Consider the following 144,179-nt stretch of genomic DNA (forward strand, 5'->3'; position numbering starts at 1 on the left):
GAGGCTATAAACATTGCAGAGATAGCATACAACAATACACACTGCTAATACAATAAGGAGTAGGCCTATTTGCACTCTATAAACACACGTAGCAATGAAGCACACTGATAGAAAGTACCATGCTCAAGGTTATATACACACATTCCTCTCTGAACCAAACAAACAGTAGAGCTAGCGTTAGCTGAAGGCTAGCGTTAATACTAATTGAGTGTATGTAAACTTCTGACCCACTGGGAATGTGATGAAATAAAAGCTGAAATAAATCATTCTCTCTACTATTATTCTGACATTTCACATTCTTAAAATAAAGTGGTGATCCTAACTGACCTAAGACAGGGACATTTTACTAGAATTAAATGTCAGGAATTGTGAAAAACTGAGTTTAAATGTATTTGACAAAGGTGTATGTAAACTTAAACTGTAGATCTCCCTTGCAGCTGCTTGTATTGAAGATGCTTCTATTATACAATTAAATAGTCTCTGCCTTCATCTTTGGATCTAATTTTCCACAACATTGTTTACCCAATTTCGGTTTGTGCAGTTGGTGGTTTATTTTTTTGTAACTTTGTAGCAAGTAAGGTCACGTGCAACTAGTTAGCTGGACTCTGAGCTTCTGCTGTTGGGCACATGGGCTGCACAGCCAGCTTGTAACAGTACTCGTCTTCTGAAGAGGAAGAATCATCGGACCAAAACGCAGCGTGGTAAGTGTTCATGCTTTCTTTAATAAACTGAACACTCAAAACAAAAATAACAAAGAGAAGAACCGAAACAGTTCCGTAAGGTGCAAAACACTAAACAGAAATTAACTACCCACACCAACCCTGTGGGAAAAGGCTACCTAAGTATGGTTCCCAATCAGAGACAACGATAGACAGCTGTCCCTGATTGAGAACCATACCTGGCCACAAAGAAATACACAACATAGAAAAGGGCACATAGAATGCCCACCCTAGTCACACCCTGGCCTAACCAAAATAGAGAACAAAAATCCTCTCTATGGCCAGGGCGTGACACAGCTGGTTAGCTATGTTTACACCATGGGAAAAAAACAACTGGTGACTAGTTCGTTTGAATACATACTGTATGTTCAACACATAGGCAGCAGACAAGTGAGCCAACTAATCGTGAATCCATGATCAGCCCAAGAGTAGAAACACTGGATGACACAAATTGCAGCCAATTTGCCCTGCTATTGTAGCTGGCTAGCCAGGAAAGTTATGTAGCAGTCACTGTATTACTAGGCAGACAGAGTTTGCTTTCATTCCAGTCTGACATGACTCTGCTGTGGTCGCTAGCTAGTGAGCTAGCAAGTGACAAAACTTCAATAGCCAGCCTGCATAGAAGCCATAGAATCACATAAATTGCAGCTAATTTGCCCTGCTACTATTAGCTGGCTAGCCAGGTGGGTATAGCAGTCATGGCATTACTACTGAGGCTATAATATTATCTTTCAGTCATCATCAGCATAATGGAAATACTTGTTCTATGTGACATAGAAAAAAAGGGTCCCAAAAGGGTTATTCGGCTGTTCCCACAGGATAACCCTATTTGGTTCCAGGTAGAACCATTTTTGGTTCCAGGTAGAACCATTTTTGGTTCCAAGTAGAACCATTTTTGGTTCCAGGTAGAACCATTTTTGGTTCTAGGTAGAACCCTTTTGGGTTCCAGGTAGAACCCTCTGTAGAAATGGTTCTACATGAAACCCAAAATGGTTCTGCCTGCAACCAAAAAAGGGTTCTACCTGCAACCAAAAAATGGTTCTTCGAAGGGTTCAAAGCTGAAGAACCCTTTAAGGTTGAAGATAGTATTTTTTTCCTACTAGTTACCATACCTACCAAACAGTATTCTCTCAGACAATATTTGAAGAACATGCAGTTCATCTTTCTCCACCGCTGAATGCATGTGAGAAATGGATTCAGCAGTAGGAGAAGTAGTTATGGACAATATGGACCACGTGAACCTCTGAGTCAGAGTTAACTGGCAAGGTTTAGTGGTTTATCGACTGTGATGTGGTCCATTGTCCATGGCAGTAAGGGGCCACGCCACTTATGTCCAGTACAACAGGTCACACAGGTGAAGCTTCACAGACTGACCAGCATCCATTCACATGGACTGTGTCTGAAAGGGCACTCTAAGCACTACATGGTGCAATACTTTTGACAAAGGCCCAAATAACATATTACATTTTGAGTAAATGTGTGTGGGTGTTGCGATAGAAAGAATATGTGTGTAAGAGAGATGCAATGAATGGAGATCTTTAAAGCACAAGCACATACGAGCTTGGGATTTATTGTGTACTGGCAGTGGCAATGTTGATAGTGACAACCCTCTCTCACCTTCCATATACGACAACCATCCCCAACCAAAGCTAATTAAGATAGTAAAAATATGGCAACCATCCCCAACCAAAGCTAATTAAAATAGTAACCATACAACAACCATCCCCAACCAAAGCTAATTAAGATAGTAACCATACAACAACCATCCCCAACCAAAGCTAATTAAGATAGTAACCATACAACAACCATCCCCAACCAATGCTAATTAAGATAGTAACAATATGGCAATCAACCCCAACCAAAGCTAATTAAGATGGTAACCATATGGCAACCATCCCCAACCAAAGCTAATTAAGATGGTAACCATATGGCAACCATCCCCAACCAAAGCTAATTAAGATAGTAACCATACCAACCTAGGACCTCGGAAATTTGTTTGAAATATAGCTCTCCTTTTCCTTTTTCCAACAAATATAAATTGTTAATGAATACTCCCATAATTCAAACATTTACAAAGAAAATACATCCATTTTTATAGATTTTTTTACTTTCACAAATTTACCTCACCTACCAAGATTATTATTATTTATTTTTTACTTTCAGATAAACTCATAAGTTCACATCACATCAGTTATTTCAAATAATTCACACATTTGAACCTTAAAATGATTACAAGGAGTCATATAGATTGGGAGTAACTAGCACTGTGACAACTAACCCGTGAGAAAACTGACCCCATTCTCCCCTACCCTGAACCATTGTTTAGACTCTAGGATAAAAGTTTTGTTCCTGTTGAGTGAACACTGTTTGATCGATCTGAACCCTGAATGTAATAACATATATTACAGATCATTCAGTAAGGTGCATACTTCCATTGCAGACAGCCAGACCACTGTCACAGTAACGTTTCAGGCTTGATCGATACCCATCTTACAAGACAGTGTGCTGATGTCCGGCTGAATAAGGCACTAACCACATGGCTTCCATTATCTCCCTGTATGCAGTGTGTGACAAGGCCAAGCAGGCAGTGGGATGGCCACAACACACACACACACACACACACAAACCCACACACAGCGCTCGGCGCGGGATCCGAAGGCAGGTGAGTTTGAGCTTGAGCACCTTCCATTAGTTGCTGCTAGGGAGTGACTGTTCGGATTCATCACATGGGTAGACTCTTTCTGCTGTCTGCACCATAGGATGAGAAGACAGAGAATCTTTCTGCTGTCTGCACCATAGGATGAGAAGACAGAGAGGCTTTCTGCTGTCTGCACCATAGGATGAGAAGACAGAGAATCTTTCTGCTGTCTGCACCATAGGATGAGAAGACAGAGAGTCTTTCTGCACCATAGGATGAGAAGACAGAGAGGCTTTCTGCTGTCTGCACCAGAGGATGAGAAGACAGAGAATCTTTCTGCTTTCTGCACCATAGGATGAGAAGACAGAGAGTCTTTCTGCACCATAGGATGAGAAGACAGAGAATCTTTCTGCTGTCTGCACCAGAGGATGAGAAGACAGAGAATCTTTCTGCTGTCTGCACCATAGGATGAGAAGACAGAGAGTCTTTCTGCTGTCTGCACCATAGGATGAGAAGACAGAGTCTTTCTGCTGTCTGCACCATGGGATGAGAAGACAGAGAGTCTTTCTGCACCATAGGATGAGAAGACAGAGAGTCTTTCTGCTGTCTGCACCATAGGATGAGAAGACAGAGAGTCTTTCTGCTGTCTGCACCATAGGATGAGAAGACAGAGAGGCTTTCTGCTGTCTGCACCATAGGATGAGAAGACATAGTCTTTCTTCTGTCTGCACCATAGGATGAGAAGACAGAGTCTTTCTGCACCATAGGATGAGAAACCAGAGACATGCTCTTATGTAAAGTGCTTTAAGCAACTGGATGAGTGCAATTTAAATCTAAATCAATTCAAGTAATAAACATTCTGTTCCTTCAAATACAGTGTTGGTGTCTTTGCTGAAACGTATGTAAATTAGCCTATATATATTATTCTACATTTGAACAGCCTATATATATTATTCTACATTTGAACAGCCTACAGATTATTCTACATCTTAACAGCCTATAGATTATTCTACATTTTAACAGCCTATAGATTATTCTACATCTTAACAGCCTATAGATTATTCTACATTTTAACAGCCTATAGATTATTCTACATTTGAACAGCCTACAGATTATTCTACATCTTAACAGCCTATAGATTATTCTACATCTTAACAGCCTATAGATTATTCTACATTTTAACAGCCTATAGATTATTCTACATCTTAACAGCCTATAGATTATTCTACATCTTAACAGCCTACAGATTATTCTACATTTTAACAGCCTACAGATTATTCTACATTTTAACAGCCTACAGATTATTCTACATTTTAACAGCCTATATATTCTTCTTATTGTTAATGCTGTTGCTTCAAATGTATTCCTAGTCAAATCTGTCAGGAAGTATATTATAAATAATGATGTATAACCTACTTCCTGACAGACCTCTTTAGAAATTAATTTGATAGTCACTGATTGTAATCACTGCACTGAAGTCCAGCTCTAACTAAAGCTCTTCGTAATCAGACATCATTCACACCGTTGTTTTAGAGCCATTCGTGCTTTTGTTGAGTGAAGGCTGCGTTAATTTGCCTGAGTGATTACACGAGCAGTTAGACCTGCGTCTCCTTCTCTATCTCAGGTCAGATACACAGTGAGTGCTGCTTCAAAAAACTATTCAAATGCAAATCTCCAGAGTATATTCAGACCAGAGTAGCAGACATATTCAAACCAGAGTAGTAGACATATTCAGACCAGAGTAGAAGACATATTCAGACCAGAGTAGTAGACATATTCAGACGAGAGTAGCAGACATATTCAGACCAGAGTAGTAGACATATTCAGACCAGAGTAGTAGACATATTCAGACCAGAGTAGCAGACATATTCAGACCAGAGTAGTAGACTAATTCAGACCAGAGTAGCAGACATATTCAGACCAGAGTAGCAGACATATTCAGACCAGAGTAGCAGACATATTCAGACCAGAGTAGTAGACATATTCAGACCAGAGTAGTAGACATATTCAGACCAAAGTAGCAGACATATTCAGACCAGAGTAGCAGACATATTCAGACCAGAGTAGCAGACATATTCAGACCAGAGTAGCAGACATATTCAGACATATATTGACACAGAACACTGAATACTTAGAGGTGTGTGTGTGTGTGTGTGTGTGTGTGTGTGTGTGTGTGTGTGTGTGTGTGTGTGTGTGTGTGTGTGTGTGTGTGTGTGTGTGTGTGTGTGTGTGTGTGTGTGTGTGTGTGTGTGTGTGTGTGTGTGTTGTTGCTCAGTAAAGATCACTTTCACACTGGCATCTATTTACCCAGACAGGAACAAAAGAGATTGATTTTCTGCTAGATGGGATTTGGGGATTAAAGTCTACTGATCTAGACAGACGCCGTTCGAAAGTCCAGCAGCAGGTGTGGGGACAGAGGAGGAGGGTCAATGAGGTGACAGTAATGAGGCATGAGAGGCATATTGTATTGGTGTGTGTAATGTATGTGTATGTACATTGCAGGCTGTGTATAACTGTGTGTGTGTGTGTGTGTGTGTACATTGCAGTGAGTGTGTGTAGTAGGTTTTCTCCTGAGGATGACAACAGCTCTTACTCCTCAGCAGTACTGTCCATGTCTCACTGGCAGTGTCCTGTCCCTGATACAAGATGTACTGTCCACACTATTTGTCACCAGTCAGCACAAAGCCCTGTGAGAAACCACAAAGCCCTGTGAGAAACCACAAAGCCCTGTGAGAAACCACAAAGCCCTGTGAAAAAACCACAAAGCCCTGTGTGAAACCACAAAGCCCTGTGAAACCACAAAGCCCTGTGTGAAACCACAAAGCCCTGTGAGAAACCACAAAGCCCTGTGAGAAACCACAAAGCCCTGTGAGAAACCCCAAAGCCCTGTGGGAAACCACAAAGCCCTGTGTAAAACCCCAAAGCCCTGTGAGAAACCACAAAGCCCTGTGAGAAACCACAAAGCCCTGTCTGGGATAACACAGAGACAGATGGTGATGGATAACACACAGACAGCTGGTGATGGATAACACAGAGACAGATGGTGATGGATAACACACAGACAGCTGGTGATGGATAACACACAGACAGTTGGTGATGGATAACACAGAGACAGATGGTGATGGATAACACAGAGACAGATGGTGATGGATAACACAGAGACAGATGGTGATGGATAACACACAGACAGTTGGTGATGGATAACACACAGACAGATGGTGAGGGATAACACAGAGACAGTTGGTGATGGATAACACACAGACAGCTGGTGATGGATAACAGACAGACAGTTGGTGATGAATAACACACAGACAGTTGGTGATGGATAACACACAGACAGCTGGTGATGGATAACAGACAGACAGTTGGTGATGGATAACACACAGACAGTTGGTGATGGATAACACACAGACAGTTGGTGATGGATAACACACAGACAGTTGGTGATGGATAACACACAGACAGTTGGTGAGGGATAACAGACAGTTGGTGATGGATAACACAGACAGTTGGTGATGGATAACACACAGACAGATGGTGATGGATAACACACAGACAGTTGGTGAGGGATAACAGACAGTTGGTGATGGATAACACACAGACAGTTGGTGATGGATAACACACAGACAGTTGGTGATGGATAACACACAGACAGTTGGTGATGGATAACACAGAGACAGTTGGTGATGGATAACACACAGACAGTTGGTGAGGGATAACAGACAGTTGGTGATGGATAACACACACAGACAGTTGGTGATGGATAACACACAGACAGTTGGTGAGGGATAACAGACAGTTGGTGATGGATAACAGACAGTTGGTGATGGATAACACACAGACTGTTGGTGAGGGATAACAGACAGTTGGTGATGGATAACACACAGACAGTTGGTGAGGGATAACACACAGATAGTTGGTGAGGGATAACAGACAGTTGGTGATGGATAACACACAGACAGTTGGTGATGGATAACACACAGACAGTTGGTGATGGATAACACACAGACAGTTGGTGATGGATAACACAGCCAGTTGGTGATGGATAACACAGAGACAGATGGTGATGGATAACGCACAGACAGCTGGTGATGGATAACACACAGACAGTTGGTGATGGATAACACAGACAGTTGGTGATGGATAACACACAGACAGTTGGTGATGGATAACACAGACAGTTGGTGATGGATAACACACAGACAGCTGGTGATGGATAACACACAGACAGTTGGTGATGGATAACACAGACAGTTGGTGATGGATAACACACAGACAGCTGGTGATGGATAACACACAGACAGTTGGTGATGGATAACACAGACAGTTGGTGATGGATAACACAGAGACAGTTTGTGAGCGATAACAAGGACATGGCTCCTTTTGTATCACATTCAGGGTGGTTCAGTGTCGGACTGGGAATGAAATTAGGCTCTGGCCACACAGGCCCAATACAGCTGTACCACACAGGCCCAATACAGCTGTACCACACAGGCCCAATACAGCTGTACCACACAGGCCCAGTGGTGCTGTACCACACAGGCCCAATTCAGCTGTACCACACAGGCCCAATACAGCTGTACCACACAGGCCCAGTCCAATACAGCTGTACCACACAGGCCCAGTGGTGCTGTACCACACAGGCCCAATACAGCTGTACCACACAGGCCCAATACAGCTGTACCACACAGGCCCAGTGGTGCTGTACCACACAGGCCCAATTCAGCTGTACCACACAGGCCCAATACAGCTGTACCACACAGGCCCAGTCCAATACAGCTGTACCACACAGGCCCAGTGGTGCTGTACCACACAGGCCCAATACAGCTGTACCACACAGGCCCAATACAGCTGTACCACACAGGCCCAATACAGCTGTACCACACAGGCCCAGTGGTGCTGTACCACACTGGCCCAATCCAATCCTAATCATACTCAATCACTCCTCTGCCCTCCCACCACCTCTTTATTTCCCTCTCTCTTTCCTCCTATCTCACTATTCTCCCTTTATTTCTTCCCTCTAATCTCTGTTTGCACATAAATGCTCTGTAACCTCTAATGTGTCAATCATCTCCACTGTCTATCAGATTCAGTGACATCTGTTGCCTAGTGATACGAGTTATTAATATTGAGGTGCTGAGGATGTAGATGACCCCTCTCGGAGCTGAACAGGCAGCAGCCTACGTGTGTTTAGCGTCTTGGGGCCGACCGCGCTCCGCTCAGTCACAAACATGTCAGGATTATTGGCCGACAGAAAGACAAGCAAGGCCTGCTTGTCTTTGCTCCATCTCTAAATCCTTCTTGCTGGTTCTGACCCTATTGATTGGATAAAGGTCCTATTCTGCTGGGCTGTCTGACGAATGGTGATGGGTAGTGGTGCTTGGCGGTGTGTGTGGTGGCCTGGTGGAGTGAAATGCAGATGTGATGACGAGTGAGGCTGGGGATGAATGTTGTCATGGGGGGAGAGAAACACACATAATCATGGTTTTGAAGAGAGCCACACTGTCTAAGAGACTCACGGGTATTGTTGGTTGCCATCCAATCAGCATGTCCCATGTCTGCTCTGTCACTAACTTGTTGCTGTAGGGGATTGGGAGAGGATGTCAATGCATGTGTTGCGATGCAGTATCATCAGATGAGGATCCTCAGAGAAGGAAAGGAAGGACGATCCTCCTCAGTGTATTTAATAACATTAAAATATTGAAACATTAAAAAAGCTATCATTTGTAGATGAAATTATACTAAATATATCCACGTCACCAAATAATAGATTAAAACACAGTGTTTAGCAACGAAGGTCTGCAGTAGCCTCAACAGCACTCTGTAGGGTAGCACCATGGTGTAGCCGGAGGACAGCTAGTTTTCTGTCCTCCTCTGGGAACATTGACTTCAATACAAAACCTAGAAGACTCATGGTTCTCACCCCCTTCCATAGACTTACACAGTAATTATGACAACTCCGGGAGGACGTCCTCCAACCTATCAGGGTTCTTGCAGCATGAACTGACCTTTTGTCCACCCAAATTAAAACCTGTTAGAGACAGATGTTCCGCTAGCGGAACGCCTCACCAATATCCAATGGTAGAGCGTGGCGCGAAATACAAATACCTCAAAAATGCTATAACTTCAATTTCTCAAACATATGACTATTTTACACCATTTTAAAGACAAGACTCTCGTTAATCTAACCACATTGTCCGATTTCAAAAAGGCTTTACAGCGAAAGCAAAACATTAGATTATGTCAGGAGAGTACCCTGCCAAAAATAATCACACAGCCATTTTCAAAGCAAGCATATATGTCACAAAACCAAAACCACAGCTAAATGCAGCACTAACCTTTGATGATCTTCATCAGATGACACTCCTAGGACATTATGTTATACAATACATGCATGTTTTGTTCAATCAAGTTCATATTTATATCAAAAACCAGCTTTTTACATTAGCATGTGATGTTCAGAACTAGCATACCCACCGCAAACTTCCGGTGAATTTACTAAATTACTCACGATAAACGTTGACAAAAAACATAACAATTATTTTAAGAATTATAGATACAGAACTCCTTTATGCAATCGCGGTGTCAGATTTAAAAATAGCTTTTCGGCGAAAGCACATTTTGCAAAATTCTGAGTACATAGCCCGGCCATCATGGCTAGCTAATTTGACACCCACCAAGTTTGGCCCTCACCAAACTCAGATTTGCTATAAGAAGAATTGGATTACCTTTGCTGTTCTTTGTCAGAATGCACTCCCAGGACTTCTACTTCAACAACAAATGTTGTTTTGGTTCCAAATAATCCATAGTTATATTCAAATACCTCCGTTTTGCTCGTGCGTTCAAGTCACTATACGAAGGGTGACGCGTGAGCGCATTTCGTGACAAAAAAATTCAAAATATTCCATTACCGTACTTCGAAGCATGTCAAACACTGTTTAAAATCAATTTTTATGCAATTTTTCTCGTAAAATAGCGATAATATTCCAACCGGGCGGCGTTGTATTCATTCAAAGGCTGAAAGAAAAAAATGGAGAATTCACATGAACGCGCATCTCCAGTGTCACTGTTCTCAGCCTGACCACTCACAAAAACTCCTGTTTTTCGCCCAGAGACTGCAGAGACGTCATTCCACTTTCTGGCGCCTTCTGAGAGCCAATGGAAGCCTTAGAAAATGTCACGTTACAGCAGAGATGCTGTATTTTTGATAGAGATGCCACAGAAGGAGAACAAATTGTCAGACAGGGCACTTCCTATATGGAATCTTCTCAGGTTTTGGCCTGCCATATGAGTTCTGTTATACTCACAGACACCATTCAAACAGTTTTAGAAACTTTAGTGTTTTCTATCCAAATCTACTAATTATATGCATATTCATATTCTTTCTGGGCAGGAGTAGTAACCAGATTAAATCGGGTACGTTTTTTATCCGGCCGTGAAAATACTGCCCCCTAGCCCCAACAGGATTTATTAAGAACAAATTCTTACTTACAATGACGGCCTAAACCGGCCAAACCCGGACAACACTGGGCCAATTGTGCGCCGCCCTATGGGACTCCCGATCACATCCAGTTGTGATACAGCCTGGAATCAAACCAGGGTCTGTATTGATGCCTCTAGCACGGAGATGCAGTGCCTTAGACCGCCTCGTCATTCGGGAGCAACCGCAGTACAGTTATGCTACAGTAAACTGTAGTTAGAAGGCAGTATAACTGAAGTATAGTGCAAATATTACATCCAAAATAACACAGTTACTGCACTTTAAAACTGCAAGTCTCATTCACTCAAATGAGAAAAATGTCTGCGGAGTTAGTGATGCCAACATGGCTTCCCCCTGTCTCTGACCCAGCAGCTGTCTCCAACATGGCTTCCCCCTGTCTCTGATCCAGCAGCTGTCTCCAACATGGCTTCCCCCTGTCTCTGATCCACCGGCTGTCTCCAACATGTCTTCCCCCTGTCTCTGATCCAGCAGCTGTCTCCAACATGTCTTCCCCCTGTCTCTGATCCAGCATCCAGCAGCTGTCCCCCCCCCTACAGCGTTTGGAGCTGAATACAAATGGACAGAAAAATAAATTATTACAAACAAATGACCTAATTTGGATGTAAAGTCAAGGGTTGAGAAAATGAGAACTGTCAACTGTGGCAGAAAATGCATGGGTTGGGTAGGTTACTTTCTAAATGGAATCCACAGGAGGTTGGTGGCACTTTAATTGGGGAGGACGGGCTCGTGGTAATGGCTGGAGTGGAATAGGTGGAATGGTATCAAATACATCAAACAAATGGTTTGATGCCATTCCATTTGCTCCGTTCCAGGCATTATTATGAGGCAGACAGACAGACAGAGCAAGAGTGAGAGGAAAACAGAGGGAAAAGTACAGCGAGGAGGTGGTGTTGCGTAGCCAGGATTGACAGCGTCTCTAATTGAACGGTGTGTTTGTGGAGGACAGGAAGGGAGAGAGGAAGACGCTGTGTTTGTGGAGGACAGGAAGGGAGAGAGGAAGACGCTGTGTTTGTGGAGGACAGGAAGGGAGAGAGGAAGACGCTGTGTGTGTGGAGGACAGGAAGGGAGAGAGGAAGACGGTGTGTTTGTGGAGGACAGGAAGGGAGAGAGGAAGGCGCTGTGTGTGTGGAGGACAGGAAGGGAGAGAGGAAGGAGCTGTGTGTGTGGAGGACAGGAAGGGAGAGAGGAAGGAGCTGTGTTTGTGGAGGACAGGAAGGGAGAGAGGAAGACGCTGTGTGTGTGGAGGACAGGAAGGGAGAGAGGAAGACGCTGTGTTTGTGGAGGACAGGAAGGGAGAGAGGAAGACGCTGTGTGTGTGGGGGACAGGAAGGGAGAGAGGAAGGAGCTGTGTGTGTGGAGGACAGGAAGGGAGAGAGGAAGACGCTGTGTGTATGGGGGACAGGAAGGGAGAGAGGAAGGAACTGTGTGTGTGGAGGACAGGAAGGGAGAGAGGAAGACGGTGTCTGCAGGCAGCCAGCTCTAATCCCAGCTATAGCCCTGCTCCCTGCTCCATGGCTGGGATAATTAGCCAGCCCCTAACTGTGGTGCCGCCCGTGATCATGGTGATGAAGGGCCTCGCTATGACACACAACATGGTTAGAGGGGTCAGTAAACAAACAACCCTGCACTTCTAACTAACTAACACATACATACACACACATACCCCTGGGGACACCTAACAAAAGGTCACGGTTATTGGTTGCTTGTTTATTTGCTTGCTTGTTTCCTAGTGGCTAAAATCCTCATTTTAGACACAGTTTCTTTTTTTGTGAAGCTGATTTTGTTTTTGTGAAGCTGATTTTGGCTCCTTCTTCTGCCTTTCCTCCTCTACCTTATCCTCTCTTTTTACCTTCTGATACGCTGAACCTGCCATAGTCTTCCTCTTCGTCCTCCTATCCCTCTTCCTCATCCTCCTACCCCTCCTCTCCCTACCCCTCGAACTCAGCCACCCACTCTACTGTAGGTGTCAGGAAGCCTGGCTATGTAAATGCATGAGTGAACGTTTCCCCAGCAATTTACTTTCCACTAAAATAAAGCTATATCAATCAGCTGACGGGAAAATAGAGGGCTATTACTCTGTAGCAAGATGCTTGATTGGAAGTATATTGATATGTATATATGGCAGGTAGCGCGGGTGGAAAAAAGGGTGTAAATGCATAGTTATTTTGTTGATTCAATGACTGAGTTACAGATCAGAGTAAAAGCCTACTGCTCTGTTAGCATAATCATATATTACATATCTTTTCCCTGGCACACGAGAGACCATGTCAGCTGTGCCTGAGCAATTTGTGGAAATGAGTGCGATGAATAGAGAATTTTGTTGTGGCATGATAGTAAAGTGGGTTCAATTTTAATGATGTGTTATAAAAAATTAAAAAACACATTAAGGGTGATGCCTTCATGTGCTAAGACAAAGCAGCTGTTCTGTTGGCATGGAGCTCTGGAGGTGGTGAAGCAGAGCACCTTCACACACACACTCATACACACACACACACTCACACAATCACACAGAACAGATGCATTCTCAGTGGAGATTAATTGGTAGTGATTAATTAACGTGACGTGGTGTTGGGTGACAGTGACGTAACGTGGTGTTGGGTGGCGTAACGTGGTGTTGGGTGACGGTGACGTAACGTGGTGTTGGGTGGCGTAACGTGGTGTTGGGTGGCAGTGACGTAACGTGGTGTTGGGTGGCGTAACATGGTGTTGGGTGACGTAACGTGGTGTTGGGTGGTGTAACGTGGTGTTGGGTGACGTAACATGGTGTTGGGTGGCAGTGACGTAACGTGGTGTTGGGTGACGTAACGTGGTGTTGGGTGACGTAACGTGGTGTTGGGTGACGTAACATGGTGCTGGGTGACGTAACGTGGTGTTGGGTGACGTAACGTGGTGTTGGGTGATGTAACGTGGTGTTGGGTGACGTAACGTGGTGTTGGGTGACGTAACATGGTGCTGGGTGACGTAACGTGGTGTTGGGTGGCGTAACGTGGTGTTGGGTGACGTAACGTGGTGTTGGGTGACGTAACATGGTGTTGGGTGACGTAACGTGGTGTTGGGTGACGTAACGTGGTGTTGGATGACGTAACGTGGTGTTGGGTGGCGTAACGTGGTGTTGGGTGACGTAACGTGGTGTTGGGTGACGTAACGTGGTGTTGGGTGACGTAACGTGGTGTTGGGTGGCAGTGACGTAACGTGGTGTTGGGTGACGTAACGTGGTGTTGGGTGACGTAACGTGGGGTTGGGTGACGTAACGTGGTGTTGGGTGGCAGTGACGTAACGTGGTGTTGGGTGACGTAACGTGGTGTTGGGTGGCAGTGACGTAACGTGGTGTTGGGTGACGTAACATGGTGTTGGGTGACGTAACGTGGTGTTGGGTGGCAGTGACGTAACGTGGTGTTGGGTGACGTAACGTGGTGTTGGGTGACGTAACGTGGTGTTGGGTGACGTAACGTGGTGTTGGGTGGCAGTGACGTAACGTGGTGTTGGGTGACGTAACGTGGTGTTGGGTGGCAGTGACGTAACGTGGTGTTGGGTGACGTAACGTGGTGTTGGGTGGCAGTGACGTAACGTGGTGTTGGGTGACGTAACATGGTGTTGGGTGACGTAACGTGGTGTTGGGTGGCGTAACGTGGTGTTGGGTGACGTAACGTGGTGTTGGGTGACGTAACGTGGTGTTGGGTGACGTAACGTGGTGTTGGGTGACGTAACGTGGTGTTGGGTGACGTAACGTGGTGTTGGGTGACGTAACGTGGTGTTGGGTGACATAACGTGGTGTTGGGTGACATAACGTGGTGTTGGGTGACGTAACGTGGTGTTGGGTGACGTAACGTGGTGTTGGGTGACGTAACATGGTGTTGGGTGACGTAACGTGGTGTTGGGTGACGTAACGTGGTGTTGGGTGACGTAACGTGGTGTTGGGTGACGTAACGTGGTGCTGGGTGACGTAACGTGGTGTTGGGTGACGTAACGTGGTGTTGGGTGACGTAACGTGGTGCTGGGTGACGTAACGTGGTGTTGGGTGACGTAACGTGGTGCTGGGTGGCGTAACGTGGTGTTGGATGACGTAACGTGGTGTTGGGTGACGTAACGTGGTGCTGGGTGACGTAACGTGGTGCTAGGTGGCAGTGACGTAACGTGGTGTTGGGTGACGTAACATGGTGCTGGGTGACGTAACGTGGTGCTGGGTGGCAGTGACGTAACGTGGTGTTGGGTGACGTAACGTGGTGTTGGGTGACGTAACGTGGTGTTGGGGGACGTAACGTGGTGTTGGGTGGCAGTGACGTAACGTGGTGTTGGGTGACGTAACATGGTGCTGGGTGACGTAACGTGGTGTTGGGTGACGTAACATGGTGTTGGGTGACGTAACATGGTGCTGGGTGACGTAACGTGGTGTTGGGTGACGTAACGTGGTGTTGGGTGACGTAACGTGGCGTTGGGTGACGTAACGTGGTGTTGGGTGATGTAACGTGGTGTTGGGTGACGTAACGTGGTGTTGGGTGACGTAACGTGGTGTTGGGTGATGTAACGTGGTGTTGGGTGACGTAACGTGGTGTTGGGTGACGTAACGTGGTGTTGGGTGACGTAACGTGGTGTTGGGTGGCATAACGTGGTGTTGGGTGACAGCGACGTGACAGGGTTTTGTATCCAGTGAGTGTAACGTTGGTAGGAACCAGAAGCCCCTCTCTAAGCCTCTTGTCCTGTTTGATTGTAATTGAGCCCACTGCATATGTTACCGTAGTCTCGGGAGTGTGCTTCCCTTCCCATGCTGTCACAGCACACGATTGAAATGGAGAATTGCTTTTCGTTTGAACAATGAAAAGCCCTCTTCAATTTACTCAGAAAGGTAAGGGGATAAGCAAGAGGAAGAAAAAGAAAGAAAGAAAGAAAGATAGAAAGAGGGAGCAGAGAGATTGAGTGAATGTGAGAGAGACAAAGGAAGATAGGCAGACGGACAGACAAGCGGACAGGCAGGCAGGCAGGCAGGCAGGCAGGCAGGCAGGCAGGCAGGCAGGCAGGCAGGCAGGCAGGCAGGCAGGCAGGCAGGCAGGCAGGCAGGGTACTCTAATCTCTCTACTCGTGTTAACTTATCTGTGAACTCTAGCCAACAGCATGACGTAGAGTGGATGCCAGAGAAAAAGTACAAAATGGAAGAAGAAAACATTTATTTCACACTGGTGAGTTTGGACTCATGGAGAATTACGACCTCGATTCAGGGGTAGACGTAACATAGTAAATGTAAATCTGGGACATTGCAATTAGTATGATATGTTACGTTTTGTGTGGTATCTATTAATTTGTGTATGTCCATCACCCATTTCGTATGATATGTTACGTTTTGTATATGTCCACCACCCATTTCGTATGATATGTTACGAATTACAATTCTTATGATATGTTACAAATTTGCAAAACAGATGATATGTTATAAATTCCAATTTGTTATGGCTAACGTTTGCTAGGTGGTTAGGTGGCTATTGTTAACGCTACCTAGGAGGCTAACATTAGCTAGGCTAGGGGTTAAGGTTAGCTAACATGCTAAGTAGTTGCAAAGTATCTAAAAAGTAGTAAGTAGTTCAAATGTTGTTAATTAGCTAAAATGCTAAAGCTGTCCGAGATGTGATTCGAACATACAACCTTTGGGTTGTTAGACGTTTGCGATTCTTTTGTTTTTGCCTTCAAAGCTGCAGCTAGTAGCGTGTAAAAATTGTCTGTCCTCGATTGCAACACTCACTACCAAGTTCCTACCTACCTCTGGAAGCAACGTCAGCACAATAACTGTTTGTTGGGAGCTTCATGAAATGGGTTTCCATGGCTGAGCAGCAGCACACAAGCATAAGATCACCATCTGGAGTGGTGTAAAGCTTGCCGCCATTAGACTCTGGAGCAGTGGAAACGTGTTCTCTGGAGTGATGAATCACACTTCATCATCTGGTAGTCCGACTGATAAATCTGGGTTTGGCGTATGCCAGGAGAACGCTACCTGCCCGAATGCATAGTTTGTTGGCGGTGGAATAATGGTCTGGGGCTGTTTTCATGGTTCGGGCTAAGCCCCTTAGTTCCAGTGAAGGGAAATCTCAACGCTAAAGCATACAATGACATTCTAGATGATTCTGTGCTTCCAACTTTGTGGCAACAGTTTGGGGAAGGCCCTTACCTGTTTCAGCATGACAATGCCTCCATGCACAAAGCGAGGTACATACAGAAATAGTTTGTAGAGATCAGCGTGGAAGAACTTGACTGGCCTGCATAGAGCCCTGACCTCAAACCCATCGAACACCTTTGGGATGAATTGGAATGCCGACCATTTATTCCATCCTTGTCTGGAAAACACTCCGTTACTAAAAATCTGTTTTTGTGTTGGTAGCAATGATGATCGTGTATTTATTGTCTATGGTTGGTTAGTTGGTTCTCAGCTGGCTAGCAATCTTGCTGGCAATTTAATGACACTAGCTAACAGTAAGCTGACAATAATTAAATGTCCATGTTAGGTATGCTAAGATAGCCAGTCTAATAGAGATCAATACAATTAGTGGGGTAGTTCAATTGTGTATTGTTGGGTGTTGATTCCATCAGCATGTGCTTCCATCCCTTAACTCTGCACAAGGTGAAGGTAAGTTGGCAAAAATATTTACCAGCTGACAGCTAAAAAGCTACATTTACAGTAAGCATTGCATAAACATGAATGTGGTAGTGTTTGTATGGGTTTGTGTTTGTGTTATTGGATTACATGTAGCCTGAGTACCACAGAGTATCTTGCTGACCATGTGATCAATTTAGCCTACCCCTATTAAATGTTTACCTTTTCTCTTTGTAAAACTCAGGGTATCTGGAGTCCTTCCACAGTGCCCTGCTGAAAAATACCCCAAGGCGGCTGAATTTTGGGTACACAAGCGTGAGGGAGGGGACACGTCTTGCAGTTATGGAGCACAGCAAGATTGCGGGACAAAAACCATCAAGGGACACTGAAAAGTATAAAATCAATACTACAACAGTAATGACATAACCATCTCATTATTTTCTCTGCAGATTCTCAAAACACAATACAAAGACACGTCTACAAAAAGCCCCTGCCAAGGGCTACTATTGACACAAACGATTTGTCAAAGTCAATGGGCTGAGGGAGGTTTACAGACAGGTCTTTGAGATTAGAAAGTGGATTTTGGTTGTGCTTAGAGACAGTAAATGCACTGTTGTGAATGAGAACGATTGAGGAGAAATGGCACCTTTCAATCTCCAATACACAACAATACCTACTGTTTAAGAACTGCCCTCCTACGACATTCACACCTTCTGCAGCCCCCCAGCCCATTCACTTTGTTGACTGATCTTCCCTCTCAAAAGCAACTCCCAATGTCCTTCATTGTTCCTAAACAAGTCCCAATCGATTGACACCTTTACCAACACAGGCGTGTTGCCCTACGTCCCTTCCACAAAAAAGTGTAAAATGGTAACACCACAACCACGTCTTTCCAGGAGATGTGCAGTACCAGCAAATCTTCTGCAAGAGGTCGGAAAAGTTGGTGGTAAAGGTCTACAAGCCTTACACTACTTCCGGCAGAGTCTTATCCAGCTGGCCGTACACCGAAGACAGGTCAATACCATTCACCACAAGCACAAAGAGTATCAGCTTCCACAACCCAGCATGCCAAACACCATTGCCAGTGGTGTTTGACCAAACAGATCAATTCTGAAAAAGATCTGATGTGATTGGTCAAAAGACCAATTAGTGGAAAAAATATCAGAATTGGGTTGTCTGTGTAAACGCAGCCAATGTGGCTCGGCGTAAGACCACGTAGAACCACCATAAAATACTGTAAATATGGGTATTTTCTATCAATCTTCGAAAGTTGTCTGCCTTTATGGATTCACATATAATATTTATAGAAGCTGTACAGTGCTCTGAAGCATCAAACGTAGCATCAAACTGAACGTCAAAAACGTATGTGACATTCATATATATCCAAAGAATGTTATTTCTCAAAATGTAAAATACAGGGGAGTGTACACTACTTAACTAACTCAAAAAGAGAACTGGGTATTCAGCAAGAATGTTAAATGGTAAACGTAACAACAAAAAAAAAATACAGTATGAACAGTGTTGTACAGTTCAGTGTGTCTCAGGTGCAGTAAAGTGCAGAGAACTGTAGCTAGATTGTTACACCAGATAATGTGATTTAACCAAAGTTTTTGGGGTAAAATAATTACTGGGAGTTACAGGATAGGTACTGTTTGGTCTGGCACTGAGAATTTTTGACCAACCTTTTAATGCCGATATTGTCTTCATCCTCGATTTGTGGAAACAGGAGTTTCATAAAATGTCTGAGTCCAGTAGCAGGGGGTCCGTTTGAATTTAGAAAATGCTCCGTTGTTAAAATAAAATTGCTCCATGAAGTAATCCAACAACGGGTACACCGCCATCTTGTTTATTTCAAGTCTTCTCTCATTGATCAAGACTGGTAGGTGGGTGAAATTCTGCCACTTGCGAATTGAAGAGAAATTATGAAAACACAGAGAGACGAAAGATATACAGTGGCAAGAAAAAGTATGTGAACCCTTTGGAATTACCTGGATTTCTGCATAAATTGGTCATGAAATTTGATCTGATCTTCATCTAAGTCATAACAATAGACAAACATAGTGTGCTTAAACGAATAACACACAAATTATTGTATTTTTCTTGTCTATATTGAATACATATTTAAACATTCACAGTGTAGGTTGGAAAAAAGTAAGTGAAACCCCTAGGCTAATGACTTCTCCAAAAGCTCATTGGATTCAGGAGTCAGCTAACCTGGAGTCCAATCAATGAGACGAGATTTGAGATGTTGGTTAGAGCTGCATTGCCCTATAAAAAAAACACTCATAAAATTTGAGTTTGCTATTCATAAGAAGCATTGCCTGATGTGAACCATGCCTCAAGCAAAAGAGATCTCAGAAGACCTAAGATTAAGAATTTTTGACTTGCATAAAGCTGGAAAGGGTTACAAAAGTATCTCTAAAAGCATTGATGTTCAACAGTCCACGATAAGACAAATTGTCTATAAATGGAGATAGTTCAGCACTGTTGCTACTCTCCCTAGGAGTGGCCGTCCTGCAACGATGACTGCAAGAGCACAGAGCAGAATGCTCAATGAGGTTAAGAAGAATCCTAGAGTGTCAGCAAAAGACTTACAGAAATCTCTGGAACATGCTACCATCTCTGTTGACGAGTCTGCAATACGTAAAACACTAAACAACAATGGTGCTCATGGGAGGACACCACGGAAGAAGCCGCTGCTGTCCAAAAAAACATTGCTGCACATCTGAAGTTTGCAAAAGTGCACCTGGATGTTCCACAGCGCTACTGGCAAAATATTCTGTGGACAGATGAAACTACATTTGAGTTGTTTGGAAGGAACACACAACACTATGTGTGGAGAAAAAAAGGCACAGCACACCAACATCAAAACCTCATCCTAGCTGGAAAGTATGGTGGAGGGAGCATCATGGTTTGGGGCTGCTTTGCTGCCTCAGGGCCTGGACGGCTTGCTATCATCGACAGAAAAATGAATTCCCAAGTTTATCAAGACATTTTGCAGGAGAATGTTAGGCTGTATGTCCGCCAATTGAAGCTCAACAGAAGTTGAGTGATGCAACAAGATAATGACCCAAAACACAGCAGTAAATCAACAACAGAATGGCTTCAACAGAAGAAAATACGCCTTCTGGATATATATATATACTTATTATTATTATTGGTCAAATATTTGGAGAAGCTTGGCTTCCATTGTCATCAATGAATACCCACCTCTGCAAATGTAACATATCATACTGATTTGAGTGACTCGGATATACATTTACTATGTTTATATCTAGTCTATGAGACCAGGCTTTAGAATCCAGGATGCACTTATCTTAACCCCTGCAATCTGTAAGCTCCAGTATTGTGTGCCGCGTCCAGCCCATTTCTCATAGTGCTGTGAGTTCAGCTTGAAATAAGAAATATATACAGAATGATTTTTTTAGCAGGTGAAGTTGTTTCCACTGAAGGAGTGGGTGATTAAAAGATGAGAAACCAACAATAATGAGCCTTACATTGTGTTGTTGCTTGCTGAGCTAACTGGTTTAGTTGTGTGTTGTGTCAGCCCAAACACCAAACTGGATTAGTTCTGTCTGACCTGTGTAGGGGATGGGACACAAACATGCAAATACCTGTTCGGATTTGTGTTTCTATCTAGTAAAACATGACACTGTTTGGGATTTATTTAGCTGACATCACCAGTGAGTGACAATTACATTTCACACATAATCTCAATGAGTGCTGTGAGTTTTGGCTGGTGATCGAAGTATGTTCTTTAAAAGGTCACATATTCTCGTAGGGCAGCCTTTGGGGTAGCATGTTGAGCTCACACCAGGTATCTCTCTCTTTCTCTCTCTCTCTTACTGTTTGAGTCTCTGGCAACTTTCCATGACTCACAGAACTGCACTGATTACCAGCTGACAAAGAGACAAGGAAAGAGTGAGTGAGATCAAGAGCAACAGATAAACAAAGATAAACAAAAACAGAGAGAGAGAATGAGAGCGAGAGAAATAGGAGAATATAAATAAACAACCATGTCACTAGTGTCTGACTGGACATGTTGTGATGAACACGGTGACTTCAGCAGCTGAAGTACAGGGCTCATTCTAAATCCACAAACTCCATTAAAAAATGTGCCCATCCTAATCATGGTGGATGTCGACGAAAATGAAGCCTTCTGACAGAAAAATCTATTACACCTCTCCATTCACATTACCATAGGTGTTCAGATTACCGTAGGTGTTCAGGGTTTTAGGCATAGCCACTACAGCACCACATAAAAAAAAAGAGTGGTCCGATATAAATCAAATCAAATTTGATTTGTCGCATGTGCCAAATACAACAGGTGTAGACCTTACAGTGAACTGCTTACTTACAAGCCCTTAACCAACAATGCTTTAAGAAGTTTTAAGAAAAATAAGTGTTAAGTAAAAAAATGAAAATAAAAGTAACAAATAATTCAACAGCAGCAGTAAAATCACAATAGCGAGACTATATACAGGGGGTACCGGTACAGAGTCAATGTGTGGGGGCACCGGTTAGTCGAGGTAATTGAGGTAATATGTACATGTACAGTAGGTAGAGTTAAAGTGACTATGCATTGATATAGCCATCTGCAGTGTGGGCAAAAAAGTTTTTCCATTCTCCTCCCATGTAAGAAAGACATCGCAGTAACCCCCACCCCCAAACTACTTCCCACGGCAATGGTTTTAGGGTTTCAATTGCAGGATGATGGGAACTGGGTGCTGCAGAAGGCTGGGGTTGTCATGGAAACCTGTTGCCACCTAGTGGTTAAAACAGTCAGAAACATGTGAGGTCATAAAAAAACGGCAATTTTCCACTGAATTATCAGATGAAAAGTAGTACACTCAATCGCATGTACTTTTACAAATGTTATTTGTTTATAAACAGCTCCATTCAAATTCTGCCATTAAAAAATATTTGCAGCCTTATAGCAAGATTGCATTGCTAAGCCATGTCTTCACAATGTGCTTGTTGTCCCCATTCAGAACCCCTATCAGGAGACCAAGGCAAGGTCCTTATGACAACAGATTGACATACACAGAAAATCATCCACAACACCAACTATTAGAAGAAAACAGAATACCCCACAGGAACGGGGTACATTTGACAGTCTCAGATCCTATTAAAACGTAGAGTTTGTATGAAGGAGTTGTGTGCCCTGTATGTTTGTGTGGCTGAGAAATGGAGTTACTCTGACCTTGCTAGTGGTAAACAGGGGGGGCTGGGGTCAAATCCATTTCAATTCCAGTCATATAAGGAAGTGCACTGAAATTCCAATTATCTTCAATGTTTTTCAATGAGGACCACTTGGAATTGGAATTTGGTTTACTTTCTGAATTGACTGGAAATTATATGGAATTGACCTCCATCCTGGTAATCGGGGGGGCTATTAATCACACAGTAGACACATCATTCAGTGGTGTTGGTAAACTAGAGGGCTAACAGCATGCCCTTATAATGGAGGGTGCAATAGGGAAGGGTCAATGCATACTGTCCGTACTGGGGAAGGGTCAATGCATACTGCCTGTACTGGGGAAGGGTCAATGCATACTGCCTGTACTGGGGAAGGGTCAATGAATACTGTCAGTACTGGGGAAGGGTCAATGAATACTGCCTGTAGTGGGGTAGGGTCAATGAATACTGTCAGTACTGGGGAAGGGTCAATGAATACTGCCTGTAGTGGGGTAGGGTCAATGAATACTGTCAGTACTGGGGAAGGGTAGATAAATAGTGTCTGTATTGCGGAAGGGTAGATTACTACTGTCTATAAAGGGGAAGGGAACATGACTACTGTCTATAAAGGGGAATGGTAGATTACTACTGTCTATAAAGGGGAAGGGTAGATTACTACTGTCTATAAAGGGAAGGGTAGATTACTACTGTCTATAAAGGGGAAGGGTAGATTACTACTGTCTATAAAGGGGAAGGGTAGATGACTACTGTCTATAAAGGGGAAGGGTAGATGACTACTGTCTATAAAGGGGAAGGGTAGATTACTACTGTCTATAAAGGGGAAGGGAACATGACTACTGTCTATAAAGGGGAAGGGTAGATTACTACTGTCTATAAAGGGGAAGGGTAGATTACTACTGTCTATAAAGGGGAAGGGAACATGACTACTGTCTATAAAGGGGAAGGGTAGATTACTACTGTCTATAAAGGGGAAGGGTAGATTACTACTGTCTATAAAGGGGAAGGGAACATGACTACTGTCTATAAAGGGGAAGGGTAGATTACTACTGTCTATAAAGGGGAAGGGTAGATTACTACTGTCTATAAAGGGGAAGGGTAGATTACTACTGTCTATAAAGGGGAAGGGTAGATTACTACTGTCTATAAAGGGGAAGGGTAGATTACTACTGTCTATAAAGGGGAAGGGTAGATTACTACTGTCTATAAAGGGGAAGGGTAGATGACTACTGTCTATAAAGGGGAAGGGAACATGACTACTGTCTATAAAGGGGAAGGGAACATGACTACTGTCTATAAAGGGGAAGGGTAGATGACTACTGTCTATAAAGGGGAAGGGTAGATTACTACTGTCTATAAAGGGGAAGGGTAGATTACTACTGTCTATAAAGGGGAAGGGTAGATTACTACTGTCTATAAAGGGGAAGGGTAGATTACTACTGTCTGTAAAGGGGAAGGGTAGATTACTACTGTCTATAAAGGGGAAGGGTAGATTACTACTGTCTATAAAGGGGAAGGGTAGATGACTACTGTCTATAAAGGGGAAGGGTAGATGACTACTGTCTATAAAGGGGAAGGGTAGATTACTACTGTCTATAAAGGGGAAGGGTAGATGACTACTGTCTATAAAGGGGAAGGGTAGATGTCTACTGTCTATAAAGGGAAGGGTAGATGTCTACTGTCTATAAAGGGGAAGGGTAGATGACTACTGTCTATAAAGGGAAGGGTAGATTACTACTGTCTATAAAGGGGAAGGGTAGATGTCTACTGTCTATAAAGGGAAGGGTAGATTACTACTGTCTATAAAGGGGAAGGGTAGATGTCTACTGTCTATAAAAGGGAAGGGAACATGACTACTGTCTATAAAGGGGAAGGGAACATGACTACTGTCTATAAAGGGGAAGGGTAGATTACTACTGTCTATAAAGGGGAATGGAACATGACTACTGTCTATAAAGGGGAAGGGTAGATTACTACTGTCTATAAAGGGGAAGGGTAGATTACTACTGTCTATAAAGGGGAAGGGAACATGACTACTGTCTATAAAGGGGAAGGGAACATGACTACTGTCTGTAAAGGGGAAGGGTAGATGTATGTTTTTCTTTGGAAACCCTTTAAACCCTTTAATACTCCTGTTTCTATTCCAGATTCTGGTCTCTATCAGTGTCTGGTCTCACAATAGTGCCCCAATTATCTATCATTTGGGAAGTTGTTGCCTTTGCTTTGGGGTCAACTGTTGACCTAATGAATATTTTGTTATACAGCACATCTGTGTGTCTGGCTACTGTCAGTAAGTACAGCTGAATGAAGATTACAATACATTCCCACTCAGCACTTCAAGGAAAATTACACCCAAAACTTTTTTGGGGGAAATACAGCCGTTGTGATGCATTTTGAGTTATATGATGCAGCGTTTTGCAATATATAATTCAAATTGCATCATACCGGCTGTATTTCTGTATTTTGAAAGTTATATATCTTTTAAAACTTGATTGCTGACATGCAAAACATTTTGGGATTATATCAACAAACGGACTAATGAAATAAATATCAAAATAGGTTTTTTGTGTGGAGTTTTACTTTAATGTCACTATGGGAAACAACTCACAACCATTGAGCCTGAGTTTGAATAGTTTTCTTTCACATTGTCACAGGGTCTGCAAAATAATACTTACAGTATTTCCCAATTGTTAACACACTAAAACTGGCCCATGAGGCACAATGACCCAAATCTGTAACCCATTTAACAGAACCAGACACCAAATCTGCAATACTACTGGCACAGATTAAAATTCTATAACAAACATTTGGCAAAACATAACACACAATTCTCTATCTTTGGCACAACTTTCTCAACTAAAATCTCTTGTGTTCAAATGAAAAGCAACACTGTTCAACAAGCTAAGATCAATTACCAATTGATCACTTTCACTCTTCACATGTTCAAACACTAATTGCATAAATGTTCAACTTTGCAATCAAACCTTTGGTATGGATAAAAAGACCACAGGTGAGGACTCCTGTGTTTGGAGAACAATGGAAGCAAAGTTAGCAGGGAGAGGTGGAGATAGAGGTGAAGATAGAGGTGGATATGGAGGTGGAGATAGAGGTGGAGAATAAGGAAGACCAAGAACAAGGAGAGGAGTCTCGGTGACTGTGGTGGACCTTGTGGTCAACCATGGTTTGACCTTGAGAGAGGCTGGGCAGACCATGTGGTCCACCATGGTTTGACCTTGAGAGAGGCTGGGCAGACCATGTGGTCCACCATGGTTTGACCTTGAGAGAGGCTGGGCAGACCATGTGATCAACCATGGTTTGACCTTGAGAGAGGCTGGGCAGAGAGTGCAGCCCAATCTGAGCCGCTTCACTGTAACATCCATCATCCGGACGTTCCAAAATGAGAAGAGGTTTGTACTGCAGACATTGGACCTCTCTAGTACTTTTACTACTTGACAGTAGTACAACATAAAGCACAGTAAAAACTGTAGATTCCAATACATACTGGAAGGGGAAACAAAGTCAATGGTTCATGTATTACTGTATGGAGGAAACTGGGAGCTATTCTACTCTGTAACATGTTTATCTTGTATACTGTATTACTGTAGTGTTTACTGTACTGTATGGAGGAAACTGGGAGCTATACTACTCTGTAACATGTTTATCTTGTATACTGTATTACTGTAGTGTTTACTGTACTGTATGGAGGAAACTGGGAGCTATACTACTCTGTAACATGTTTATCTTGTATACTGTATTACTGTAGTGTTTACTGTACTGTATGGAGGAAACTGGGAGCTATACTACTCTGTAACATGTTTATCTTGTATACTGTATTACTGTAGTGTTTACTGTACTGTACGGAGGAAACTGGGAGCTATACTACTCTGTAACATGTTTATCTTGTATACTGTATTACTGTAGTGTTTACTGTACTGTACGGAGGAAACTGGGAGCTATACTACTCTGTAACATGTTTATCTTGTATACTGTATTACTGTAGTGTTTACTGTACTGTACGGAGGAAACTGGGAGCTATACTACTCTGTAACATGTTTATCTTGTATACTGTATTACTGTAGTGTTTACTGTACTGTATGTTATTTAGTTGTTATAGAACTGAAAGATGACCACGACGTACATGGTGGTAGAACACGTGTATTTACAGACAAACAGGAGGCTGTAATCCTGCCATCTTCCATAACATCAGAGTGAGCTTATCAACCATAGCCTCCATCCTTCAGAAACACCATCTCTGGATGATGCAAATCTAGTCATATTTGAAAGGAATTCCCAAAGACTGAAGGATAAACAGTAGGAATATGTGCAAGTAAGTAATGTACTAGTATTACACTCTTAAAACATTAGACTTATTGATGTTGTCAGTGAACTTTACTATACAGCAATTATAGTATTTACTGTCATTTCAGAGAATCATGGAGTTGGATGCAAGTCCTGTCCCCCAGGAACTCATTCATAGATGAGGCTGGATTCCATTTAGCGAAGACGAGGAGGAAAGGAAGGAACATCATTGGTCAACGCGCCATCATTGAGGTACCTGGCCAGCGCGGGGGAAATGTCACCACATGCCCAGCTATGAGCCACAATGGGGTCCTCCACCGCCATGCCACCCTTGGACCATACAGCACTGCCCATCTCCTTCATTTCCTGAACACCATACATGACAATCTTTTTCAGCCAGAGCAGAGAGGGCCAGGTGATCCTGAGCAGCAAATGTATGTTCTAATTTGTGACAACGTGATTTTCCATCTGGCTGCTCAGGTCCGCAACAGCTTCCATGACCATTCCAGGTTTACAATTCTCTATCTCCTACCATATTCCCCATTTCTCAACCCCATTGATGAGTTGCTTTCAGCACGGCGGTGGAAGGTGTATGTTCACAAACCCCATGAATGTATGGCCCTTCTCCCGACAATGGAGGTCTGTGGTGCCATTCCAGCAGAGTCCTGACAGGGGTGGATGAGTCATGCCAGAAGATATTTCCCTGCTGTCTGGCCAAGGAGAATATCACCTGTGATGTTGATGAAAAACTGTTGCTGGACCAAAACAACAGACATGATTTTGTTTTCGCAATGGAGTATTTCTTTCTTGACTTATGATTTTGATTTTACTGTATTTCTACAGTTTATCTATTCCGTACAGTTGATCTAATATATATATATATATATGATCTAATTATTTTTCTTCCTTTGCATATGCAAAGTATATTTACTCTATTTTTGCATTTTTACTGTGTGCTTACAGTATAATGTTTGACATGTACTGAGTCACACACAAACAATATACAATATAACAACAAAATCTTAGTCTTTAAACTGAAATAGGTTCTGATAATGTCACCCCCCCTGATCTGTTTCACCTGTCTTTGTGCTTGTCTCCACCCCCCCTCTAGGTGTCGCCCATTTTCCCCATTATCCCCTGTGTACTTATAACTGTGTTTTCTGTTTCTGTTACCAGTTCGTCTTGTTTGTCAAGCTTACTGTCCTGACCCTGAACCCGCCTGATCACCCTGCCTGCCCCTGACCCTGCCTGATCACCCTGCCTGATCACCCTGCCTGCCCCTGGCCCTGCCTGATCACTCTGCCTGGCCCTGCCTGATCACCCTGCCTGCCCCTGACCCTGCCTGATCACCCTGCCTGCCCCTGGCCCTGCCTGATCACCCTGCTTGATCACCCTGCTTGATCACCCTGCTTGATCACCCTGCCTGATCACCCTGCCTGATCACCCTGCTTGATCACCCTGCCTGATCACCCTGCTTGATCACCCTGCCTGAACACCCTGCCTGATCACCCTGCTTGATCACCCTGCCTGATCACCCTGCTTGATCACCCTGCTTGATCACCCTGCTTGATCACCCTGCTTGATCACCCTGCCTGATCACCCTGCCTGATCACACTGCTTGATCACCCTGCCTGCCTGTACCTTTGCTTCTTGTTACTTCGACACGGTCTGCGTCTGGATCTTACCTTATCCTGATAGATAGTAGTGTACTGAATATGTCACATTAGTGTGAGCTCAGTTGTCACTAACTTAGATTCATTTGATGTGTGTGTGTGTCTCATTTGTATGTAGAGTTTAATGTTGAGCAGTGAGTACATGATCTTGATTGCTGTGTTTCATTTTGCAAGATGGCTGTGGGGTTTGGGGGAAATAGGCTGTTTTGTGTTTATAATTTTGAGTACCTGAGATGTAGTTTCAGAGAACTTGTCTTAACAATTGGGAAAAACTGTAATACAACGTGAAAGTAATTCATAACACATATCACAGTACACGAGGACACATAGAGTAAGCATGAAGCTGATTGAAATTAACGTCCAACAACATTGGATAAGGTAAAATGCATTGGTAAATCACAAAGAACGAAGGTGATGGTACATAATACATATTTACAGAAATGAACACGGTAATCTTGCAGTGAAAACTCAATCCATTGTCAATGCAACACAGCACCACTCTGCTGTTTAGCTTATATTTTTCTTCTTCATTCAACAGCAACAGTAGAGCATAATAGAAGGGAGGCATGTTAAAACACAGTCACATACTGTACCTAGCCTCCTCATGCATTCATTTAATCTAAACACATCCACACTTACAATACACACACACACACACAGTAAACCTATCGGTCTTGACTCCCCCTCAGCTCTTGAAGGCACTGTGTTGTGGTCCGTCTCCATGGCAGCAGAGCAGCATATAGTCCACGGTGTTCAGATCAAAGTCTCCTGACTGAGGGGGGGGGGGGGGGGGGGGGGGGGGGGGGGGGGGGGGGGGGGGGGGGGTGGCATAGCTGAAACCAATGAGAGGCATTGGCCAATGGCTCTCACTGGCGTTGCAGCACACTTCGGCCCAGCGACCTTCCTTCGTCATTAGGAGACCGCTCCACGGCAATAATATTGTCAGACTGACGTTGGACAGTGGGCCTCACAGGCTGCAGGAGAAGAGGGCTACGGTTTGAACCCTCCTTCCACCTCCTAGACTTGGGACTATTTAAAAAAAAATGTATCATTCTAACCGACCAGCAGACTCTGTGTGACAACTTAGATGACAAGTTGTTCATTCCTGAGTCCAAGAAAGAGAGGGATGAAGAGAGGAAAAAAGAGAGAGGAATACAAGTATCAAATGTATAGTTTGAATGTGCGGATAAAGTGATTTTCTTAATGTATCATTATGGGTCACACCAGCCACTGTTGTTTCTGTCTGTTCAATGATATTTATGAATGCAATCTCAACTCTGTCTATATATATGAATGTGTGTATTTCATTTGCAAGGTCCTTGCCTCTGCTGTCTGTACAGTATGATGGGTTTCCATACAGTACGTGTAAAATATATATTGTTCCAATAAGTATGGTCATGTTTGAAATACTGCGTTTGATTCTCAGAACGTGTGTGTATTTGATCATCTAGGTGTATTTAATGTTCATTAATGTGTCCCTGAGTGTATTTAATATTCATTAATGTGTCCCTGTGTGTATTTGATCATCTAGGTGTATTTAATGTTCATTAATGTGTCCCTGTGTGTATTTGATCATCTAGGTGTATTTAATGTTCATTAATGTATCCCTGAGTGTATTTAATGTTCATTAATGTCTCCCTGTGTGTATTTAATGTTCATTAATGTGTCCTTGTGTTTATTTTTGATCATCTAGGTGTATATAATGTTCATTAATGTGTCCCTGAGTGTATTTACTGTTAATTAATGTGTCCCTGTGTGTATTTGATCATTTAGGTGTATTTAATGTTCATTAATGTGTCCCTGAGTGTATTTAATATTCATTAATGTGTCCCTATGTGTATTTGATCATCTAGGTGTATTTAATATTCATTAATGTGTCCCTGTGTGTATTTGATCATCTAGGTGTATTTAATGTTCATTAATGTGTCCCTATGTGTATTTGATCATCTAGGTGTATTTAATATTCATTAATGTGTCCCTGTGTGTATTTGATCATCTAGGTGTATTTAATGTTCATTAATGTGTCCCTGAGTGTATTTGATCATCTAGGTGTATTTAATGTTCATTAATGTGTCCCTGAGCGTATTTAATGTTCATTAATGTGTCCCTGTGTGTATTTGATCATCTAGGTGTATTTAATGCTCATTAATGTGTCCCTGTGTGTATTTGATCATCTAGGTGTATTTAATGCTCATTAATGTGTCCCTGTGTGTATTTGCCAAGAGTCATAAATGTAATGTCTGCAAACAGACCCGACAAGAGTCATGACTCAACAGTATCCATGGAAACTGATCCTTTGTCCCACAATCCTATCTCCCACATAGTTTGTCTTTTACTTCCGTCTCTTCTTGAGTGACCTTGCTTAGTTCTTTAGTACCGCTTCATGAAGAACCCGGTGGCTATTAAATGCATCAATGTGTTTGGTCCAATGGTCGCTGTGTCAGTGTTTCTGTGATTTGAGTGAGGGAAAAATCCTTGTTTTAGTCACATGAATTCAATCCCCTGGAATTGAAAAAGCTTCATTTGAGCTTTATTTGAGACTCTGAGTGTCTTTGACGTGTCAGAAGGTAAAGGAGATAGTTATAGTATAGCTGTTGTTTCTGCTGGGAGAGTAAGAGGATGAGTGTGTCTGTGTGTTTGAGGAAGAGAGAGATACAGGGAGTGAGAGAAGACATATGTCATTTGCTTGGTTATGTGTGTACATGTGGTACATGCAAGTGATTTTGAATTGAGCAGTCATGCAATGATTTGAAATGCTAATAATTTTTTTCAAACAAAACAAATGATAGTGTTGTTCACCTGTTGTTTTAAAAAAACATCTTAAGAAACATTTCAATAAAAGTCATATACGTTTCCATTTCCTTTACAAAAGTACCAAAACAAAACCCATAAGACTAGATTTACAGAAGTGCTAGTGAGTGAAGAGACACAATAGTAAGACTAGGAAGGTTTAAGGTTACACACACTATCATGTGGCGGTAAAGTCCATGGTGGGATCAGGTGGAAGAACGAAGGAGAGAAGATTTGGAGGCATATGGGTCCATCAAAAATGAATACATTAAAAACATGAGAAATGTAAATGGCCAACACAAGTTCTAAAGTGTCATGTCACCGTAATGTAAACAATAAAGACAAAAACTATATTGTAAAGTGTTCAAGAACAGGGTAATTTGAGGGTGATTGTTTGGTCAGGGAAAACTCATTCTGAATCATCAGCTACATCCTCTACTTCAGGGCTGCCCAACCCTCTTCCTGGAGATCTACTGTTCAGTAGGTTCAGTCCAACCCTCTTCCTGGAGATCTACTGTTCAGTAGGTTCAGCCCAGCCCTCTTCCTGGAGATCTACTGTTCAGTAGGTTCAGCCCAGCCCTCTTCCTGGAGATCTACTGTTCAGTAGGTTCAGCCCAACCCTCTTCCTGGAGATCTACTGTTCAGTAGGTTCAGCCCAACCCTCTTCCTGGAGATCTACTGTTCAGTAGGTTCAGTCCAACCCTAATTTAGCATATCTGATGTAGCTAGTTAAGGTCTTGTTGAGCAGCAACCCACAGGACGGTAGATCTCCAGGAAGAGGGTTGGACTGAAAACCCACAGGACGGTAGATCTCCAGGAAGAGGGTTGGACTGAAAACCCACAGGACGGTAGATCCCCAGTAAGACGGTTGGACTGAAAACCCACAGGACGGTAGATCCCCAGTAAGACGGTTGGACTGAAAACCCACAGGACGGTAGATCTCCAGTAAGACGGTTGGACTGAAAACCCACAGGACGGTAGATCTCCAGGAAGAGGGTTGGACTGAAAACCCACAGGACGGTAGATCGCCAGTAAGACGGTTGGAATGAAAACCCACAGGACGGTAGATCTTCAGTAAGACGGATGGACTGAAAACCCACAGGACGGTAGATCTCCAGTAAGACGGTTGGACTGAAAGCCCACAGGACGGTAGATCTCCAGGAAGAGGGTTGGATTGAAAACCCACAGGACGGTAGATCTCCAGTAAGACGGTTGGATTGAAAACCCACAGGACGGTAGATCTCCAGGAAGAGGGTTGGATTGAAAACCCACAGGACGGTAGATCTCCAGTAAGACGGTTGGACTGAAAACCCACAGGACGGTAGATCTCCAGGAAGACGGTTGGACTGAAAACCCACAGGACGGTAGATCTCCAGTAAGACGGTTGGACTGAAAGCCCACAGGACGGTAGATCTCCAGTAAGACGGTTGGACTGAAAACCCACAGGACGGTAGATCTCCAGGAAGAGGGTTGGACTGAAAACCCACAGGACAGTAGATCTCCAGGAAGAGGGTTGGACTGAAAACCCACAGGACGGTAGATCTCCAGGAAGAGGGTTGGACTGAAAACCCACAGGACAGTAGATCTCCAGGAAGAGGGTTGGACTGAAAACCCACAGGACAGTAGATCTCCAGGAAGAGGGTTGGACTGAAAACCCACAGGACGGTAGATCTCCAGGAAGAGGGTTGGGCAGCCCTGCTCTACTGCATATACAAAGATGTCTGGGACAATACCAAATCATGTGAAAACAATCAAATGAAATGAATACATAAACAAACAGTGCTGTTAATTTCTATCATAAATTACCTGGAAAAATAAGATCCCAAAACAGAAAACAGATTGGGGCAATGGTACTTGGCACACTTGGAGGTTTGGAGAAGAGGCCTGTTGTCTTTTCTTTATACTGCAACTCATTTATTTTGTGCATTGTCCCTAGCTGTTAATTACAACTAGCATACACTACCAGAATAACTCTTGTATAATACCATTGTCTAAGTTCATCAGTGCTGATTAGGTCTTAAAGTGCATTTATGTGTCTTGATATCGCCCCATGGATCTGTCTAGTTGAAGGACATGTAGACAGGATGATATCACACCATGGATCTGTCTAGTTGAAGGACACAGACAGGATGATATCACACCATGGATCTGTCTAGTTGAAGGACATGTAGACAGGATGATATCACACCATGGATCTGTCTAGTTGAAGGACATGTAGACAGGATGATATCACACCATGGATCTGTCTAGTTGAAGGACACAGACAGGATGATATCACACCATGGATCTGTCTAGTTGAAGGACATGTAGACAGGATGATATCACACCATGGATCTGTCTAGTTGAAGGACATGTAGACAGGATGATGTCACACCATGGATCTGTCTAGTTGAAGGACACAGACAGGATGATATCACACCATGGATCTGACTAGTTGAAGGACATGTAGACAGGATGATATCACACCATGGATCTGTCTAGTGGAAGGACATGTAGACAGGATGATATCACACCATGGATCTGTCTAGTTGAAGGACATGTAGACAGGATGATATCACACCATGGATCTGTCTAGTTGAAGGACACAGACAGGATGATATCACACCATGGATCTGTCTAGTTGAAGGACATGTAGACAGGATGATATCACACCATGGATCTGACTAGTTGAAGGACACAGACAGGATGATATCACACCATGGATCTGACTAGTTGAAGGACATGTAGACAGGATGATATCACAACCTCTCTCGAGCTCAGTGTTCTGTTAAATGGCATCCTGCTACAGGCCTTTCACTGTCGCGTTACAGCAGCTGTCATTAACAGCTGTGTGCTCTTCCATTTCCCATTCTATAAATACTGTCCCATGTCCCATAGTATATATACTGTCCCATACTATAGATACTGTCCCATAGTATATATACTGTCCCATACTATAGATACTGTCCCATAGTATATATACTGTACCATACTATAGATATTGTCCCATAGTATATATACTGTACCATACTATAGATACTGTCCCATGTCTCATAGTATATATACTGTACCATACTATAGATACTGTCCCATATTATAAATACTGTACCATACTATAGATACTGTCCCATGTCCCATAGTATATATACTGTACCATACTATAGATACTGTCCCATAGTATATATACTGTACCATACTACAGATACTGTACCATACTATAAATACTGTCCCATGTCCCATAGTATATATACTGTACCATACTATAGATACTGTCCCATAGTATATATACTGTACCATACTATAGATACTGTCCCATAGTATATATACTGTACCATACTACAGATACTGTACCATACTATAAATACTGTCCCATGTCCCATAGTATATATACTGTCCCATACTATAGATACTGTCCCATACTATATATACTGTCCCATACTATAGATACTGTCCCATAGTATATATACTGTACCATACTATAGATACTGTCCCATATTATATATACTGTACCATACTATAGATACTGTCCCATAGTATATATACTGTCCCATACTATAGATACTGTCCCATAGTATATATACTGTCCCATACTATAGATACTGTCCCATAGTATATATACTGTACCATACTATAGATACTGTCCCATAGTATATATACTGTACCATACTACAGATACTGTACCATACTATAAATACTGTCCCATGTCCCATAGTATATATACTGTCCCATACTATAGATACTGTCCCATAGTATATATACTGTACCATACTATAGATACTGTCCCATAGTATATATACTGTACCATACTACAGATACTGTACTATACTATAAATACTGTCCCATGTCCCATAGTATATATACTGTCCCATACTATAGATACTGTCCCATAGTATATATACTGTACCATACTATAGATACTGTCCCATAGTATATATACTGTACCATACTACAGATACTGTACCATACTATAAATACTGTCCCATGTCCCATAGTATATATACTGTCCCATACTATAGATACTGTCCCATAGTATATATACTGTACCATACTATAGATACTGTCCCATAGTATATATACTGTACCATACTACAGATACTGTACCATACTATAAATACTGTCCCATGTCCCATAGTATATATACTGTACCATACTATAGATACTGTCCCATAGTATATATACTGTACCATACTACAGATACTGTACCATACTATAAATACTGTCCCATGTCCCATACTATAGATACTGTCCCATACTATAGACACTGTCCCATATTATAAATACTGTCCCATATTATAAATACTGTCCCATGTCCCATAGTATATATACTGTACCATACTACAGATACTGTACCATACTATAGATACTGTCCCATGTCCCATACTATAGATACTGTCTCATGTCCCATTCTATAAATACTGTCCCATACTATAGATACTGTCCCATATTATAAATACTGTCCCATACTATAGATACTGTCTCATGTCCCATTCTATAAATACTGTCCCATACTATAGATACTGTCTCATGTCCCATTCTATAAATACTGTCCCATGTCCCATACTATAGATACTGTCCCATATTATAAATACTGTCCCATTCTATAAATACTGTCCCATAGTATAGATACTGTCCCATAGTATATATACTGTACCATAGTATAGATACTGTCCCATAGTATATATACTGTCCCATACTATAGATACTGTCCCATAGTATATATACTGTACCATACTATAGATACTGTCCCATAGTATATATACTGTCCCATACTATAGATACTGTCCCATGTCCCATACCATACTCATTTAAGTCTTCTTTTCAATCTGTATCATAGAAGTTTATTGTTACAGCGTGATTGAAATTTAAAGGCAATGTTCCCGTGTTAGCGGGGACTGCATTCACGGTAAACTCTGCAATATGTCGTCTCAATCAGAAATGACCTTTTCATTTCTATCGTGCAATCTGTAACGTTTTCGTGATCCAGATTTACTAGATCCCTTAAAGTGTGTCTTTTCAGTGGTTTAAATCCCAAAAGCCATCAGACTTTCTTACTTCTCAGAATAACCTTTGACCCTATCTGTGACCCTGGTCTAAGTCTCATCACATCACACAAACCCCAAGTTCAGTGGGCTGGCAGGGAGGCGATGGAGGGCAAGCCCATGGGGTGAAGTTGGGCTCAGTAGGTAGATCAGACATGCCTTGCCCTGGGGTGATGTGTCTGTGTGATGGGAGTGGCCATGAGACGGGCACGGGTTGGCAGTGATTGAGGATGCAGTGACACGACACACACCAACACACACACGCGCGGTGAGATGCGGGTGGGGTCTGAAGTCATCATAACCTGGCGTGTACATTGGTGATGATTTTTGGTGGAAGGTCCTTGATGGAGTGGTCCCCGGTCTCTCCCCCGCTGTCCCCAGCCCCGTGGTCGGTGCTCTCACAGCTGCTCTGGGGCGACTCTGGAGGGGGCTTGTACAGAACACTGGCCAGCAGGAAGAACAGCGTGCCGAGAACCTGACGGAGGGAGGGACGGATGAAGAGAGAAAGAGAACAGAGAATAAGACATGCACTATGGTTAGAGGAGGGAGAATAGAATTCTCTCTCAGTTAAACAAATATTTGATATGGTCACGAGTATAAAGAAAGTCCTTGAACACAATCCTATAACAGAATGAAATAACAGACATGTGGGCCTTGAGTTACCTTGTAGATGATGCCAGCGATAAGGGTGTAGCGGCTCATGGCAGAGTTCTGGTAGAGGTAGCAGGAGCCCTGCTCTCCACACTGGTCCTGCCACAGCAGGCATGAGATGTCGATCACAGAGCCAAACGCTATTGGGCCTGGGATCCCACCTTCAGGAACAACATATCACATCATTTACTGTTTTTTAATTTCAACTTTATTTAACAAGGTAAGTCAGTTAAGAACAAATTTGTATTTATAATGACAGCCTACACCGGCCAAACCCGGACAACGCTGGGCCAATTGTTCGCCGTCCTACGGGACACCCAATCACAGCCGGCTGTGATACAGCCTGGATTCAAACCAGGGTCTGTAGTGACGCCTCTAACACTGAGATGCAGTGTATTAGACCCATTGCGCCACTGGGGATCTTGTTGTCGGGACTCTCAGGCCACAAGGACACATTTATCAAATCAAAGCAAATTCAACAAAAGAAATGAAATACCTAGACTTCTCACCACGATCCACTGGATACCCAGTCCAAAGGACCTCTGGCTGTCTGGGACACACCTGTAGGGGTCGACAGAGAGCACTTCAGATTCACAGTTCACACACTGAGGTTACACTCAGACATGGTTATAACAGAAATATACCACAGTTCACACACTCTCTTTTGTCTGTGTGCTCCGTACCCACCTGAGGGTAGCAGTGAGGGTTAGGGTCTGTACCCACCTGAGGGTAGCAGTGAGGGTTAGAGTTAGGGTCTGTACCCACCTGAGGGTAGCAGTGAGGGTTAGGGTCTGTACCCACCTGAGGGTAGCAGTGAGAGTTAGGGTCTGTACCCACCTGAGGGTGGCAGTGAGGGCGGGGATACTACACAGGAAGGTGAAGAAGATGACGATGAAGAGGAAGGTGAGGAAGGCTGGCATGTGACTACAGGAGCTGGTGCACTTCCCATCCAGAGCCAGACCCTCCTGCCCCGACGTGACGTTCCCCCCCACCACACAGCTGCAGCCCGAGTACACCTGACCAGGGGCACAAGACAGAAGAGACAGTCAGACAGAAGGGACAGTCAGACAGAAGGGACAGTAGGGGAGAGAGAAGGGACAGTCAGACAGAAGAGACAGTAGGGGAGAGAGAAGGGACAGTCAGACAGAAGAGACAGTAGGGGAGAGAGAAGGGACAGTCAGACAGAAGAGACAGTAGGGGAGAGAGAAGGGACAGTCAGACAGAAGAGACAGTAGGGGAGAGAGAAGGGACAGTCAGACAGAAGAGACAGTAGGGGAGAGAGAAGGGACAGTCAGACAGAAGAGACAGTAGGGGAGAGAGAAGGGACAGTCAGACAGAAGAGACAGTAGGGGAGAGAGAAGCGACAGTCAGACAGAAGGGACAGTCAGACAGAAGGGACAGTCAGGCAGAAGGGACAGTAGGGGAGAGAGAAGGGACAGTCAGACAGAAGGGACAGTAGGGGAGAGAGAAGCGACAGTCAGACAGAAGAGACAGTAGGGGAGAGAGAAGGGACAGTCAGACAGAAGAGACAGTCAGACAGAAGGGACAGTCAGGCAGAAGGGACAGTAGGGGAGAGAGAAGGGACAGTCAGACAGAAGAGACAGTAGGGGAGAGAGAAGCGACAGTCAGACAGAAGAGACAGTAGGGGAGAGAGAAGGGACAGTCAGACAGAAGAGACAGTCAGACAGAAGGGACAGTCAGACAGAAGGGACAGTAGGGGAGAGAGAAGGGACAGTCAGACAGAAGAGACAGTAGGGGAGAGAGAAGGGACAGTCAGACAGAAGGGACAGTCAGACAGAAGAGACAGTCAGAAAGGACAAAATGGTGCAGACAGAGAGGGCTGCCTCGCATCTAGTCCTTAGGAAACTTTGCAATATTTCGTTTTTTGGGGATTAGGGCCGAATACAAACAGTGTAGTTATTCCCTCCGCAAGGCAATCAAACAAGTGACATGTCAGTATAGAGACAAAGTTGAGTCGCAATTCAACGGCTCAGACACAAGATGTGGCAGGGTCTACAGACAATCACGGATTACAAAAAGAAAACCAGCCACTTCACGGACACCGACGTCTTGCTTCCAGGAAAACTAAACACCTTCTTTGTCCGCTTTGAGGATAATACAGTGCCACCGACACGGCCTGCTACCAAGGAATGTGGGCTCTCCTTCTCCGTTGGCGGCGTGAGTAAGACGTTTAAGCATGTTAACCCTCGCAAGGATGCCGGCCCAGACGGCATCCCTAGGCGCGTCCTCAGAGCAGGCGCAGACCAGCTGGCTGGTGTGTTTATGGACATATTCAATCTCTCCCTATCCCAGTCTGCTGTCCCCACATGCTTCAAGATGGCCACCATTGTTTCTGTACCCAAGAAGGCAAAGGTAACTGAACTAAATAACTATTGCCCTGTAGAACCCACTTATGTCATCATGAATTGCTTTGAGAGACTAGTCAAGGATCATATCACCTCTATTTGCTTACCAATAGATCCACAGACGATGCAATCACCATCACACTGCACACTGCCCTATCCCATCTGGACAAGAGGAATACCTACAGTTGTAGGTATGTCGGTAGTTTACATAGACCTTAGCCAAATACATTTAAACTCAGTTTTTCACCATTTCTGACATTTAATCCTGTTTTCCTGTTTTAGGTCAGTTAGGATCACCACTTTATTTTAAGAATGTGAAATGTCAGAATAATAGTAGAGAGAATGATTTATTTCAGCTTTTATTTCTTTCATCACATTCCCAGTGGGTGAGAAGTTTACATACTGTTACGTCCTGACCAGTATAAGGGGTTATTTGTTATTGTAGTTTGGTCAGGACGTGGCAGGGGTGTGTTTGTTTTGTGTTATCGGGGTTTTGGGTATGGTTCTATGTTTTTGTATTTCTATGTTTTTCTATGTTGTGTATTTCTTTGTGTTAGCCTGGTATGGCTCCCAATCAGGAACAGCTGTACATCGTTGTTGCTGATTGGGAGTCATACTTAGGTAGCCCTTTTTCACCTGTCTTTTGTGGGAAGTTGTTTTTGCATAGCTGTGTTTAGCCTGCAATACTATGCGTTCGTTCGTTTTCTTGTTTTGTTGTTAAGCGTTCAATAAAAGTAAAAATGAGCACTCAACCCGCTGCGCCTTGGTCCACTACGCCCGTTACACATTCACTCATAGTATTTGGTAGCATTGCCTTTAAATTGTTTAACTTGGGTCAAACGTTTCGGGTAGCCTTCCACAAGCTTCCCACAATAAGTTGGGTGAATTTTGGCCCATTTCTCCTGACAGAGCTGGTATAACTGAGTCAGGATTGTAGGCCTCCTTGCTCGCACACACTTTGTCAGTTCTGCCCACAGATTTTCTATGGGATTGAGGTCAGGGCTTTGTGATGGCCACTCCAATAGCCTGACTTTGTTGCCCTTAAGCCATTTTGCTACAACTTTGGAAGTATGCTTGGGGTCATTGTCCATTTGGCAGACGCATTTGTGACCAAGATTTTACTTCCTGACTGATGTCTTGAGATGTTGCTTCAATATATCCACATAATTTTCTTTCCTCATGATGCCATCTATTTTGTGAAGTGTACCAGTCCCTCCTGCAGCAAAGCACCCCCACAACATGATGCTGCCACCCCCGTGCTTCATGGTTGGGATGATGTTCTTCGGCTTGCAAGCCTCCCCCTTTTTCCTCCAAACATAACGATGGTCATTATGACCAAACAATTCTATTTTTGTTTCATCAGATCAGAGGACATTTCTCCAAAAAGTACGATCTTTGTCCCCATGTGCAGTTGCAAACCGTAGTCTGGCTTTTTTATGGCGGTTTTGGAGTAGTTGCTTCTTCCTTGCTGAGCGGCCTTTCAGGTTATGTTGATATAGGACTTGTTTTACTGTGGATATAGAAACTTTTGTACCCGTTTCCACCAGCATCTTCACAAGGTCCTTTGCTGATGTTCTGAGATTGATTTGCACTTTTCGCACCAAAGTACTTCATCTCTAGGAAACAGAATGCGTCTCCTTCCTGAGCGGTATGACGGCTGCGTGGTCCCATGGTGTTTATACTTATCGTAAGAGTAGGGGTGTTAACCCCGGTGTCCTGGCTAAATTCCCAATCTGGCACTCATACCATCACGGCTGTCTAATCATCCCCAGCTTACAATTGGCTCATTCATCCCCGTCCTCTCCCCTGAAACTATTCCCCAGGTCGTTGCTGTAAATGAGAATGTGTTCTCAGTCAACTTACCTGGTAAAATAACAGTAAAATAAAAATAAATAAATAAATACTTGAGTACTGTTGTTTGTACAGTTGAACGTGGTACCTTCAGGCGTTTGGAAATTGCTCCCACGGATGAGCCAAATTTGTGGAGGTCTACAATTTTTTTCTGAGGTCTTAGCTGATTTCTTTTGATTTTCCCATGATGTCAAGCAAAGAGGCACCGAGTTTGAAGGTAGGTCTTGAAATACATCCACAGGTACACCTCCAATTGACTCAAATTATGTCAATTATCCTGTCAGAAGCTTCTAAAGCAATGACTTCATTTTCTGGAATTTTCCAAGCTGCTTAAAGGCACAGTCAACTTAGTGTATGTAAACTTCTGACCCACTGGATGATACACTGGTGATACAGTGAATTATAAGTGAAATAATCTGTCTGTAAACAATTGTTGGAAAAATTACTTGTGTCATGCACAATTAGATGTTCTAAACGACTTGCCAAAACTATAGTTTGTTAACAAAACATTTGTGGAGTGGTTGAAAAACGAGTTTTAATGACTCCAACCTAAGTTTATGTAAACTTCCGACTTCAACTGTATGTAAGAATGCTGTTCATTGACTACAGCTCAGCATTCAACACCATAGTACCCTCCAAGCTCATCATCAAGCTAGAAGCCCTGGGTCTCAACCCCGCCATGTGCAATTGAGTCCTGGGCTTCCTGACGGGCCACCCCAGGTGGTGAAGGTAGGAAACAACATCTCAACTTCGCTGACCCTCAACACTGTGGCCCCACAAGGGTGCATGCTCAGCCCCCTCCTGTACTCCCTGTTCACCCATGACTGCGTGGTCACTCACGCCTCCAACTCAATCATCAAGTTTGCAGACGACACTAGTAGGCTTGATTACCACCAACGATGAGACAGGGAGGAGGTGAGGGCACTCGGAGTATGGTGTCAGCAAAACAACCTCTCACTCAGCATCAGCAAAACAAAGGAGATGATTGTGGACTACAGGAAACAGCAGAGGAAGCACCCCCCTATCCACATCGAAGGTACAGCAGTGGAGAAGGTGGAAAGTTTTAAGTTCCTCGGCGTACACATCACGGATAAACTGAAATGGTCCACCCACACAGACAGCGTGTTGAAGAAGGCGCCACAGCGCATCAAAGCTGGGACCGAGAGACTGAAAAACAGCTTCTATCTCAAGGCCATCAGACTGTTAAACAGCCGTCACTAACACAGAGAGGCTGCTGCCAACATACTGACTTGATATTGGCCACTTAAATAAATGGATCACTAGTCACTTTAATAATGTCACTTTAATGATGTTTACATATCTCACATTACTCATCTCATATGTATAGACTGTATTTTATACCATCTACTGCACATTGCCTATGCCGCTTGGCCATTGCTCATCCATATATCTATATGTACATATTCTTATTCCAATCCTTTACTTAGATTTATGTGTATTAGGTAGTTGTTGGGGAATTGTTAGACTACTTGTTAGATATTACTGCACTGTCAGAACTAGAAGCACAAGCATTTCACAATACATTTTTCTTCATTAACACACTGCTAACCATGTGTATGTGACCAATACAATTTCATTTGACAGAAGGAACAGTCACACAGAAGGGACAGTCACACAGAATGGACAGTCACACAGAGTGAACATGTATACTGACAGACTACCGTTCATCTTCATTAACTAATTTAAGTAATTTAAGTGAGATCTTTGCTGAACAGTTGGTTGGTTACCTGTCTACCTGTGGAGACCTCTGTGTGGTTGATTGTGCTGCAGCCTGCATGGCAAGGGGAGTAATACATCACACCGTCGGCTCCACAGACTGGGTTATAGAGCTCTCGTAAACAGTGACAGTCTGCATTACAGCTCACCATCAAGTTGTCCCCCAACCAAGAGCTGAGAGAGAGAGAGAGAGAGAGAGAGAGAGAGAGAGAGAGAGAGAGAGGTACAGCGAGAGAGAGAGAGGAGACAGAGAGAGAGGAGAGAGAGAGAGAGGTACAGCGAGAGAGAGAGAGAGAGAGAGAGGAGACAGAGAGAGAGAGGTACAGCGAGAGAGAGAGAGAGAGAGAGGAGGAGGAGAGAGAGAGAGAGAGAGAGAGAGAGAGAGAGAGGTACAGCGAGAGAGAGAGAGAGAGAGAAAGAGAGAGAGAGAGAGAGAGAGAGAGAAGACAGAGAGAGGAGAGAGAGAGAGAGAGAGAGAAGACAGAGAGAGGAGAGAGAGAGAGAGAGAGAGAGAGAGGAGACCGAGAGCGAGAGACAGAGAGAGCAAGAGAGAGAGTGAGGGACGAGACAGAGAGAACAAGAGAGAGAGTGAGGGAGGAGACAGAGAGAGCGAGAGAGAAAGTGAAAAATAAACACAATCACAGTGAATTTCATTTAACTACTCAGTGAACACATAACTGCTTTACTGTCATTTTATTCATTTAGACGTTTAAAAATTATTTACAGCCACTTTATTCGTGGATTTCTCAACTGCTGATAATGTTTTCACTGCTAAATCTGTAGAATCCAGCAACAGTGCTGGATTCCCATGAATGTGTTAATTTTCGAACAGCATGGAATTATTATGTTGTCTTAACCTTCCTATCTTCAACTTCGCTTTTACGTCTAGCTTTGCTCCTATTGGTTCACACAGGGAGAGACTATACAGACTATACAGACTGTACAGACACGCCTGTTGCCCAAATTGAGATTCTGACTACAGGGAGTACAGGTATGACCGGAAGTTTCTTTTACGTAACAGGTTAAGAGAATTTACGCAGCTGTGAGGCTCGACGCTTGTAGACGAGAAGCATGTAGAACATTTAATGAGCAACGAACATGGAACAGGACAGGACAAGCGTCTGGACAGGGGAAAAATAACATCAATGCTGACACAGGGAACAAACTGGGGAGCAGACAGTTATAGACGAAGGGAAGGAGTCCAGGTGAGTCCAATGAGCGCAGCTGCGCGTAATGATCGTAACAGGTGTGTGTAATGAAGGGCAGCCTGGCGCCCTCGAGCGCCAGAGAGGGAGAGCGGGAGCAGGCGTGACAGCAGCAGGTTAGGATAATTAACATGGCAGGTGAGAAGACTTAGGTTAAGGTTAGGAAAAGGGTTAGGGTTAGCTAAAATGCTGTCCTAAACTGCTACGAAAAGTCACAGTTGTACACCCTCTTGCCACATCATTGACTTGAATGGGGACGCCTGATCTATTCATTATATTTATATGGCAGCACATGTAGTCAGGAACAGAGGAAATTAGAAAATGTGCGTACAAAAATAACTATATCTACAGTAGCGGTCAAAAGTTAGAACACACCTACTCATTCAAGGGTTTTTCTTTATTTTTACTATTTTCTACATTGTAGAATAATAGTGAAGACATCAAAACTATGAAATAACACATATGGATTAATTTAGTAACCAAAAAGTGTTAAACAAATCAAAATATACTTTATATTTGAGACTCTTCAATAGCCACCCTTGATGATAGCTTTGCACACTCTTGGCATTCTCTCAACCAGCTTCATGAGGTAGTCACCTGGAATGCATTTAAATTAACTGGTGTGCCTTGTTAAAAGTACATTTGTGAAATTTCTTTCCTTCTTAATGTGTTTGAGCCAGTTGTGTTGTGACAAGGTAGGGTGGTATACAGAAGATATCCCTATTTGGTAAAAGACCAAGTCCATATTATGGAAATAACAGCTCAAATAAGCAAAGAGAAACAACAGTCCATCATTACTTTAAGACATGATGTCACGCCCTTGGTTCTCTATGGTGTTGTAGGTCAGAGCGTGACTAGGGGGTGTTCTAGTCTTTTAATTTCTATGTTGGTGCTCTTGGTATGGTTCCCAATTAGAGGCAGCTGATGTTCATTGTCTCTAATTGGGGATCATACTTAAGGGTTCCCTGTTCCCACCTGCTTTATGGGATATTGTTTTGTGTTAGTGTGTTGAGCACTACAACTTCACGTTCATTGTATGTTTGTTGTTTTCTTAGTTTCACTTTAAATAAATATGTGGAACTCAAATCACGCTGCGCCTTGGTCCGACCTTTTCTATGAGCGTGACAGGATATCCCACCACAAAGGGACCAAGCAGTGTGCAACGGAGGGAAAAGTGAGTTGGACCTGGGAAGAGATCATAGGAGGATGCGAGACCCTTCCTTGGCGGGAGTCGCCAGGAAATCAGGAAGGAGAGTGACGACGCCGTGGACCGCGGCCACAGAAACCAAGATTTTTTTTTGGGGGGGGGGGGGGGGGGGGGGGGGGGCACGAGAGATGGTCGGCTGAGCAGCGGAGAGTGCCAGAGCCCGAATGGGAGTCGATGGAGGAGTGCAATGAGGGATACCGGAGAGAAGAGTTAGCAAGGAGTAGGCTACAGAGCAAGCGTGTCTTCAGTCCACTGCCACAGAAACCCCAAGATAAACATTTTTTTGGGGGGGGGGCACATGGAGCTGGCTGTTGAGCAGAGGGAAGAGCCAGAGACCGTCAGGGAGGCGATGGAGAAGTTGGGGGAGAGAGATATTGGTCAAGTGTGTTCTACTCATCTGGCCTCCAGTGCGCCTCCCCAGTCCGGTACGTCCTGTGCCAACTCTCCGCACCCTCCCTGAAGAGCGTGTCACCAGTCCGGTGCCACCTGTGCCGGCTCCACGCACCAGGCCTCCAGCACGCCTCCCCAGTCCGGTACGTCCTGTGCCAGCTCCCTGCACTCGCCCTGAAGTGTGTGTCACCAGTCCGGTGCCACCTGTGCCGGCTCCACACACTAGGCCTCTAGTGCGCCTCTCCAGCCCGGCTCCAGGCACTCGACCTGAGGAGCGTGTCATCAGTCTGGTGCAACCTGCACCGATGCCCAGTCCAGGCACGGCGTCCAGTCCCGCTCCATGGCAGGAGCCTTCCTCTGCGCCGGTGCCCAGTCCAGGCACGGCGTCCAGTCCCGCTCCAAGGCAGGAGCCTTCCTCTGCGCCGGTGCCCATTCCAGGCACGGTATCCAGTACCGCTCCAAGGCCGGAGCCTTCCTCTGCGCCGATGCCCAGTCCAGGCACGGCGTTCAGCCCGGTGCCATGGCCGGATCCGGGGTCTGGGCGGGGGCGGCGACCCACACCGGAGCCACCACCGAGACCAGTCACCCCCCTACCCTCCCCATTTGGTTCCAGGTTTTTGCGGTCGGAGTCCGCACCTTTGGGGGGGGGGTACTGTCATACCCTGACCATAGAGAGCCCTTGGTTCTCAGATTGCTGCCCAAATAAATACTTCAGAGTTCAAGTAAGAGACATCTCAACATCAATTGTTCAGAGGAGACTGCGTGAATTTTTTTATTTTTTATTTCACCTTTATTTAACCAGGTAGGCTAGTTGAGAACAAGTTCTCATTTACAACTGCGACCTGGCCACGATAAAGAATAGCAATTCGACACATACAACAGAGTTACACATGGAATAAACAAAGCATAGTCAATAATACAGTAGAAAAAAGAAAACAAAAAAGCATATATACAGTGAGTGCAAATGAGGTAAGATAAGGGAGTTAAGGCAATAAATAGGCCATGGTGGCAAAGTAATTACAATATAGCAATTAAACACGGGAATGGTAGATGTGCAGAAGATGAATGTGCAAGTAGAGATACCGGGGTGCAAAGGAGCAAGATAAATAAATAAATACAGTATGGGGATGAGGTAGATAGATGGGCTGTTTATAGATGGGCTATGTACAGGTGCAGTGATCTGTGAGCTGCTCTGACAGCTGGTGCTTAAAGCTAGTGAGGGAGATATGAGTCTCCAGCTTCAGTGATTTTTGCAATTCGTTCCAGTCATTGGCAGCAGAAAACTGGAAGGAAAGGCAACCAAAGGAGGAATTGGCTTTGGGGGTGACCAGTGAGATATACCTGCTGGAGCATGTGCTACGAGTGGGTGCTGCTATGGTGACCAGTGAGCTGAGATAAGGGGGGATTTTACCTAGCAGAGACTTGTAGATAACCTGTAGCCAGTGGGTTTGGCGACGAGTATGAAGCGAGGGCCAACCAACGAGAGCGTACAGGTCGCAGTGGTGGGTAGTGTATGGGGCTTTAGAGTAGAGTGTTGGAGGCTATTTTATAGATGACATCGCCAAAGTCGAGGATCGGTAGGATGGTCAGTTTTACGAGGGTATGTTTGGCAGCATGAGTGAAGGATGCTTTGTTGCGATATAGGAAGCCAATTCTAGATTTCATTTTGGATTGGAGATGCTTAATGTGAGTCTGGAAGGAGAGTCAGAATCAAGCCTTCATGGTTGAATTACTGCATAGAAACCACTACTAAAGGACACCAATAAGAAGAAGAGACTTGCTTGGGCCAAGAAACACGAGCAATGGACATTAGACCGGTGGAAATCTGTCCTTTGGTCTGATGAGTCCGATTTTTGGTTCTAACCGCAACATCTTTGTGAGACGCAGAGTAGGTTAACGGATGATCTCCGCATGTGTGGTTCCCACCGTGAAGCATGGAGGAGGAGGTGTGATGGTGCTTTGTTGGTCACACTGTCTGTGATTTATTTAGAATTCAAGGCCCACTTAACCAGCATGGCTACCACAGCATTCTGGCTTGCGCTTAGTGGGACTATCATTTGTTTTTCAACAGGACAATGACCCAACACACCTCCAGGCTGTGTAAGGGCTATTTTACCAAGGAGAGTGATGGAGTGCTGCATCAGATGACCTGGCCTCCACAATCACCAGCCCTCAACTTAATTGAGATGGTTTGGGATGAGTTGGACCGCAAAGTCCAAGGAAAAGCAGCCAGCAAGTGCTCAGCATGTGGACACTCCTTCAAGACTGTTGGAAAATAATTCCAGGTGAAGCTGGTTGAGAGCATTCCAAGAGTGTGCAAAGCTGTCATCAAGGCAAAGGGTGGCTACTTTGAAGAATCTCAAACATAAAATATATTTTGATTTGCACTTTTTTGGTTACTACATGATTCCATATGTGTTATTTCATAGTTTTGATGTCTTCACTGTTATTCTACAATGTATAAAATAGTCAAAATAAAGAAAACCCCTTGAATGAATAGGTGTGTCCAAACTTTTGACTGGTACTGTATATGTGTAATTAGAAATGTCTTTGTGCAATTTTTTTTTACATGTAACCATTACTTAACTAGACAAGTCAGTTAAGAAGTAATTTCTATTTACAATGAGGGAACAGTGGGTTAACTGCCTTCTTCAGGGGTAGAAAGACACATTTTCACCTTGTCAGCTCAGGGATTCGATCCGGCAATCTTTTGGTTACTAGTCCAACGGTCTAACCACTAGGCCATCTGCCGTCCCAAAGGTTATTACGGAGACCTTGGCCATTTGGATTGCCAATTACCCCTCATGCACAACTCCATGACTGTCTCAACCCCACCAGTCTGTTTAGCTAACCTTCCACTTCTTTGTACTCAAACTAATGATTATACTGTATAATGGGTAAGACAAAATAATGTCAAATATTCCACCGGGCCTGGTCTGGGCTTACCTGTTGCGGAGGTTGTGGGCTGGCTCATAGTACTGTTCATTGTACTGATGACCCGGTGGCAGGTTGGCGCGGTAGGGGGAAGTCACCCCGGCCATGGGGACGTTGGGACAGTGGATGAGGAAGATGAAGATAGCAAGAAGACTGATGACGGCACACACCATGCAGAACCTAACGATGCCACGGCAACGGAGGTTCAGCTTCTTCACAATGTAGCCGCCCAGGAAAGTGCCCCCTCCACCCGCGGGTACCACCATGTAGCCTGGTGGGAGGAGAGGGAAGGTTAGTACCATGTAGCCTGGTGGGAGGAGAGGGAAGGTTAGTACCATGTAGCCTGGTGGGAGGAGAGGGAAGGTTAGTACCATGTAGCCTGGTGGGAGGAGAGGGAAGGTTAATACCACGTAGCCTGGTGGGAGGAGAGGGAAGGTTAATACCACGTAGCCTGGTGGGAGGAGAGGGAAGGTTAGTACCATGTAGCCTGGTGGGAGGAGAGGGAAGGTTAGTACCATGTAGCCTGGTGGGAGGAGAGGGAAGGTTAGTACCATGTAGCCTGGTGGGAGGAGAGGGAAGGTTAGTACCATGTAGCCTGGTGGGAGGAGAGGGAAGGTTAATACCACGTAGCCTGGTGGGAGGAGAGGGAATCTTAGTACAATGTGTATGTGAGGGATGAGGAGGGATAAGGATGGAGGTATAACTAGCTAAATGGTAACTCTGTGACTAAGGGATGAGGATGGAGGTATAACTAGCTAAATGGTAGGACTGTGACTAAGGGATGAGGATGGAGGTATAACTAGCTAAATGGTAGGACTGTGACTAAGGGATGAGGATGGAGGTATAACTAGCTAAATGGTAACTCTGTGACTAAGGGATGAGGATGGAGGTATAACTAGCTAAATGGTAGGACTGTGACTAAGGGATGAGGATGGAGGTATAACTAGCTAAATGGTAACTCTGTGACTAAGGGATGAGGATGGAGGTATAACTAGCTAAATGGTAGGACTGTTACTAAGGGATGAGGATGGAGGTATAACTAGCTAAATGGTAACTCTGTGACTAAGGGATGAGGATGGAGGTATAACTAGCTAAATGGTAGGACTGTTACTAAGGGATGAGGATGGAGGTATAACTAGCTAAATGGTAACTCTGTGACTAAGGGATGAGGATGGAGGTATAACTAGCTAAATGGTAGGACTGTGACTAAGGGATGAGGATGGAGGTATAACTAGCTAAATGGTAACTCTGTGACTAAGGGATGAGGATGGAGGTATAACTAGCTAAATGGTAGGACTGTGACTAAGGGATGAGGATGGAGGTATAACTAGCTAAATGGTAACTCTGTGACTAAGGGATGAGGATGGAGGTATAACTAGCTAAATGGTAACTCTGTGACTAAGGGATGAGGATGGAGGTATAACTAGCTAAATGGTAGGACTGTGACTAAGGGATGAGGATGGAGGTATAACTAGCTAAATGGTAACTCTGTGACTAAGGGATGAGGATGGAGGTATAACTAGCTAAATGGTAACTCTGTGACTAAGGGATGAGGATGGAGGTATAACTAGCTAAATGGTAACTCTGTGACTAAGGGATGAGGATGGAGGTATAACTAGCTAAATGGTAACTCTGTGACTAAGGGATAAGGATGGAGGTATAACTAGCTAAATGGTAACTCTGTGACTAAGGGATGAGGATGGAGGTATAACTAGCTAAATGGTAACTCTGTGACTAAGGGATGAGGATGGAGGTATAACTAGCTAAATGGTAGGACTGTGATCCAGAGCACCACGTATCGTGACGTGGCTGAGCACCACGTATCGTGATGTGGCTGAGCACCACGTATCGTGACGTGGCTGAGCACCACGTATCGTGATGTGGCTGAGCACCACGTATCGTGAGGTGGCGGAGCACCACGTATCGTGACGTGGCGGAGCACCACGTATCGTGACGTGGCGGAGCACCACGTATTGTGACTGAGCACCACGTATCGTGACGTAGCGGAGCACCACGTATCGTGAGGTGGCAGAGCACCACGTATTGTGACTGAGCACCACGTATCGTGACGTAGCGGAGCACCACGTATCGTGACGTAGCGGAGCACCACGTATCGTGACGTGGCTGAGCACCACGTATCGTGATGTGGCTGAGCACCACGTATCGTGATGTGGCGGAGCACCACGTATCGTGACGTGGCGGAGCACCACGTATCGTGACGTGGCGGAGCACCACGTATTGTGACTGAGCACCACGTATCGTGACGTGGCGGAGCACCACGTATCGTGACGTGGCGGAGCACCACGTATTGTGACTGAGCACCACGTATCGTGACGTAGCGGAGCACCACGTATCGTGACGTGGCAGAGCACCACGTATCGTGACGTGGCAGAGCACCACGTATCGTGACGTGGCGGAGCACCACGTATCGTGAGGTGGCAGAGCACCACGTATCGTGACGTGGCGGAGCACCACGTATCGTGACGTGGCAGAGCACCACGTATCGTGACGTGGCAGAGCACCACGTATCGTGACGTGGCGGAGCACCACGTATCGTGACGTCCCATTGTAAACAAGCTTGCTAACGTCATGTAGAATGACATCACATCCTGAAGTGGTTATTTCCAGGTCTTTCGAAAGCAAAAATGATTCAGTAGAATTCTGACAAACGCTCCAGGAAAGCGAATAGGAGAAGTCATACGTGAAAACACCTCATAAGAGGTAGGGTTTCACATATGTCACATGCACTCAGGGGGGAAAGTAGGTTTCATTTCTTCCTGGTAGGTGACCAATAGTTATTTATTCATGGATAGAATTACAAATAGAATCCCTGTTAATTCAATATGATCTCTGTGGGACTAACAGTAAAGATCTGTTATTTAACTTTTAAAATATATGACCTTTTAATATGTCATAAACACAACCAGTCATGATGTTTTCATCTTATTGTCAAAAAGACTGACTAGCCACGCATGGACATGGACTCTGGAGTCCTTCCTGCACCCGCCATGTGATGAGTCATCTGTAACAAAACACCAACAAGGCTAATGAAAAGGCCTACACTTGTAACCTGTATTGATGCATCCACAGCTGTTGGTGCACCTCTGCCTTCACAAAATGTCACTTTTATCATTGAATCACACCACAGTTTTCAAGTCAATAAGACAAAAACAAAAAGATAATCGACAGACATGCGCTGATGATAAATACTAGTGTAATAGCCTGCCGTTTCCTTGGCATCTTTGTATGAATTATTGTGATAGGCTCATGTCAACAGGTACGGCATACAGCAACTATTTGTTTTGCCGGTGCATGCAGCGGTGAAAGTAAGTCGGTAAGGTCCGGTAAGGAGTACGAGCAGTAAGGAGTTAAACATATACCCATGACAATAATGAATAAAAAGATGCCCAGGAAACGGCAGGCGATTACAGCCTGTAAGTGCATGTTTGTGTGGGGTGGAGTTAGTGCTCTGACTCTCTCTCACCAAACCAGGTAGCTGCCTCAGACGCACTCAGGCTAAACTGAGACTCCAGGAACTTGGGGCCGAAGGTGGACATGCCAGCGATGAGGGTGGCCTCTGTGGCCCCCGCCAGACACAGGAAGAGGAAGGGAGGGTTCTTCAGCAGGAGCAACACTGACCTAGAGAGAGAGAGAGAGAGAGAGAGAGAGAGAGAGAGAGAGAGAGAGAGAGAGAGAGAGAGAGAGAGAGAGAGAGAGAGAGAGAGAGAGAGAGAGAGAGAGAGAAAGAGAGTGAAGGGAGGGTGAAAGAGAGAGAGAGAGAGAGAGAGAGAGAGAGAGAGAGAGAGAAGGGAGAGAGAGAGAGAGAGAGAGAGAGAAGGGAGAGTGAAAGAGAGAGATAGAGAGAAGGGAGAGTGAAAGAGAGAGAGATAGAGAGAAGGGAGAGTGAAAGAGAGAGAGATAGAGAGAAGGGAGAGTGAAAGAGAGAGAGACAGAGAAGGGAGAGTGAAAGAGAGAGAGATAGAGAAGGGAGAGTGAAAGAGAGAGAGAGAGAGAAGGGAGAGTGAAAGAGAGAGATAGAGAGAAGGGAGAGTGAAAGAGAGAGAGAGTGAGTGGGGTTATTTCCTTAGTAAGATCTTCAGTTGTTAATTAAAGTAAAGCTTATCCATAAGCTCTAACACAGAGACCTGGGCCCGTATCCACAACATCTCAGAGTGCTGATCCACGATCACTTTTCCCTTTTAAATATACTGTATATGAATACACTCTTAGAAAAAAAGGTGCCATCTACAACCAAAAAGGGTTATTCAGCTGTCCCCAAAGGAGAACCCTTTGAAGAAACCCTTTTGGTTCCAGGTAGAACCCTTTTGGGTTCCATGTAGAACCCTCTCCACATGGACCCCAACAGAGTTATACCTGGAAACAAAAAGGGTTTTACCTGGAACTAAAAAGGGTTCTCCTATGGGGACAGCCACAGAACCCTTTCGGAACCCTATTTTTCTACTAGTGTAAACTGATTCAGACAGATCCTAGATCAGCCCTCCTACTCCGAGATACTTTACTACCATGTTATATAACACAATGTAGTCTTTGTCCTGTTTCCTCTCAGTAATCCCCTGTTGCCATGGAGAATCTGCTTTCTGAGCCCAAGTGCGGCTAAATGGACCCATAGTAAACCCAGTGGCTACGCAAGGAGGGGTAACAACACTATGCTTATATAAGACCTAGATTCAATCTGGCTCCGCAGAAGAGCCGTGCTATAGCGCAATTGACATTGAGCCGACATATGCCTCATTTACTGTGAAGGCAGAAACATTGCCTTTAAAAGGTGAATAACGGTGACTAACCCCATTCCGAACAAATTTGCGCAACAGCGACATTCAAATGAGGCTGCAATGAAAACTAATGGGACTGTAGCGACTGTGTTGACATCAGAATCTGGGGTGTGAAATACGTTTCTGTTCAAGCGTTGATTGACATGGTAATGGACCAATAGTATTGGAGAAAAGTTGAAAAAAACGGACCCCTCCGACGCTGTACGTTAAATTGTGACGTGTGATGACGTAACAGACAGGACCCATAATGCAACTCATTCTGTGTCTTACAGCCTCTCTCTACCAGGCGATTCTCTCACCATTTAAAAACAGGACAGGGACAGGGGTAAGGGGACAGGGACAGAGGACAGGGTAAGGGTAAAGGGACAGGGTAAGGGGACAGGGTAAGGGGACAGGGTAAGGGGACAGGGACAGAGGACAGGGGCAGGGTAAGGGGACAGGGTAAGGGGACAGGGTAAGGGGACAGGGTAAGGGGACAGGGTAAGGGGACAGGGTAAAGGGACAGAGGACAGGGTAAGGACAGGGACAGGGTAAGGGGACAGGGTAAGGGGACAGGGTAAGGGGACACGGTAAAGGGACAGGGTAAGAGGACAGGGTAAGGGGACAGGGTAAGGGGACAGGGTAAGGACAGGGACAGGGTAAGGGGACAGGGACAGGGTAAGGGGACAGGGACAGGGTAAGGGGACAGGGTAAGGGGACAGGGTAAGGGGACAGGGTAACGGGACAGGGTAACGGGACAAGGTAAGGGGACAGGGACAGGGTAAGGGGACAGGGTAAGGGGACAGGGCCAGGGTAAGGGGACAGGGTAAGGGGACAGGGTAAGGGGACAGGGTAAGGGGACAGGGCCAGGGTAAGGGGACAGGGTAAGGGGACAGGGCCAGGGTAAGGGGACAGGGTAAGGGGACAGGGTAAGGGGACAGGGTAAGGGGACAGGGTAAGGGGACAGGGTAAGGGGACAGGGTAACGGGACAGGGTAAGGGGACAGGGCCAGGGTAAGGGGACAGGGTAAGGGGACAGGGTAAGGGGACAGGGTAAGGGGACAGGGTAAGGGGACAGGGTAAGGGGACAGGGTAAAGGGACAGAGGACAGGGTAAGGACAGGGACAGGGTAAGGGGTAAGGGGACAGGGTAAGGGGTAAGGGGACAGGGTAAGGGGTAAGGGGACAGGGTAAGGGGACAGGGTAAGGGGTAAGGGGACAGGGTAAGGGGTAAGGGGACAGGGTAAGGGGACAGGGTAAGGGGACAGGGTAAGGGGACAGGGTAAGGGGACAGGGACAGGGTAAGGGGACAGGGTAAGGGGACAGGGTAAGGGGACAGGGTAAGGGGACAGGGTAAGGGGACAGGGTAAGGGGGATACCTAGTCATTTTTTGCGTCATCACTGCAGGCCATTATAACTCTCAAAAGCCGCTGTTACCTTCTGAAGATCACTTTAGCGCCGCCCTAAAAATCCGATTCAAATTCGACACAAACCTTCAAATAGGTATGTAATGACACGTTATATAAACTCTTTATAGTGTTTATTTATATTTTAGAGGCGATAAGTTGGACAGATTGGGTGAAGAAAGCAGTTTCCCAACATTACATATCTCTCCTTTTCACTACCATGCAATAGGTTTCACTTCCCCACCCGCCATTTTAATAACCCAGACGGAGCTCATTGTCTTCTTCAGCCATGCAGAGACCAGCAGCATGAAGGTCTCGTCATTGATTTTGTTGGAAAGGGGAGAACTTGTGATTTACAACGGTATTGATATTACAGTTGGTCTGGAAGTATTACATTTTTTGGGGGCTAAAATAAGGTCAGTTGTACGAATCCAGCGTGACGTACAGAAGTGAGTTAGCTGATCAGATTGAATCCATCTGTCAGTCTTATGGTGTGAGTTCATAAATAGACAAGGAGAGTGGAAGGCCTGGTTCCTTCTGTATCGTAGAGGGTAGGGTCACCTACCTCGGCATGTCTTTCACTGACTTCCCAAACTGAGGGTCTGATGCACTGGCCTGACTGCCATCTTTCAGCTGGTGGGCCTCAGATACACGCATGGCCACATACTTCTGAGAGCCTGGACAGACAAAGGGGGGAAAAAATACAGATAAATATGTTGATGTCAAAGACTGATCTGATTGGGATATGTTGGGTTCTGTGGTGTTGGTGAAGTGACATTAAGTTGGTCAGTAACCTGGTAGTTGGCGTGGGTAACCCAGGATGGGCAGGGCGACGACCAGCGCTGCTGCGCCTCCTGCCAGGAAGCCAATCCACCAGGCCCCCACCCACAGAGGGTTCTCTGGAGTCAGCTCCGTCCTACACACAGGGAAGGGGCACAGAAGAAGATATGACGAAGAGGACAAAAAGATGCGAGATGGACAATAATGAAGTCGAGAGCATTGGATTATTTATTGAGAATTATGAGTAAATGTTACACTGCAAAGGACCACTAGAGGGAAGTATTGTATCTGTAGAATGGCCACTAGAGGGTAGTACTGTAAATCTGTAGAATGGCCACTAGAGGGTAGAATTGTATATCTGTAGAATGGCCACTAGAGGGTAGTACTGTATATCTGTAGAATGACCACTAGAGGGTAGTATTGTGTATCTGTAGAATGGGCAGTAGAGGGTAGTATTGTATATCTGTAGAATGGCCACTAGAGGGTAGTATTGTATATCTGTAGAATGGCCACTAGAGGGTAGTATTGTGTATCTGTAGAATGGGCAGTAGAGGGTAGTATTGTATATCTGTAGAATGGCCACTAGAGGGTAGTATTGTATATCTGTAGAATGGCCACTAGAGGGTAGTATTGTATATCTGTAGAATGGCCACTAGAGGGTAGTATTGTAAATCTGTAGAATGGCCACTAGAGGGTAGTATTGTATATCTGTAGAATGGCCACTAGAGGGTAGTATTGTATATCTGTAGAATGGCCACTAGAGGGTAGTATTGTATATCTGTAGAATGGCCACTAGAGGGTAGTATTGTATTTGTAGAATGGCCACTAGAGGGTAGTATTGTATATCTGTAGAATTGCCACTCAAATCAAATGTTATTTGTCACATGCGCCGAATACAAGTCTATGCCTAGGATGGCTGGAGTCTATTGTATATCTGTATATCACTAGAGGGTACTATTGTATATCTGTAGGAAGGCATTTCCCCTTTTAAGGTGAAATCATTTTTATACAGTCTATGGGTCCAGCTGAATCAGATACGGTAAATACAGACGGATTAAGAAGCCGTTCCTCTGAGCTGAGTCAAGAGGTATGATAGGTGGAGGCAGCCAGACCGAGGTACTCACATCATGTGGATCTCTGTGTAGATGTTGAGGAAGTATCCTCCTAGAAGGTACCCTGCTGCGGGACCCACGATGGCTGCTGTATAGAAGATCCCTGAGAAGCCAGACAGACAGACCAGAAAAGAGCATCAGTTAGGGACTTCCTACTTCCCCTCATTGTTATTAAAAGCATTGTATTTGGGACAAATCATTCACTAAACCCTAAACCTCAACTAAATATTGTAATAAATAATGTGGTGACTAAACTGCTTGGAGTAACCCTGTATTGTAAACTGTCATGGTCAAAACCTATTGATACACCAGTAGCTAAGATGGGGAGAATACACGAATATATGGAAATCTATTCCACATTAAGTAACTCATGCAAGCAGTAGAATCAGATAAAAAAAACAGCTAATATCTACAAAACAAAATCCATGTGTACGTGTGTGTAGAGAAGTGGTCTAAGGGAACACACTTAATGTGTTGTGAAAAGTGTTATGAAACATTTTAAACTGTCTATAACTGCCTGAATGTTGCTGGACCCCAGGAAGAGTAGCTGCTGCCTTGGCAACAGGTAATGGAGATCCTTAATACATACAATACAACTGTTCCTGCCTCAACCAGGTTAAAAGACCTCATTATTCCTGCCTCAACCAGGTTAAAAGACCTCATTGTTCCTGCCTCAACCAGGTTAAAAGACCTCATTGTTCCTGTCTCAACCAGGTTAAAAGACCTCATTGTTCCTGCCTCAACCAGGTTAAAAGATCTCATTGTTCCTGCCTCAACCAGGTTAAAAGACCTCATTGTTCCTGCCTCAACCAGGTTATAAGACCTCATTGTTCCTGCCTCAACCAGGTTATAAGACCTCATTGTTCCTGCCTCAACCAGGTTAAAAGACCTCATTGTTCCTGCCTCAACCAGGTTATAAGACCTCATTGTTCCTGACTCAACCGGGTTAAAAGACCTCATTGTTCCTGCCTCAACCAGGTTAAAAGACCTCATTGTTCCTGTCTCAACCAGGTTAAAAGACCTCATTGTTCCTGCCTCAACCGGGTTAAAAGAACTCATTGTTCCTGCCTCAACCGGGTTAAAAGACCTCATTGTTCCTGCCTCAACTGGGTTAAAAGACCTCATTGTTCCTGTCTCAACCAGGTTAAAAGACCTCATTGTTCCTGCCTCAACCAGGTTAAAAGATCTCATTGTTCCTGCCTCAACCAGGTTAAAAGACCTCATTGTTCCTGCCTCAACCAGGTTATAAGACCTCATTGTTCCTGCCTCAACCAGGTTATAAGACCTCATTGTTCCTGCCTCAACCAGGTTAAAAGACCTCATTGTTCCTGCCTCAACCAGGTTATAAGACCTCATTGTTCCTGACTCAACCAGGTTAAAAGACCTCATTGTTCCTGCCTCAACCAGGTTATAAGACCTCATTGTTCCTGACTCAACCAGGTTAAAAGACCTCATTGTTCCTGCCTCAACCAGGTTAAAAGACCTCATTGTTCCTGCCTCAACCAGGTTATAAGACCTCATTGTTCCTGACTCAACCAGGTTAAAAGACCTCATTGTTCCTACTTTGATAGTTTGGTTTTCATACATGTTGTTTATTTTGATCAATAAGCTCACAGAGACAGACAGTCCATTCACTGAGTTCTCACTGAGGTCATTGAAATGGTGATTGTCTTCTATTGCCTCAAAGGAAAACAGCGGGGGAGAGGCACAATTCAAAGGCATATTATTGATGTCTGTGGGGAAAGGTGCTGAATGGAAAGATGGGAGGGATAAAGGATGGTCAGAATTGCAGGCCTGATTCTGGACGTGACATTGATCCTGTTTGATGTCAGGTCAATAGAGAACAGATGGAAGCAGGGGTTTCTGGGACTGTTGGAGTTCAGTTGGAGACATAATGACATAACGTTACCCACATCCAATTTCAACATCTGTATTCAACAACCAATCAACAGGGGTGTAAACAGTCTGTCACCCTTATGGAGTTAAAAATTGCCATTCCGATCCACTAGATACAATCCTCTCTACACGCATGATTTCACATCTAACGCGTGTCGTTAGTGAGTCATTCTCGGCTATATCTCATGAGTCAGCCAAATATTCCCTCACGCCAATGAATCAGACTCTGCTCTCATCTGCACATCCTGTTTCCTGTCATTCCACCCTTGTCTGACAAGTCTCACAGTATTCTGGTGGCTGCTGTGTTATTAGTCTGTGCTCTCTGACCACCCACACACACACACCTAATGCAGAAGAGACCACATGGATATAATTCACACAGGGTATCAGTCAGCCACCACAAACACATCCAGGACACGGTATCAGTCAGCCACCACAAACACATCCAGGACACGGTATCAGTCAGCCACCACAAACACATCCAGGACACGGTATCAGTCAGCCACCACAAACACATCCAGGACACGGTATCAGTCAGCCACCACAAACACATCCAGGACACGGTATCAGTCAGCCACCACAAACACATCCAGGACACGGTATCAGTCAGCCACCACAAACACCGCCAGGACACGGTAACAGTCAGCCACACCACAAACACCGCCAGGACACGGTATCAGTCAGCCACCACAAACACATCCAGGACACGGTATCAGTCAGCCACCACAAACACATCCAGGACACGGTATCAGTCAGCCACCACAAACACATCCAGGACAGGGTAACAGTCAGCCACCACAAACACATCCAGGACACGGTATCAGTCAGCCACCACAAACACATCCAGGACACGGTATCAGTCAGCCACCACAAACACATCCAGGACACGGTAACAGTCAGCCACCACAAACACATCCAGGACACGGTATCAGTAAGCCACCACAAACACATCCAGGACACGGTATCAGTCAGCCACCACAAACACATCCAGGACACGGTATCAGTCAGCCACCACAAACACATCCAGGAGACGGTAACAGTCAGCCACCACAAACACATCCAGGACACGGTATCAGTAAGCCACCACAAACACATCCAGGACACGGTATCAGTCAGCCACCACAAACACATCCAGGACACGGTATCAGTCAGCCACCACAAACACATCCAGGACACGGTATCAGTCAGCCACCACAAACACATCCAGGACACGGTATCAGTCAGCCACCACAAACACATCCAGGACACGGTATCAGTCAGCCACCACAAACACATCCAGGACACGGTATCAGTCAGCCACCACAAACACATCCAGGACACGGTATCAGTCAGCCACCACAAACACATCCAGGACACGGTAACAGTCAGCCACCACAAACACATCCAGGACACGGTATCAGTAAGCCACCAGAAACACATCCAGGACACGGTATCAGTCAGCCACCACAAACACATCCAGGACACGGTATCAGTCAGCCACCACAAACACATCCAGGACACGGTAACAGTCAGCCACCACAAACACATCCAGGACACAGTATCAGTCAGCCACCACAAACACATCCAGGACACGGTATCAGTCAGCCACCACAAACACATCCAGGACACGGTATCAGTCAGCCACCACAAACACATCCAGGACACGGTATCAGTCAGCCACCACAAACACATCCAGGACACGGTATCAGTCAGCCACCACAAACACATCCAGGACACGGTATCAGTCAGCCACCACAAACACATCCAGGACACGGTAACAGTCAGCCACCACAAACACATCCAGGACACGGTATCAGTAAGCCACCAGAAACACATCCAGGACACGGTATCAGTCAGCCACCACAAACACATCCAGGACACGGTAGTCAGCCAGCCACCACAGACACATCCAGGACAGAGAGAAGAACAGTAGTAAGACGATAGTCTACACCATAAAAAAATCAAGTAAGCTGTGATCTGCAGCTTACAGGTCCTTGTATTTTTGTTTTACGTTTAAATGAAACATTGTACCGTTATTAAAAACAATGGAAACTTTTCTCTAGAGGATGACAAAGACATGCACCACATGAATTAACATGAACAGCGTAGGAAATACATCTCATAAGGAGATCAGAACGATGGTCAGAGTGTTGTGCGTAGTGACTCACCGATGTACACCGGAGCGTAACTGGACTTGACGTTCTCGTCCAGGTAGGTGACGCCCAGAGTGTAGAGGGGCGTGGCTCCCACCCCATGCAAGAACTGGCCCAGCATGAAGACAAAGCGGTAGCTGGACAGGCCCCCGCCCTCCCTCTCATGGCACGGGCTGGTACGGTTCCCCGTGCACACCCCTGTCCGCTCGGGCATGCTTACCTGGTACGGGGGAGTGGTGAAGTGAGGCAGGGCGAACACAAGAGATCCTAGCGCCATGACCAGCACCCCACTGCCCAGCCAGCGAGGCTTGTGCCCCGTCCCACCAAAGTAACTGACGAAGGCCAGGCACACACAGGCAGCGATGTCGTAAGAGCTGGCGATGAGCCCGGTCTGGTAGCTGCGCAGGTCAAAGCGCCTCTCTATTGAGGTCACCACGGTGTTGATGAAGCCGTTGATGATCATGCCCTGGAGGAAGGAGGCCACGCACAGGAAGAACAGTACCCAGCGAGGGGTGTTGAAGGTCTGGATGACTCGGGGTGTCAGAGCCCCCCAGCCACACATCCCTGCTGAGTCTGTGGGGATGAATGTGAGGCTCAGTGGGGTCTCCGCGGGCGCTTCGCCCATGTAAAGCTGTCCAGGCAGTGGGGTAGCAGCCCTGGTGAGGATGATGTGGCTGCCGGGGCCTGAACCCACTGGGCTGTCCTTCTGAGAGTCCACAGGGCTGGGTGTCTCTAGGGAGGGGCCCATGGGGCTGTCCTTCTGAGAGTCCACAGGGCTGGGTGTCTCTAGGGAGGGGCCCATGGGGCTGTCCTGGAGGTCCAGCAGCTCCTGCTTGGAGCTGAAGGAGGCGTCGGCATTGAGTAGGATAGGCATGACCCCCAGGGAGGGGCTCTCTGAGAGGGATAAAAGGCCTGGGAGACAGGGGAGGATTTTGGGGGAGAGGGAGTGTGCTGTAAGAAAGGGATGATTTTCTCCTGTGGGCTAGTGTCTGTACTCTATCTCACCCAGTGTTTGGTTATGCCATTGAGCAGTGAAAGTGTCTGCAAGTCGAAAGCAATCCTCTGCCAGAGGGGACCACTACACAGGGAAATGGACAGGATATGTTTTATCGGGGCCTCTGGGAAACGTCCTCCTAAAAAAAGGAGAGAGGAGGACTGTCAGACATTATCACAAGGTGTTCTTTTGAAAATATGAAAATGTAGAGATTTAAAAAAATGGATTCTAATAAAACACGTGAACTTTAATCTGAGCCAATTCCTTTCCGTCTAGTGCCTGCTGAAAGACAGAGAGCACGTGTCTCTGGTCTGGTCCGGTTTAGCCCGGTCTCGTGGTACTGTACTACCCATTACCCTCCTGTGATGGTGCCGGGGCGATGGAGCGGTCCAGAGGACCAGAATAAACACTAAAGGGATTAGCTCTGCATGGGGGGGAGCTGGTCCAAGGACAGGCCAAAACACAACTACATTGTCCAGACCCCCACCCTAGACAAACACAGCAGTCATCTCACCATTTCACATGAAGACATACTGTATCTATTCAGTGAATGTTCCCTATATACTTTACTGGCTCTCAAGAACATTGTCCTCCATGAATGACAGTTGAAATACTTTGAATAATATCTCTGATAAATGCAAATGAACCCGGTGAGCGTACATGGTGCTGTGGAACAGAAGGTAGAGAACGCAGGATAACAGGTGAACCAAAGGTCAGATCTCTCACCCCACCCCTCCTCACCTCACCCCCTTCACCCCTCACCACCTCACCCCTCTTCACCCCACACCAGCTCACCCCACACCATCTCACCCCTCTTCACCCCACCCCCTTCACCCCACACCACCTCACAGCCCCGCACCCCTCTTCACTCCTCACCACCTCACCCCTCTTCACCCCACACCAGCTCACCCCACACCATCTCACCCCTCTTCACCCCACCCCCTTCACCCCACCTCACAGCCCCGCACCCCTCTTCACCCCTCACCACCTCACCCCTCTTCACCCCACACCAGCTCACCCCACACCATCTCACCCCTCTTCACCCCACCCCTCTTCACCCCACACCATCTCACCCCTCTTCACCCCACCCCCTTCACCCCACACCACCTCACAGCCCCGCACCCCTCTTCACCCCACACCACCTCACCCCCTTCACCCCTCACCACCTCACCCCCTTCACCCCTCACCACCTCACCCCTGTTCACCCCACCTCAACTCACCCCACCTCACCCTGCTTCACCTCACACCACCCCACCCCTCTTCACCCCACGCCACCTCACCCCTCTTCACCTCACCCCTCTTCACCCCACACCACCTCACCCCACCTCACTTCACCCCACCCCTCACCACCTCACCCCTCTTCACCCTTCTTCACCCCACCCCTCACCACCTCACCCCACCTCACCTCACCCCTCACCACCTCACCCCTCTTCACCCCTCTTCACCCCACCCCACCTCACCCCTCTTCACCCCACCCCTCACCACCTCACCCCACCCCTCACCACCTCACCCCTCTTCACAAATACTTGCTTTCAGACTTTGTGTCACAGGGGTCGTTGAATGGAGACCAAGACGCAGCGTGGATAATGCTCATTCTTTTGTATTTAATGAAATCACTTTAACAACAAAACGACCAACAACAGTCCCGTCAGGTACACTAGACTAAACGGAAAACAACCACCCACAAAACCCCATGAAAAACAGGCTGCCTAAGTATGGCTTCCAATCAGAGACAACGATAGACAGCTGCCTCTGATTGAAAACCATACCTGGCCACAACATAGAAAATGACAACATAGAATGAAACTCTAGACAACCCACATAGAAAACAGAAAACCCAAAACACATAGACGAAACACCCCCCTCACGCCCTGACCAATCTACTAGGGAAAAATGACCTCATACCAGGGTCAGGACGTGACATTATGTCAATCCCTGGTAAAGTATAGCTACACAGTAGCCAACATTGCCTTTGCTTCATTCTCCCTTGAAGAGTTCACCAGCTAATCACATTCTACAGTCCATCTCATCAAACCCATCCCAACACGAAAACAGCAAATCAAAAACAACTGAAAGCATTTAGTCAGATAACACTTGGATATTTCTATGAAGTACCCCATTCTTACCTTATCAAACATACTCCTTGTTGCTTGGTTTGTAGAGAGCATTTTCTGATTCTTGAAACCATTCTATTGAATATAATGTAAGTGCTTTAGAACTCCCAGGACACCTGCAGAAACAGTTTGGTCTGCCAACATTCTTCAGAACAATAAACATGTGACGTCTTGTTCAATGGTCGCTAAACCCATATCGTTTTCTCGGTTCCTTTTCTTAATGTTTGGTTGAGCAAGTATTACCAAAGAAAAGCTAACAACCACTTTAAACATATAATTAAAGTGAGCACAGTGCTGTTCTCTTTGATTCTGAGGGACTCGTTTTAAGAAACTCCTCTTTTCTTGCTTTGGGAGCTAAGCAGAATTGTTTTCTCCCTTTTCTTTCACATAACCTACAAGCCTAATACTCCTCTCCTCGGCACAACATCATTTACTAACAATATAATCAGATCGAGGAAAAAAATTACTTAGATTCACTATAGTGGTTTTTTTTTCTCAATGTTTTCTCAATTACTCTTCAATACAAATCATGAAGCATGACAGCAAACACTAAGATAATATTAACTATGATTAGCATCCTACCTCCACTCCTCCTCATGGTAATCACAAATATATCCCAGAGAGAGAGAGAGAGAGAGAGAGAGAGAGAGAGAGAGAGAGAGAGAGAGAGAGAGAGAGAGACTGAGGTATCCCAGGTTCTAAGAGAGAGAGCCAGAGGCAGGCTGATGATAGAAACAGAGTCAGAGAGAGAGATAAAGACTGAGGTATCCCAGGTTCTAAGCCTGTCTCTCCAAGCCTCTTAAAGGCACACGCTGAGACGGCACAATGCCCAACCCTGACAGCTGGAACGGCCCACCACTACAGTCGCTAATCCACCTGGGTAACTAGCTAGAGCTTACCACCACCTCCCATTGGCCACCTTACCAGACCCAGACCCCCCCCACCCCCCCGCTGTATTATACAGTATAATATAACATCATACCCGCTGTATAATATAACATAATATCATATAATAACCACTGTATTATACAGTATAATATAATATAACATAATATCATTTAATAACCACTGTATTATACAGTATAATATAATATAACATAATATCATATAATAACCACTGTATTATACAGTATAATATAATAACATAATATCATATAATAACCACTGTATTATACAGTATAATATAACATATCATATAATAACCACTATTATACAGTATAATATAACATCATATCATATAATAACCACTGTATTATACAGTAATATACTATTTTCGGCTCACACATCTCAGGGATCAGAGGTTAAAAGGTCAATTGCAAACAATGGTAACTAGTGTAAATACAACCTCATTAATTGAACAGATATTCACTAGAGCAGAACAGTTATGTTGTAATGTGAATAGAGAACTGAATAGCACTACAGCTCTTCTGGAGTGATTTATCACATTCACACCGTTGAAACCTGCTTAGTGTGTGTGTGTGTGTCTTCAGACATGACCTTTGACCTCTGTTAACCATGAGGCCCTGTGGATAATCCTCCTAATGTGGCTGCCCTACACAATGTGTTAACATCCTCCACTTTCCTGCATGACGGTGTGTCACTCTCTCTGGTAGTGAAACCACAGAGTCAATCGAGATAAGGACCGAAGTAAAGCAAGGCTGCGTCCTATCAACAACCCTCTTCTCCGTCTTCCTGGCTGGAATGGGTCACCTGACAGATAGCAGATTGTCCAGAGACATAAACATCACCTACAGGACAGATGGGAACATATTCAATATCATCCGTTTTAGAGCCAAGTCAAGAACCACAACCACTTCTGTGAGAACCTGCTCATAAGCTGACCTCCAGACCATCATTAACATATTTAAAGAAGCATACATCAGGATGGGTCCAACACTCAACACCAGCAAAACAAATATCCTCAACCAGCAAGCTCCAGGAGCACACCTGCCACCCACCAAGATCACTGCCAACAATGCAATAGTTAAAAAACAATCCCAGTTTCCCACACCTACAGTAGGTACAGTAGCCACCTTTGCTGCAATATGCTACACTAGCTAGTGCTGCCTTTGGTAAACTCAGAAACAGGGTCGTCCAGGATCACGACATTACCACCAGGACCAACGTAGATGTGTATACCTCCATGATCATCCCTACCCTGCTATACGGTGTGGAAACCTGGACCGCATATCGAAAACACATTAAACCCCTTGAAAGGGTCCACCAACGCTGCCTCAGGAAAATACTTAACAACTACTGGGAAGACAGAGAAACCAACATCAGTGTCCTGCAGAGATCCAACTCCTCCGGTATAGAAGCCATCGTAATGAGACATCAACTCCTCCGGTATAGAAGCCATCGTAATGAGACATCAACTCCTCCGGTATAGAAGCCATCGTAATGAGATCCAACTCCTCCGGTATAGAAGCCATCGTAATGAGACATCAACTCCTCCGGTATAGAAGCCATCGTAATGAGACATCAACTCCTCCGGTATAGAAGCCATCGTAATGAGACATCAACTCCTCCGGTATAGAAGCCATCGTAATGAGATCCAACTCCTCCGGTATAGAAGCCATCATAATGAGACATCAACTCCTCCGGTATAGAAGCCATCGTAATGAGATCCAACTCCTCCGGTATAGAAGCCATCGTAATGAGACATCAACTCCTCCGGTATAGAAGCCATCATAATGAGACATCAACTCCTCCGGTATAGAAGCCATCGTAATGAGACATCAACTCCTCCGGTATAGAAGCCATCATAATGAGACATCAAGTCCTCCTGTATAGAAGCCATCATAATGAGACATCAAGTCCTCCGGTATAGAAGCCATCGTAATGAGGCATCAAGTCCTCCGGTACAGAAGCCATCGTAATGAGACATCAACTCCTCCGGCATAGAAGCCATCGTAATGAGACATCAACTCAGATGGGCAGGTCACCTCGTGAGGAAAACAAATCTTCTACTCACAGCTCAGGGATGGATACCGTGCCCCAGGAAGACAGAAAAAGCATTTCCGTAACAACCTCAAAGCACACCTCAAGTAAGGCCATGTGAATCCACATAATCTGACAATCCCCGACCCCACTGAGACAAGATCTGACCGTCCCTGACCCCACTGAGACAAGATCTGACCATCCCGACCCCACTGAGACAAGATCTGACCATCCCCGACCCCACTGAGACAAGATCTGACCATCCCCGACCCCACTGAGACAAGATCTGACCATCCCTGACCCCACTGAGACAAGATCTGACCATCCCCGACCCCCCTGAGACAAGATCTGACCATCCCCGACCCCCCTGAGACAAGATCTGACCATCCCCGACCCCACTGAGACAAGATCTGACCATCCCCGACCCCACTGAGACAAGATCTGACCATCCCCGACCCCACTGAGACAAGATCTGACCATCCCCGACCCCACTGACAAGATCTGACCATCCCCGACCCCACTAAGACAAGATCTGACCATCCCCGACCCCGCTGAGACAAGATCTGACCATCCCCGACCCCACTGAGACAAGATCTGACCATCCCCGACCCCACTGAGACAAGATCTGACCATCCCCGACCCCACTGAGACAAGATCTGACCATCCCCGACCCCACTGAGACAAGATCTGACCATCCCCGACCCCACTGAGACAAGATCTGACCATCCCCGACCCCACTGAGATAAGATCTGACCATCCCCGACCCCACTGAGATAAGATCTGCAAGTCACGGATCGGCCTGTTTAGCCATCTCCAGAACCATGTCCAGCCAGACCCAAACAACAACCCTGAACCGTGATAACTGGAGGGAAACGACACTGGACTACGAGGGATCCCAAAGGATGGTCTCTCTCCATCTCTAAAACACACACTGACCAGAGGTTATGTAAAATAAACCAGTCTAATATGTGCCTCGACTTCCTCTCCCTAACCAGCTGAAACAGACAGGTGTTCCCTGAGTGTCACTTTACAGGTTAAATCAAAGCTGCTGCTTTCAGGATCCTCAAAACAAATCATTATACTGGAGCCTCTGCCCAGAGTCCACATAGGTAATACCACAAAGCTGATATCCACAGCCGTGATGACATCACAGTTTTTGTCTACATACACTACAGGTCAAAAGTTTTAGAACACCTACTCCTTCAAGGGTTTTTCTTTATTTTTACTATTTTCTACATTGTAGAATAATAGTGAAGACATCAAAACTATGAAATACCACATATGGAATCATGTAGTAACCAAAACATTGATAAACAAATCAAAATATATTTTATATTTGAGATTCTTCAAAATAGCCACCATTTGCCTTGATGACAGCTTTGCACACTCTTGGCATTCTCTCAACCAGCTTATCCTGGAATGCTTTTTCACCAGTCTTGAAGGTGTTTCCACATATGCTGAGTACTTGTTGGCTGCTTTTTCTTCACTCTGCAGTCCGACTCATCCCAAACCATCTCAATTTGGTTGAGGTCGGGGGATTGTGGAGGCCAGGTCATCTGATGCAGCACTCCATCACTCTCCTTCTTGGTAAAATAGCCCTTCACAGCCTGGAGGTGTGTTGGGTCATTTTCCTGTTGATTTTCCTGATAGTCCCACTAAGCCCAAACCAGATGGGATGGCGTATCGCTGCAGAATGCTGTGGTAGCCATTCTGATTAAGTGTGTCTTGAATTCTAAATAAATCAGACAGTGTCACCAGCAAAGCACCCCCACACCATCACACCTCCTCCTCCATGCTTTACAGTGGTAAATACACATGCGGAGATCATCCATTCACCCAAACCGCGTCTCACAAAGACACGGCGGTTAGAACCAAAAATTTCAGATTTGGACTCCAGACCAAAGGACAGATTTCCACCGGTCTAATGTCCATTGCTCGTGTTTCTTGACCCAAGCAAGTCTCTTCTTATTGCTGTCATTTAGTAGTGGTTTCTATGCAGCAATTTGACCATGAAGGCCTGATTCACAGTCTCCTCTGAACAGTTGTTGAAATGTGCCTGTTGAACTCTGAAGCATTTATTTGGGCTGCAATTTCTAAGGCTGGTAACTCTAATGAACTTGTCCTCTGCAGCAGAGGTAACTCTAATGAACTTGTCCTCTGCAGCAGAGGTAACTCTAATGAACTTGTCCTCTGCAGCAGAGGTAACTCTAATGAACTTGTCCTCTGCAGCAGAGGTAACGCTAATGAACTTGTAAGTTTCTCTTTGCTTATTTGAGCTGTTCTTGCCATAATGTGGACTTGGTCTTTTACCAAATAGGGCTATCTTCTGTATACCACCCCTACCTTGTCACAACACAACTGATTGGCTCAAACGCATTAAGAAGGAAAGAAATTCCACAAATTAACTTTTAAGATGGCACACCTGTTAATTAAAATGCATTCCAGGTGACTATCTCATGAAGCTGGTTGAGAGAATGCCAAGAGTGTGAAAAGCTATCATCAAGGCAAAGAGTGGCTACTTTGAAGAATCTCAAATATAAAATATATTTTCATTTGTTAATACTTTGTTTGGTTACTACATGATTCCTTATGTGTTATATCATAGTTTTGATGTCTTCACTATTATTCTCCAACGTAGAAAATAGTAAAAATATGAGTAGGTGTTCTAAAACGTTTTGACCGGTAGTGTACATACCTAACCACACCTAATGTCCTAACAATACTGTATGAAGTAATGGCACTGTTGAGGTGTGGTACTGTTCAAATCAAATCCAACTTTATTTACCACATGCACCGAATACAACAAGTGTAGACTTTACCGTGAAATGCTTACTTACAAGCCCTTAATTAACCAACCAAGTGCAGTTCAAGAAGAAGAAAATATTTACCAAGTAGGCTAAAATTAAAAGTAATAATAAAAAGTAACACAATAAGAACAACAATAAGGAGGTTATATACAGGGGGGTACAGGTACCAAGTCAGTGTGCAGGGGTACAGGCTAGTTGTACATGTAGGTGGGGGTGAAGTGACTATGCATAAGTAACACGGGGGGGGGGGGGGGAAATGGGGGGGAAAAAAAAGTATGAAATGTATGCATTCACTACTGTAAGTCGCTCTGGATAAGAGTGTCTGCTAAATGACTAAAATGTAAAATGTAACAAACAAACAGCGAGTAGCAGCAATGTACAAGAGGGGGGGTGTCAATGTAAATTGTCCGATGGTGATTTTTATGAAGTGTTCAGCAGTCTAATGGCTTGGGGGTAGAAGCTGTTAAGGAGCCTTTTGGTCCTAGACTTGGCGCTCCGGTACCGCTTGCCGTGAAGTAGCAGAGAAAACAGTCTATAACTTGGGTGACTGGAGTCTCTGACAATTTTATAGGCTTTTCCTAGGTCCTGGATGGCAGGAAGCTTGGCCGCGGTGATGTACTGGGCCGTTCGCATTACCCTCTGTAGCGCCTTACGGTCAGATGGCGAGCAGTTGCCACACCAGGCGGTGATGCAACCAGTCAGGATGCTCTCGATGGTGCAGCTGTAGAACCATTTGAGGATCTGGGGACCCATGCCAAATCTTTTCAGACTCCTGAGGGGGGAAAGGTGTTGTCGTGCCCTCTTCACGACTGTCTTAGTGTGTTTGGACCATGATAGTTCGTTGGTGATGTGGACACCAAGGAACATGAAACTCTCGACCCGCTCCACTACAGCCCCGTCGATGTTAATGGGGGCCCGCTTTTTCCTGTAGTCCACGATCAGCTCCTTTGTCTTGATAAGAAAACAGAAAAAGATGACAACCTTCAGCAACTTGCTATGATGATTGCAGATATAAGGGCATACGGAGGGGAGCCAGACCAGAACAATCCTATTAAATCCTAATGAAATCTTATTGAGCGGTTGATTGATGGCCAAGTGGAGATATCCTCATTTCCCTCAGACCATTGCTATTCTCACTGGTCTGGAGAGAGATAGTTAGATGAGGATCCTGGAAGTGAGTTCTGGTGTGAATGGATGGGGGCGAGCAGGGAATGTTTTTCTGGGGTGTTGAGGTATGCTTGTGTATGTTTGTTTAGGATGAAAAGGTTAGACCGTTAAGGATGTGGTTAGAGGGGTGGATAAGTAGGTCTGTAGAAAGTCCAGGGAGCAAACTGCCCCCTGCTACTTCTCCCAGGTCAAAATGTATGTCTGAAGAGAAACATACAGTACTTACAAGGTGTTTCCTGACTGTGAGAGAGAAAGAGAGAGAGTGAGACAACTTGCCTAGATTAGTCTATGATTAGAATTCTGGGGCTGGGAGGAAAACACTTGAGCCAACGTTCACATTGAGCCATGGCCTGATATCCATTATTGTTGGTTTGTGTCCCAGTGCTTCAGATATAAGAAAAACAAGGGCCAAACTTGAGATTTGGCCAACCTAGTGTTTTACAGACCTGTGATATCTATTGGGCTCCCCGAGTCATTTCATTTTCTACATCAAAGTGAGTTCACTCTGGTACCGCAGGGCAAGCAGTACCGGAGCGCCAAGTCTAGGTCCAAAAAGCTTCTTAACAGCTTCTACCCCCAAGCCATAAAACTCCTGAACATCCAATCAAATTTCTACCCAGACTATTTGCATTGCCCCCCGTCCCCTATTTTACGCTGCTGCTACTCTCTGTTGTTATCTATGCATAGTCACTTTAATAACTCTACCTACATGTACATATTACCTCGACTAACCGGTGCCCCCACACATTGACTCTGTACCGGTACCCCCTGTATATAGCCTCACTATTGTTATTTTACTGCTGCTGTTGAATTATTTGTTACTTTTATTTTCTATTTTTACATAACACTTATTTTTCTTAAAACGGTGTTGTTGGTTAAGGGCTTGTAAGTAAGCATTTCACTTGTAAGGTCTACCTGTTGTATTTGGCGCATGTGACAAATACAATACAATTTGATTTGATTTGAAATGAGGACCTCAAAAACAAATCATATCTCAGATAAATAAGCAACAGGACTAGCGGTCCTCATTCTCAAGAGGTAGAGTCACTCTCTCACAGAGAACAGGTACCTGTTTTTAGAAGAGAAGCACTTTCACTAACAATAGTACACACAACCTCCGTTCCTCAGATAAAACAGAGTAGTAGGTATCCATGTCCAATGTTGGGGAAGTTACTCTGCACATACAATCTAACTACCAATTACTTCACATCGCAAGACGTTGAGCTACAGTAAACCAATCATTACGAGATTAAGGGGTATCATTTGTTTAACTTAAGTTACTTAGAAAAAGCAGTTCACTATATCAAAACTACCTGGTAAAAAAAAAGAATGATATCTAAATCCAAATGTCATATAATACAAAGCAGCAGATAAAAGAAATGACAGAGAGCACTTTCTTTCTTTCTGGTGCTGATGAGAAGAAAAAATAGGAAGTTCTCTTCTGCACTGTTCAACTAATCCAGTAAATGTGTAGGAAGAGTTAAGATTAACGTGCGAATGAGGAAGACAGCATCAAAGGCTCTATTTTCATTTACCCTGAAAACCAGATGCATCTGGTTTCTACCGACCCGGTGAGGGTGACAGGGTAGTGACATCTGTGTGACAGCAAGAGAGTAATTACTTCGCACAATGGTCAGATAGAGAACAACAAATAAGGGTTATGTTATGTTTTCTTGTGAAAGATGTAGTGGGCAGTTCCATTAGTTAGACTACACCAGTAGTTAGCTACACCAGTAATTAGCTACACCAGTAGTTACCTACACCAGCAGTTACCTACAATAGCAGTTACCTGCACCAGCAGTTACCTGCATCAGCAGTTAGCTACACCAGCAGTTAGCTACACCAGTAGTTAGCTACACCAGCAGTTAGCTACACCAGCAGTTAGCTACACCAGCAGTTAGCTACACCAGTAGTTAGCAACACCAGTAGTTAGCTACATCAGTAGTTAGCTACACCAGTAGTAAAATACACCAGCAGTTAGCTACACCAGCAGTTAGCTACACCAGTAGTTAGCTACACCAGCAGTTAGCTACACCAGCAGTTAGCTACACCAGCAGTTAGCAGCACCAGTAGTTAGCAACACCAGTAGTTAGCTACATCAGTAGTTAGCTACATCAGTAGTTAGCTACACCAGCAGTTAGCTACACCAGCAGTTAGCTACACCAGTAGTTACCTACACCAGTAGTTACCTACACCAGTAGTTACCTACACCAGTAGTTACCTACACCAGTAGATAGCTGCACCAGTAGATAGCTGCACCAGTAGTTACCTACACCAGTAGTTACCTACACCAGTAGTTACCTACACCAGTAGTTACCTACACCAGTAGTTACCTACACCAGTAGTTAGCTATACCAGTAGTTAATTATACCAGTAGTTAACTGCACCAGTAGTTAACTGCACCAGTAGTTAGCTACACCAGCAGTTACCTCCACCAGTAGTTAGCTACACCAGTAGTTACCTCCACCAGTAGTTAGCTATTGCAGCAGTTACCTACACCAGTAGTAAAATACACCAGCAGTTACCTACATCTGTAGATACCTACACCAGCAGTTAGCTACACCAGCTGTTAGCTACACCAGTAGTAAAATACACCAGCAGTTACCTACATCTGTAGATACCTATACCAGCAGTTAGCTACACCAGCAGTTAGCTACACCAGCAGTTAGGTACACCAGTAGTTAGCTACACCAGCAGTTAGCTACACCAGCAGTTAGCTACACCGCTACATGGCTAAAAACTACTTTCCTGCACTGTCGGTGACATAGTCATTTTTAGGTTGTAGTTTGGTAATATGGTACAGGAACTTGACGCTGACCCTGGACAGACTGAGGGGAAAATATCAAACTAAACATATTTGAAAAACAATAATTTGTGAAAGTACTGTATGATAACCAACCAAGGTACAGCACACTAAGACTGTTGTCTTTCACCCCCAGTTAACTCAATGCTTCCTGGGAGGTTAAGGCAGCAAACAGCAAACCTACTATTTCCATGAGATCAAGCCTTGATAATGATCCCCCCATTGTGTTTAGTCTACAAGGAACACTATTAAAACCCCAGGATTCCTTCATCTCTGTGTGGCCACAGAGGTAGTATTGTTCTTCATACTGTTTATCTATATACAGTTACATCCTTACTGTACGCCCAAGAAAAATGTGTACAAGGATGGTTTACGAGGATGACATCCATTGTGTATACTGCCACCCAGATTGAGCACTTAGAGCCAATTCTGACTAACCTCAGCACAAACAGTAAGTTCTGACTAACAATCCTCACTGTGTTTACATACAGTTGAAGTCGGAAGTTTACATACACCTTAGCTAAATACATTTAAACTCAGATTTTCACAATTCCTGACATATAATCCTAGTAAGAAATCCTTGTTTTAGGTCAGTTAGGATCACCACTTTATTTTAATAATGTGAAATGTTAGAATAATAGTAGAGAGAATTATTTCTTTCAGCTTTTATTTCTTTCATCACATGTTTACATTCACTCATAGTATTTGGTAGCATTGCCTTTAAATTGTTTAACATGGGTCAAACGTGTCGGGTAGCCTTCCACAAGCTTCCCACAATAAGTTGGGTGAATTTTGGCCCATTCCCCCTGAAAGAGCTGGTGTAACTGAGTCAGGTTTGTAGGATCCTTGCTCGCACACACTTTGTCAGTTCTGCCCACAGATTTTCTATGGGATTGAGGTCAGGGCTTTGTGATGGCCAATGCAATACCTTGACTTTGTTGTCCTTAAGCCATTTTGCCACAACTTTGGAAGTATGCTTGGGGTCATTGTCCATTTGGAAGACCCATTTGCGACCAAGCTTTAACTTCCTGACTGATGTCTTGAGATGTTGCTTCAGTATATCCACATAATTTTCCTTCCTCATGATGCCATTTATTTTGTGAACCAGGTCTTGGCTGATTTCCTTTGGTAATTCCATGATGTCAAGCAAAGAGGCACTGAGTTTAAAGGTAGGCCTTGAAATACATCCAGAGGTACACCTCCAATTGACTCAAATGATGTCAATTAGCCTATCAGAACCTTCTAAAGCCATGACCTCATTTTCTGGAATTGTCCAAGCTACTTAAAGGCACAGTCAACTTAGTGTATGTAAACTTCTGACCCACTGGAATTGTGATACAGTGAATTATAAGTGAAATAATCTGTCTGTAAACAATAGTTGGAAAAATTACTTCTGTCATGCACAAAGTAGATGTCCTAACCGACTTGCCAAAACTATAGTTTGTTAACAAGAAATGTGTGGAGTGGATGAAAAATGAGTTCTAATGACTCCAACCTAAGTGTATGTAAACTTCTGACTTCAACTGTACGTAGGTGTACCAGTATGTAACTCATAGAGGAGCAGCACCAGTATGTATCTCATAGAGGAGCAGCACCAGTATGTAACTCATAGAGGAGCAGTACCAGTATGTATCTCATAGAGGAGCAGCACCAGTATGTATCTCATAGAGGAGCAGCACCAGTATGTATCTCATAGAGGAGCAGCACCAGTGTGTATCTCATAGAGGAGCAGTACCAGTATGTATCTCATAGAGGAGCAGTACCAGTATGTAACTCATAGAGGAGCAGTACCAGTATGTATCTCATAGAGGAGCAGCACCAGTATGTATCTCATAGAGGAGCAGCACCAATATGTAACTCATAGAGGAGCAGTACCAGTATGTATCTCATAGAGGAGCAGCACCAGTATGTATCTCATAGAGGAGCAGTACCAGTATGTAACTCATAGAGGAGCAGTACCAGTATGTAACTCATAGAGGAGCAGTACCAGTATGTAACTCATAGAGGAGCAGTACCAGTATGTAACTCATAGAGGAGCAGTACCAGTATGTAACTCATAGAGGAGCAGTACCAGTACATGAGCTCATAGAGGAGCAGCACCAGTATGTAACTCATAGAGGAGCAGTACCAGTATGTATCTCATTGAGGAGCAGCACCAGTATGTAACTCATAGAGGAGCAGCACCAGTATGTAACTCATAGAGGAGCAGCACCAGTATGTAGCTCAGAGGAGCAGTACCAGTATGTAGCTCATAGAGAAACAGCACCAGTATGTAACTCATAGAGGAGCAGTACCAGTATGTATCTCATTGAGGAGCAGCACCAGTATGTAACTCATAGAGGAGCAGCACCAGTATGTAACTCATAGAGGAGCAGCACCAGTATGTAGCTCAGAGGAGCAGTACCAGTATGTAGCTCATAGAGAAACAGCACCAGTATGTAACTCATAGAGGAGCAGTACCAGTATGTAACTCATAGAGGAGCAGTACCAGTATGTAACTCATAGAGGAGCAGTACCAGTATGTAACTCATAGAGGAGCAGCACCAGTATGTAACTCATAGAGGAGCAGTACCAGTATGTATCTCATAGAGTAGCAGTACCCGTATGTATCTCAGAGGAGCAGCACCAGTATGTAACTCATAGAGGAGCAGTATCAGTATGTATCTCATAGAGGAGCAGTACCCGTATGCATCTCATAGAGGAGCAGTACCAGTATGTATCTCATAGAGTAGCAGTACCCGTATGTATCTCATAGAGGAGCAGCACCAGTATGTAACTCATAGAAGAGCAGTATCAGTATGTATCTCATAGAGGAGCAGTACCCGTATGCATCTCATAGAGGAGCAGTACCCGTATGTATCTCATAGAGGAGCAGCATCCTGACTAGAGCATGATAGCGAATCAGAAGTTGACCAGTACACATCAGAGTAATCTGACGCACACACACACCACACAGTCACACACCACACAGTCACACACACCGCACAGTCACACACACACACACCGCACAGTCACACACACACACCGCACAGTCACACACACACACACCGCACAGTCACACAGTCACACCCCACATAGTCACACAATCACACACCACACAGTCACACACACTGGAGGGACAAATGGATAAACACTTCAAAATAAGTTAGGTACAGTAGAGTAGACAAACTGACAGACAGATAGACAGACATGGCACAGCAGGTATACAACTACCAGAAAGACAGTTGGACATATGAACAGCAGGCTGTCAGAGATGTTGGCTGAGGCTGAGGCAGAACCCCAGGCCCTGGAGACACAGTGGCAGAACCCCAGGCCCTGGAGACACAGTGGCAGAACCCCAGGCCCTGGAGACACAGTGGCAGGACCCAAGGCCCTGGAGACACAGTGGCAGAACCCAAGGCCCTGGAGACACAGTGGCAGAACCCAAGGCCCTGGAGACACAGTGGCAGAACCCAAGGCCCTGGAGAAACAGTGGCAGAACCCCAGGCCCTGGAGACACAGTGGCAGAACCCCAGGCCTTGGAGACACAGTGGCAGAACCCCAGGCCCTGGAGACACAGTGGCAGAACCCCAGGCCCTGGAGACACAGTGGCAGAACCCAAGGCCCTGGAGACACAGTGGCAGAACCCAAGGCCCTGGAGACACAGTGGCAGAACCCCAGGCCCTGGAGACACAGTGGCAGAACCCCAGGCCCTGGAGAAACAGTGGCAGAACCCAAGGCCCTGGAGACACAGTGGCAGAACCCAAGGCCCTGGATACACAGTGGCAGAACCCCAGGCCTTGGAGACACAGTGGCAGAACCCAAGGCCCTGGAGACACAGTGGCAGAACCCAAGGCCCTGGAGACACAGTGGCAGAACCCAAGGCCCTGGAGAAACAGTGGCAGAACCCCAGGCCCTGGAGACACAGTGGCAGAACCCCAGGCCCTGGAGACACAGTGGCAGAACCCCAGGCCCTGGAGACACAGTGGCAGAACCCAAGGCCCTGGAGACACAGTGGCAGAACCCCAGGCCCTGGAGACACAGTGGCAGAACCCCAGGCCCTGGAGAAACAGTGGCAGAACCCAAGGCCCTGGATACACAGTGGCAGAACCCCAGGCCTTGGAGACACAGTGGCAGAACCCCAGGCCTTGGAGACACAGTGGCAGAACCCCAGGCCCTGGAGACACAGTGGCAGAACCCAAGGCCCTGGAGACACAGTGGCAGAACCCAAGGCCCTGGAGACACAGTGGCAGAACCCAAGGCCCTGGAGACACAGTGGCTGTCTGTCTGTCCCTCTCCAACACCCGGGCTGTGACACATCTCATACAGCTACACTCTCTCTGTCTAAACAATACGTCACACTGTATGTCTCAGTACCCCATTTTTAACCGACTCTCCCTCTCACACCCACTGTGCTGTACCTGTGTCTGTCTATTCATCAGTCCTCTGTGTGTCTTAGAGCGTCTGGGTGCCTGGGGTATAAGGCAGGGCCAATCTAAAACACATGGGGCATACAGGACTCATTCCTTTATTATGCTGGATAGGGCAGCAGTTTTCTGTTATCACTAGCCAGATACCTATATCAGTTCAACAGACATCTACAGTACTCTGCTACATAATGTTTCTGCAGGCTATGCATGATTTAACAGCCTGGTCTCATAGACCGGACGTAACATAGTAAACGGAAATCCGGACCACCCAAATGAGTATGATATGTTACATTTGGTATAGTTACATAAGACAGAAGGTTACTTAAGACAACATCTAAAGTAGAGTGGTTGGGTCGGGATGGATGGGTGAAGACGTAACGGGAACATCTAGCAACCCAAAGATTGCATGTTCGAATCTCTTCACGGACAACTTTAGCATTTTAGCTCAACCTCCCCTTAACCCCAACCTTAACCCTAACCTAGCTAATGTTACCGTTAGCAACCTAGCAAACGTTAGCCACAACAAATTGTAAATCATAACATATCAACATGAAATGCATGATGGACATCCACAGATTAATACATACCATACAAAACGTAACATCTGATACTAATTGGAGTGTCCCGGATTTAGGATTACTATGTTACGTCTACCCTGATTACAGGTTGGATTTAATGAAATATCAACATGGCCAGAAAAAGAATTTGAAAAATGAAGATTGAGTTTTTGTCACGAGGTAGGAAATAGTCCCCAGCCCCACATTTCCAATGTTGTAGTGCATCTCCTTAGCTACAATTTACACAAATGTCCTCTTGTTATGCACGTTACATTGTAAACACGTGAAACACTGACAGTGTTAACACTGACAGTAGCAGTAGTGACACGGTGTCCAGGGAGCCCTTTGGAATCTTACATCCAGTAAGTTGATGTTATAACAATTTACTGCTTCATTATGAAATATACATGCAATACAACTGTCTGCCATTAAACTGACCTACATATTTGTACTCGGGTAAATCTACCAGTTGATTCAGTCAAGTGACACTGTATTCAGAGATTTTGCATGTGAGTAAGAGCTATTAAAAAACACACACACCAAGTCAGAGTAAGTGATCTTCAGTTGTACTTTCCTTCTCCTCTAGATTATTTTCCTCCAATAGATGTTGTCTTTCCTTTCCTCTTGTGTTTCTATGTTCTCCACACAGCAGACGAGATCAGGTTTCAGGTGAGTCGTTGGGTACATCCACATTCACAGAGATAAAATACATTCCCTTAGCGGGGAAATCCTCAAAGTATCGCTACCCAAATGCTCCCCAAACAGCAGCAGCAGTAGTTTCAGAAGCATTAGAGTTGAAACGTTCAGTATTTTTCAATGACACCTTTCTATCCTTTAAAAATAAAAAAAAGTTGACCTTTGAACTTCCTGGTACTTGCTCAGGAGTGCAGATGAGTCAGACAGGTGTGGCTGGGCTGTGTCAGGAGGCTCCAGGTACATATAGTCCCAGTGTGGTTAAAGTTATTCATACTATCCTTAATAGACGGATTTCATTGACACCCAGATATAGCAGCCAGTGTAGGATGTCGTCCTGTACAGACAGGTGTCAGTGGGATACGCCCTGTCCCAGCATCCCAGCCTTGCAGCCTTGCAGCTCAGCGCAGTAACAGTACACCCCACAGGGGTCATCTCACTCTATGGGAGCTAATAGAACTCGGCAAGGCAGGAACTGACCCAATACTGGCTTTCTGCTTCACTGCTGCTCACAGGGCAAACATCACCCTGCAGGCACGCTCTTTTAACTCTCACCTCCCCTGTCTGCACCCCTGTGCTATTTGTTTTTGGGGGCTGAGAGTCAGAAAGGGGGACACACCAATTAATCCTTCCTCAGATATAGAGACTGTTATAGAGTTCATCATGTACACGTGCGACTCCTCTACTGTGTGTGTGTGTGTGTGTGTGTTAGTTGGTTCTTCTATCATTGTAGGGACCAGAAATCCCAAAAAGTCCCCACAAGGACAGTAAAACAAGGACACGTATTTTTCTTTTCCTATGTCCCCATGAAGACAAAGGCTATTTTAAGTGTAGGGGTTAGATTTAGGGTTAGAGTTACAATTAGGGTTAGGGTAAGGAGTTAGTGGTTAGGAGTTAGTGATTAGGGTTAGGAGTTAGTAATTAGTGTTAGGAGTTAGTGTTAGTGATTAGTAGTTAGTGGTTATATGATGCATGCACACACACACACACACACACACACACAAATTAAACTCTCCTGCCCTACTTCTCCAGACAGACAGGCTTGCCAGAGCTCGCTGCCTCCTGTTGGTCTGTCAGATCGCAGGTGAAACCGACTGGAAGAAGACCTAGAGAGTCAGCCTATCAGACGTCTCCAAGCCAGACTTGCCCTTATATGAGCTTCGTGAGGAGGTAGGAGAGGTCACCATGACGATGATGCTAATTAAGAGCCCTTGCCTGCTGACCTTGACGAGCGTGCCTCAACCACAGACAGCATGAAAAGAAAGTAAGAGAAAACGAACAAGACCCCTCAGTGAAGTACCGTCAGAGACAGCAGGATGTAGGTCAACCATCTGAACGATCATGGAGGGCGGCGGAGACAATGAACCTGTCACTCGAGGGCCTTTCCAAGAACTACGTATCAGAAGTAGACATTTGTTCCATTATCTGAAACGGCACTTCACTTTTTCTAAACGGTTCTGTGAATTAGTCATCTCTCGGATAACACTTCTGGGAAAATCTGCAAATGTAAGAACAGGAAGCATGTGACCACATCTGAACTATTACCTTTATGTCATTCATCTTGTTGTTATATGTCCTAATGTGTTCATCTTGTTGTTATATGTCCTAATGTGTTCATCGTGTTGTTATATGTCCTAATGTGTTCATCTTGTTGTTATATGTCCTAATGTGTTCATCGTGTTGTTATATGTCCTAATGTGTTCATCGTGTTGTTATATGTCCTAATGTGTTCATCGTGTTGTTATATGTCCTAATGTGTTCATCTTGTTGTTATATGTCCTAATGTGTTCATCTTGTTGTTATATGTCCTAATGTGTTCATCTTGTTGTTATATGTCCTAATGTGTTCATCTTGTTGTTCCTATCAAACAAATACACATCTTAAAGTGCTAACAAGTCTCACCTCAGCTAAGTACTGTAAAATGAATCTAACATAATGAAAAAATGTTTTAGTTGCGCTTGTATGGGGCCACTTGTATGGGGCCACTTGTATGGGGCCACTCAACAACCAGACTTTGATTTGCCTGTTGTAGTTATGTGAAAGGACAGGAATGGTCCAGTGAAAATGGCTTTGAACAAAGTCAAGTAGCAGCCAGCGGGACATTGTGAGTTCTCAAACGAAGGCCATTGCCAAGTTATTCCACCTGGCCTGACATACACCCACTTGGTCAAGTTATGTGGGACAGGCCCCTCTTCAGAAAACTCTTCTGAATGAATTGTGCAGTGTAGAGGTTGACCGATTAATCGGAATGGCCGATTAATCGGGCCGATTTCAAGTTTTCATAACAATCGGTAAATCTGCATTTTTTTTTACACCGATCATGGCCGATTACATTGCACTCCACGAGGAGACTGCATGGCAGGCTGACTACTTGTTATGCGAGTGCAGCAAGAAGCCAAAGTAAGGTGCTAGCTAGCATTAAACGTATCTTATAAAAAAACAATCAATCTTAACATAATCACTAGTTGCCTTCCCTGTGGCTCAGTTAGTAGAGCATGGTGTTTGCAACGCCAGCATGGTGTGTGCAACGCCAGGGTTGTTGGTTCGATTCCCACGGGGGGCCAGTACAATAAAAAAAATAAAAAATGCATGAAATGAAATGTATGCATTCACTACTGTAAGTCGCTCTGGATAAGAGCGTCTGCTAAATGACTAAAATGTAAATGTTAAACTAGTAATATCAACCATGTGAAGTTATCTAGCTTGTCCTGCGTTGCATATAATCGATGCGGTGCCTGTTAATTTATCATTGAATACCAGCCTACTTTGCCAAACGGGTAATTTAACAAGCGCATTCGCGAAAAAAGCACTGTCGTTGAACCAATGTGTACCTAAACATCAACGCCTTAATTAAAATCAACACACAAGTATATATTTTTAAACCTGCATATTTAGTTAATATTGCCTCCTAACATGAATTTCTTTTAACTAGGGAAATTGTGTCACTTCTCTTGCGTTCTGTGCAACAGGCTCAGGGTATATGCAGCAGTTTGGGCCGCCTGGCTCGTTGCGAACTGTGTGAAGACTATTTCTTCCTAACAAAGACAGCCGACTTCGCCAAACGGGGGATGATTTAACAAAAGCGCATTTGCGAAAAAAGCACAATCGTTGCACGAATGTACCTAACCATAAACATCAATGCCTTTCTTAAAATCAATACACAGAAGTATATATTTTTAAACCTGCATATTTAGTTAAAAGAAATTCATGTTAGCAGGCAATATTAAACTGGGGAAATTGTGTCACTTCTATTGCGTTCAGTGGAAGCCGAGTCAGGGTATATGCAACAGTTTGGGCCGCCTGGCTCGTTGCGAACTAATTTGCCAGAATTTTACATAATTATGGCATAACATTGAAGGTTGGGCAATGTAACAGCAATATTTAGACTTATGGATGCCACCCGTTAGATAAAATACGTAACGGTTCCGTATTTCACTGAAAGAATAAACGTTTTGTTTTCTAAATGATAGTTTCCGGATTTTACCATATTAATGACCTAAGGCTCGTATTTCTGTGTGTTATTATGTTATAATTAAGTGTATGATTTGATAGAGCAGCCTGACTGAGCGGTGGTAGGCAGCAGCAGGCTCATAAGCATTCATTCAAACAGCACTTTACTGTGTTGGCCAGCAGCTCTTCACAATGCTTCAAGCATTGCGCTAAGACTTCAAGCCTATCAACTCCCGAGATTAGGCTGGCAATACTAAAGTACCTATTAGAACATCCCATAGTCAAAGGTATATGAAATACAAATGGTATAGAGAGAAATAGTCCTGTAATAACTACAACGTAAAACTTCTTACCTGGGAATATTGAAGTTAAAAAGAACCACCAGCTTTCATATGTTCCCATGTTCTGAGCAAGGAACTTTAAACCAAATTGAACATGTTTCATTATTTATTTGAAACTAAATTGATTTTATTGATGTATTATATTAAGTTAAAATAAAAGTGTTCATTGTTCATTAAGTATTGTTGTAATTGTCATTATTACAAATATATATATATATATATATATATAAAAAAAATCGACCGATTAATCGGTATCGGCTTTCTTGGCCCTCCAATAATCGGTATCGGTGTTGAAAAATCATAACCGGTCGACCTCTAGTGCAGTGTACTTTAGACAACAACATGAAAATAGGCCTCAGTGAATACCACGGTACTATTGCAGATGTCATTAAAATAGCTACAGTAGCCTACATGAGGAAATGAACGAGGACGACAGGAAGATGATTTGAAATAAAGGTTCTTAATGTCAATGATTAAAAATAGACAGAAGAGATGCTGGGTCACTACAGCACACTCCCACACACTCACACACAGACACACAAAGTCGCCATTACCAGCAGCTTACCATACATCACACAGTGAGAGAGGTTGTATGGTACGACCTTCAAGGAAATAAACACAGACAAAACAAGTGAACATGCAAACACATGCAAACTTGTACAGTATCTAACATACCACACGTCACCTACTTGTTGTGTGCATCTACTGACATGTACGTGTTACTGATACAGACACACACACTACATGTTAATGTTTTTAAATGTATCTAAGTATTTTGCCTGTAATGTGTTTTTCGTTATGCGTCGGACCCCAGTAAGACTAGCTGTCACCATTGGCGACAGGTAATATTGATCCTGATCTGTATGCACACTGACAGCTGCCTTATTTGTCAAGCTATTTAAAGTCAGTTATTTCCATTTTATTTCATGCCGATGAAGATATGGAACTAGGGTGGCGTCGACAGTAGAGTGTTTGACAAAGCGTTGCAGATACCAGTAAAGCTATAAAAGGTGTCATGTTAATAAAGAATGTATACACAACTTCTTGTCTGATAACCAAACTAGACACTATATCAATTCTTCTAAGTTCACCCAGTCATGTAGAGTTCACCCAGTCAGGTAGAGTTCACCCAGTCAGGTAGAGTTCACCCAGTCAGGTAGAGTTCACCCAGTCATAAAGTTCACCCAGTCATAAAGTTCACCCAGTCATAAAGTTCACCCAGTCATATAATTCACCCAGTCATGAAGTTCACCCAGTCATAAAGTTCACCCAGTCATAAAGTTCACCCAGTCATGAAGTTCACCCAGTCATGAAGTTCACCCAGTCATATAGTTCACCCAGTCATAAAGTTCACCCAGTCATAAAGTTCACCCAGTCATAAAGTTCACCCAGTCATAAAGTTCACCCAGTCATGAAGTTCACCCAGTCATAAAGTTCCCCCAGTCATATAATTCACCCAGTCATAAAGTTCCCCCAGTCATATAATTCACCCAGTCATAAAGTTCACCCAGTCATATAGTTCACCCAGTCATATAATTCACCCAGTCATGAAGTTCACCCAGTCATAAAGTTCACCCAGTCATGTACATATATTTTAGTTTAGATTTTATGTACATATTACACACATAACTCTCTCTTTCTCTCTCGCACACACACACATTTATGATATCCGGGTTGACTCATAACTACAGTCCTCGTGGTTATATCCGCTGGGCTGGCGGGTTTAGGCTAATTAAATATTGTGTGGATGAAGGGCGGGTGCTTGGCGGGTGGATTGAATAAATAATGTTGTAATGTATCTTTCTTGTGCAATTTCTATCTATGAGCTACATTGAGGTTTTCTTTCATTATTTGAGGCTCTCTGGTATTAGTCAGTAAGCTTAAGCTTCAGGGCCTAACTGTACGCACGCCAAATAGCATACACACCAATCGCCAAATGCTTTTGGGAACGGGCAGAGAAAGTTGAGGTTGAACCACGCAGGCAAAAAAGGAGTTTAATTCAACAAGAGGTAAGCTGCTGAAGGAGAGTTTAAAATAAGAGAATGGAGGGCCAGAAAGGTCATGTTTGGGAAAGATCAGCTGAAGTGGTTAAAGAGGATGATAGCAGTGGTATGTTGTTATGTTAGACACTGTACAAATTAGACAGTCACAAGATGGGACTTCAAATAGGCCTATTGCACGTCAAGGGAACTGTAGCCTTCTGTTTAAATGGAACTGGACATCTGGACACTGACTGTAGCTCCATAACCTCTCACATAGCCTTAATATTAAAATGGGACTGACAGCATTTTAGCAACATGAAATCACATTAAAATGTGTTCATATACAACCAACAAGGTACAAATCTGTCGTTCTGCTCCTGAGCAAGGCAGTTAACCCCACTGTTCCCCTGAGCAAGGCAGTTAACCCCACTGTTCCCCTGAGCAAGGCAGTTAACCCACTGTTCCCCTGAGCAAGGCAGTTAACCCACTGTTCCCCTGAGCAAGGCAGTTAACCCACTGTTCCCCTGAGCAAGGCAGTTAAACCACTGTTCCCCTGAGCAAGGCAGTTAACCCACTGTTCCCCTGAGCAAGGCAGTTAACCCACTGTTCCCCTGAACGAGGCAGTTAACCCACTGTTCCCCTGAGCAAGGCAGTTAACCCCACTGTTCCCCTGAGCAAGGCAGTTAACCCACTGTTCCCCTGAGCAAGGCAGTTAACCCACTGTTCCCCTGAACAAGGCAGTTAACCCACTGTTCCCCTGAGCAAGGCAGTTAACCCACTGTTCCCCTGAGCAAGGCAGTTAACCCACTGTTCCCCTGAGCAAGGCAGTTAACCCCACTGTTCCCCTGAGCAAGGCAGTTAACCCACTGTTCCCCTGAGCAAGGCAGTTAACCCCACTGTTCCCCTGAGCAAGGCAGTTAACCCCACTGTTCCCCTGAGCAAGGCAGTTAACCCCACTGTTCCCCTGAGCAAGGCAGTTAACCCACTGTTCCCCTGAACAAGGCAGTTAACCCACTGTTCCCCTGAGCAAGGCAGTTAACCCCACTGTTCCCCTGAACAAGGCAGTTAACCCACTGTTCCCCTGAACAAGGCAGTTAACCCACTGTTCCCCTGAGCAAGGCAGTTAACCCCACTGTTCCCCTGAGCAAGGCAGTTAACCCACTGTTCCCCTGAGCAAGGCAGTTAACCCCACTGTTCCCCTGAGCAAGGCAGTTAACCCCACTGTTCCCCTGAGCAAGGCAGTTAACCCACTGTTCCCCTGAGCAAGGCAGTTAACCCACTGTTCCCCTGAGCAAGGCAGTTAACCCACTGTTCCCCTGAGCAAGGCAGTTAACCCACTGTTCCCCTGAGCAAGGCAGTTAACCCACTGTTCCCCTGAGCAAGGCAGTTAACCCACTGTTCCCCTGAACAAGGCAGTTAACCCACTGTTCCCCTGAGCAAGGCAGTTAACCCACTGTTCCCCTGAACAAGGCAGTTAACCCACTGTTCCCCTGAGCAAGGCAGTTAACCCACTGTTCCCCTGAGCAAGGCAGTTAACCCACTGTTCCCCTGAGCAAGGCAGTTAACCCACTGTTCCCCTGAGCAAGGCAGTTAACCCCACTGTTCCCCTGAGCAAGGCAGTTAACCCACTGTTCCCCTGAACAAGGCAGTTAACACACTGTTCCCCTGAGCAAGGCAGTTAACCCACTGTTCCCCTGAGCAAGGCAGTTAACACACTGTTCCCCTGAGCAAGGCAGTTAACCCACTGTTCCCCTGAGCAAGGCAGTTAACCCACTGTTCCCCTGAACAAGGCAGTTAACCCACTGTTCCCCTGAGCAAGGCAGTTAACCCACTGTTCCCCTGAGCAAGGCAGTTAACCCACTGTTCCCCTGAGCAAGGCAGTTAACCCACTGTTCCCCTGAGCAAGGCAGTTAACCCACTGTTCCCCTGAGCAAGGCAGTTAACCCCACTGTTCCCCTGAGCAAGGCAGTTAACCCACTGTTCCCCTGAACAAGGCAGTTAACCCACTGTTCCCCTGAGCAAGGCAGTTAACCCACTGTTCCCCTGAGCAAGGCAGTTAACACACTGTTCCCCTGAGCAAGGCAGTTAACCCACTGTTCCCCTGAGCAAGGCAGTTAACCCACTGTTCCCCTGAACAAGGCAGTTAACCCACTGTTCCCCTGAGCAAGGCAGTTAACCCACTGTTCCCCTGAACAAGGCAGTTAACCCACTGTTCCCCTGAGCAAGGCAGTTAACCCACTGTTCCCCTGAACAAGGCAGTTAACCCACTGTTCCCCTGAGCAAGGCAGTTAACCCACTGTTCCCCTGAGCAAGGCAGTTAACCCACTGTTCCCCTGAGCAAGGCAGTTAACCCACTGTTCCCCTGAGCAAGGCAGTTAACCCCACTGTTCCCCTGAGCAAGGCAGTTAACCCACTGTTCCCCTGAACAAGGCAGTTAACACACTGTTCCCCTGAGCAAGGCAGTTAACCCACTGTTCCCCTGAGCAAGGCAGTTAACACACTGTTCCCCTGAGCAAGGCAGTTAACCCACTGTTCCCCTGAGCAAGGCAGTTAACCCACTGTTCCCCTGAACAAGGCAGTTAACCCACTGTTCCCCTGAGCAAGGCAGTTAACCCACTGTTCCCCTGAACAAGGCAGTTAACCCACTGTTCCCCTGAGCAAGGCAGTTAACCCACTGTTCCCCGGGCGCCAAAGACGTGGATGTCGATTATGGCAACCCCCCGCACATCTCTGATTCAGAGGGTTGTGGGTTAAATGCGGAAGACACATTTCAGTTGAATGCATTGTTCTACAACTGACTAGGTATCCCCCTTTCCCTTTGTAATTTTTTTTTTTACTTAGATATTTTAACGTTTTCATAAATTCATAGCATATTTGAGAATGACATATAGTAAGGCATTTGTGAAAATTATATTGCAATATAGAGTGGGACAATTAATAGACACTGCAGTAAGTAAAACGGAATAAAAACCTCGGTCCTGTCCAGTCTACACAAAAAGGTGTGCCATAGCCAATCAGAGTTACAGCAGGCCTATATGTAAATAAGACATTTGCCACACGGGCCTGTTATCAATCACTTTGAACTGGACTGTGTGTTTACAGGCAGTAGCAACAGCGTAACTTCAGATCATTTGAACACATTCACCAAAAGCCACTAAAACAAAAAACGATATGAGGGGAAAAAGTCGATCACTCACCTACTCCTCCAATGACATGATATTCTCCCAGCAGCTAGCTAGCTAACGTTAGGCTCCATGTTTTTAGCTTGCTAAATAATTAGCTCGCTACGTAAATAGATACGCTAGCCCAGGGTTGTCAAACTCAATCAGCGCACGAACCATATCGAAAAGAAAAAAAACACAATGAATTTGCGTTTTAACATATTAAAACAAAAGAGATAAATAATATTTGTCCTTTGCTGCTATGCTCGCAGATGTACATAATATGCTGCGACCCCCTAATCAAAAAGTATTTAATAACTACGAATAACCAAAAAACGGAGCTATAGGTTGTTGTAACGTTTAAACTTTTTGGTTTGTCTTGGCGGGTTTTACTCACCAGCCAAGCTTCTGGGAGAGCGCGATGGTTCCCTGTTCATTAGCATGTCAACTTAAACCACGTTTTCACGGTTGAATGGTACATTGTGGTATGGTGCATTGTGGTATGGTGCATTGTGGTATGGTAGCCGTTGTAGTTGAGTCGCCAACCTAGGATACAGCTCAAATGGTGCTATAATAGGCCAACATGTTTCTATTTTATTGTAGGTTTTGTTTTTTGGTTATTAATTGTCAAGCTTTAAAAAATGAAGCCAGACTGCAACATTTTAGTAGCTTAACTAGGACCTTTGGCACCTGTGTCTGTACACGTTCTATCTGCTGCACGCCGTTAACGGGACACACGGAAGCAGCACAACTGAAGTTTTCACTTTATGACATGTAGTCAGGCAGTTGTTGATGTGTTATTAATGGGTGTGGCTGAACAAACAGCTGACCTGCGCTCCACTCACACACAGCATATGACTAATAAGTGGTCTGTTTCAGTGGCTACATCTCCTCATTGTGAAAAATATTCTGCTCACTCAGGCAATATCCGCTTGCCAGGCCCAAATAGGGAGCAGGTGGCAGGGAGAGGGAAGAGGCTGAACATCCCTAACCAGAACCAGAGTGTAGATAAATGGCTGCCGTTTCTATTGCATGGGCTTATGGCAGGGACTGGACCTGCAGACCGTAGGCATTATCCTTTCCTGTGAATTCCTCAACCAGACCTTCTGGAGACCTTGCGCAGAAGGGATAAAGCACACACACACACACACACACACACACACACACACACACACACACACACACACACACACACACACACACACACACACACACACACACACACACACACTCGCAGCATATGCGCACACACAAAAAACACACACATATTAAATCAAACGTTACGCTGTATGACTGTTGATACCCACACTTTCTCTAAAATAGATTATCTTTGGATCATATCTAATTTACTGCAACCACACCCTGACACAACACCCTGACACCCCACCCTGATACACAGAGGATACCTTCTCCATTACACCCTGACACACAGAGGATACCCTCTCCATTACACCCTGATACACAGAGGATACCCTCTCCATTACACCCTGACAGACAGAGGATACCCTCTCCATTACACCCTGACACACAGAGGATACCCTCTCCATTACACCCTGATACACAGAGGATACCCTCTCCATTACACCCTGATACACAGAGGATACCCTCTCCATTACACCCAGACACACAGAGGATACCCTCTCCATTACACCCTGACACACAGAGGATACCCTCTCCATTACACCCTGACACACAGAGGATACCTTCTCCATTACACCCTGACACACAGAGGATACCCTCTCCATTACGCCCTGACACACAGAGGATACCCTCTCCATTACACCCTGACACACAGAGGATACCCTCTCCATTACACCCTGACACACAGAGGATACCCTCTCCATTACACACTGACACACAGAGGATACCCTCTCCATTACACCCTGACAGACATGTGATTGGTTTGACTGCTTCAACACACTACCCTTACAACCCATGCAGTCATTCGGTCAACAGGATTAATGATTCATGTGGTTTTTACAGAGAGTAGTGGTCTCCTGTGGGATGTGGAGGGTTTAAACCACGGTCAATGGGAACTTAACAGTGGACAAGCTCACATGGGAGACCCCTGTCAATTAGGCCTCTGTATACAGGACAAGGGATGAAGTGTTACTGGGAATCACTCTTAAAACAGCTGTGTGTCAAACCAGGTCTGGCAGTTATAGTGTAATATGTGATAATATATCCCCAGGTATACTTTCAAGGTATAGGGACATTTTAGTTTATTTCAGTATGCTATATAGGCTATTATACACTGGGTGGTTCGAGGCCTGAATGCTGATTGGCTGGCAGCCATGGTATATCAGACCGTATACCACGGCATGGCAAAACATGTATTTTTACTGCTCTAATTACATTGGTAACCAGTTTATAATAGCAATAAGGCACCTTGGGGGTTTGTGGTATATTGCCAATATACCACGGCTAAGAGCTGTGACCAGACACAGCGTTGAGTTGTGGCTAAGAACAGCCATTAGCCATGGTATATTGGCCATATACCACAAACCCCCAAGGTGCCTTATTGCTTAAATATACAAATGATGGGAACCATAGGATGCAGAGACCATAAGATGCAGAGACCATAAGATGCAGACTCTAGGATACAGACTCTAGGATACAGACTCTAGGATACAGACTCTAGGATACAGACCCTAGGCTACAGACCCTAGGCTACAGACCATAGGATACAGACTCTAGGATACAGAACCCTAGGATACAGACCATAGGATACAGACCATAGGATACAGACCATAGGATACAGACCATAGGATACAGACCCTAGGATACAGACCCTAGGATACAGACCATAGGATACAGACCCTAGGATACAGAACCTAGGATACAGAACCATAGGATACAGAACCTAGGATACAGAGCCTAGGATACAGAACCTAGGATACAGAACCTAGGATACAGAACCTAGGATACAGAACCTAGGATAGAGACCCTAGGATAGAGACCCTAGGATACAGAACCTAGGCTACAGACCGTAGGCTACAGAACCTAGGATACAGAACCTAGGATACAGAACCTAGGCTACAGAACCTAGGATACAGAACCTAGGATACAGAACCTAGGGTACAGAACCTAGGATACAGAACCTAGGGTACAGAACCTAGGGTACAGAACCTAGGGTACAACTTTGTATCACAGATATGTGTTGAGTTAGATAATGGTGCATGGTGTATGACTCACCTACCAGGAGTAAGTATGAGGTTGATATTTTAAGAGGGTTGGTATATAGGCTGTGTATTCATTGGGCCTGCCCTATAGAGCCCCACAGTGAAGACGTCATAATACCCATAAAACCTAGTGGTCAAACTGGGAAATGGTTGCAATCATTTTCCCACTATGTAAATACAGGGGGAATATATTGATAAAAGTCACCTTGTCCTAGAGAGATTTAAACGGTTATCAAAACGTCACACCTGAGGAAACCTACATGAAACACAGCCCTTATTTTAAGCGTTTCTAAAATCCCCTGCGGAAAAATGAATGGTGGAAAACCATTTCCTTGTGGTTACTTATAGGTATTATGACTCATAGTCTATTTAGGCCTATATCACGTGTTTTTTGGAATAGCTTGGAACAGGTGCACAGTGCCTTCACTTCACCCACACACAGTAGCGTTTTGCGACTGCAAGGATGTATTGTTGTAATACTTTCATGTTGATCTACATGAAATGAAGCCACACGAGAGACGCAGGTGTCAGTCACTGTTTGACCGTGTTTAAACCTGAGTTAATGCAAGAACATGCATGAAACTATGTTGCGCGCGGGAAATAGATTCTTTGCGCGAATGCGTCGACAAATGAGGCGAACGGAATCGAAAATCCAGTAGCCTATGTATCAAAAACGTCTACCCCTATATAAATATATATATAAATATATAAATAGCCTACATATTGCGCGCTCAAAGAGCAGATATGTAGGCTATTATAAACTATGACAGTGAGACCAAATAATCCCCGCCGCAGTGGCACTATTATCACGGACTAATAATAACCTACACGTCCGTTTGTAAAACGAGGTAGAGAAATTAAACCATCAGGTTGTTTAATGTCGTCCTATATATACACATTTCCGTTTCGTTTTCTTCCATTGTATTCCTCAGTGTGACGCCTCAACACACCCTGCCGATGGGCAAATCCATGCGCTAATAACCAAGACCTGAAGAGCGTGAATCCTGTCATAAACAGCAGCAGAGCTACATGTCAGTGTTCCCAGCTGGTTCATCACCCAGCTAACGCTACAACGGTCAATAATAATAATAATAATAATGATCAAAACGTTTATTTTTTACATTTTTATTAGGACTATTGACATAAAATCACCAGGAAATCAACTCAAAAGTGATTTTAATTTAGGAAATCTGTTCTCAAGTATTCCCACCCATATCGTATCTTATCCCCATGTAATGAAGGTACGAAATGATTGTGTATTTTTAACTATGTCCCAGTCCCACCCACCACCCTGCTGTATTAACTAACTATACACAGAATGCCTTTGTATTGCAGCCGATGGATTAAAGAGAGCAGGCTTGTGAGGGATTAAATAGACTACAGACAGATGTTGAACAACAACCCCGTTTTGTCTATTTATCAACCGTCACTGAGCCAAATGTGATTAACAACATGTGTTTTAGTATTCGTGATAAAGATGTAAGCTGTGTAGAGCTGAGAGGGAATATTTCATTCATGTGTAGGCGTAAAACATGTGCTCGACTGGGTGGGTTAACGCCACGGCATCCACGTTGCCATCAGGCTACGGTAGATAGACCGCGGTACATGCTGATGATGCTGGCCCATCGGTGATACAGAGCATCCCGTTAACGGAACTGTAAACACTGATGCGTCAGATACAAAATGTAAGATACTTACATGTTAATGTTCTTTTAAGTACTCAGCCGTTGTCTCTCGACTTTGATGGCTTCGGGTGGATGAAATCATGATGTTCTACATGAATACGGAACGTCCTTCTTTGTTTGTTGGTCCTCGCAGTTATTCCAGGTCTATGGCGGCAGCGTCGTGTGGCCGCTAAACGCAGCTTCATCCGTAAATTCAAAGAGGCTGATGTCGCCCAATGATATTCGGCCCCCTATGGCGCTATCGCGTCTGGACCAATTGGCGTGATGCAGGATCTCGCGAATGAGAGGTGTCGATATGAGTGAGTTGTGGCTTCACGGTGACTTTTCTTTCTACAATATTACGTCGACTTATGAGTCAAGGCTACATGGAGATGTCGTTCATTTCAACAGTGTACATGATGCAATGTTAAATGAGAGAACGTGTAGACTTAGAAGAATGAGAATGAAGCTTCTACTGTAGCCTACCAATATGTTTATGGTTTTCCATATTTTACAAGTTGACATTTTTCTTTCAGTGCTGTTGTGTTGCGGCTAAGAAGTAGGCTAGTCTGTAACCCTGTCTGGGTGTAATTAAATCCATGTCACGTTTGGGTTGTCATTTTGAGGCCATCTGAGGGTTGTAGTCTGCAGTAGCACCTTCTTCAGGAAGTGATGTTCCCCAGGATGTAAGGCTCTCCTTAGTGGCTGTATGGTGCGTGTCAGAGGCAGAGCAAGTGCATCCCAGTCTCATACCCTGACTACACCACTCACGTTGCATGCGCGAACGTTGCAAAATAAATTTAGGAATCTATGTTATTCAATTATTGCACCCACACTGCTCACGCACGTCTGCGTTGTGCTGCATGTCCTGCTTCTCCCATCTCCTCATTGGTTTATAGAAGCAGGTGCACGCATGCCATCTCCTCATTGGTTATACCCACATGGGTGATTGAAAGATGAACTGTTGACGGTTGTCTGAAAGTTTAGATGCAAATCACCATATAAGTTAAACGATGAAAAAGCCTGGAAGGAGGAGAGATGACTAGAAATGATTCGGTTGGGCGTTTTTATGTGTGGATTAATTGTCGGAGTAGAGGACCTTGTGCATTTCAGGTAAAATAACAACTCAATGTTTATATCCCAGGACAAATTAGCTAGCAACAGCAAGCTAACTAGCTACATTGTCCCCAAATGAATGTCATTGGTTCAGGGTTTGTTTTGAGATTTTAACCTGCGTGTCGTGATCGCGTTTGGTGTAGGGGGACAAAATACATTTATGCCCGATTGTGCACGCGCGCTGCCGGTTTGGTTTCCGTGTCAGAGGTTTGTCTGGTTTTGTGGTCAGATGAGAAGTCCTTTGTTTTCTGCTATAGTTGAGTTCACAAGCAATGTATTTAATGTTTCTGTTGTTGATGCAATTAAAATATGAGTGTGCAGTGAGTGTGCAGTGAGTGTGCAGAGTCTCTCTCCCTTATCACTGGCGTGTTAGTTAGGTGGGTTTACACATGAAAGGAACACACTGGTAAAAACGATATTGGGGACAAAACAACGTCTTAGCTTGTCCTCCTGTATGTTTGCTGTGTAACACAGCCTCTGTCTGAAGTCTAGACATTAAAACCAAGGTCTGAAGCCTAGTCATTAACACCAAGGTCTGAAGCCTAGTCATTAACACCAAGGTCTGAAGCCTAGACATTAAAACCAAGGTCTGAAGCCTAGACATTAAAACCAAGGTCTGAAGCCTAGTCATTAACACCAAGGTCTGAAGCCTAGACATTAAAACCAAGGTCTGAAGCCTAGACATTAAAACCCAGGTCTGAAGCTTAGACATTAACACCAAGGTCTGAAGCCTAGACATTAAAACCAAGGTCTGAAGCCTAGACATTAAAGCCAAGGTCTGAAGACTATCTCATATCTCTGCACTGATTAACCAGTAGGGTGTGATGTTGGACTTCTTTACTTCGTTGCTACTTTCAGGTACCTGGAGAATTTCTGGTTGTGCATCAAAGCTGTGATGTACCATGGGTAAATTGTGACCGACTGAATGATCAATAAATAATATTGAGTAGTTATTTATGATGCAAGGTGATTGGTAGATTAGTCACTCTCTGTGTCTGTAGAGCTGAATGTACACGTAGAGAGGGTGTGGTTAAAGTGTTTCACAACGACGATGAATAGATGTGAAACTAAAAGCTGTTTCCTCATTTTAACACAGGCTTAGGTAAGGATCTGGTGTGAGAGATGGCGTCTACTGCGTACATAGAGGAACTAACCTGTTCTGTGTGTCTCTCTCTCTTCACTGATCCAGTTAGCCTCTCCTGCGGTCACTCATTTTGTCGACAATGTTTTACACATTTTCGGAGAACACAGAACCTGTGTCCTCATTGCCGGGCTAGAATCTCAACAGCTGAGGGAAACCTCTCAACAAACCACATTCTGAAGAGCTTGGCCAACAAAGCTAAAGAGGAAGCAGTACGCGATGAGAAGAGAGGGGTGAGTTTTTTACATTTCACATTTTAGCAGATGCTTTTATCCAGAGCAATTTACAGGAGCAATTAGGGTTAAATGCCTTGCTCAAGGGCACATGGACATATTTTTCACCTAGTTGGCTTGAGGATTCGAACCAGCAACCTTTTTGGAAAATATATTACAAGTCAGCAATTTTTCACTTTTCATTCACTACCTGTGTATGCTTTATTTGGGATGTTATGGAGAAAATAATAATAATAATGCATTACGCTTATTTTTTCAAAGGGGACTGACTGGTTGTGTCCAGACCATGACGAGAAACTGAAACTATTCTGTGAGACAGACCAACAGTTGGTTTGCGTCATATGCCGGGATGGGGAGAAGCATGACGGGCATAAGTTTAAACCTATCAAAGAGGCAGCCTTAGCTAGGAGGCGGGAACTAGATGAGGCCATTCAGTTCCTCACTAGTGACAACAGCTCCGTGGAGCAACTGGCCGAACAACAGGAAGAAGAGATGACAAAAACCAAGACTAAGTCCTGTCAGCTGAGGACTCAAATCAGCAGCCAGTTTGAAGAGATGCACCAGTTTCTGAAGAAGAGGGAAGAAAAGATAAAGAATGAGTTGCAGGTGAAAGAAGAGAAGACCTTGAAGAAGATGAGAGGGAATTTAGAGAGTATGGAGTTGATACTATCAGAGAGGAAAGAGAAGGAGGTGATGATGAAATCTGCTCAGGACATCCCAGACAGTGAGGGTTTCCTGCACTGGTGGAATGACATGGGCTTATCTGAGATAAAAGCACTGAAGGACAGGGACATACCACCACCAGAACGTCATGGGGAGGCCACGACTGAGGACGCCACCAAGGAGCGTCCATACAAGTCCAGGGTACATGACCTCAAGGTGACACCGGTCTCCTTCTCTCTGGGGCCCTATGAGTCTCACCTGCAGTTCTTTGTGTGGAAGGAGATGCTGCAGGTAATCAAACCTCTTCCAGAGAGACTCACACTACAAACACTGAGTCAGAAACTGACTATCTCCAATGACAGACGCAGTGTGTTTTGTACTCCCGGAAATGCGGAATCAGCTTTTTTAACTCATTCAGCTCGACATCAATCACAACAATCAAAATTAGTGAGTAAGAGTAAGTTCAGCACTGGACAACACTGCTGGGAAATAGAAGTGGGAAGTGGGGCTTTCTGGGAACTGGGAGTTAAACAGATTTCGGCGAGGTTTTTGTTTGGACTTTTGGGTTCAAGAACAGTGTGTCTCAGGTATAGAAATCAAAAATATACTATTCACGGTACGGTTACCGAAAAACAAATCACTTTTAGTGATACACCTCGAAAGATAGCGCTATACCTAAATTGTGCAACCAAGGAACTCTCTTTCTACAATGCAGATGACATGTCGATTATCTATACTCTAGTCTGTAATTGGAAAGATGTGTCAGCCTATTTTAACATTGGTGAATGTGATGGAGTAGATTCTGACCCCCTGGCAGTCTGCTGGTATTGATCTCCTTATCATAGATCCCCCTGACAGTCTGCTGGTATTGATCTGCTTATCATAGATCCCCCTGACAGTCTGCTGGTATTGATCTCCTTATCATAGATCCCCCCTGACAGTCTGCTGGTATTGATCTGCTTATCATAGATCCAGTCACATCAAAGTAAAACAATCTACAAGTAATTTTGACACACAACGTGGCAGAACTGTGATATTGGTCATGGATGGATCAGAATCAAAGTGAGATTTGACATGTTCTGTAAACGCTTTAGTTAAACACACATCATAGTGTCTCACATTTTATTTGACATGCCACCTGTACATTTACTTTTAAACCTTTAACTTTTCACAACTGCATTAAGGGAATTACTGAATGACACTATGGTGCAGACGTTATGATTAGGAATCAGATTTTACATTGAGTTATTGAGATGTTACATAACCACAACCCTGTGATGTAAACAGTGTATGTTTTGCTTTTAACGCTTTACTATCTTGTAAATATTCATTTTGTACATATATCAAATTATATCATACTTGTTGACTTGTGTTTTTATAATGAGCAATTTCTATTTTAGATTAGGGTGAGGCTTTTCATAACGTTTATCATCTTCCTCACCTTCACATATTTATTATAGCTTGTGTGCAGAGAACTTGACAAATAAAATGGTCTATTATTTTACCCTGATTTTGCATTACTGGTGTTTGTGCCTTTAAGCCAATTGGATTTACTGTGAAATAGATCCAGTAGGCCCGGTTGGACACTGATAACACAGTCCCAAAATGTTTTGCATGTCAGCAGTCAAGATATTGGACTTTCAAGAAGCAACATGTCTCCAGCCACATCATCACTGAAAGAAATACCAACAGATTGTTCTGATGTTCCCCTTTTATAACTTATGACTGGACACATACATGAATTGTATGTTAGACACCAGCCACTATCCTAGCTAGGTGGTGTAACTCGTAATATGTAAATGTTTTGGGAATGTGGATCTCTGTTTGTGTTTTTACTTAGCTTTTTTTTTTTAAATATATATTTTTTGGACTCTTGGAAGACTAGCCTTTGGTGGGCTAAAAGCAATCCTAATCAAATTTAAACCAAATTAAATATCCTCTTACCAAGCAGACTTCTACTGCTATTATTGATACCAGCTTCTATCCTCTCACAATGCAGACTACTCAGGACAGCCCTTTGTCCTCCTTGAAGTGGCATTCTGTAGATCTATACCATCAACCGTCCCACCACCATTAGGCTTCATGCATTGGGTTAAACATTGTATCTTTTCATCATGTACATTTGTGCTTTTGATCTTGAGGTATACTGTAGTTAGATATGTGATTATGTAACCTTCGGACTCATGTAGCTTATATCCTGCTAAGATGGATAACGACCTACAGTTGTTTAGAGTCTCTGCACTCTTTATGAGAGAGACAAAGAGCACAGATCATTTTTGTGGTGAGAAATGAGACAGAGGGAGAGCACCGAGATATTGAAGATATGAGTATTAAAAGAAATTTAACAATGGGGAGAGGAAGAACAAATGTAATAATATATATATAAACGCTATATATATATATAGCGTTTTTATATATATATATATATATATATATATATATATATATATATAAACGCTTTACTATAAATGTTCTTTTTCACATTTTGCTAAACGGTAATACACTGCATAAAGCATACCCCATTTTTAAACAGCCTAATATTTATCCTTTTTTTTGCTAATTAAAAGTCGGAACAATAGTAAAGTGCGCTTGATGATGAGGTAGAATGTTCTGTATCTATGATCTACCCTAGCAGATCCTTCTGTCCACTTCTTGACCTTATCCAGGAAACAACAATGACAGCATCAGTCGTCCTCTCTCCCCTGTCTTACCTGGTGTCCTTGGCCCTGTCTTACCTGGTGTCCTTGGCCCTGTCTTACCTGGTGTCCTTGGCCCTGTCTTACCTGGTGTCCTTGGCCCTGTCTCACCTGGTGTCCTTGGCCCTGTCTCACCTGCTGTTCCTGGCCCTGTCTCACCTGCTGTTCCTGGCCCTGTCTCACCTGGTGTCCTTGGCCCTGTCTCACCTGGTGTTCCTGGCCCTGTCTTACCTGGTGTTCCTGGCCCTGTCTTACCTGGTGTCCTTGGCCCTGTCTCACCTGCTGTTCCTGGCCTTGTCTCACCTGCTGTCCCTGGCTCTGTCTTACCTGGTGACCCTGGCCCTGTCTCACCTGGTGTCCTTGGCCCTGTCTCACCTGCTGTTCCTGGCTCTGTCTCATCTGGTGTCCCTGGCTCTGTCTTACCTGGTTTATCTGGTCCTGTCTCACCTGCTGTTCCTGGCCCTGTCTCACCTGCTGTTCCTGGCCCTGTCTCACCTGCTGGTCCTGGCCCTGTCTCACCTGCTGGTCCTGGCTCTGTCTTACCTGTCGCCCAGGGACCCCAAAATAATGTAATCTTTACAAAGACAGATTTGTGCCTGGCTACGATCAGGCTGAGGAGGGCTATGATATTGTTCAATTGCAGCGCAAGGGCAACTATCCGAGACATGTCTTTCTCTCTGTATCCACTGTATGGGTCGGTTAATGACAATAAGGTCAGTGATAATCACAGACCCTCTATTTAGTCAATATGTGATAGACAGCAGGATAGAGAAAAACAAAATAGAACAGACTCTCTGTCTGGTGAGTTCACCCTACCTCTCTGCTGATTGCTGCCCCCTGCAGACAGGGAGAGGTAAACCAACAGTCGACTGTATGGGGACCATGGCTTTAGTCAATGTTAAATTAAATGACAATAACTGAACAAAAATATAAATGCAACATGCAACAGAGTTTACTGAGTTACAGATCATAGGAAATCAGTCAATTTAAGTATACATTATGCCCTAATCTATGGATTTCACATGACTGGGAATACAGATATGTATCTGTTGGTCACAGATACCTTTAAAAAAAAAAAAAGTAGGGGCATGGATCAGAAAATCAGTATTTGGTGTGACTACTGTTTGCCTCATACAGCGCGACACATCTCCCTCACATAGAGTTGATCAGGCTGTTGATTGTGGCCTGTGGAATGTTGTCTATGTCTATGGCTCTTCAATGGCTGTGCGAAGTTGCTGGATATTGTCAGGAACTGGAACATGCTGTTGTACACGTCAATCCAGAGCATCCCAGACATGCTCAATGGGTGACATGTCTGGTGAGTATGCAGGCCATGGAAGAACTGGGACATTTTCAGCTTCCAGGAATTGTGTACAGATCCGTGCAACATAGGACTGTGTATTATCATGCTGAAACATGAGGTGATGACCGTGGATGAATGGCACGACAATGGGCCTCAGGATCTCATCACGGTATCTCTGTGCATTCAAATTGCCATCGATAAAATGCAGTGTGTTAGTTGTCCGTAGCTTATGCCTGCCCATACCATAACCCCACCTCCACCATGAGGCACTCTGTTCACAACGTTGACATCAGCAATCCACTCGCACACACAATGCAATACACGCCGTCTACCATCTGCCCAGTACAGTTGAAACCGAGATTCAGCCGTGATGAGCACACTTCTCCAGCTTGGCCATCAAAGGTGAGCATTTGCCCACTGAAGTTGGTTCCGCAGTTGGTGACGACGTGGAACTGCAGTCAGGTCAACACCCTTGTGAGGACGACGAGCACGCAGATGATATTCCCTGAGACGGTTTCTGACAGTTTGTGCAGAAATTCTTTATTTGTGTAAACCCACAGTTTCATCAGCTGTCTGGGTGGCTGGTCTCAGACGATCCCGCAGGTGAAGAAGACGGATGTGGAGGTCCTGGGCTGGTGTGGTTACATATGGTCTGCAGTTATGAGGCCGGTTGGACATACTGACAAATTCTCGGCTTATGGTAGACAAATGAACATTCAATTCTCTGGAAACAGCTCTGGTGGACTTATTCCACATTTTGAAACGTTACAGCCTTATTCTAAAATGGATTAAATCGTCCCGTCCCCCCGCTCATCAATCTACACACAATACCCCATAATGCCAAAGAGAAAACATGCACCACGATATGATAAAGCCCTTCTCACTGTGGCGTTCTGTAAACACTGACACACTATGTCAAGCGTGCTTCCGCTCTTCCTTCCGCTCTTCCTCCCCCTCTCCCAGCCTGCTTGCCCAGCGCCCATGTCTCGGGCCGGCCTGCCCAGGTGGGACGCCAAGTAGCGCCCCTATGGGGGGGGGGGGGGGGGGTACTGTCACGCCTGTTCCCGCTCTTCCTGCCGCTGGCGCTCGAGGGCGCCAGGCTCTCCAGGATTACGCAATCAAGCCACCATCAGTACGCACACCTGCTTTTCCCCGTCACGCGCATCTGCGCTCATTGGACTCAGCTGACCTCTATTACTTGTGTTATTGCCTTCCCTATAACTGTCTGTTCCCTAGTTCTGTTCACTGTGACTTCGGGACTGTGTTTGTCACATGTCCTTGTTTACCCGTGTGCTGACACTGTTCCTGTCGTGTTCTATGTCTGTTCCCTATTAAATGTCTGACTCCCCGTACCTGCTTCTCCTGTCCTATTAATAATCTGAAAAGAATGAAAACAACACTATCATTCTCATCTGCACATTGTATTGCGCAGCTAAACATGGAGATAAAATTATAACTCAAACATTTGCTATCTTGAGAAGGAGGATAACACTAAGTTTAGTGTTATTGTTCCTTTCCTATAAAAAGAGGGGAGGATGACAGAGAGAACAGAGATATTCTATGGTGACTACTTTGAGGAGGGCACAGAGATCACTGTGTGTGGATAGAAGAGAGAACAGAGATATTCTATGGTGACTACTTTGAGGAGGGCACAGAGATCACTGTGTGTGGATAGAAGAGAGAACAGAGATATTCTATGGTGACTACTTTGGTAAATTATGCAATTTATTACATTGAGACATTGTCATTTCTTCATAGCAAACAATAACAACAAACACTGTCAACACCACCCACCCTCACAGTGCACTGTCAACACCACCCACTCTCACAGTACCCGTCATCACCACCCACCCTCACAGTACCCTGTCAACACCACCCACCGTCACAGTGCACTGTCAACACCACCCGCCCTCACAAAACCCTGTCAACACCACCCGCCCTCACAGTACCTTGTCATCACCACCCACCCTCACAGTACCCTGTCAACACCACCCACCCTCACAGTACCCTGTCAACACCACCCACCCTCACAGTGCACTGTCAACACCACCCACCCTCACAGTGCCCTGTCAACACCACCCACCCTCACAAAACCCTGTCAACACCACCCACCCTCACAACACCCTGTCAACACCACCCACCCTCACAGTAACCTGTCAAGACCACCCACCCTCACAGTACTCTGTCCACACCACCCACCCTCACAGTACCCTGTCAACACCACCCACCCTCACAGTACCCTGTCAACACCACCCACCCTCACAGTACCATGTCAACACCACCCACCCTCACAGTACCCTGTCAACACCACCCACCCTCACAGTACCCTGTCAACACCACCCACCTTCACAGTACCCTGCCATCACCACCCACCCTCACAGTACCCTGTCAACACCACCCACCCTCACAGTACCATGTCAACACCACCCACCCTCACAGTACCCTGTCAACACCACCCACCCTCACAGTACCCTGTCAACACCACCCACCTTCACAGTACCCTGCCATCACCACCCACCCTCACAGTACCATGTCAACACCACCCACCCTCACAGTACCCTGTCAACACCACCCACCCTCACAGTACCCTGCCAACACCACCCACCCTCACAGTACCCTGTCAACACCACCCACATTCACAGTACCATGTCAACACCACCCACCCTCACAGTACCCTGTCAACACCACCCACCCTCACAGTACCCTGTCAACACCACCCACCCTCACAGTACCATGTCAACACCACCCACCCTCACAGTACCCTGTCAACACCACCCACCCTCACAGTACCCTGTCAACACCACCCACCTTCACAGTACCCTGCCATCACCACCCACCCTCACAGTACCCTGTCAACACCACCCACCCTCACAGTACCATGTCAACACCACCCACCCTCACAGTACCCTGTCAACACCACCCACCCTCACAGTACCATGTCAACACCACCCACCCTCACAGTACCCTTGCTCTTTTCCATTTCCTAGATTCCAGTAGACACACCAGCGGGACATAGCTTCTCTCCCAAAGGAGTACACGTCCAACCGCATTGAGCCGTACCAGCAGTTCAACATAGCTTCTCTCCCGAAGGAGTACACGTCCAACCGCATTGAGCCGTACCAGCAGTTCAACATAGCTTCTCTCCCGAAGGAGTACACGTCCAACCGCATTGAGCCGTACCAGCAGTTCAACATAGCTTCTCTCCCGAAGGAGTACACGTCCAACAGCAGTGAGCCGTACCAGCAGTTCAACATAGCTTCTCTCCCGAAGGAGTACACGTCCAACCGCATTGAGCCGTACCAGCAGTTCAACATAGCTTCTCTCCCGAAGGAGTACACGTCCAACCGCATTGAGCCGTACCAGCAGTTCAACATAGCTTCTCTCCCGAAGGAGTACACGTCCAACCGCATTGACCCGTACCAGCAGTTCAACATAGCTTCTCTCCCGAAGGAGTACACGTCCAACCGCATTGAGCCGTACCAGCAGTTCAACATAGCTTCTCTCCCGAAGGAGTACACGTCCAACCGCATTGAGCCGTACCAGCAGTTCAACATAGCTTCTCTCCCGAAGGAGTACACGTCCAACCGCATTGAGCCGTACCAGCAGTTCAACATAGCTTCTCTCCCGAAGGAGTACACGTCCAACAGCATTGAGCCGTACCAGCAGTTCAACATAGCTTCTCTCCCGAAGGAGTACACGTCCAACAGCAGTGAGCCGTACCAGCAGTTCAACATAGCTTCTCTCCCAAAGGAGTACACGTCCAACAGCATTGAGCCGTACCAGCAGTTCATTGACACTTATGGAACCCATTACATTCACCTGGTGGACCTTGGGGGGAGGATGAAGAGGGTGACTAGAATCCGCACCTGCTTGGCCACCCTGAACCAGGTCTCTGTGTCCCAGGTGCAGACATGTCTTTGTATCAAATCAAATCAAAATCAAATCAAATTTATTTATATAGCCCTTCGTACATCAGCTGAAATCTCAAAGTGCTGTACAGAAACCCAGCCTAAAACCCCAAACAGCAAGCAATGCATGTGAAAGAAGCACGGTGGCTGGGAAAAACTCCCTAGGAAAAACTCCTGAGAAAGGCCAAAAACCTAGGAAGAAACCTAGAGAGGAACCAGGCTATGAGGGGTGGCCAGTCCTCTTCTGGCTGTGCCGGGTGGATATTATAACAGAACATGGTCAAGATGTTAAAATGTTCGTAAATGACCAGCATGGTCAAATAATAATAATCATAGTAATTGTCGAGGGTGCAACAAGCACGTCCGGTGAACAGGTCAGGGTTCCGTAGCCGCAGGCAGAACAGTTGAAACTGGAGCAGCAGCATGGCCAGGTGGACTGGGGACAGCAAGGAGTCATCATGCCAGGTAGTCCTGAGGCATGGTCCTAGGGCTCAGGTCCTCCGAGAGAAAGAAAGAAAGAGAGAAAGAGAGAATTAGAGAGAGCATATTTACATTCACACAGGACACCGGATAAGACAAGAGAATACTCCAGATGTAACAGACTGACCCTAGCCACCCGACACATAAACTACTGCAGCATAAATACTGGAGGCTGAGACAGGAGGGATCAGAAGACACTGTGGCCCCATCCGATGATACCCCCGGACAGGGCCAAAACAGGCAGGATATAACCCCACCCACTTTGCCAAAGCACAGCCCCCACACCACTAGAGGGATATCTACAACCACCAACTTACCGTCCGAAGACAAGGCCGAGTATAGCCCACAAAGATGTCCGCCACGGCACAACCCAAGGGGGGGGGCGCCAACCCAGACAGGAAGACCACGTCAGTGGCTCAACCTACTCAAGTGACGCACCCCTCCCATGGACGGCATGGAAGAACACCAGTAAGTCAGTGACTCAGCCCCTGTAAAAGGGTTAGAGGCAGAGAATCCCAGTGGGAAGAGGGGAACCGACAAGGCAGAGACAGCAAGGGCGGTTCGTTGCTCCAGCCTTTCCGTTCACCTTCACACTCCTGGGCCAGACTATACTTAATCATAGGACCTACTGAAGAGATAAGTCTTCAGTAAAGACTTAAAGGTTGAGACTGAGTCTGCGTCTCTCACATGGGTAGGCAGACCATTCCATAAAAATGGAGCTCTATAGGAGAAAGCCCTACCTCCAGCCGTTTGCTTAGAAATTCTAGGGACAATTAGGAGGCCTGCGTCTTGTGACCGTAGCGTACGTGTAGGTATGTACGGCAGGACCAAATCGGAAAGATAGGTAGGAGCAAGCCCATGTAATGCTTTGTAGGTTAGCAGTAAAACCTTGAAATCAGCCCTTGCCTTAACAGGAAGCCAGTGTAGGGAGGCTAGCACTGGAGTAATATGATCAAATTTTTTGGTTCTAGTCAGGATTCTAGCAGCCGTATTTAGCACTAACTGAAGTTTGTTTAGTGCTTTATCCGGGTAGCCGGAAAGTAGAGCATTGCAGTAGTCGAGCCTAGAAGTAACAAAAGCATGGATTAATTTTTCTGCGTCATTTTTGGACAGAAAGTTTCTGATTTTTGCAATGTTACGTAGATGGAAAAAAGCTGTCCTTGAAGCAGTCTTGATATGTTCTTCAAAAGAGAGATCAGGGTCCAGAGTAACGCCGAGGTCCTTCACAGTTTTATTTGAGACGACTGTACAACCATCCAGATTAATTGTCAGATTCAACAGAAGATCTCTTTGTTTCTTGGGACCTAGGACAAGCATCTCTGTTTTGTCCGAGTTTAAAAGTAGAAAATTTGCAGCCATCCACTTCCTTATGTCTGAAACACAGGCTTCTAGCGAGGGCAATTTTGGGGCTTCACCATGTTTCATTGAAATGTACAGCTGTGTGTTGTCCGCATAGCAGTGAAATTTAACATTATGTTTTCGAATGACATCCCCAAGAGGTAAAATATATAGTGAAAACAATAGTGGTCCTAGAACGGAACCTTGAGGAACACCGAAATTTACAATTGATTTGTCAGAGGACGAACCATTCACAGAGACAAACTGATATCTTTCCGACAGATAAGATCTAAACCAGGCCAGAACTTGTCCATGTAGACCAATTTGGGTTTCCAATCTCTCCAAAAGAATGTGGTGATCGATGGTATCAAAAGCGGCACTAAGATCTAGGAGCATGAGGACAGATGCAGAGCCTCGGTCTGACGTCATTAAAAGGTCATTTACCACCTTCACAAGTGCAGTCTCAGTGCTATGATGGGGTCTAAAACCAGACTGAAGCGTTTCGTATACATTGTTTGTCTTCAGGAAGGCAGTGAGTTGCTGCGCAACAACTTTTTCTAAAATTTTTTAGAGGAATGGAAGATTCGATATAGGCCGATAGTTTTTTATAATTTCTGGGTCAAGATTCGGCTTTTTCAAGAGAGGCTTTATTACTGCCACTTTTAGTGAGCTTGGTACACATCCGGTGGATAGAGAGCCGTTTATTATGTTCAACATAGGAGGGCCAAGCACAGGAAGCAGCTCTTTCAGTAGTTTAGTTGGAATAGGGTCCAGTATGCAGCTTGAGGGTTTGGAGGCCATGATTATTTTCATCATTATGTCAAGAGATATAGTACTAAAACACTTTAGTATCTCCCTTGATCCTAGGTCCTGGCAGAGTTGTGCAGACTCTGGACAATGAAGCCCTGGAGGAATACCCAGATTTAAAGAGGAGTCCGTAATTTGCTTTCTAATGATCATGATCTTTTCCTCAAAGAAGTTCATAAATTTATTACTGCTGAAGTGAAAGCCATCCTCCATTTGCGAATGCTGCTTTTTAGTTAGCTTTGCGACAGTGTCAAAAAGAAATTTCGGATTGTTCTTATTTTCCTCAATTAAGTTGGAAAAATAGGATGATCGTGCAGCAGTGAGGGCTCTTCGATACTGCGCGGTACTGTCTTTCCAAGCTAGTCGGAAGACTTCCAGTTTAGTGTGGCGCCATTTCCGTTCCAATTTTCTGGAAGCTTGCTTCAGAGCTCGTGTATTTTCTGTATACCAGGGAGCTAGTTTCTTATGACAGATGTTTTTAATTTTTAGGGGTGCAACTGCATCTAGGGTATTGCGCAAGGTTGAATTGAGTTCCTCGGTTAGGTGGTTAACTGATTCTTGTCCTCTGACGTCCTTGGGTAGGCAGAGGGAGTCTGGAAGGGCATCAAGGAATCTTTGGGTTGTCTGAGAATTTATAGCACGACTTTTAATCTTCCTTGGTTGGGGTCTGAGCAGATTATTTGTTGCAATTGTAAACGCAATAAAATGGTGGTCCGATAATCCAGGATTATGAGGAAAAACATTAAGATCCACAACATTTATTCCATGGGACAAAACTAGGTCCAGAGTATGACTGTGGCAGTGAGTAGGTCCAGAGACATGTTGGACAAAACCCACTGAGTCGATGATGGCTCCGAAAGCCTTTTGGAGTGGGTCTGTGGACTTTTCCATGTGAATGTTAAAGTCACCAAAAATTAGAATATTATCTGCTATGACTACAAGATCCGATAGGAATTCAGGGAACTCAGTAAGGAACACTGCATATGGCCCAGGAGGCCTGTAAACAGTAGCTATAAAAAGTGATTGAGTAGGCTGCATAGATTTCATGACTAGAAGCTCAAAAGACGAAAACGTCATTGTTTTTTTTTTGTAAATTGAAATTTGCTATCGTAAATGTTAGCAACACCTCCGCCTTTGCCGGATGCACGGGCGGTTTGGTCACTAGTGTAACCAGGGGGTGAGGCCTCATTTAACACAGTAAATTCATCAGGCTTAAGCCATGTTTCAGTCAGGCCAATCACATCAAGATTATGATCAGTGATTAGTTCATTGACTATAACTGCCTTGGAAGTGAGGGATCTAACATTAAGTAACCCAATTTTGAGATGTGAAGTATCACAATCTCTTTCAATAATGGCAGGAATGGAGGAGGTCTTTATACTAGTAAGATTACTGAAGCGAACACCGCCATTTTTAATTTTGCCCAACCAAGATCGAGGCACAGACACGGTCTCAATGGGGAAGGCTGAGCTGACTACGCTAACTGTGCTAGTGGCAGACTCCACTAAGCTGGCAGGCTGGCTAACAGCCTGTTGCCTGGCCTGCACCCTATTTCATTGTGGAGCTAGAGGAGTTAGAGCCCTGTCGGGGCCCTGTATGGGGTTGTCTGATGGCATGGGGTTGTTAAATGTGTTGAGTGGGCAGTGTTCAAAGGTCTTTAATAATGAAGACAGTATTACAGGTTATGACAAGAGTTTCCTGAGCCACAGCACTGAGGTGACGGGTGGGGAGGGCTGACTCACTGCAATTTGCATACTGTGCCAATAGATCCATGGATGATGCAATCAGCCATCACACTACACACTGCCCTATCCCATCTGGACAAGAGGAATACTTATGTAAGAACTCTTTTCATTGACTACCATTCAGCGTTCAACACCCTAGTACCCTCCAAGCTCTTCATTAAGCTCGGGGCCCTGGGTCTGAACCCCACCCTGGACTTCCTGACGGACTGCCCCCAGCTGGTGAAGGTAGGCAACAACACCCCCACTACAATGATACTCAACACTGGGGCCTCACAAGGGTGCATGCTCAGCCCCCTCCTGTACTCCCTGTTCACCCGTGAATGTGTGGTCACGCACGCCTCCAACTCAATCATCAAGTTAACAGTCGACACAACAGTGGTAGGCCTGATTAGCAACGATGACGAGACAGCCTACAGGGAGGAGGTGAGGGCCCTGGCGGAGTGGTGCCAGGAAAATAACCTCTCCATCAACATCAACAAGATGAAGGAGCTGATCATCGACTTCAGGAGACATCAGAGGAAGCACCCCCCTATCCACATTGGAGGTACAGCAGTGGAGAAGGTGGAAATCTTTAAGTTCCTCGGCGTATACATCCCTGACAATCTGAAATGGTCCACCCACACACAGACAGTGTGGTGAAGAAGGCACAACAGCACCTCTTTAACCACAGGAGGCGCAATAAATTCGGCTTGCCCCCTAAGACCCACACAAATTTTTACAGATGCACCACTGAGAGCATAAGGCTGTATCACCGCCTGGTACGGCAACTTCACCGTCCATAACCGCAGGGCTCTTCAGAGGGTGGTGCCCAGCGCATCACCTTGAGCACACTTTAGGACATCTACAGCCAGGGGAGTAACTTTGGTTTTAAAAGTGGGGGGGACATAAAATATACAGTTGAAGTTGGAAGTTTACATATACTTAGGTTGGAGTTATTAAAACTTGTTTTTCAACCACTCCACAAATTTCTTGTTAACAAACTATAGTTTTCCGGACTCCGACATTGCAAATCCAAATATTTATATATTTCGAAATGCTATTCTTTTACTTTTAGATTTGTGTGTATTGTTGTGTATTGTTAGATATTTATTGCACTGTTGGAGCTAGGAACAAAAAACGTTTTGCTACACCCACAATAACATCTGCTAAACATGTGTTTGATTCAATTGATTTAATTTGATTTGACCAAACCAGACTCTGAAGGCTTCAAAAAATGGCTGAATAGTCTTCAAAGGATCCCAGACATCCTATCCTTCACTGTTCTCCCTCTGCATGACTTGGTTCATGACACTAAGGTGAGAGATAATCTACAAACAGCTGTTAGTCAGAATGTGATAGATAATGGGATTGAGAAAACCGAGACAGAACAGATACCTTGTGGGGTGAGTTCTCCCAACCTGTCTCCTGATTGCTGCCCTCTGTTGGTAGGGAGAGGCAGACTGACTGTCTTTGTGGACCGTGGGTTCAGTATAAGGGGTAATGGGTGGGCCGAACCAGAGGGTTACGTCAAACTGTGGCATGGAAATCAATACAGACCCACTGGTGTACTACCTATGATCCACTTTGGCAGTTTAAATACCCATCACCATCTAATGCTCCAGGTATGGGAGAAGGATCTAAATGTCGATGACCACCTGGGTGGGTACACTATAAACATATAGCATGGAAACCATTATCATCACTGTGGACTGAACCATGGTACTTTCTCATTCTCCTACACATTAACTTGTGACAAACACCTGACTGGTCCTAAGTGTGATCACTATGTCCCCATCCCAAACTAGAGGGGAATCAATCGAGAGGCGGATAACGGTGAACTGACAATCAGTGTTATTCAATCCTTTGAGGAGGAACCTTATCTCAGTCATGAGTCATATTTTCAAATATTTCCTCCGTCATGGTTCCATTAGATTCTTTACAGCGTATAGGAGTCTGCATTCTGTTTAACATTTTTATGAATGAACTTGACACAATTGTCAATTTTAACTGCTAGTATCTAGTCCATGCCTTTTTAACTTTTTGTTTAACTTTTTCATAATCTTACATTATATATAAAATAACTAGTGATCTGTTTAGGATCTCCCTGCCTTTTTGTTAAAATCTATATATCTTTCTCCTATCCTGTAAAGTCTTTGTATCAGATCTAATATAAGATGAATATCTCATCATGTCTGTAGTTTCCACCTTGTTTGCCAAAGGCACGCACACACGTACACGCACGCATGGAACACACACACACACACACACACACACACACACACACACCAATTGCTTAATCAGCATTATTCTGAGTTGAGTGGACTTCAAAAGGACAAACACTGAGCTAATGTGTGTTTGCTCAACAAACTCTGCTCAAAGTCAGTTGAATTTCAACAAGTTTGTTCAGTAAAATATTCCTGTTTGTTCAAAACAGCATTTTAATTGTCCCGTTTACCAGCAGGTTGATTTTCAGAATTGTTTTTGCATTTACTTTGATTGGTTGATTAATCATGCTACACAATAAATAACAAACCTTTTTCAAAACAAATCTAGTCTGTTCGTAGATGGACTTATTGCACCCGTTACTGAGATGGCTGTTCCAGTCTATATCAATTAGCTAGTCTCAATAACACAGGCGGCTGGTGGCACCTTAATTGGGGAGGACGGGCTCATAGTTATGGCTGGAGCGGCATTAATGGAATGGCATCGAACACGTTTCCATGTTTTCAATACCATTCCATTCACTCCATTCCAGACATTTATTATGAGCCTTCCTCCCCTCAGTAGCCTCCTGTGGTCAGTAAACAATCTTCCCTGGCAGTCATTCTGAATACTGGCTGCAGGTGAATTAGAAGTTACAATTGTTGGTTATCCTCAGTTTTTGCCGGATTCCGATATAAATAACACATTACTTTGCAAGCCAGCATAATGTGACTTGCAGGTTTGATGTGACCTGTAAACCAGGAGTTTCAGACCACTGCGTTAGGGTGTAACTAGCCCCTCAAAGAAAGGCCTTATGATACATGTAATATATTTTCATAAAGAGTTTAATTTGAAAGATAACATGTTCACTTAAACACTCACTTGGTGAAGGCTACAGTAGTGAAAACCATTGAATACAACAACCATATCTCTGCCACTAACAAATACAGTCATGGGTGTTAACTGCAATTCACTCGAAAGGCACTCTGGGTAATATGCCAATAAGGTTGAATACATTCTCCAACTGACCTACTCAGGGTTGCTTTTGACATGGAGGTGCCTTGCAGGCCAATGCCCTCAGAGTTTGATTTGGCATGCCCATGAAAAACATGTTATCTTGGAAAAACCACATTTGCCATGCCCATGAAAAACATGTTATCTTGAAAAACAACGTTTGCCATGCCCATGAAAAACACAATGCACACGAGGATGGTCCAGAAAATGACCAGTAAAGTCTCTGTAAGTTATAACCACATCTTTGGGAATTAACGCAATATATATATTTTTTGCAAATTAGACATCAATGTAGACACCCACTTTTGTGTTTATTTATTTATTTTGAACAAACATTCCACTGTTTACAGCAGGCGTCTGGATATTTATTTTGAAGCCCCAGATGTGTATTATTCTTATTCCTCTTCCCCTACTGTATTTATTTATTTTATTTATTATTTTGCTCCTTTGCACCATATTATTTATATTTTAACTTTGAACTTTCTTCAAACTACAAATCTACCATTCCAGTGTTTTACTTGCTATACTTTATTTACTCTGCCACCATGGCATTTTTTTGCCTTTACCTCCCTTATCTCACATCATTTGCTCACATTGTATATAGTCTTATTTTTTTCTACTGTATCATTGATTGTATGTTGTTTCACTCCATGTGTAACTCTGTGTTTTTGTATGTTGTCGAACTGCTTTGCTTTATCTTGGCCAGGTCGCAATTGTAAATGAGAACTTGTTCTCAACTGGCCTACCTGGTTAAATAAAGGTGAAATAAATAAATAAATAAATGATTAACCCTAGTTAGATCACAAACAATATGAAAACAGATAATATCGTACCGTCTGTTGAATCAATAAGAAGAGATTTGATGAGATCTTACCACTGTGGGAATAATTCAAACTGGATACAAGTGGATAGAGTTTGGGCCAAGTACAGAAAGCATGCATTATCAACAGGAGATTTACACACAAAAAAAAAATGGATTCAGCTCTGTTGTCACAAGTTTCTTCATCTTCCGATGATATAGAGAAATCGTCGTCTGAGAACGTGGACCAATACGCAGTAGAGTTGGTGCTCATCATCTTAATTTATTAAATGACGTTGAACACGAGAAACCAACAAGAACGACGAATGACAGTTTTGCAGGCTATATAAAATGCAGTGCAAAATCAATCTCCCACAAAAGACAAACACAAACACACCCTCATATATGGGACTCTCAATCAAAGGCAAATAGACAACACCTGCCTTCAATTGAGAGTCCCAACCCCAATGAACCCAAACATAGAAACAGACACACTAGACTAAACATAGAATACATGAAAATCAAACAGTGCCCAAAAACCCCGGAATACCTAAATCAACTGCCCTACAACAAACACACCACCCCTAACCACATAAAACAAATACCCTCTGCCACGTCCTGACCAAACTACAATACTAATTAACCCTTATACTGGCCAGGACGTGACATCTGTATGTGACTGCTGATAGTTTTGCTGGTGAAAATGTAGCAGTTTTTTGCTTTATGATGTTGTCTATCATGCGCATCATTACTCTACACTACGGTTAATCATTATTAATTGTATTTTTCCTGCTGGTTTTCCAGATATGTACAATCATAAACCCAGTTTCCCACCATGCAGTTTCTAACACGATAAGGAACCAGTCTTTGTTTACTCTGAGAGCTGGTGGGTACAGAGATCATTTCATGTGGACATGAGAGAACAGAGAGATCTGCTGTGGATTTTGCGTTGTAAGTATTGACAGCCATAGGACAACTGGGGAAAGAAGGAACATATATCAAATCATAATAATAATAGATCTGTCATAAATCTAAACGTTTCAGCTAAATGTATTTTATAAACAATATACCGTCTAAAATGAACTACTTTTTTTTTTTAAACCGAAGTGTTTTGGTCTAAAAGACTAAAGTAATAGTAGTAGTGATTGTGTTGTGGGAAGTATAGTAGAAGACCGTGGAATCAAAATGATCACCTTCCTCAGTGGATCCTTTTTCTCACTTGTAGAATAAAAAAGAAAACAACAGGAGAGTGACAACCTTCGTTATTGAAATCCTCTCTTCTAGACGGACCAATCAGGAGTGACAACAATGACAGCGTCAGTCGTCCTCTCTCCCCTGTCTCACCTGGTGTTCCTGGGTCTCCTGGCTCTGTCTCGCTTGGATGGAGTGTTCACCTGTCGTCTAGGGACCCCAGAAGAATGCGCCAATTGTTCCTTTGTGCCTGGCTACAAACTGGCTGGGATGGGCTATGATATTGTAACACTGAGACAAAAACGGGCCTCTGTATTTGATGTCAATAGTTACTTGGCTAACTCCTGCATGGTATGTGTGAACCCACTTATGGGAGGTGAGCTTCAGAAACTCCCCTTGCATATGAAGGACTGGAGGGCCGAAAGTGACTGCAAGAGGAAGACTCTGAGTTCCTACTATTACTCCGTCAGCTCTCTTGTGGATGACATAGCCTTCTTTATAGAGAATGACTGGAAGGCCGGGCTCAAACTGGAGAATGTAGACCTGCAGTTAGCAGGCAGCAAGTCCAAGGTGCACGGCTTTGCATCCTCACACTCAAATGCAGACAAGTCTTCCTTCTCATTTCAACAGTTTACCTGCTCTGTCTACAGGTCAGGCCATGCACCATGATGTTTGTGAGGTCATGTATATTTTCTTTCTAAGAGCTTGAAGCAATTGTGCAGCACTCTCTCAGCGCTTTCAGCATACTTTAGCCATAATATGGCTTTTGAAACACTTTGTGTTTCCATCTAGTTTGCTGTTTCCTAGAGAGCAATAATGTATATATAGTTCCTCCTTGGATTAATTTATACCATCAACAAGTTCAATATACTTTTAAAAGTTATCCTTTTTTAATAGTCACTTGGCAACAAGCAGGCGTTCACAGCTCTGATCTTCGAGGGTCACAGTCATGCAGATTTTCAGCATTACCTTCTATTAAGCAGAGACTTCATTTCCAGGGAGGGACCAGATGTGCTCTCCAGCCAATCAGTAATATTAATTGATTAATTACATACCAGGGAGAAATGAAAACCAGCAGGACTGTGAAACTGTAGGGCCTGACTTGTTCCCCCTGATATATAGGAGATTTGTACATTTCTTATAGCTGCCCAGTTAACAGCCACTCTAACCCTCTTTTAGTTTCAGTGTGCCCAGTAAACCCCCACTTAGCCTGGATTTCCAGCGGCGCATAGCTTCTCTGCCATACCATTACACATCCAACAGTGAGGCGTACAAGGACATCATTGATACCTACGGAACCCACTACATCAGCGATGGAGACCTTGGAGGGATGATGAAGAGGGTGACTGCCATTCGCACCTGTCTAGCAGCCCTAAACAAGGTCTTTGTGTCCGACGTGGAAACATGTCTGAGCATGGGGTTGGACCTGGACATACCTGTAGGACTGCCCGTAGACTTAGGGCTAAATCTTTTGGGTGGACAGTGTTCAAAGGTCGCTACCAACTCTGACAGTGTAACAGGGTATAGCATGGGCTTCTTAAGCCACCACACAGAAGTGAACGGTGGGAAGACCTTAAATGGAGTTACTTCCATGAGAACAGCTAATATAGATAGTTTCTTAAAATGGATGAAAAGCCTAAATGAGCTTCCGGAAATGGTATCCTTCTCCCTGAAGCCTCTTTATCAACTGGTGGATGACAACCAGACGAGAGCTGATCTACAAACAGCTATTAGTCAGTATGTGATCGACAAAGGGATTAAGAGAAAAAAGACAGAGAATCAGGCATGCAGGGATTCACCTAACCTCTCTGCTGATTGCTGCCCTCTGTTGGCAGGGAGAGGCAAACTAACAGTCTTTGTGGACCGTGGGTTTAGTCTGAGGGGTGATGGGATGGCCGAACCGGAGGGTTACGTCAAACTGTGGTGTTCAGGTCAGCACAGGCAGACCCGCTGGATCACTTCCTATGATCCACTTTGGCATACACATTTCAACTTTGACTATGTAAACACCCAGTCCTCTCTAGAGCTCCAGGTGTGGGATAAGGAGCCAGGGGAACGTGGCGATGACCTCCAGGGTGGGTGTTCTGTAAACCTGGAGCAGGGGAGCCACGGGCATAGCTGTGAACTCAGTAATGGGAGATTCACATTCTCTTACACATTAACTTGTGACAAACACCTGACTGGTGATAAATGTGACAAATACTACCCCTCCCCAAACTAGAGGGAGAATCAGTGAAAAATGGTGGTTAATCCAGAACTATAATCTTGTGTGAATTGTTACGTACTCTGTCCACGAGTAATAGTCACAGATTACAGTGGGATAATAATATATGTAATTTGACCTTTGAACCATTTGATGTTTTTTTTCTTCTTTCGTCTTTTGGATCATCGTATTTTGTGTATCACAACAATCAGTGATGGAAAAAGTATTCAATTCTCATACTTGAGTAGTACTTTAAATGTATTTTTACTTAAAGTACTTTACAACACTGATAACAATGTACATGAAAAATGATTCATGAAAATGATTCATGAAAATGAATGAACACACTTCTGTAATGTAGCATTTTAACCATTAGAGGGAAATGTTGTCCCCAGTTATCCTTTAGCTGTATCAGATGTTGCAGTACGTATTTCTCGTGTGATGGGGAATAGGACCTACTTGCTACATAATAAATTCTTCTTCTTCTGATTGTTTTAGCTTTTGTATTTATTTCAAAGAGGGTTGTAAGTACACTGAGTGTACAAAACTTTATGAAAATCTCTTTTCATGACATAGACTGACCAGGTGAATCCAGGTGGAAGCTATGGTTCCTTAATGATATAATTAGTTAAATACACTTTAATCAGTGTAGATGAAGGGGAGGAGACAGGTTAAATAATGCTTTTTAAGCCTTGAGACAATTGAGACATGGATTGTGTATGTGTGCCATTCAGAGGGTAATTGGGCAAGACACAAGATGTAAGTGCCTTTGAACGTGGTGTGGTAGTAGGTGCCAGGTGCACTGGTTTGTGTCAAGAACTGTAACACAGCTGGGTTTTTCATGCTCAACAATTTCCCAAGTTTTTCAAGAATGGTCCACCACCCAAAGTATATCCAGCCAACTTGACACAACTTGTGGAAGCATTGGAGTCAACATGGGCCAACATCCCTGTGGAACGCTTTCAACACCTTGTAGAGTCCCTGCCCCCGACGAAATGAGGCTGTGCTGAGGGCAAAATGGGGGCAACTCAATATTAGGAAGGTGTTCTTAATGTTTTGTACACTCAGTGTAAAATTGTACAACATTTTATGATCACATTCAGTACCAGAGTGAGTTGAAAGAGGAAACATTGAAAGTGGGTAAATTAAGGCAGACAGAGAAACGTGTGTCTTTCATTTACTATATGAGACTTGCACCTTAGTTACAGAGGGTCTGCATTGGTTACACTTGACATCAGCCACCAGTGTGTGCAGAGGGAGGAGAGAGTAAGTGCCATTGTCTAGGTTGACCCAGATGCTAGGCTATTCAACCAGTCGTAGAAGCCCACAGAATCATTTCTAAACATGGACACCCTGCCAACCGTTTCCCCCTGTCACCTCGGTCATGTGATTAAGGAATCCCTAGGAGTGTCTTGACACACTGCCCTTATTACTGAGGATGGTCCTGCACCAGCTACTCAACACGGCCATCATTATAAACCGTCCTCCCCTCAGCAGTCTCCTGTGACGCACACAGTTCCTCACCTCACAGACAGACACCTTGTTGAGGGTGGCCAAGCAGGTGTGGACGGAGGTCACACTCTTCAGCCCTCCTCCCAGAGTAAATGTATGTATGTATATATATATATATATATATATATATATATATATATATATATATATATATAGTCTCTCCACAATAATACAACAGTTTACAATCCCAAAAAAATGATTTAAAAAAACACATTGTGGAAAACTCAAATTGTTTTGCGACAATAAAAGCGGTCATAGTCAAACATGGTACAGTATTTCACTTGGACCACCTGAGGGCTGTAGTGTGCGCTGTTTGTGGTGATGGAACGCTGGTACATGTGTAGAGTGGTTCTGTTGAGCCTCTGGGGAGGGACAGCGCCTCCTGGTGGAAGTCAGGGTGTAGATGGTTGCTGAAGAGAGTCACTGAATTTTTGGGGGTTGAAAAAGTGAGATCAATGTAAGAACCGACGCTGGAAATGAGAAGCAGGTACGGAGAGTGAACATTTAATTTTGCACAGACATGGAACAGGACAGGAACAGCGTCAGAACCGGGTAACAAAACGACAAACGACAATTAATGCAGAAGCGGAGAACAGAGCTGAGGAACAGACAGATATAGGGGAGGTAATAACATGGTGATTGAGTCCAGGTGAGTGCAATGAATCGCTGATGCGCGTGAGGGAAGCAGGTGTGCGTAATGATGGTGGCAGGAGTGCGTAATGCAGAGCAGCCTGGCGCCCTCGAGCGCCAGGGAGGGAGAGGGGAAGCAGGCGTGACAATCAATGACTTTAAACATGCTGTGAACACACTTTAAACATGCTTTAAACATGCTGTGAACATGCTTTATACAGGCTGTAAACATGCTGTAAACATGCTTTATACAGGCTGTAAACATGCTGTGAACATGCTTTATACAGGCTGTAATCATGCTGTAAACATGCTTTATACAGGCTGTAAACATGCTGTGAACATGCTTTATACAGGCTGTAAACATGCTGTGAACATGCTTTAAACAGGCTGTAAACATGCTGTGAACATGCTTTATACAGGCTGTAAACATGCTGTGAACATGCTTTATACAGGCTGTAAACATGCTGTGAACATGCTTTAAACAGGCTGTAAACATGCTGTAACATGCTTTATACAGGCTGTAAACATGCTGTGAACATGCTTTATACAGGCTGTAAACATGCTGTGAACATGCTTTATACATGCTGTAAACATGCTTTAAACAGGCTGTAAACATCCTTTATACATGCTGTGAACATGCTTTATACATGCTGTAAATATGCTTTAAACACGCTTAAAAACAATCCTACTGTTAAATCAACTTCTGTCACAGATTCTTATAACAAACACGTATCTCTGCTCTCACATCCAACCAGCTCTATTCTCTCATGTGACAGACTATTACACGTGATCCTACTGCAGTAGGAGCAGCTGTTACAGTGAGAAGAGGGACTTGTCCCTCTGGCTGGACACTGAAGACTTGCTTCCCTACGGCTGCAGGCTGCCAGCCCCACTGCCGTCCGTCCTCCAGTCATTCTTTATCACAGAGGAGATGCTCCCCACCAAGGAGCTGACAGAGGTATAGGCAAAGCTGGGGTGCTCCAGAGTGCAGATTCTGTTGACCAACCATTCCTACACAGAGAGGGGCATCTTCTGAAACCTGTTACAGTGGGTTCTCACACAGGGTACAGTAGTGGGATGTGGTGGTCAAGTAGCTCTGGGAGTCGATCACGTAGGCCCCTTCGACTTAGTCAAAGCCCTGGACCACTAGGTTGTGGCCAGGAACAAAGGCAGCGTTGTTGCGCCCCTGGGTGGTCCCCTGGATGGTCCCTGGGTGGTCCCCTGGATGGTCCCTGGGTGGTCCCCTGGGTGGTCCCCTGGATGGTCCCTGGGTGGTCCCCTGGGTTGTCCCTGGATGGTCCCCTGGATGGTCCCTGGGTGGTCCCCTAGATGGTCCCCTGGATGGTCCCCTGGATGGTCCCTGGGTGGTCCCCTGGATGGTCCCCTGGATGGTCCCTGGGTGGTTCCCTGGGTTGTCCCCTGGATGGTCCCTGGGTGGTCCCCTGGATGGTCCCCTGGGTGGTCCCCTGGAAGGTCCCCTGGATGGTCCCTGGGTGGTCCCTGGGTGGTCCCCTGGATGGTCCCTGGGTGGTCCCCTGGGTCCCCTGGATGGTCCCCTGGGTGGTCCCCTGGATGGTCCCCTGGATGGTCCCCTGGGTGGTCCCCTGGATGGTCCCCTGGGTCCCCTGGATGGTCCCCTGGATGGTCCGCTGGGTGGTCCCCTGGGTTGTCCCTGGGTGGTCCCCTGGGTGGTCCCTGTGTAGTCCCCTGGGTGGTCCCCTGGATGGTCCCTGGGTGGTCCCCTGGATGGTCCCTGGATGGTCCCCTGGGTGGTCCCCTGTATGGTCCCTGGGTGGTCCCCTGGATGGTCCCCTGGGTGGTCCCCTGGATGGTCCCCTGGATGGTCCCCTGGATGGTCCCTGGGGGGTCCCCTGGGTGGTCCCCTGTATGGTCCCTGGGTGGTCCCCTGGATGGTCCCCTGGGTGGTCCCCTGGATGGTCCCCTGGATGGTCCCCTGGGTCCCCTGGATGGTCCCTGGGTGGTCCCCTGGATGGTCCCTGGGTGGTCCCCTGGATGGTCCCCTGGGTGGTCCCCTGGATGGTCCCCTGGATGGTCCCTGGATGGTCCCTGGGATGGTCCCCTGGATGGTCCCCTGGATGGTCCCTGGATGGTCCCCTGGATGGTCCCCTGGATGGTCCCCTGGGTTGTCCCTGGGTGGTCCCCTGGGTGGTCCCCTGAGTTGTCCCTGTGTGGTCCCCTGGATGGTCCCCTGGATGGTCCCCTGGGTGGTCCCCTGGATGGTCCCCTGGGTTGTCCCTGGGTGGTCCCCTGGGTGGTCCCCTGAGTTGTCCCTGTGTGGTCCCCTGGATGGTACCCTGGGTGGTCCCTGTGTGGTCCCCTGGGTGGTCCCCTGGCAGCAGTTGGAGACCTTTGACAGGCCAAGGTGAGACCAGGCCAGCAGGCACAGGTGGACCAGGGCAGTGCCAGAGAGTGATGCCATCATCGTGGTATTCTCTCTTCCAGTTTACTGCAGTCTGTAAAACAGTTTAGGACCATTGGTAAGAAATACTGTGACAGATGGTAACGGAAATTTGCATGTGTATTAAAAAAAGGAGAGTGGTCGTTGATAAAGTCAATCAAGATCAATCCGGTTCATTATAAGAATTCGGGGAGGACACGTCCAGGACAGAAGCAAAGTAAAATTCCTTCTCTGAGAAGACCCTTATACACAATAATAATCACACGGCACCAAATGTTCTGGGAACAACAGCCAGCGTGGCTTATAGGAAGTCACAAGATCAGCTGCTACAGAATCCCACCGTGTCACAGATACGTTGTCAGTGTGTCCTCGGATCCAGTCTGACGTCAAACTTTAACCAGAACATTTAACACTGGCAGACATGTGAACCTGCCAGTTAGAATCAGTGGAAGGGACATTCCCTGGTTTTCAGATAACTTGGCAGGATTATATTACAAACAAGAAACGTCTCTTGGGCTCAAGCGAGACATACAAGTGTTCCTGTTGACTGGGCCTCCTTCAGAGCGCTAAGAAACAAATGCACAGGATTGATCAGGAAGTCCAAATCAGATGACTATTTAAATGCAGTCACAGAGAACCTAAACAACCCTACCAAGTTCTGGAAGATAATCAAATCAGTGGCAGGTTCTAATGTCTCCTCTGGCCTTCCTGACCATTTACTTATGGATTCTAATGAAGTGAAGGATAAAGCCGATATTGTATAGGTTTTTAGCACTTCAAATCTGCTGGTTCAGTTTTAATAATAGTGGGGCCCAGGCCTCTAATGTAAGCTCTGTTACAGTCAACTATGATATAGGCCCTCATGTGAACTATTATAACTTTGAGCCTGTTTCTTATACTGAGGTCAATAAAGCACTAAAGGCAATAGACACTAAAACGTCTGCAGGTCCAGACAACCTGGACCCCTACCTCTTAAAGATAGCAGCTGGCTCACATTTTCAACTTGAGTCTCTTGACCAATTCAATACCCAGCATTTGGAAATCAGCTTATGTCCTCCCACTGCTAAAGGGTGGAGATCCTTTAGATGCTAATAACTATCCTCCTATCTCCAAACTCCCTATCCTGGCCAAAGTCTTTGAATCTCTAATGAACTCACAGTTAAAAAACGTCTTCATTGAAAAGAACACACTGAGCGGGGTTCAGTCTGGCTTTAGAATGGGGCACAGGACCACAACTGCAGCTACGGCAGTGGCAAACGACATCATTAATGCACTTAATAAAAAGTAACATTGTGCTGCTCTGTTTGTGGATTTATCAAAGGCCTTTGATTCAGTTGACCATGAATTGTTGCTAGCTAGACTCAGTAACATTGTTCTCAGTGAAAGGACAGTAAATTGGTTTAGGAACTATCTTTCTGACAAAACACAATGTGTTTAATATGCTGCCAATCACAAGTCTAGCTTTCTTGAGATTAATAGAGGTGTGCCCCAGGGTTCCATTTTAGCTCCTGTGTTGCTCTCAATTTTTTATCACTGATTTGGGAAATGGGATGCAACCAGCAAAATTACATCTATATGCAGATGATACAGTCATATATTCATGTGCTCCTTCTCTGGTTCAGGCTGTTGAAGAGCTCCAGACTGCTTTTCAGTCGCTGCAGGCCTCCCTTTATGGTCTCAAACTGGTCTTGAATGTACAAAAAACTAAATTCATGACCTTTACCAGAGCTCGCACTCAGCCAGAGAAGGTTAGCATTGTCACATCTGGTGGCTTATCCATTGAAAAAGTGTCATCCTACAAATACCTAGGTATATGGTTGGATGACAAGTTGTCCTTTAAAGTTCATGTGGATAATCTTGTACGGAAGCTTAAATTGAAATTGGGTTTTTATTTCCGTAATAAGGCTTGCTTCCCGCTTATGGCTAGAAAGACGCTTGTTCAGGCCACTTTTCTCTCTGTAATTGATTATGGTGACTTGTTGTATATGCATGCAGCCTCCTCTGTCTTACAGAGACTGGACTCTGTTTATCATGCAAACTCCTCTGTCTTACAGAGACTGGACTCTGTTTATCATGCAGCCTCCTCTGTCTACCAGAGACTGGACTCTGTTTATCATGCAGCCTCCTCTGTCTACCAGAGACTGGACTCTGTTTATCATGCAGCCTCCTCTGTCTTACAGAGACTGGACTCTGTTTATCATGCAGCCTCCTCTGTCGACCAGAGACTGGACTCTGTTTATCATACAGCCTCCTCTGTCTACCAGAGACTGGACTCTGTTTATCATGCAGCCTCCTCTGTCTACCAGAGACTGGACTCTGTTTATCATGCAGCCTCCTCTGTCTACCAGAGACTGGACTCTGTTTATCATACAGCCTCCTCTGTCTACCAGAGACTGGACTCTGTTTATCATGCAGCCTCCTCTGTCTTACAGAGACTGGACTCTGTTTATCATGCAGCCTCCTCTCTCTTACAGAGACTGGACTCTGTTTACCATTCAGCCTCCTCTGTCTTAGAGAGCCTGGACTCTGTTTATCATGCATGCTCCTCCGTCTACCAGAGACTGGACTCTGTTTATCATGCATCCTCCTCTGTCTACCAGAGACTGGACTCTGTTTATCATGCAGCCTCCTCTGTCTTACAGAGACTGGACTTTGTTTATCATGCAGCCTCCTCTGTCTACCAGAGACTGGACTCTGTTTATCATGCAGCCTCCTCTGTCTTACAGAGACTGGACTCTGTTTATCATGCATCCTCCTCTGTCTTACAGAGACTGGACTCTGTTTATCATGCAGCCTCCTCTGTCTACCAGAGACTGGACTCTATTTATCATGCAGCCTCCTCTGTCTTACAGCGACTGGACTCTGTTTATCATGCAGCCTCCTCTGTCTTACAGCGACTGGACTCTATTTATCATACAGCCTCCTCTGTCTTATAGAGACTGGACTCTGTTTATCATGCAGCCTCCTCTGTCTTACAGAGACTGGACTCTGTTTATCATGCAGCCTCCTCTGTCTACCAGAGACTGGACTCTGTTTATCATGCAGCCTCCTCTGTCTACCAGAGACTGGACTCTGTTTATCATGCAGCCTCCTCTGTCTACCAGAGACTGGACTCTGTTTATCATGCAGCCTCCTCTGTCTACCAGAGACTGGACTCTGTTTATCATGCAGCCTCCTCTGTCTACCAGAGACTGGACTCTGTTTATCATGCAGCCTCCTCTGTCTACCAGAGACTGGACTCTGTTTATCATGCAGCCTCCTCTGTCTACCAGAGACTGGACTCTGTTTATCATGCAGCCTCCTCTGTCTACCAGAGACTGGACTCTGTTCATCATGCATCCTCCTCTGTCTTACAGAGACTGGACTCTGTTTATCATGCAGCCTCCTCTGTCTACCAGAGACTGGACTCTGTTTATCATACAGCCTCCTCTGTCTACCAGAGACTGGACTCTGTTTATCATACAGCCTCCTCTGTCTTACAGAGACTGGATTCTGTTTATCATACAGCCTCCTCTGTCTTACAGAGACTGGACTCTGTTTATCATGCAGCCTCCTCTGTCTACCAGAGACTGGACTCTGTTTATCATGCAGCCTCCTCTGTCTTACAGAGACTGGACTCTGTTTATCATGCAGCCTCCTCTGTCTTACAGAGACTGGACTCTGTTTATCATGCATCTTTGCACTTTATTACAAATGCCAAGTCACTCACCCACCATTGCACCTTGTACCAAATGGTTGGCTGGACCTCACTTTTTATGTGCAGAAAGATACATTTGTATGTGTTCATCTACAAAACCCTTTTGGGTAAACTCCCTCTTTACCTCTGTAGTCTGGTTTCCTTCACCACCAGCAGTTACCATACCTGGTCTGCTAGGTGGTTGTTATGTTACCATACCTGGTCTGCTAGGTGGTTGTTATGTTACCATACCTGGTCTGCTAGGTGGTTATGTTACCATACCTGGTCTGCTAGGTGGTTGTTATGTTACCATACCTGGTCTGCTAGGTGGTTGTTATGTTACCATACCTGGTCTGCTAGGTGGTTATGTTACCATACCTGGTCTGCTAGGTGGTTGTTATGTTACCATACCTGGTCTGCTAGGTGGTTGTTATGTTACCATACCTGGTCTGCTAGGTGGTTGTTATGTTACCATACCTGGTCTGCTAGGTGGTTGTTATGTTACCATACCTGGTCTGGTAGGTGGTTGTTATGTTACCATACCTGGTCTGCTAGGTGGTTGTTATGTTACCATACCTGGTCTGCTAGGTGGTTGTTATGTTACCATACCTGGTCTGCTAGGTGGTGGTTATGTTACCATACCTGGTCTGCTAGGTGGTTGTTATGTTACCATACCTGGTCTGATAGGTGGTTGTTATGTTACCATACCTGGTCTGCTAGGTGGTTGTTATGTTACCATACCTGGTCTGCTAGGTGGTTGCTATGTTACCATACCTGGTCTGCTAGGTGGTTGTTATGTTACCATACCTGGTCTGCTAGGTGGTGGTTATGTTACCATACCTGGTCTGCTAGGTTGTTATGTTACCATACCTGGTCTGCTAGGTGGTTATGTTACCATACCTGGTCTGCTAGGTTGTTATGTTACCATACCTGGTCTGCTAGGTGGTGGTTATGTTACCATACCTGGTCTGCTAGGTGGTTGTTATGTTACCATACCTGGTCTGCTAGGTGGTTGCTATGTTACCATACCTGGTCTGCTAGGTGGTTGTTATGTTACCATACCTGGTCTGCAAGGTGGTGGTTATGTTACCATACCTGGTCTGCTAGCTGGTTGTTATGTTACCATACCCGGTCTGCTAGGTGGTTGTTATGTTACCATACCTGGTCTGCTAGGTGGTTGCTATGTTACCATACCTGGTCTGCTAGGTGGTTGCTATGTTACCATACCTGGTCTGCTAGGTGGTTGTTATGTTACCATACCTGGTCTGCTAGGTGGTTGTTATGTTACCATACCCGGTCTGCTAGGTGGTGGTTATGTTACCATACCTGGTCTGCTAGGTGGTTGCTATGTTACCATACCCGGTCTGCTAGGTGGTTGCTATGTTACCATACCCGGTCTGCTAGGTGGTGGTTATGTTACCATACCCCGTCTGCTAGGTGGTTGTTATGTTACCATACCTGGTCTGCTAGGTGGTGGTTATGTTACCATACCTGGTCTGCTAGGTGGTTGTTATGTTACCATACCTGGTCTGCTAGGTGGTTGTTATGTTACCATACCCGGTCTGCTAGGTGGTGGTTATGTTACCATACCTGGTCTGCTAGGTGGTTGCTATGTTACCATACCCGGTCTGCTAGGTGGTTGCTATGTTACCATACCCGGTCTGCTAGGTGGTGGTTATGTTACCATACCCCGTCTGCTAGGTGGTTGTTATGTTACCATACCCGGTCTGCTAGGTGGTTGTTATGTTACCATACCCAGTCTGCTAGGTGGTGGTTATGTTACCATACCTGGTCTGCTAGGTGGTTGTTATGTTACCATACCCAGGTCTGCTAGGTGGTTGTTATGTTACCATACCCAGGTCTGCTAGGTGGTGGTTATGTTACCATACCTGGTCTGCTAGGTGGTTGTTATGTTACCATACCTGGTCTGCTAGGTGGTGGTTATGTTACCATACCTGGTCTGCTAGGTGGTTGTTATGTTACCATACCTGGTCTGCTAGGTGGTTGTTATGTTACCATACCTGGTCTACTAGGTGGTTATGTTACCATACCTGGTCTGCTAGGTGGTTGTTATGTTACCATACCTGGTCTGCTAGGTGGTTATGTTACCATACCTGGTCTGCTAGGTGGTTGTTATGTTACCATACCTGGTCTGCTAGGTTGTTATGTTACCATACCTGGTCTGCTAGGTGGTGGTTGTGTTACCATACCTGGTCTGCTAGGTGGTGGTTATGTTACCATACCCGGTTTGCTAGGTGGTGGTTATGTTACCATACCTGGTCTGCTAGGTGGTTGTTATGTTACCATACCTGGTCTGCTAGGTGGTGGTTATGTTACCATACCTGGTCTGCTAGGTGGTTGTTATGTTACCATACCTGGTCTGCTAGGTGGTGGTTATGTTACCATACCTGGTCTGCTAGGTGGTTGTTATGTTACCATACCCGGTCTGCTAGGTGGTTATGTTACCATACCCGGTCTGCTAGGTGGTTATGTTAACATACCCGGTCTGCTAGGTGGTTGTTATGTTACCATACCTGGTCTGCTAGGTGGTGGTTATGTTACCATACCTGGTCTGCTAGGTGGTTGTTATGTTACCATACCTGGTCTGCTAGGTGGTTGTTATGTTACCATACCTGGTCTGCTAGGTGGTGGTTATGTTACCATACCTGGTCTGCTAGGTGGTTGCTATGTTACCATACCTGGTCTGCTAGGTGGTTGTTATGTTACCATACCTGGTCTGCTAGGTGGTTGTTATGTTACCATACCCAGGTCTGCTAGGTGGTGGTTATGTTACCATACCTGGTCTGCTAGGTGGTTGCTATGTTACCATACCTGGTCTGCTATGTGGTTGCTATGTTACCATACCTGGTCTGCTAGGTGGTGGTTATGTTACCATACCTGGTCTGCTAGGTGGTTGCTATGTTACCATACCTGGTCTGCTATGTGGTTGTTATGTTACCATACCTGGTCTGCTAGGTGGTTGTTATGTTACCATACCTGGTCTGCTAGGTGGTTATGTTACCATACCTGGTCTGCTAGGTTGTTATGTTACCATACCTGGTCTGCTAGGTGGTGGTTATGTTACCATACCTGGTCTGCTAGGTGGTTGTTATGTTACCATACCTGGTCTGCTAGGTGGTTGCTATGTTACCATACCTGGTCTGCTAGGTGGTTGTTATGTTACCATACCTGGTCTGCTAGGTGGTGGTTATGTTACCATACCTGGTCTGCTAGGTGGTTGTTATGTTACCATACCCAGTCTGCTAGGTGGTGGTTATGTTACCATACCCGGTCTGCTAGGTGGTTATGTTACCATACCTGGTCTGCTAGGTGGTTGTTATGTTACCATACCTGGTCTGCTAGGTGGTTGTTATGTTACCATACCTGGTCTGCTAGGTGGTTGTTATGTTACCATACCTGGTCTGCTAGCTGGTTGTTATGTTACCATACCCGGTCTGCTAGGTGGTGGTTATGTTACCATACCTGGTCTGCTAGGTGGTTGTTATGTTACCATACCCGGTCTGCTAGGTGGTGGTTATGTTACCATACCTGGTCTGCTAGGTGGTTGTTATGTTACCATACCTGGTCTGCTAGGTGGTTGTTATGTTACCATACCTGGTCTACTAGGTGGTTATGTTACCATACCTGGTCTGCTAGGTGGTTGTTATGTTACCATACCTGGTCTGCTAGGTGGTTATGTTACCATACCTGGTCTGCTAGGTGGTTGTTATGTTACCATACCTGGTCTGCTAGGTTGTTATGTTACCATACCTGGTCTGCTAGGTGGTGGTTGTGTTACCATACCTGGTCTGCTAGGTGGTGGTTATGTTACCATACCCGGTTTGCTAGGTGGTGGTTATGTTACCATACCTGGTCTGCTAGGTGGTTGTTATGTTACCATACCTGGTCTGCTAGGTGGTGGTTATGTTACCATACCTGGTCTGCTAGGTGGTTGTTATGTTACCATACCCGGTCTGCTAGGTGGTTATGTTACCATACCCGGTCTGCTAGGTGGTTATGTTAACATACCCGGTCTGCTAGGTGGTTGTTATGTTACCATACCCGGTCTGCTAGGTGGTGGTGATGTTACCATACCTGGTCTGCTAGGTGGTTGTTATGTTACCATACCTGGTCTGCTAGGTGGTTGTTATGTTACCATACCTGGTCTGCTAGGTGGTTGTTATGTTACCATACCTGGTCTGCTAGGTGGTTGTTATGTTACCATACCTGGTCTGCTAGGTGGTTATGTTACCATACCCAGGTCTGCTAGGTGGTGGTTATGTTACCATACCTGGTCTGCTAGGTGGTTACTATGTTACCATACCTGGTCTGCTATGTGGTTGCTATGTTACCATACCTGGTCTGCTAGGTGGTGGTTATGTTACCATACCTGGTCTGCTAGGTGGTTGTTATGTTACCATACCTGGTCTGCTAGGTGGTGGTTATGTTACCATACCTGGTCTGCTAGGTGGTTGCTATGTAACCATACCTGGTCTGCTAGGTGGATATGTTACCATACCTGGTCTGCTAGGTGGTTATGTTACCATACCTGGTCTGCTAGGTGGTTGTTATGTTACCATACCCGGTCTGCTAGGTGGTTGTTATGTTACCATACCCGGTCTGCTAGGTGGTTATGTTACCATACCCGGTCTGCTAGGTGGTTGTTATGGTACCATACCCGGTCTGCTAGGTGGTTGTTATGTTACCATACCTGGTCTGCTAGGTGGTTATGTTACCATACCCGGTCTGCTAGGTGGTTGTTATGTTTCCATACCCGGTCTGCTAGGTGGTTATGTTACCATACCCGGTCTGCTAGGTGGTTGTTATGTTACCATACCCGGTCTGCTAGGTGGTGGTTATGTTACCATACCTGGTCTGCTAGGTGGTGGTTATATTACCATACCTGGTCTGCTAGGTGGTTGTTATATTACCATACCTGGTCTGCTAGGTGGTTGCTATGTTACCATACCTGGTCTGCTAGGTGGTGGTTATGTTACCATACCTGGTCTGCTAGGTGGTTGTTATGTTACCATACCCGGTCTGCTAGGTGGTGGTTATGTTACCATACCTGGTCTGCTAGGTGGTTATGTTACCATACCCGGTCTGCTAGGTGGTTGCTATGTTACCATACCTGGTCTGCTAGGTGGTTGCTATGTTACCATACCTGGTCTGCTAGGTGGTGGTTATGTTACCATACCCGGTCTGCTAGGTGGTTCCTATGTTACCATACCTGGTCTGCTAGGTGGTTGCTATGTTACCATACCTGGTCTGCTAGGTGGTTGTTATGTTACCATACCCGGTCTGCTAGGTGGTTGCTATGTTACCATACCTGGTCTGCTAGGTGGTTGTTATGTTACCATACCTGGTCTGCTAGGTGGTTATGTTACCATACCCGGTCTGCTAGGTGGTTGCTATGTTACCATACCTGGTCTGCTAGGTGGTTGCTATGTTACCATACCCGGTCTGCTAGGTGGTTCCTATGTTACCATACCTGGTCTGCTAGGTGGTTGCTATGTTACCATACCTGGTCTGCTAGGTGGTTGTTATGTTACCATACCTGGTCTGCTAGGTTGTTATGTTACCATACCTGGTCTGCTAGGTTGTTATGTTACCATACCTGGTCTGCTAGGTGGTTGTTATGTTACCATACCTGGTCTGCTAGGTGGTTGTTATGTTACCATACCTGGTCTGCTAGGTGGTTGTTATGTTACCATACCTGGTCTGCTAGGTGGTTGTTATGTTACCATACCTGGTCTGCTAGGTGGTTGTTATGTTACCATACCTGGTTTGCTAGGTGGTTATGTTACCATACCTGGTCTGCTACGTGGTTGTTATGTTACCATACCCGGTCTGCTAGGTGGTTGCTATGTTATCATACCCGGTCTGCTAGGTTGTTATGTTACCATACCTGGTCTGCTAGGTGGTGGTTATGTTACCATACCCGGTCTGCTAGGTGGTTGCTATGTTACCATACCCGGTCTGCTAGGTGGTTATGTTACCATACCCGGTCTGCTAGGTGGTTGTTATGTTACCATACCTGGTCTGCTAGGTGGTTATGTTACCATACCTGGTCTGCTAGGTGGTTGTTATGTTACCATACCCGGTCTGCTAGGTGGTTGTTATGTTACCATACATGGTCTGCTAGGTGGTTATGTTACCATACCCGGTCTCCTAGGTGGTTGTTATGTTACCATACCCGGTCTGCTAGGTGGTTGTTATGTTACCATACCCGGTCTGCTAGGTGGTTGCTATGTTACCATACCCGGTCTGCTAGGTGGTTTTTATGTTACCATACCCGGTCTGCTAGGTGGTTATGTTACCATACCCGGTCTGCTAGGTGGTTGCTATGTTACCATACCCGGTCTGCTAGGTGGTTGCTATGTTACCATACCCGGTCTGCTAGGTGGTTGCTATGTTACCATACCCGGTCTGCTAGGTGGTTGCTATGTTACCATACCCGGTCTGCTAGGTGGTTGCTATGTTACCATACCCGGTGTCGTGTCTTTGGCTATGCCGGATTAAGTGATATGACATGCTAACTTATAAAATTATTTCTCTGTAATTGATATTACCTGATTAAGCTAATCATGTAAATGTAATTAACTAGAAAGTCGGGGCACCACAGAAGAACGTTTATAGAGCTGTTATCCTCTGAATAAACTCTTAAAATACTTAGTAATATTTTACATCGATAGCAGTCAATCTTAACCCGTATGTTGTTTCAGTCTCATCATGAAAGTTGTAATTCTTGGTTATCTGCACGAACCCAGTCTTTACTAAAATCATCCATACATCAATTGTCTTAAAATCATTTATTTACTACACTAAGTAATTAACAGAAAACATACAAACAGCAATTATCGTCACCAAGGATTGGCATAGTAATGTGCCCTACTGGCTAACAAGCATGGCTGGTCTGTTAGACAATGGGTCATAAAACGGTAAGCTGAGAAGTTACACAGAGTTCATTAATATTAACAATTGACAATTGAAGGCTCACTCATTCGGGAACATTTGCAATCAATATATATTTACGCTCATGTGTCGTCGGGATTCTTGTTGGAGAGTTTTGTTCTGATGGAGAGTTTGTCAGCGTTCTCTCTCTCTCTCTCGGTTAGAATGGATCTGTCAGAGCGACATTCATGAATGTCGTCATAGAATGGATGTGGTTGGTCTTCGCGTTCGATGATATAATTTACTTAGCTGCAGACTAATAATTAATATCAAAGACTTGTTCTTATTCTGTCGATATCGATAGTCTAAAAGTTAACCACGTGGTATGGTTCACTTTCAGTAGAGTACTTGGCTGGTCAAACCTATGAGCCAACTCGCAATGGAGTGTAGGCCTGGTCTGTAGAAATGTAAATCAGGGGGTGTTTTATAGGGCCCAGAGAACAGGCTTGTCAAATGACGCCTGGTCCTGTATGTGTCCCTGGGGGCGTGCCTATGACTGAGCTAGACTTGGTTACAGAAATATAATTCTATCACATTAACATCAATACATAGCATCTCAATGTATTACAAATAGCTTTATCCTTAATAATACATTGTATACAACCATGTGGATTCAGTCTCATCGCTGAGGCTATCATGTAGACCGTTTTAGGGTAATATGGCTATATTGTCTCTTCTGAGTATCACAAAATTGTACCAAGCGGATCAGTTCGTAGCTGGAGTCTTCATCAATCTTCCATATCTTCTCCAGAACACACATGTTGCTAGGTTCTCCAATTCTATGAGTTGGAAGAATTTCCTTTGTCTCTCTATGAAACATGTTGTAGTAGATTCTCCTCTTGGAATTTTTACAACCCTGGGTTGGGGGGGGAAGGTAGGTTGGGTGATGGTACAAAGGGGAGGGGGTCAACTGTCCTTCCTGTACCCAAAGAGGCCAACGCCATGACACCGGCCTGCTAGGTGGTTATGTTACCATACCCGGTCTGCTAGGTGGTTGTTATGTTACCATACCTGGTCTGCTAGGTGGTGGTTATGTTACCATACCCGGTCTGCTAGGTGGTTGTTATGTTACCATACCTGGTCTGCTAGGTGGTTGTTATGTTACCATACCTGGTCTGCTAGGTGGTGGTTATGTTACCATACCCGGTCTGCTAGGTGGTTGTTATGTTACCATACCTGGTCTGCTAGGTGGTGGTTATGTTACCATACCCGGTCTGCTAGGTGGTTGTTATGTTACCATACCCAGTCTGCTAGGTGGTTGTTATGTTACCATACCCGGTCTGCTAGGTGGTTGCTATGTTACCATACCTGGTCTGCTAGGTGGTTGCTATGTTACCATACCTGGTCTGCTAGGTGGTGGTTATGTTACCATACCTGGTCTGCTAGGTGGTTGTTATGTTACCATACCTGGTCTGCTAGGTGGTTGCTATGTTACCATACCCGGTCTGCTAGGTGGTGGTTATGTTACCATACCTGGTCTGCTAGGTGGTTGTTATGTTACCATACCCGGTCTGCTAGGTGGTTGCTACTAAAGTGCACCAGGACATTTATGGTATTAGGCAAGACTGCCTTCTCTTCTTGTGTACCAGAGGCATAAAATAGTCTACATTGACACAGAAGAGTGTAAATGCTTTTTTTTTTAGGTTGGATCATGTTGTTGTATTGTATTGTGTTGTATTGTTGTATGTTTTAATGATGTAATGTATTGATTGTTGCTGCCTTCTTGGCCAGGTCTCCCTTGAAAAATGGGCTTTTCCTGGTTAAATAAAGGTTAAATACAAAAATAAAATAAAAAAACAGGTCAAAGGTAAGACACACAATTGAAGACAGTACATCATTAAAACAGATAAATACAGACTGACATGTGCAAAACTACTTAATTAAATATGGTACATAAACATACATGGTTACCTCCTGTTTCCCTTCCCGAAGGGGAAAGAAATACTCAAATCATTTCCCATTACAGAGACAAACACTTACATGATCTGTAACACAATATCCAGTCATTCCATTAATAACCACAATCATTCAAGTCACCAATCTACAAAACTTTTGAAACATTTTTAAGGTAACTCACCGGAAAAGTGTTTTACCTTTTTTAGCTACAAATCTAAAATATGAATCTTCCTTGATTTCTGTCTTAATACTCAACTATTTACAAACAGATGATTTCTTCTCCTCTCAACTTCTTTAAGGAGTGGCAATTTATAATGGTTGGACTACGTTTTACAGGCAATATTCAATCTGTCACAAACATTTTTAGTTCACAACAACAAACATTTTGCTGAAATCAACATATTACGAATTGCTTTAAATTATCATATTTCTTTAATAAACTAATACAAGTCATATAATACAAATGTGTTGTTAACGGCATAATGATACAAGTGACGCTGTCACAGGATCCAACGAAAGTGGTGCCCCTCCTCGGTCGGGCGGCGCTCGGCGGTCATCCGAGATGGAGACGAGTGGAAAACCGCATTTAGTACCACATCTGGCCATTATGAGTACCTCGTCATGCCGTATGGGTTAAAGAATGCTCCCGCCGTCTTCCAATCCTTTGTGGACGAGGTCCTTAGGGACATGCTCGGGCAGGGTGTGGTGGTGTACATCGATGACATCCTGATCTGCTCCGCCACACGCGCCGAGCATGTGTCCCTGGTGCGTAAAGTGCTTGGGCGGCTGCTGGAGCATAACCTATACGTCAAGGCTGAGAAATGTGAGTTCTTCAAAAGAGCCGTCTCATTTCTAGGATATCGCATTTCCACCTCGGGGTTGGAGGTGGAGTGTGACCGCGTGACGGCTGTGCGTAATTGGCCAACCCCAGCCACTGTGAAGGAGGTGCAGCGGTTCTTGGGGTTCGCTAATTATTATCGGAGGTTTATCCGGGGTTTTGGCCAGGTGGCAGCTCCAATTACCTCACTGATGAAGGGGGGGCCGGTGCGGCTACGATGGTCAGCAGAGGCGGACAGAGCCTTCCATCGTCTGAAGGTTCTGTTTACCAATGCACCTGTCCTGGCGCATCCGGACCCCTCTTTGCCATTCATAGTGGAGGTGGACGCGTCCGAGGCTGGGGTAGGAGCTGTGCTATCGCAGCTCTCGGGCGTTCCTCCGAAGCTCCGCCCATGCGCGTTCTTTTCTAAGAAGCTGAGCCCGGAGGAGCGCAATTATGATGTGGGGGACCGGGAGCTGTTAGCCGTGGTCAGGGCTTTGACGGTGTGGAGACATTGGCTTGAGGGGGCACGTCACCCTTTTCTCATCTGGACCGACCACCGTAACCTGGAGTATATTCGGGCAGCGAGGAGGCTTAATCCCCGTCAGGCGAGGTGGGCACTGTCGCGTCTCTACGACACCGAGGAGCGGACCATCGATCCTACTCCCATACTTCCCGCCTCCTGTCTGGTGGCACCGGTGGTATGGGAGGTGGATGCGGACATCGAGCGGGCGGGTCGGTCAGAACCTACTCCGCCGCAGTGTCCCGTGGGCCTGAAATACGTTCCGCTTGATGTTCGCGATCGCCTGATCCGATGGTCCCATACTCTACCCTCCTCGGGTCATCCTGGGGTGGAACGGACAGTGCGGGGCCTGAAGGGGAGGTACTGGTGGCCCACCTTGGCTGAGGATGTCCGGCGTTATGTCTCGTCCTGTTCAGTATGCGCTCAGTGTAAGGCTCCTAGGCACCTACCTCGAGGGAAATTACAGCCCCTCCCTGTTCCACAGCGGCCCTGGACTCACCTCTCGGTGGATTTCCTTACGGATCTCCCGCCGTCTCAGGGGAACACGGTGATCCTGGTCGTTGTGGACAGGTTCTCTAAGTCCTGCCGTCTGCTCCCTTTGCCCGGTCTTCCTACGGCCCTGCAGACCGCGGAGGCCCTGTTCACTCACGTCTCTCGGCACTATGGGGTGCCCGAGGACATCGTATCTGATCGGGGTCCCCAGTTTACGTCCAGGGTGTGGAAATCGTTTATGGAGAGGCTGGGGGTCTCGATCAGCCTGACCTCGGGGTTCCACCCCGAGAGTAATGGGCAGGTAGAGCGCATTAACCAGGATGTGGGCAGGTTCCTGCGGTCGTATTGCCAGGACCGGCCAGGGGAGTGGGCGCAGTTCGTGCCATGGGCCGAGATGGCCCAGAACTCTCAGCGCCACTCCTCCACTAATCTGTCACCCTTCCAGGTGGTGCTGGGGTATCAGCCGGTCCTGGTGCCATGGCAACAGAGCCAGACGGAGGCTCCTGCGGTGGAGGCATGGGTCAAGCGCTCTCAGGAGACCTGGAACACGGTCCAGGAATGTTTAAGGAGGGCGAGCGAACGGCACAAGGAGAGCGCTGACCGCCACCGCAGTGACGCCCCCGTATTTAACCCGGGGGATAGAGTCTGGCTCTCGACCCGGAACCTGCCTCTCCGCCTGCCCTGCTGGAAGCTGGGTCCGCGGTTTGTGGGGCCGTTTAAAGTCCTGAGGAGGATAAACGAGGTGTGTTACAGGTTACAACTTCCTTCGTATTACCGTATTAACCCCTCGTTTCATGTGTCTCTCCTCAGGCCGGTGGTAGCTGGTCCGCTGCAGGACAGTGAGGTGCTGGAGGCCCCCCCGCCCCCCCTGGACATCGGGGGGAGCCCGGCGTACACAGTCCGAGCCATCCTGGACTCCCGACGTCGGGTAGGGGGCCTGCAGTACCTCGTGGACTGGGAGGGGTACGGTCCGGAGGAGAGGTGCTGGGTTCCGGCGGCGGACGTTCTGGACCCCTCTATGCTGCTGGACTTCCACCGTCGCCGACCGGATCGGCCGGCGCCTCGCCCTCCGGGCCGTCCCCGAGGCCGGCGTCGGCGCGCGGCTGGCAGGGAGGGGTACTGTCACAGGATCCAACGAAAGTGGTGCCCCTCCTCGGTCGGGCGGCGCTCGGCGGTCGTCGTCGCCGGCCTATTAGCTGCCACCGATCGTTGTTTCTGTCGTTTAGTTTTGTCTGTCTGTTCCGCACCTGTTTTGTGTTGTCATTAGTGGGGATTTATTTAAGGTGTGTTTTCAGTTGGGATTTTGTGCGGGATTGTTGATTGTCCACTCAGGACGGTGGTCCGTGTTTTATTACGGGTTTGTTTTCTGACAGTTTAAGGAAGAGAGGATTTACCGGGTTGCGCCCCGTGCCTTTTTTGTGCCGCTAATATATATAGTTCGCAATATCGGGAATGTGTTTTTCCCAGGCAGTCTGTCTGTAGCGCCCTGTGCCTCGGGGTTTTGTTTTTTGTGTGTCAAATTATTAAAAGGACACTCAACTCCAGCACCTGTCTCCTGCATCTGATTCCGCCTTACACCAGTCCAAGTCAACTGTGACAGACGCAAAGGTTAAGGATTGTAATTATGTTTTACATAGAATATGCCTTTATTTGCAAATTACAATTAAAATGTATTTCATTTTCAATATACTTGCGAACATTTCTAAAAACATGTTTTTACTTTGTCACTTTGGGATAATGTGTGTAGATGGTAAAACATTTTTTGGTAAAACACATTTTCAATTCAGGCTGTAACACAACAAAATGTGGAATAAGTCAATGGGTACGATTAACTTAAATATATATATACAGTGCTTTCAGAAAGAATTCAGACCCCTTGACTTTTTACACATTTTGTTACGTTAAAGCCTTATTCTAAAAGGTATAAAATCGTTTTTTCCTTCATCAATCTACACACAATACCCCATAATGACATCACAATACCCCATAATGACATCACAATACCCCATAATGACATCACAATACCCCATAATGACAAAGCGAAAACAGGTTTTACATTTTTTTTGTTCAGTTATTAAAAATACAAAACAGAAATACCTTATTTACATAATTATTCAGACCCTTTGCTATGAGACTAGAAATATAGCTCAGATGCATCCTGTTTCCATTGATCATCCATGAGATATTTCTACAACTTGATTGGAGTCCTCCTGTGGTAAATTCAATTGATTGGACATGATTTGGAAAGACACACACTTCTCAGGATAGGAGCCCACAGTTGACAGTGCATGTCAGAGCAATAACCAAGCCATGAGGTCGAAGGAATTATCCATAGAGCTCTGAGACAGGATTGTGTCGAGGCACAGATCTGGGGAAGGGTAGCAAAACATTTCTGCAGCATTGAAGGTCTCCAAGAACACAGTGGCCTCCATCATTCTTAAATGGAAGAAGTTTGGAACGACCAAAACTCTTCATAGAGCTGTTCACCCGGACACACTGAACAAGGGCCTTGGTCAGAGAGGTGACCAAGAACCCGACGGTCACTCTGACAGAGCTCTAGAGTTCCTTTATGGAGATGGGAGAACCTTCCAGAAGGACAACCATCTCTGTAGTACTCCACCAATCAGGCCTTAACGGTAGAGTGGCTAGACGGAAGCCACTCCTCAGTAAAAGGCACATGACAGCCCGCTTGGAGTTTGCCAAAAGGCACATAAAGGACTCTCAGACCATGACAAATAAGATTCACTGGTCTGATGAAACCAAGATTGAATTCTTCGGCCTGAATGCCAAGGGTCACGTCTGGAGGAAACCTGGCACCATCCCTACGATGAAGCATGGTGGTGGCAGCATCATGCTGCGGGGATGTTTTCAGTGGCAGGGACTGGGAGACTAGTCAGGATTGAGGAAAAGATGAACGGAGCAAAGTACAAAGAGATTTTTGATGAAAAATTGCCGCAGAGCACTCAGGACCTCAGACTGGGGTGAAGGTTCACCTTCCAACAGGACAATGACCCTAAGCACACAGCCAAGACAATGCAGGAGTGGCTTCGGGACAAGTCTCTGAATGTCCTTGAGTGGCCCAGCCAGAGCCCGTAATTGAACCCAATCGAATATCTCTGGAGAGAACTGAAAATAGCTGTGCAGCGACGCTCCCCATCCAACCTGACAGAGCTTGAGAGGATCTGCAGAGAAGAATGGGTGAAACTCCTCAAATACAGGTGCGCCAAGCTTGTAGCGTCATACCCAAGAATACTCAAAGCTGTAATCCCTGCCAAAGGTGATTCAACAAAGTACAGAGTAAAGTGTCTGAATACTTATGTAAATGTGATATTTCAGTTAGAAATTTTTAATGCATTTGCAAAAATGTATCAACGTGTTTTTGCTTTGTCATTATGGGTTATTGTGTGTAGATTGATGAGGGGGAAAAAAACTATTTAATTATTTTTAGAATACGGCTGTAACGTAACAAAATGTGGAAAATGTTCACGGGTATATCGCTTTGTGTTTTGCAGAATGCCTCTGGTTATATGTGAATAATGTCTCGTCACTAGTTAGCCGAGGTCTTGCATGGTGATACGATTCCTGTTTGTAACAGTGAACCAGGATAGTGTAGTCATTAATCAAAGCAGGAGTCCCTGTCCAGTTAACATTCATTATGGCTGCATTATGATATTCTGATCAGACGATACGAATTAACTACCTGGGCTGGGATGGTTGGCCAAAAAAAGTGTGAGCTGAACAGAAAATAAATCAATTTATTAAAAGGAAAGGTAATTCTCTGCACGACTAAAGGTTTGCTGCTATAATGAAGTATTTTGCTGCGCAGCATAATTAATGAGTTGGATTTTTCCAGCTATAGGCTTCAGGATCCGTCCTCAACCTCACAAATGTCTGAAGACTTGGAGGACAATAGGCCTATGTACTGGAAGTAGGGACGCAGGCCACGCATAAGCACACCTTTCCATAAAAACTGATGCTACCTAAGCAGGCCTTTCTTGGTTTGGATTTATGTGAACAATGACGACCACTTTGGTTATTGTTTCAGGGGTGTAAAAATGAAATGGAGCGATGAAGGCATTCTTTATAAGGGCCTGGGCTTTCATATGCATTACCTGGCGTGGAAAATGCCCTGCGTTAAAAGTGAAGGATTGCTTACAGTGATGATCAAATGCTTGACAAATAACACTCACTCATGCATCATATTAACCAAGACCTCTAGCGTACCTCTTCAGATCCACCCGACCTATTTTCTGTGTTTATGCCTACTTGTTTGTTTAGCATGTAATGTGGAGGTTTATACTGGGAATTTGGTGAATGAGGATTCTAATGATTGTTATATAAGCTTTTTCCCAGCAGGGGGAGGCAATAACACATTACAGCAGGGGGAGTCCAGAACACATTACAGCAGGGGGAGTCCAGAACACATTACAGCAGGGGGAGTCCAGAACACATTACAGCAGGGGGAGTCCAGAACACATTACAGCAGGGGGAGTCCAGAACACATTACAGCAGGGGGAGTCAATAACACATTACAGCAGGGGGAGTCAATAACACATTACAGCAGGGGGAGTCCAGAACACATTACAGCAGGGGGAGATCAGAACACATTACAGCAGGGGGAGTCCAGAACACATTACAGCAGGGGAGTCCAGAACACATTACAGCAGGGGGAGTCCAGAACACATTACAGCAGATGGAATCCAGAACACATTACAGCAGGGGGAGTCCAGAACACATTACAGCAGATGGAATCCAGAACACATTACAGCAGGGGGAGTCCAGAACACATTACAGCAGATGGAATCCAGAACACATTACAGCAGGGGGAGTCCAGAACACATTACAGCAGGGGGGGGTCTAGAACACATTACAGCAGGGGGAGTCCAGAACACATTACAGCAGGGGGAGTCCAGAACACATTACAGCAGGGGAGTCCAGAACACATTACAGCAGGGGGAGGCAATAACACATTACAGCAGGGAGAGTCCAGAACACATTACAGCAGGGGGAGTCCAGAACACCTTACAGCAGGGGGAGTCCAGAACACATTACAGCAGGGGGAGTCCAGAACACATTACAGCAGGGGGAGTCCAGAATACATTACAGCAGGGGGAGTCCAGAACACATTACAGCAGGGGGAGTCCAGAACACATTACAGCAGAGAGAGTCCAGAACACATTACAGCAGGGGGAGTCCAGAACACATTACAGCAGGGGGAGGCAATAACACATTACAGCAGGGGAGTCCAGAACACATTACAGCAGAGAGAGTCCAGAACACATTACAGCAGAGAGAGTCCAGAACACATTACAGCAGGGGGAGTCCAGAACACATTACAGCAGGGGGAGGCAATAACACATTACAGCAGGGGAGTCCAGAACACATTACAGCAGGGGGAGTCCAGAACACATTGCAGCAGGGGGAGTCCGGAATTACAAGATCAAGTTATTGCTTCACAGCAATGATGATTTATAATGTGATGGCATTGACATGAATACATTTTTTGGAGGTAAAAAAAAGAAAGAATGTTAGCTACAGAAGGGAACACAATGAATTACAACCATCAGGAATATCCTACAATACAGTAGATAGACGCAACTGTAATGAAGGTCCTGCTCCTGAATGCTCTTGTTCTGACCAGGGTGTTTATCGACAAGTCAACCAGTCAATCTCTACTTCTGTGTACTGGCCAATCACCTCCCTAGCCCCATCAGGTGAATTTCTTTAAAGAGTGTGCAAAATGGGTATTTGGTTTGGCCAAGTCAAGTTGAAAGTCAGACATTCCGACAGTATAAACAGCGTAGAAGCGGAGATTGAAGAGGAAGAGAGATACCCCGACTCACAGAATTTCTCTGGTTCAATGATGGTCCATCTTTGGTACAACTGTATTAGAACCAGCACCAAAATCAAGTGTAGTTCCTGAATTTGGGGAACTTTGTCTCAACAACAGAACATATTAGACCGGTCACCAGAGGGTATTCTCTTGTTTATCTTCATGGCCACGATGAAGTGTCCGCTGCGGCCGTGACCCCCCCCCCCCCCAAAAAAAAACAACTACATTGCAGCAATTCCACCTTTACACCATCGCGTTCACTAGACTAGAGGCATCCGGCCTGTCTCGCAGTGTTCCACTCCACAGAGAGATTAGTTGTGCCTTAAAAATACTTAATGATTTTTTTTTGTACTTTGCAATTAGATCAGTTCTCAGAGGGTGATGCAGTGTGTAGCCTATTTACAAAGCCATTTGAATCATTGCAAAACACACGTCTTTAGCGTTAACTCGGGGAAATATTGCTTCGACATTGATCTTGGTAAGAGATTGTTTGTTCTGCAATAATAACCGGAGATTTAAAAAGAAATGGTCAATTAGCTGAGATCATGGTGCAGACCAAAGGAAGATGTAAAGTTCAGTTTACCTGAATACACTGTTTAAACTTCAGCTTGATTATACAGGGTGTGTGTGTGTGTGTGTGTGTGTGTGTGTGTGTGTGTGTGTGTGTGTGTGTGGGTGTGTGGGTGTGTGTGTGTGTGTGTGTGTGTGTGTGTGTGTGTGTGTGTGTGTGTGTGTGTGTGTGTGTGTGTGTGTGTGTGGGTTGGGGGGGGAGAGAGTGGCTGGAACACAACAGCAAGCAGCCATTTATAGAGACTGCCACTGGTCTCAGCTTCACAGAGGGAGAGAAAGAGAGGGAGAGGGAGAGAGCGAGAAAGAAAGAAAGAGAGAGAGAGAGAGAGCATGTGTGCTTTGTCCTTACATTGTACACATACATTTTATCTGCACATTGCATCACTCCCCATCACCCCCCTTCTCTCTCCTCTCTCCAGTGGGAAGGAGGTTATCCCTAATCTGATTAGAGCAGGTGCAGTCCATTGCAATTCCATTCAGTGTTGCTGTCACAGCGATTCTGTTCCATTGAATTAAGTGGGGTCAATCCTACAAATCAAGAGATTACACTGAGGAGAAAGAGAAGACCAAATGCACTCACACACACTCACATACACGCTGTCACAACCCCTCTTTTACGCTGCTGCTACTCTCTGTTTATCATATATGCATAGTCACTTTAACTATACATTCATGTGCATACTACCTCAATTGGCCCGACTAACCAGTGCTTCCGCACATTGGCTAACCGGGCAATCTGCACTGTGTCCCACCACCCGCCAACCCCTCCTTTACGCTACTGCTACCCTCTGTTTATCATATATGCATAGTCACTTTATTAACCATATCTACATGTACATACTACCTCAATCAGCCTGACTAACCGGTGTCTGTATATAGCCTGTCTTTTTACTGTTGTTTTGTTTCTTTACTTATTGTCACGCCCTGACCATAGAGAGCCCTTGGTTCTCTAGGGTGTAGTAGGTCAGGGCGTGACTAGGGGGGTGTTCTAGTCTTTAATTTCTATGTTGGTGTGAGTATGGTTCCCAATTGGAGGCAGCTGATGATCGTTGCCTCTAATTGGGGATCATACTTAGTGTGGTCCTTTTCCCACCTGCGTTGTGGGATATTGTTTTTGTTTAGTGCTATGGGCCCTACGAACGGCACGAACGGCACGTTATTTATTTGTTGCTTTGAAGTTTAACTAAAATAAATATGTGGAACTCTACGCACGCTGCTCTTTGGTCCGCTTATTTATTCAATGAACATGACAACTTACCTATTGTTCACCTAATACCTTTTTTTGCACTATTGGTTAGAGCCTGTAAGTAAGCATTTCACTGTAAGGTCTACACCTGTTGTAAGGTCTACATTCGGCGCACGTGACAAATAAACTTTGATTTGCGCGCTGCCACACGTGCACACACACTGATTGTGGACAAAAGGAAGAAGAGGACCGAGCACGCCCCCATTCTCATCGATGGGGCTGCAGTGGAGCAGGTTGAGAGCTTCAAGTTCCTTGGTGTCCACATCACCAACAAACTAACATGGTCCAAGTACACCAAGACAGTCGTGAAGAGGGCATGACAACACCTTTCCCCCCTCAGGAGACTGAAAAGATTTGGCATGGGTCCTCAGATCCTCAAAAGATTCTACAGCTGCACCATCGAGAGCATCCTGACTGGTTGCATCACTGCCTGGTATGGCAACTGCCTCCGATCGCAAGGCACTACAGAGAGTAGTGCATACGGCCCAGTACATCACTGAGGCCAAGCTGCCTGCCATCCAGGACCTCTATACCAAGCGGTGGCAGAGGAAGGCCCTAAAAATTGTCAAAGACTCCAGCCACCCTAGTCATAGACTGTTCTCTCTGCTACCGCACGGCAAGCGGTACCGTAGCACCAAGTCTATGTCCAAGAGGCTTCTAAACAGCTTTTACCACCAAGCCACAAGACTCCTGAACACCTTGTCAAATGGCCACCCAGACTATTTTCAGTGCCCCCCCTTCTCTACACCACTGCTACTCTCTGTTGTTATCATGTATGCATAGTAACTTTAATAACTCTACCTACATGTACATATTACCTCAACTAACCGGTGCCCCCACACATTGACTCCGTATCGGTACCCCCTGTATATAGTCTCACTATTGTTATTTCACTGCTGCTGTTTAATTATTTTTTTTTAATTTTTTTTTTATTGTCTGTATTTTCCTAAAACTGCATTGTTGGTTAGGGGCTCGTAAGTAAGCATTTCACTGTAAGGTCTACACCTGTTGTATTCAGCGCATGTGACTATTTGATTTGATGTTGACATACGTGCTGTCACAAGTGCACAAACTCACATAGACGCTGTCGCACATGCACACACACAAACTCACATACTCACTGTCACACATGCACACACACACACACACACACACACACACACATATACACACACACACACACACACACACACACACACACACACACACACACACACACACACACACGCAGTGGCTCAGGCTTCGGCTTCCTTTAATTATTACACGGCCTGGCTAATCCTACTGCATCCTCTTAAATTCATTTGAGCCAGTGCCACATCTAATGCAGGCACAGTGATTTACACATGTACGTGGGTAACAGTGTGCGTGTACGTGGGTAACAGTGTGTGTGTGTGTGTGTGAGCATGCGTGTGTGTGTGTGTGTGTGTGTGTTTCATAGCTTTTGTCTCAGAGCCAATGCAGTTTTCACAAGGTTTTGTCCAGTTGCTTTTGGACGCTAGTTCAGAGGGAACACGTTCTTCAATTTTCTCCTGAGCTTTTCTGGTCCATCTCCTTCCTCAGGGGACTGCAGTGCACATCTCTGCTAGTCCATCTCCTTCCTCAGGGGACTGCAGTACACATCGCTGCTGGTCCATCTCCTTCCTCAGGGGACTGCAGTACACATCGCTGCTGGTCCATCTCC

The 144,179-nt window shown here is 45.1% G+C and overlaps 5 protein-coding genes across 13 annotated transcripts; 3 read left to right on the plus strand and 2 right to left on the minus strand.

Moving 5' to 3' along the window:
* Positions 1–29,428: 29,428 nt before the first annotated feature.
* LOC115168636 (solute carrier organic anion transporter family member 4A1) lies at positions 29,429–93,678 on the minus strand. 7 transcript variants are annotated; one of them, XM_029724085.1, is made up of 13 exons: positions 93,147–93,676; positions 60,864–61,981; positions 56,833–56,923; positions 55,723–55,844; positions 55,494–55,605; positions 52,237–52,391; positions 48,765–49,023; positions 43,028–43,190; positions 37,900–38,078; positions 37,559–37,623; positions 37,075–37,223; positions 36,725–36,886; positions 29,429–29,708 (listed from the first exon to the last, which is right to left on the minus strand). In XM_029724085.1, exons 2-13 carry the CDS (start codon positions 61,720–61,722, stop codon positions 29,703–29,705), a joined length of 2,322 nt encoding a protein of 773 aa, XP_029579945.1. In that variant the 5' UTR covers positions 61,723–61,981; positions 93,147–93,676; the 3' UTR covers positions 29,429–29,702. The 7 variants fall into 7 exon arrangements, with proteins under 7 accessions (XP_029579945.1, XP_029579946.1, XP_029579943.1 ...); XM_029724086.1 differs by lacking the exon at positions 29,429–29,708 and having other exon boundaries at positions 36,188–36,886; positions 60,864–61,605; positions 61,660–61,981; XM_029724083.1 differs by lacking the exon at positions 29,429–29,708 and adding an exon at positions 63,969–64,072 and having other exon boundaries at positions 36,188–36,886.
* Positions 57,268–59,435, minus strand: LOC115168638 (uncharacterized). Its single transcript, XM_029724089.1, has 2 exons — positions 58,360–59,435; positions 57,268–58,260 (listed from the first exon to the last, which is right to left on the minus strand). The coding sequence occupies exons 1-2, from the start codon at positions 58,540–58,542 to the stop codon at positions 57,328–57,330; spliced, it is 1,116 nt and encodes a 371-aa protein (XP_029579949.1). The 5' UTR covers positions 58,543–59,435; the 3' UTR covers positions 57,268–57,327.
* LOC115168770 (extensin-like) lies at positions 62,503–93,398 on the plus strand. Its single transcript, XM_029724328.1, has 3 exons — positions 62,503–62,522; positions 62,633–63,041; positions 93,267–93,398. The coding sequence occupies exons 1-3, from the start codon at positions 62,503–62,505 to the stop codon at positions 93,396–93,398; spliced, it is 561 nt and encodes a 186-aa protein (XP_029580188.1).
* A 1,616-nt stretch (positions 93,679–95,294) lies between the features above and the next one.
* On the plus strand, positions 95,295–97,775 carry LOC115168639 (nuclear factor 7, brain). Its single transcript, XM_029724090.1, has 2 exons — positions 95,295–95,602; positions 95,864–97,775. Exons 1-2 carry the CDS (start codon positions 95,351–95,353, stop codon positions 97,094–97,096), a joined length of 1,485 nt encoding a protein of 494 aa, XP_029579950.1. The 5' UTR covers positions 95,295–95,350; the 3' UTR covers positions 97,097–97,775.
* A 15,600-nt stretch (positions 97,776–113,375) lies between these two features.
* LOC115168640 (perforin-1) lies at positions 113,376–116,419 on the plus strand. Of its 3 annotated transcripts, none has more exons than XM_029724093.1 (3): positions 113,376–113,487; positions 113,821–114,377; positions 114,907–116,419. In XM_029724093.1, exons 2-3 carry the CDS (start codon positions 113,845–113,847, stop codon positions 115,946–115,948), a joined length of 1,575 nt encoding a protein of 524 aa, XP_029579953.1. In that variant the 5' UTR covers positions 113,376–113,487; positions 113,821–113,844; the 3' UTR covers positions 115,949–116,419. The 3 variants fall into 3 exon arrangements, with proteins under 3 accessions (XP_029579953.1, XP_029579951.1, XP_029579952.1); XM_029724091.1 differs by having other exon boundaries at positions 113,394–113,487; positions 113,762–114,377; XM_029724092.1 differs by lacking the exon at positions 113,376–113,487 and having other exon boundaries at positions 113,494–114,377.
* The last annotated feature ends 27,760 nt before the right edge of the window (positions 116,420–144,179 follow it).

This window comes from Salmo trutta, chromosome 30, assembly GCF_901001165.1.
Source record: "Salmo trutta chromosome 30, fSalTru1.1, whole genome shotgun sequence".
Lineage (NCBI taxonomy): Eukaryota > Metazoa > Chordata > Actinopteri > Salmoniformes > Salmonidae > Salmo > Salmo trutta.

What these genes read in the sequence shown, in the direction of transcription:
- LOC115168770 (XM_029724328.1), top strand. Translation starts at nt 62,503, where the DNA reads ATGGTGCTGTGGAACAGAAG. An exon ending in ATGGTGCTGTGGAACAGAAG is followed by an intron (nt 62,523 to 62,632) that starts GTAGAGAACGCA and finishes ACCCCACACCAG; the next exon opens with CTCACCCCACACCATCTCAC. An exon ending in CCCCTCACCACCTCACCCCT is followed by an intron (nt 63,042 to 93,266) that starts GTTCACCCCACC and finishes TGGTCCTCGCAG; the next exon opens with TTATTCCAGGTCTATGGCGG.
- LOC115168636 (XM_029724081.1), bottom strand. Translation starts at nt 61,722, where the DNA reads ATGCCTATCCTACTCAATGCCGACGCCTCCTTCAGCTCCAAGCAGGAG. An exon ending in TGAGGCAGCTACCTGGTTTG is followed by an intron (nt 49,024 to 52,236) that starts GTGAGAGAGAGT and finishes TCCTCCCACCAG; the next exon opens with GCTACATGGTGGTACCCGCG. An exon ending in AGGTCTCCACAGGTAGACAG is followed by an intron (nt 38,079 to 43,027) that starts GTAACCAACCAA and finishes GCCCCTGGTCAG; the next exon opens with GTGTACTCGGGCTGCAGCTG.
- LOC115168638 (XM_029724089.1), bottom strand. Translation starts at nt 58,542, where the DNA reads ATGCCTTTGAATTGTGCCTCTCCCCCGCTGTTTTCCTTTGAGGCAATA. An exon ending in GAACAATGAGGTCTTTTAAC is followed by an intron (nt 58,261 to 58,359) that starts CTGGTTGAGTCA and finishes AGGTCTTTTAAC; the next exon opens with CTGGTTGAGTCAGGAACAAT.
- LOC115168639 (XM_029724090.1), top strand. Translation starts at nt 95,351, where the DNA reads ATGGCGTCTACTGCGTACATAGAGGAACTAACCTGTTCTGTGTGTCTC. An exon ending in TACGCGATGAGAAGAGAGGG is followed by an intron (nt 95,603 to 95,863) that starts GTGAGTTTTTTA and finishes ATTTTTTCAAAG; the next exon opens with GGGACTGACTGGTTGTGTCC.
- LOC115168640 (XM_029724093.1), top strand. Translation starts at nt 113,845, where the DNA reads ATGACAGCGTCAGTCGTCCTCTCTCCCCTGTCTCACCTGGTGTTCCTG. An exon ending in TTTACCTGCTCTGTCTACAG is followed by an intron (nt 114,378 to 114,906) that starts GTCAGGCCATGC and finishes ACCCTCTTTTAG; the next exon opens with TTTCAGTGTGCCCAGTAAAC.